Below are 144,179 nucleotides of genomic sequence, written 5' to 3'. Positions count from 1 at the left end.
TGATGCTTATCAAAACCATTTGGAATTTGACCCTTCAAAGAATTGTGTGACAAGTTGATTTCTTTTATATAAATGAGAGAAGGAGGGATATGGCCTGTAAGTTTATTGTAGCTAAGATCCAGACTCGAGAGATGGGCTACGTTAATCCCAAGTGCAACAGGTATTTCTCCGCTAATACAGTTATGACTAAGGTTAACATCTCTCATCCAATAAAAGTTATCCTGGTGATAGGGAATGCTTCCATTTAAGTAGTTTGCACTAAGGTCCAAATATTCCAAATTAGTCAAATTACTCAGGATTGGACCAGTGAGGGCGTTCGAACCCAAGTTTAAATAAGACAGATTTTTCAACATCCCTATTTCGGGAGGAATTGATCCATTGATTTTATTCTGACTAAGGTCTAAACTTCTCAAATTAGTTAAATGGAACATAATGGAAGGGATTGGACCGACGAGTATGTTCAAAGAAAGGAATAGATCGGTCAAATTTTTCAGCATCCCTATTTCGGAGGGAATGGATCCATTGATTTTATTCTGTCCAAGGTAGAAATATTTCAAATTAGTTGCATGACCAATTGTAGAAGGGATTGGACCGATGAGCATGTTCGAAGAAAGGTCTAAAGTGGTCAAATTTTTCAGCATCCCTATTTCGGAGGGAATTGATCCATTGATTTTATTTCTGTCAAGGTATAAACTTCTCAAATTAGTTAAATGACCAATTGTGGAAGGGATTGGACCAACGAGCATGTTCGATGAAAGGGATAAAAAGGTAAGATTTTTCAGCATCCCTATTTCGGGAGGAATGGATCCATTGATTTTATTTCCATCAAGGAAGACATATTCCAAATTAGTTAAATGACCAATTGTGAAAGGGAATGGACCGACAAGCATGTTTGAATAAAGGTATAAAATGGTTAGATTTTTTAGCATCCCGATCTCAAGTGGGATATGCCCCTGAAGGTTGTTCCTACTAAGATTAAGACTAACTAAATTTGGGAAGAAAGAGAAGTTGAGTTTCAACTGACCTCCCAAACCTTGAAGAGATCTATCGATGCTTGTGACGCTTCCTCCATCATTGCAAGTAATACCATCCCAGTGGCAAGCACTTGAATAATTAGTACTAGACGGCCACCACCCAGTCTCCTGCAAAGCCTTGGCTTGTTCAAGTTGAAGGTCAGATATTGATCCAGATGCTGCAGCAACATTAACAAGCTGATGAAGTGCATTATCCAAACAGTTTCCGCATAAAAAGATCCAGATAGCCCATGCTACTATCGGTATATTGGAAATGGAAAGGGAGGAGACTGCCATTTTTATGAGTAATGACCTATTAGTACTATATATATTTGTTCATGATGACTAATATATATAGACGTACGCTTTTATATGTAAGAAAAGATAGCGAAGCTAGGCCGGTGAAATAATTGAATGAATGATCCTGGAAATTGCCTTTGAAAGCCAATACATTCATATATTAATTTCCTGGAAATTTCCCTCAAGACTCGTGTATATTAATGCATGCGACGACTCATTGACTATATATATATATTCATGTATTAATTATAACGGCAACGTGGACAGGCCCAATTGGGGAATTGCTCTTAATTAATGTTTTCTAAATGAATTTAAAGTATATTAATACGTCTGAACGACATGAATAAATTAAAGCCAAGTGTTTTTTACTTTAAAAATTCTGTAACTTTTAAAAATTATTTAAATTTCCCATAACTATGCTATACGTTGGATCATAAATGAATAAGTGTTCAATTAAATTGATTAAATTTTACTGATATTATTTAATTTGTTAAGAAACAGAGAGAGCGATTGGAAAAATTATTTCTTGAAGTAATAATTATTTGGTCTGGAGCTGACCGGGGAATCAAACAATAATTGAATGAATGAATTCTGCACTGACCTCGTCAAAGACTTTTCTCCTCTCATCCCTTAGCTTCGCCGTGTCTTTCCGCAAGTCTTTTCTTAATTTTGGATTCTTTCGCCCAACAGCCTCGCCAACTCTCCCACTCATTTCTCACCCACACCAACTGTCTTCTTCTCGCCCTTTTCTTTTCTTTTATCTCCTTCACGGATGATCAGCTGTTTTTAACTTTTTACACAACTCAAGTCTCTGCCTTCTTACGTCGAATACCACTGTCCAGCAAAACACGTCTTCTCCTTCAACAACCGAACCCATGGATTTGAGTGGCTTTGATTCTATTCAGGTTTTTCAGGTTTCAGAAAATGCATGCTTTCGGTTATATTTACAAGATTGCCATTAAATGCCCATTGATTTAACTCGTGTTGGGCCTTGTTTTTATGTTAGGAATTGGTTTGTGTTTTTAAAAAGATGGGCCTGGTTTGATATTTTTCTGAAATCTCATTTTCACGGAAAATATATTTAAAAGATTATGTATAAATTATTATTGTCTAAAGTAAATAGTAAGTGGTTAATTTTATTTTGAACGCTTTAGTTATTCTGCTATTTACTTTATTATATTTATGTATTGAGTTGTGAATTTAAAATAAAGGAATATGCTAAGGATATTTAAGTAATATTAATATTTAAGAAATTTAGAAAGCTCATGTTACTATCGGTATATTGGAAATAGAAAGGGAGGAGGCTGTCATTTTTATGAATAATGACCGATTAGTACTATATATGTTCATGACGACTAATCTAGACGTATGCTAGTTTCATATATAAGAAAAGATACTGAAAAGTGATATAATTGAATTCAATCAATCATCTTGGAAATTTCTTTTTAAAAACCAATATATTTATATATTAATTTCTTAGAAATGGACCCTCAAGACTTGTGTATATTAATAATGCATGCGACGACTCATTGACTATATATATATATTCATGTATTAATTATAACGGCAACGTCGATAGGCCCAATTGGGGAATTGCTCTTAATTATCGTTTCAACACATTGACTGAATTTAAAGTATATTCATGCATCTTAACGACATGAATAAATTAAAGCGAAGTGTTTTTAACTTTTAAAATTCTATAACTTTTAAAAATTATTTAAATTTCTCATAACTATGCTATCGTTAGATGACGGTATATGATGATGGATCATAAATGAATAAGTGTTCAATTAAACTGATTGAATTGGGCATGAAACAAAGAGCTATTGGAAAAATTATTGCTTGAAGTATTAATTACTCTGTCCCATGCATAGAAATTTCCTTTCGAAAGCCAATAGGCAATACATACATTTATTTCCTTGAAATTGACCCTCAAGACTTTTCCTGTGAAATAATTGAATGAATCATCCTGTGAAATTTCCGTGGAATGAATATTCATCCTGCATATATAGAAATTTCCTTTTGGAAGCCAACGCATTTATTAATTGATTTCTTAGAAATCGACGGCTCATTGACTAATATTGATCATGTATTAATTATACGACGCAATTTGTGGGACATTGTATAGTTTTTAATTATTTTATATTTTAAACTTTGTGAGTATTAATTTCAATGAAATACATTTAAAATGAAAGATTTTATGTATATTTTGTATTCTTTTCTTATAAAGTTTTATGACGGTATAGGATGGATCGTGAATGATTTGTAATTTTATAACTCCAATTAATCAAATTTAATTCCAATTAAATTGATTAAGTTGTACTAATATTATTTTGTTAAGATAATTTTTGTGTCAATAATTTATTCATACAACCAATAATAAGATTTAATTAGTTGAAAAGATTGGGCAAGAAACGTCAGACCACGATTGGAAAAATTATTGCGCGACGTATTGTTTGGTCTGGAGCTAGGGAATCAAAATTTCCACATCCTAATTGTTGAGGTCAAGGTAACGTAGTCTTTACTCTTTATTTTTTAGTTCTGATCACTTGTCGACGAGCTTTTGTTCCTAGCTAGCAAGTAGAAAAGACTTTTCGCACTGACCTTGACCCCGTCAAAGACTTCGATGGATGTGGAGACTTTTCTGATTTCTCACCCAACCCTACGTTTTGGAAAAGTTAAAGAATAAGTGGTAGTGATGCTTCCTTTTGTTTTTTCTTGAACTGCTTTCAGCCTTTTTCTCAACATTTTTTTATTTTTGCTAAGCAAGCAAGCATTTCGTCTGATAAAAAGCAAAGTCAGATATATTAAGAGGGGTAGGGTCCCCTACAATCACTCCATCACTACTAACATGGCATTTAAAAAACTAAGAAAGGGCTTTGGGATCAAAAGATTGGTTCATGCCCATCCCATCTTTCTTGGCAAAACCAAGTGGGAGATGCCTTAAATGACTACGTTTTTTCAATTCAATTGGAGGAATCTATAATTTGTGTGGCACTATGTTTCATTGCTTTGGATTGATTGATGCAGAGTCTCTTATTCTTGCCCTTGAGACTTTCGTTTAGGAAAAACACTGACATAACTAGTTATCTAGCTACAAGTGGTCCATATCGGCAGTGTAGGAAATGTTTTTCCATGGCTTTGTTGATGCATGAGAACCATGCGCAAGGGCTATTGGGGTGGAGTGGGTCAGATAGGAAGATATCGAATCTGCTGGTACGGCACAGTCGCCATCAAAGGCGTGGCTGTGCAACAGTGTGTGACACCCACGCACGGACTAGGCTGCTTTTGAGGCATGTAACACACCTCACAAATTAATGTAATAAAGCATTTATTTGCTCTCTTCGAGGGGAGCTCTTCCAAGAAAATGATAGGAAAAGTGAGAGAAATAAAGAAGTTTCTTTTAACATTTCAAAATGTCTTACAATATCCAGCATATGAGTATATATACTCCCATTAAAATCCTACAAATCCTACGTAGAGCTAAGTAGAGGCCATTGGTTTTTAAGTCTTACAGCAAAATAAACGTAAATGGAGATAAAATGACTGGGCTTACTAACAGAAATCTAGCCTTACAAAGAAATACAATAAACTATGTAAAAGACATTAGTCATCCAAGCCCATAAAAGCCCATGAGCCCAAACCTCTAAATCCTTATTACCCCAAACCAAAGCCCATAATGACTTCGGCCCACGCTTGTAGAGGTGTTGAGGTGTGACAAACCCTCTCCCTTCAAACACCTTGCCCCCACAAGGTGTGGTTATCTTTTACTCCTTTCTGTCGTAGGTGAGACGAGTTATGCTTTCAAGCTCCTTCATAGCATCCTGATTTGCAAAGCCCATTTTGTTGGTACTTCCTGGCAATATTCTTTTAAACTGCATTATTAGAGATATAGCCACAGAGACCTGAAAGAAATCAATTTCCGTGAGGACATGGTTAAGCTCTTAAAAAACAATTTCCTTAAGCCTCTCCTCTCATACACAATTACTTTAAGAGCTTTCACTTTAAGAACTTTGGCCCATTCCATTAGTTTATTCTCCCATGACTTTTTTTTTTGGATAAGTAGTTTATTCTCCCATGACTTAAGCCTCCAACAAAAATAACGGTGTTGAGTGCCATTCACCTTTGTCCAGCAGCATCAATATCCTCTAACAATAGCATCCACGAGGTTAGCATCAGGCATGCCAATCGCATGATTTTTGGCCTCAATGATAGTTTGAATGTGCTTCCCTTTAGCCGATGCTCTTGCATATGTGTATTAGAACCAACAAACGATAACACTCCATCACAATTAGCATTAACAATATACTTGGTGCCATGAAAAATACTTATGACACCATTAGGCAAATCAGCTTCCATTGCCAACCCTACGGGAATTACAGAAGCCTCTTTTTAAGATAGCTTTAGTATAGAGGTATTCCCACCTGTAAGTGCGATTGGGAACATCCATAGGGGAATTATGGCTGAAAATTTGAAGGAACAAATCTTAGCACATACACCAAGCAACTGTCTAATGTTGTAAGAAACAATTCCATTTGATACTTTGGAAATATTTTCTCCCATTTGCAGAGTTCCCATTCCACAAGCATGTTCAACTACCTCTTTCCCACTAAACACATCTCCGTGAGCACCAGCAACTCTCCAAGCCTCCTTCAGTTTGGTGCTAGGATGTGGCTCCCCTTCCTAGTCATCGAATTCATAATTCATCGACCCATTCTACCTCCCAATCATCAGAATCTTGGGTTCCTCAGAAACATTATATACGTATCCCTTCACTCCATTGCCACCAGCTCCAAACCCAACACATGGTTGGAAATACAACACAACTTGGTCTTCAGAGTTAAAGTTCATTACGATCTTCTCCCCTAGTGAGTCAACCCAAGCCTACCCCAGGCTTCAGTGGTTGACCTTCGTTGCCCAAGACCATACAGATGCAGCAGTGAGATACATCGACAACCCCAGCAGCACCTTTCCCATAGAAATCATTTCCTGAAGTATCCCTCCAAAAACAGCAACAGGCCCCACAACTTCCAGTTTTTCAAATCTTTTCTTGGCTCAACAGGGGTAAAACCCTTTAATTGCAAAGGCTTCACCATAAAACCCAAAATAGCAAATGGAAGTATACAAAATGCCCTTTATAAAGAACACAACGCCAATTCAAATGGTTTCTGACATGCCCACCATAAACATAGCCTGCACCATTCCCAGTTGGTATATACACGTAAAATGTTGCAAACCATGCTATTTTCTGAGCAGCAGGGGCATTGTCATCTATAAATGGGGCAGCAAGACTTATGAAAGAAGCCTCTCCAACACTAACCAATATGCCACAGATTGCAATGGACCAAAAGTCAAATGAACTACCACACCCAGCAGCAGCAACTATCCAAACAGATAACCCAACTTCAATAAGCCTAAAAGGATTGTGGCTCCTTGCCAAGGATACAAATATTGAGGAAGCTACAAGAAGTCCAACCATAAGGGCAGAAGATAGAACACCATCTTGGAAATTGTTTTAAGTTAAAATCCCGCTCCCATCTGTAAAATTCTAGCTCCCTTCCTTCTAGGAGCTTCTTAGAAGCCTGCCTTGCTATCACCTGACCTCCTGCTATATATGAAAAATATATATTGTAGAAATGGCAAAGGAACAACAGGACACTTTTCTATGTAATTTCGTACAAATACATGGCATGAGAAACTCCCGGAGTGTTACTGCTAGGTTCAGGAATCACAAACCCCTGTTCTCTAGATCTTTTGCAAAACTTTCTAATTGTTCCAATCCAGTTTTTTTCTGAAATAGGCATAGGCAACGTCACTGGATTCATTGACAATATGCTCCTCAGTGTCAAAGACGAGCTCGCTATCAACTAAATACTTGAAGTATCCATCCAAGCAAGGGTCCCATGTCGCTACTACCCTCATCATTTGATGCCAAATTACCCTCCCTTTCTTTACTATTTTCACTTGATGAATCTTGGACATCGGTGGCGTCGTTGCAAAGCTCGACATAGGCTATGAGAAGCCTCATTCTCAGCTGAGTAATACAGCGTTGCAGAACTGGATGAGATGGTGGACATTGACGATGGTGACGGTGGATATCCAGCAGCCGCTGCAACGATATCAGGCGGATGTAACATATGATACAATAAGAAAACTAGTTTAATAAGAATTATGGCATTTCTTCACACCTGAGATTTAGTAAAATAATGGAAGTACTAACATTCCTAACCCCATGGGGAAGGGGTGCAACAAAATTAACATGTAAATGCAAGAGCCATGGGTGAGTTAGGAGTTTGGCTTACATTGAGTAAAGATTCTCTGCCAGCCCAAATGTAGATCTACATGCAACAGAAAAATAATATTAGTAAAATATTCTATAATTAAAACTCAAAAAATATAATAAGCATGTTCTAAGAAATATAAAATATTTACTAATTAATTTTTTTCAGGTCATAGGTTCAGTAGCTTGCTTTCCTATAACAGGATGGAAGAGAAGAAGAACCAATCAATGAAGGAGACAGAGCAAGAAATAATGGAAAATAAAAATTGAGGGGAATGATTAAAACCCAAAATATTGCTTTTCTAACCTTTTTCTCCTCAAGTTTGTTGTATCCAAATAAATCCAGTCGTTCTTGAAGTGAATCAGATGTCAAACCCTCCCTTGTATATTTAAGATGATAAAAAACTTCATAAAGCAACTTCCGATGTCTAGATCTGTTTGTAAAACCTCATTGTTAAAATCAGTTAACCTCACAATGCACACTACCCATTGTGAAGGCATCTGCAAAGAGTTATAATTAAGGATTTAGATTTAATAAGTGAAACAAAATATAGAATAAAAAAACAACTGATAGTACCTTTGTTATGGAAATTTTTTCCAAACCTAAAAATGCCTGCTCATCGGAGAAATGTGGTAGCAGCTGATGCAGAAAACAATTAAAAATTCATGTTAGTCACCATATTAAACAAAGTTATCATTCAACACCTGCTGTTTTGTAGCTCCTTTGACACCATTACTATGATTCAACCATCCATCATTTATCAGCTTGGAAGCTTCATCATGTACGGGATCACAAAAAAGATGCAAAGAAGTGCTGCCAAATAATAATTGGATTAAGACATTGCAACTGATACTGAAATGACAAAGACAGTGAAAAAAAAAATTCAGGCCACATTTTAATAGACATCATCTCTATAAAGCCAAAGGGAAGAAAGTCCATATCTAGCATTACCTTTTTGCATCCTCTAGTGTAGCATCATGACATAAGGTCACTATATTGATAGATATCAGTGGAAAGCAAGAGAAAGGCAGCTTAGCATCACATACAAGGTTATATATATATATATATATATATATGTATGTGACTAGCATATAAAAAAAGTAATATTTTTTTTGCATGTAGCTATGTGTTATATTTTCATGATATATAAGAGGCATGTTCTCAGTCACTGTTATTCTATTATTGCAAAATCTTTCAAACTTTGTTACTATACAAGTAGCACAAGACACGACACGGTTCAAGGTGTGACAGATTTTTTATACCAATTGAAAAGAAAGACTGATATATGTAGTTTGCTAGTGGATACCTTGAGCTCCAAACTGGTATTATTGAAGATACCTTTTTTTCTTTATAGCAGAGTTTGTATTTTACTTGAACCTTTAGAGGCTTTTATCTTAATTGCTTTCTCCGCTGCTGGAAGACACCAGGCAAAACTTAGTTATCTCTGACAATAAAGTCCTCCCGCTGGAAACTCAAGCTTGCCTCTACAAATGGAAGATGTTGGTTGCCATGTATGTTACATCAGATTCAAGTATTTTGTTGGCCATGTTACTCTGTGGATTTGTGAGAATTGAGAAGATGTTGTATTTACATATACTTGGTTTATCTTTTTGTCTTCATAATTTTTTTATGGAGGAAAGTCTCATAATTTCCCTGTAACTCTGCCACATATCCGAGTTTCTTCTGGGTAATTTCATCTTAGTACTGGCATGTCTTTGAGCTTGCCTCTCATCCCTACTTGTACTCAAAGTATAGCTTCTCTTGGTTGGGTTTTAATGCATTTAATGCTATCCACTGAGATGCCAATCAATAACCAAGATCATAGTGCATTGATACAATTTGTATCAATTACATTTCAGGATATGAAGACAATTCAACCAACTGTAGTTCCAGTATATGTATTCTGTTTATTGCAATTTTTTTTAAGCCCAAAGTTTTTAGCTATGAGGGGGCAAGGATTTGTGAAAATGCCATAAGAGATTTTCCATTATCGGCATTGGGATGCAGGCTGCTTGTATTTTCTCTTTCTTGTGAACTACATGTAGTATAGATGTATATTGACTAATTGAAACAATAGTAGTAGCTATCACTTTATATGATTGTTGCTAAGAAGATGGGCCAAAATCATTTGCTCCATGAGCGTCATTATTAATGTAAAATTTGTTTCTTTTTGGTGCAATCAGTTTTGATTCTGACCATATAATTTCCTTTGCTGACTTATTTTAATTTTCTGGTTTGATGTTATTCTGATTTCATCCTTGTAAAAGAGGCTATCTGTATCGGAAGTCCTCTTTCTTCTTTTAATTTTGAATTTTGACCTTTTCTTTCTTGTTTATTGCCCTTTTCTTGCTTGCAGGCAGAACCTATTTTTGTTGATAGAGCTAGAAGCTATAGGTATCGCATGGTGTGCTTTATTTGGATCTTCTCTCCTTTTGTTGTGTTTTGAAAATTGGGAGCTTGTGTTTATTGCCTTGACTTTCTACTAATGAGCTTGAAAAGAAATGCAAAGTAGACTAGTAATGAGCGTCAATTTGGATTTCTATTATAACTTGACTTTTCCAGTGGTTTGGAAATCCTCTTTGAACATATAGTGCATTCTCTCTTTAATTCTCATAATAGTTCATTTTTTGCAACATGCAGGCCAGCATATGGCACCTAATCTGTAATTGATGGTTGTAGTTAGAAGTCAATTTGTTTCAATCTCTTGTTTGTTTCAATGGATGTGTATTATATTTTTTATGTATTCTATTTTAGTGTATTTTTTTTTTAAATTTTAATTTTGTGAAAAACTTTTTCAGGCGAGCCATCATCGCTGCAATAAACTTTTTCCATATATGCAATTTTCGGCCATAAATAATAGCCGCAAATATCCTTTTCCGACTTGTTTAAGGCGCCAGAAATAACCCATTAGCCATGTTGGATTATACATCGTGAGTTTTTACTACTGGAATACTTTTCCCACAACGAAAAATCACCATAATTAATCTAACGTCAACAATTAACCATGTTATTCCATCTGGTTCGACAATTAACCATGTTATTCCATCTGGTTGCAGCATTTTTGCCAGTTTTCTGACGATTTTTAGACAATTCTTTACAGCTATTCATTAAATTGCCAAAAGTATCTTTTACTTGGCTCGACATTAGCAAATACATCCTAGTGATAGAAAATTGCCAAAATAAGTCATTTGCTACAATTTTAGGCATTATTTTGGCAGTTTTTCTTATGTGAATAATGACTACAAAAGAGCCATTTGCAAAGTTCAACTATGGAACCAATAGAAAATCTCGCTATAAATAGGTGTTGAACCCAAGGTTTCAAGTTTTGTGTAATTATATATCTACACATGGATTTTGATGATAACAAATGAATTCAAAGAATAAAGGAGTCTCAAGCTCAAGTTGTCTACACAATGGAGTCAAGCACATCAAAGAACCAAGTATGAACAATAAGGAAACAAGTTCACATTAAAGTCATAGAGTAATGTTGTAAATCTCTTAAATTCGAAATTAGGATTAAGGCTCAAAATTAATATTTTATCATAAAGCATTAAAATACATTTTCAACATGTGCATGAATATTTTGAAAATTAAATTTGAAAATTTTGAAATATAATTGATTGTCATCTTTCACATGTGCATGTTTTATTTGAATATTTTCAAAAATGATTGATGCTTTTCTTGACTTATGCAAAAAGTAAAAGATTAGGTTTGAAATATTTGAAAAGTAAAGTGTGCTCCTTTTGTCATATGCAAAAAGTAAAAGATTAGGTTTGAATTTTTTGAAAAATAAAGTGTGCTCATTTTGTCATATGCCAAAAGTAAAAGATTAGGTTTGAAGTTTTTGAAAAATGAATGATGTTGTCTTTGACAATTAAAAAGGAAGAACCTTTTATTTGAATTTTTTGAAAAAGTGAATGATGTTGTCTTTGACATGTGAATCTTTTTAAATTTGAATATGAAGTCTCATATGCCTATAAATAGATCATTTGAGAGTTTCACATTCACAACATCTAGAGCATACAACATTCATTCAAAGCTTTCATTCTCTCTTCTCTAAGTATTGAGCCTTAATTCTTGTTCATTTTGAGAGATATAGTTTGCGCTGTATTGTTCTTATTTCACTCATTGAGGAGTGTTTTCTGATAACCTACCCACTATCAGCTCTTGTATCAGAAAAAGGGTGTATATAACCCTTGTGCGTGTAGAAAGTATTCTACACGGGGAATAGTTAAATCACCACGTGTAAGGTGATTGCAAGTGTAGAGGGTGTTCTACACGGATCCTTTGTAGCGGTGTTGTTCAAAAGTGTAATAGGTTTCTATCTCCACCTGAAGGAGATTGAATAGTGAATTCGGGAATCTTCAAGGGGTAGCTTGAGGCGAGGACGTAGGCAGTGGGGCCAAACCTCGTTAACATACTGAGTTTGCTTCTCTCTTACCCTTACTCTTTATATTTATTGCTATTTAATATTTTGTTTATATTTTATATTATATATTTGATTTATAATTGTTATTTTTTTTTTAATACAACTCAATTCACCCCCCCTCTTGTGTTAGTCATCTGGGCAACAATTGGTATCAGAGCTAAGAGCTCTATTATAAGATTAACTATCTTTTGAGTTAAGATCTTATGGCTAACATTTCAGCTTCATTTGATGAAGGTCAATCTAGCAGTCGGCCTCCACTTTTTTGTGGAGATAATTACTCATTCTGGAAAGTTAGAATGAGAATATTCCTTCAGGCTCAAAGTCGAGAAATCTGGAAATGTATTGTAAATGGACCTTATATTCCAACAAAAGTAGTTGATGGAATAAAGGTCAAAAAGGAAGAAGCTTTGAATTTAACTGCTATGAATTTATTATTTAATGCTCTCAATGGAAATGAGTTTAATAGAATAATGACTTGTGCTACGGCAAAAGAAATTTGGGATAACTTAGAAGTTACTTATGAAGGAACTTCGCAAGTCAAAGAATCAAAAATTTATATTCTTACTCATGAATATGAAATGTTTAAGATGAATGATGATGAATCTATTTCTAGTATGCACACTCGTTTTACTAACATCATAAACAGCTTGACAGCTCTTGGAAAAGTTTATTCCAAGGTGGAGATAGTAAGAAAAATTCTCAATTCTCTACCAAAATGCTGGGAATCAAAAGTGACAGCGATTCTTGAAGCTAGAGACCTCAAGAAGCTCGAAGTGAATGAACTCATCGGGTCACTTATCACCCATGAGTACACATTGAAAAGAGGAGAAGAAGAAGGAAAGCCAAAGAAGAGCTTGGCACTTAAAGCTGTTCCTCATGAAAGTGAAAGCGATGACGATAAGGAAAATGAAAACAAAGATGAAGAAGTTGCGATGATAACAAGAAGAATTCAGAGGTTCTTAAAGAAAAATAAAACTCCTCCGAGGAAATCCTTCAAAAAGTTTTTCAAGAAAGATTCAGGTAAAAATGACACTTTAATTTGTTATGAATGCAATAAGCCAGGTCATATCAAGCCAGATTGTCTTCTGCTAAAAAAAGATCGAAACAAGGGCAAGAAAGCAATGAAAGCTACATGGGATGATGATTCAAGTAGCTCAGATAGTGAAGCAAGCAATGGAGAATCAGCAAATCTTTGTCTTATGGCTAAAGATGACATTGAGGTAACAAATCTTAATAATATTGAAGATCCTTCATATGAAGAATTGCAAAATATTTTAGAAGAGGTATATGAGGAATTTGAAAAATTGGGTATTATGTATACTGCTTTGAAAAAGAAAAATTCTTCTTTAACAAACGAAATTGATATTTTAAGAAAATAAAGTATCATTTTGAAAGATGAAAATCTTGAGTTGAATAAGAAGAAAACTGATTTAGAAAATATTGTTGAAAACTTTACGAATGGAAAAAGAAATTTTGAAAAACTTCTTGGTAGTCAAAGATATGTTTTTGATAAGGCAGGCTTGGGATATATGCCAAAACAAAAATATAAACCTTATAAAAATTTCTTTGATAATCCTTCTACATCAAAGACCAATATTCAAAATTCTAATTTTGTCAAAAAGAGATATTATTATAATCATTCAAGTTTTTCATATATGTCACATGTTATTTGTAATTTCTGTAATAGAAATGGTCATAATTATCATAGTTGTCCTATTAGAAGAAATCATACAATGACTATTAGGGTCATATGGGTACCTAAAAATCTTGTTTCTTCTAATACTAATAAATAAATGACCCAAAGAACCTGGGTACCAAGAAAAATCATGTTAATTGTTTTTATAAGTATGCATGAAGTCCTCCACAAGTAAAAACAAAATGAGATTTTAGAAATAAGAAAGATGAGTCTGGAGTCATAACTAGAAATAAGGTTCGACTTGTAGCCCAAGGTTTCAATCAAGAAGAATGAATCAATTATGATGAGACATATGCACCAGTCGCAAGATTAGAAGCTATTCGAATGCTACTTGCATATGCTTGTTATAAAGATTTCAAACTTTTTCAAATGGATGTTAAAAGTGCTTTCTTAAATGGTTTTATAAATGAAGAGGTATATGTTGAGCAACCTCCAGGTTTTGAAAATCATATTTCCCCAAATCATGTTTTCAAACTCACAAAAGCACTATATGGACTTAAACAAGCTCTTAGAGCTTGGTACGAGAGACTCAGTGGTTTCTTGATTGAAAAAGGTTTTTTAAGAGGAAAAATTGACACAACTCTTTTCATTAAATATGAAAATAATGATATTCTTTTGATTCAGATTTATGTTGATGATATAATATTCGGTGCTACTAAGGAAAATATGTGTCAAGTTTTTGCTAAGACTATGCAGGAAGAATTTGAGATGAGCATGATGGGAGAACTTACATTCTTTCTCGGATTGCAAATTAAGCAAGCAAAAAGTGGGACATTCATCAATCAATCAAAATATATTAAGGAATTACTGAAGAAGTTTGGGATGAAAAGTGCTAAGGAAATTGAAACACCAATGAGCCCATCAACTAAACTTGATAAAGATGAATCCGGTAAGCCAGTTTACTCGAAGATATATCGAGGTATGATTGGTAGCTTATTATATTTGACAGCCAGTAGACCAGATATTATGTTTAGTGTGTGCTTGTGTGCACGCTTTCAATCATCTCCAAAAGAATCACATTTAATTGCAGTTAAACGCATTCTTAGATATCTTAGTGGTACAATTAACCTAGGGTTATGGTACCCTAAGTACACATCTTTCGATCTAATCAGCTACACAGATGCTGATTATGCTAGTTGTAAAATAGATCGAAAAAGCACTAGTGGAGCGTGCCATTTCTTAGGTCATGCACTAATTTCCTGGTTTAGTAAAAAATAAAATTCTATTGCACTATCTACTGCTGAGGCAGAATATGTTGCTGTGGGTAGTTGTTGTACTCAAGTTCTCTACTTGAAGCAACAACTTGAAAATTTTAAACTCATGTATAATCACATTCCAATCAAATGTGATAATACAAGTGCTATAAATCTTTCAAAGAACCCAATACAACATTCTAGAACTAAGCATATTGAAATATGATCTCATTTTCTTCGAGATCATGTGCAGAAAGGTGATATAGTACTAGAGTTCACAAACACACACAATCAGTTAGCAGATATATTCACAAAACCTTTACCGGAAGATAGATTGTGTATGATTAGAAGAGAAATAGGTATGATGCATGTTTTGAATATCTCTTAAAAGGTAGACCAGAGTTCATAAAAATAGAGAGATATTTTTTTAAAATACTTTTACATAAACTTGAGGTTCTTAGCCTCATGTTTGAGACGCTCATTCTCTTCATACAAAATCATGTCATCCCTATCCATGGGAACTGGCAAGCGGAATGAAGAATCTAATAGAGATTTCAACTGTTTATTCTTCTGCCGAATGATTCATTCCCTTGTGTGAGACTCTTGAACAATTCGTTGAAGTACAACAATTTGTTCTTTAAGCCTTTCAACCTCATGGTTTTTGGCTTGTACCCGCTGGGAAAAAGCAACAATAGAGGATGAGTAGCGAGTCCCAAGACTCACCAAGTCGTAGATAGCATCAGAGTCTGACTTATTAGCCAAACTATTATTCTCTTACTGCAACATGACATCAATGGTAGCTGCAAAAAGGACAGGAGATTGAGGTGTAGAATACCTCATGGATGGATCTAGAGGAATGTTAGAAGAATGAGCCATTGAGAAAAGAATTGAAAACTTAAAGTGAGAATGTTGAAGGAATGCAGATGAGTTATAGAGATGAGAACAAGATTTGATGCAAATCGGATGAATTTTAAGACTGATTTTATAGAGATAGCATAAAGAACAAGACAAACTATTATATCTTCAAATCTTATTTAGTCAAAAGAAATACAAGATGTGCTGGACACACATTGTCAAAAGTCTTCTTACTAAGCCAGCGAGATTAACAGTAGATTGTCCCTATTTTTCTAGTAAACAATGAACCTCTGCTGTTATCTGCCGATGTTGACCTTGTGTTTGAACCCTTTCTCGTTCCAGCTCCTCTATTCATGGTTGCAGATCATGAGCATACCAATCTGTAAATTTTTTCAACTCTTTGTTTTCTTGCTTTAGCCTTTTATTCTCTCTATCCTTATTAGTAAGCTTCTGTCGTAACTCAGATATTTGGATGTTAAGATGATCAATCTCACTCATCCTCGCCATTAACCTCCGAGACATGATTGTAACAGAGCCAGCATATTGACTACTAAGCATTGTTGATTCTGCAATAATCTCAGAATCAGTCCTACTAGAAAAACAGTTCTCTGCTCCTATCATGGTATTGACGGCCTCAGGAGAGAAGATTGATGGTTGATGCGTCAAGGGTTCCTGATTCAAGTCTGGAACATTAGTGGAAGAGAATTGTTCGGCCATTCTATTGTTATGGAAAAACAGAACTCAGGTCAAGAAGCGATGTATTTTTTTGTGGTATCCGATAGGTGAAAATGATCATTTTTTTATAGAAACTTAGAGCCTTCAATCCCGTTTGTCAACAACATCAGGCGATTGTTTAAATCTTCAGCCGCACTAAATTCATAGAGTTAGGCCTCGAGGCTTTGCAGCACTTGTCGGGTCACGGACGGCTCCATTTTTCAACTATCTACAGTGTCTATTAACGCACCGTTTTCTTCAGTCCATTTATTTGCTGCCGATCCTTTTTAATGATGCCAAAAGGGGAAGAAATTTTAGACTATAACATTAACATTGTTTAAATTGCTAAACTTGTTATATATGCTTGGAATTATATTTATATTTTTGCTTGAAAAACTAACGCACATTCTCAGGGAGAGCTTAAGTATTAATACAGGTTTCAGGTTCTATCAAGTATTTGTCATCATCAAAAAGGGGAGATTGTTGAACCCAAGGTTTCAAGTTTCGTGTAATTATATTTATATTTTTGCTTGAAAAACTAACGCACATTCTCAGGGGGAGCTTAAGTATTAATACAGGTTTCAGGTTCTATCAAATATTTGTCATCATCAAAAAGGGGGAGATTGTTGAACCCAAGGTTTCAAGTTTCGTGTAATTATAAATCTACACAAGGATTTTGATGATAACAAATGAATTCAAAGAATAAAGGAGTCTCGAGCTCAAGTTGTCCACACAATGGAATCAAGCACATCAAGGAACCAAGCATGAGCAAGAAGGAAACAAGTTCACATTCAAGTCATAGAGTAATGTTGTAAATCTCTCAAAAATTCGAAATTATGATTAAGGCTCAAAAATTAATATTTTATCATAAAACATTAAAATACATTTTCAACATGTGCATGAATATTTTGAAAATTAAATTTGAAAATTTTGAAAGATGATTGATAGTCATCTTTCACATGTGCATGCCTTGATTAAAGGGTTGAACTTTGAAAATATTAAAGATGATTGATTGTCATCTTTCACATGTGCATGTTTTATTTGAATATTTTCAAAAGTGATTGATGCTTTTTTAGACTTATACAAAAGGTAGATGATTTTGTTTGAAAATTTTGAAAAGTAAAGTGTGCTCCTTTTGTCATATGCAAAAAGTAAAAGATTAGGTTTGAAATATTTGAAAAGTAAAGTGTGCTCCTTTTGTCATATGTCAAAAGTAAAAGATTAGGTTTGAAGATTTTGAAAAAATGAATGATGTTGTCTTTGACAATTGAAAAAGAAGAACCTTTTATTTGAAATTTTTGAAAAAGTGAATAATGTTGTCTTTGACATGTGAATCTTTTTAAATTTGAATATGAAGTCTCATATGCCTATAAATAGATCATTTGAGAGCTTCGCATTCACAATATTCAGAGCATACAACATTCATTCAAAGCTTTCATTCTCTCTTCTCTAAGCATTGAGCCTTAATTCTTGTTCATTTTGAGAGATATAGTTTGCGCTATATTGTTCTTATTTCACTCATTGAGGAGTGTTTTCTGATAACCTACCCACTATCAGCTTTTGTATCAGAAAAATGGTGTGTATAACCCGCGTGTAAAAAGTATTCTATACGGGGAATAGTTGAATCACCACTTGTAAGGTGATTGCAAGTGTAGAGGGTGTTTTACACGGATCCTTTGTAGCGGTGTTGTTCAAAGGTGTAATAGGTTTCTATCTCCACCTGAAGGAGGTTGAATAATGAATTTGGGAATCCTCAAGGGGTAGCTTGAGGCGAGGACGTAGGCAGTGGGGCCGAACCTCGTTAACATACTGAGTTTGCTTCTCTCTTACCCTTACTCTTTATATTTATTGTTATTTCATATTTTGTTTATATTTTATATTATATATTTGATTTATAATTGTTATTTTTTTAATACAACTCAATTCACCCCCCCTCTTGTGTTAGTCATCTGGGCAACAATTGGTATCAGAGTTAAGAGCTCTATTATAAGATTAACTATCTTTTGAGTTAAGATCTTATGGCTAACATTGCAGCTTCATTTGGTGAAGGTCAATCTAGCAGTCGGCCTCCACTCTTTTGTGGAGATAATTACTCATTCTGGAAAGTTAGAATGAGAATATTTCTTCAAGCTCAAGGTAGAGAAATCTAGAAATGTATTATAAATGGACCTTATATTCCAACAAAAGTGGTTGATGGAGTAAAGGTCAAAAAGGAAGAAGAAGAGTTTGATCGTGAAAACGATAGACTTTATACTTTGAATTTAACTGCTATGAATTTATTATTCAATACAACTCAATTCACCCCCCCTCTGATACCAATTGTTGAACCCAAGGTTTCAAGTTTTGTGTAATTATATATCTACACATGGATTTTGATGATAACAAATAAATTCAAAGAATGAAGGAGTCTCAAGCTCAAGTTGTCCAGACAATGGAGTCAAGCACATCAAGGAACCAAGCATGAGCAAGAAGGGAACAAGTTCACATTAAAATCATAGAGTAATGTTGTAAATCTCTTAAAATTTGAAATTAGGATTAATGTTCAAAATTAATATTTTATCATAAAGCATTAAAATACATTTTTCACATGTGCATGAATATTTTGAAAATTAAATTTGAAAATTTTGAAAGATAATTGATTGTCATCTTTCACATGTGCATACCTTGATTAAAGGGTTGAACTTTGAAAATATTAAAGATGATTGATTGTCATCTTTCACATGTGCATGTTTTATTTGAATATTTTCAAAAGTGATTGATGCTTTTTTAGACTTATACAAAAGGTAGATGATTTTGTTTGAAAAATTTGAAAAGTAAAGTGTGCTCCTTTTGTCATATGCAAAAAGTAAAAGATTAGGTTTGATTTTTTGAAAAAGGAAAGTGTGCTCCTTTTGTCATATGCCAAAAGTAAAAGATTAGGTTTGAAGTTTTTGAAAAATGAATGATGTTGTCTTTGACAATTGAAAAGGAAGAACCTTTTATTTGAATTTTTTGAAAAAGTGAATGATGTTGTCTTTGACATGTGAATCTTTTTAAATTTGAATATGAAGTCTCATATGCCTATAAATAGATCTTTTGAGAGCTTCACATTTACAACATCCAGAGCATACAACATTCATTCAAAGCTTTCATTCTCTCTACTCTAAGCATTGAGCCTTAATTCTTGTTCATTTTGAGAGATATAGTTTGCGCTGTATTGTTCTTATTTCACTCATTGAGGAGTGTTTTCTGATAACCTACCCACTATCAGCTCTTGTATCAGAAAAAGGGTGTGTATAACCCTTGTGCGTGTAGAAAGTATTCTATACGGGGAATAGTTGAATCACCACGTGTAAGGTGATTGCAAGTGTAGAGGGTGTTCTACACGGATCCTTTGTAGCGGTGTTGTTCAAAGGTGTAATAGGTTTCTATCTCCACCTGAAGGAGATTGAATAGTGAATTCGGGAATCCTCAAGGGGTAGCTTGAGGCGAGGACGTAGGCAGTGGGGCCGAACCTCGTTAACATACTGAGTTTGATTCTCTCTTACCCTTATTCTTTATATTTATTGCTATTTAATATTTTGTTTATATTTTATATTATATATTTGATTTATAATTGTAATTTTTTTAATACAACTCAATTCACCCCCCCTCTTGTGTTAGTCATCTGGGCAACAATTGGTATCAGAGCTAAGAGCTCTATTATAAGATTAACTATCTTTTGAGTTAAGATCTTATGGCTAACATTTCAGCTTCATTTGGTGAAGGTCAATCTAGCAGTCGGCCTCCACTTTTTTGTGGAGATAATTACTCATTCTGGAAAGTTAGAATGAGAATATTCCTTCAGGCTCAAGGTCGAGAAATCTGGAAATGCATTGTAAATGGACCTTATATTCCAACAAAAGTGGTTGATGGAATAAAGGTCAAAAAGGAAGAAGAAGAGTTTGATCGTGAAGACGATAGATTTTATACTTTGAATTTAACTGCTATGAATTTATTATTTAATGCTCTCAATGGAAATGAGTTTAATAGAATAATGACTTGTGCTACGGCAAAAGAAATTTGGGATAACTTGGAAGTTACTTATGAAGGAACTTCGCAAGTCAAAGAATCAAAAATTTATATTCTTACTCATGAATATGAAATGTTTAAGATGAATGATGATGAATCTATTTCTAGTATGCACACTCGTTTTACTAACATTATAAACAGCTTGACAGCTCTTGGCAAAGTTTATTCCAAGGTGGAGATAGTAAGAAAAATTCTCAACTCTCTACCAAAACCCTGGGAATCAAAAGTGACAGCGATTTTTGAAGTTAGAGACCTCAAGAAGCTCGAAGTGAATGAACTCATCGGGTCACTTATCACCCATGAGTACACATTGAAAAGAGGAGAAGAAGAAGGAAAACCAAAGAAGAGCTTGGCACTTAAAGCTGTTCCTCATGAAAGTGAAAGCGATGACGATGAGGAAAATGAAGACAAAAATGAAGAAGTTGCGATGATAACAAGAAGAATTCAGAGGTTCTTAAAGAAAAATAAAACTCCTCCGAGGAAATCCTTCAAAAAGTTTTCCAAAAAAGATTCAGGTAAAAATGACACTTTAATTTGTTATAAATGCAATAAGTCTGGTCATATCAAGCTAGATTGTCCTCTGCTAAAGAAAGATCGAAACAAGGGCAATAAAGCAATGAAAGCTACATGAGATGATGATTCAAGTAGTTCAGATAGTGAAGCAAGCAATGGAGAATCAACAAATTTTTGTCTTATGGCTAAAGATGACATTGAGGTAACAAATCTTGATAATATTGAAGATCTTTCATATGAAGAATTACAAAATATTTTAGAAGAGGTTTATGAGAAATTTGAAAAATTGGGTATCAAATATACTGCTTTGAAAAAGAAAAGTTCTTCTTTAACAAACGAAATTGATATTTTAAGAAAATAAAGTATCATTTTGAAAGATGAAAATCTTGAGTTGAATAAGAAGAAAACCGATTTAGAAAATATTGTTGAAAACTTTACGAATGGAAAAAGAAATTTTAAAAAACTTCTTGGTAGTCAAAGATGTGTTTTTGACAAGGCAGACTTGTGATATATGCCAAAACAAAAATACAAACCTTATAAAAATTTCTTTGATAATCCTTCTACATCAAAGACCAATATTCAAAATTCTTTTCATAAAAATAATTTTGTCAAAAAAAGATATTATTATAATCATTCAAGTTCTTCATATATGTCACATGCTATTTGCAATTTCTGTAATAGAAATGGTCATAATTATCATACTTGTCCTATTAGAAGAAATCATACAATGACTATTAAGGCCATATGGGTACCTAAAAATATTATTTCTTCTAATACTAATAAATAAAGGACCCAAAGAACTTGGGTACCCAGAAAAATCATTTTAATTGTTTTTATAGGTATGCATGAAGTCATCCACAAGCAAAAACAAGTGATTTTTAGATAGTGGATGTTCAAGACACATGACGGGAGACAAGACTAAGCTCTTTGATCATAGATCTAAAGAAGAATGACACGTGACATTTGGAGACAACTCGAAAGGGAAGATCGTGGGAATAGGTGAAATTGATAATGAATCTTCTCTCATAATTGAAGATGTTCTACTTGTTGAAGGTCTAAAACATAATCTTTTGAGCATAAGTCAATTATGTGATAAAAGATTTACAGTTACTTTCAAAATGGATAAGTGCATTATTTTGAATGATTATGATTGTAATATTTGTTTTATTGCTTTTAGAAACAATAATGTTTATACAATCGATTTTGAAGAAATTACCTCACAAGATGCTATTTGCTTTTCAGCTCAAAATGAAACTAGTTGGCTATGGCATAGAAGATTAGGTCATGCCAACATGGAACTTATTTCCAAACTTTCAAAAAATGATCTTGTGAGAGGTTTACCAAAAACAATTTTTCTTAAAGACAAAATTTGTGATGCATGCCAATTTGGTAAACAAACAAAAACTTATTTTAAAACCAAGAAACATATTTCCACTACTAGACCATTGCAACTGATACACATGGATCTTTTTGGACCAAATAGAGTTGCAAGTCTAGGAGGAAAATATTTTGCATTTGTTATTGTTGATGATTTATCTAGATATACTTGGGTCATCTTTCTTGCTCATAAAGATGAGGCACATAATGCCTTTACCAAGTTATGCAAGAGAATTCAAAATGAAAAGGGCTATACTATTTCAAGTATCCGAAGTGATAGGGGAAAAGAGTTTGTTAATAAAAATATTGAAATATTTTGTGATGAAAATAGTTTTGTGCATAATTTTTCTACTCCTCGAACTCCTCAACAAAATGGGGTAGTAGAGAGGAAAAATAGATCTCTTCAAGAGATGGCGATAACAATGCTCAATGAGAACAACTTGCCTAGTTATTTTTAGGCCGAAGCGGTAAGTACTGCATGTTATGTTATAAATAGAGTTATATTAAGGTCTAAGTTAGATAAAACCCCCTATGAGCTTTGGAATAAGAAAAAGCCCAACATTGGTTACTTTCATGTATTTGGATGCAAATGTTTTATTTTGAATGACAGGGATAATTTAGGCAAGTTTGATACAAAATCTGATGAAGGTATCTTTTTCGGGTATTCTATTAATAGTAAAGCTTATAGAGTATTCTATAAAAAGACTTTGACTGTACAAGAATCTATGCATGTAGTATTTGATGAATCTAATTCTCCACTCTCCAAGAAATCTATTGATGAAGAAACAGGAGGTATAAATAACACGGAAAGTCTCAATCTCAACAAAGAGAACACAATAGAGGAAGTTCAACATGGAGCCATCAGGAAAGATCATCAAAATTTAATACAAGATGCAACCAAACAGTGGAAATTTGTGAAAGATCATCCAGTGGAACAAATTTTGGGACAACCTTCACAAGGTGTAAGTACTCGATCATCTCTTAGAAATATTTGCAATCATACTGCTTTTCTATCTCAAATTGAACCCAAAAATATTGATGACGCACTTCTTGATGAATATTGGATTCTAGCTATGCAAGAAGAGTTGAATCAATTTGAAAGAAATGATGTTTGGACACTTGTTCCTAAACCCAAAAAGCATACTATTATTGGAACAAAATGGGTTTTTAGAAACAAGAAAGATGAGTATGGAGTCATTACTAGAAATAAGGCTCGACTTGTAGCCCAAGGTTTTAATCAAGAAGAATGAATCGATTATGATGAGACATATGCACCAGTCGCAAGATTAGAAGCTATTCGAATGCTACTTGCATATGCTTGTTATAAAGATTTCAAACTTTTTCAAATGGATGTTAAAAGTGTTTTCTTAAATGGTTTTATAAATGAAGAGGTATATGTTGAGCAACCTCCAGGTTTTGAAAATCATATTTCCCCAAATCATGTTTTCAAACTCACAAAAGCACTATATGGACTTAAACAAGCTCCTAGAGCTTGGTACGAGAGACTCAGTGGTTTCTTGATTGAAAAAGGTTTTTCAAGAGGAAAAATCGACACAACTCTTTTTATTAAATATGAAAATGATGATATTCTTTTGATTCAGATTTATGTTGATGATATAATATTCGGTGCTACTAATGAAAATATGTGTCAAGTTTTTGCTAAGACTATGCAGGAAGAATTTGAGATGAGCATGATGGGAGAACTTACATTCTTTCTTGGATTGCAAATTAAGCAAGAAAAAAGTGGGACATTTATCAATCAATCAAAATATATTAAGGAATTACTGAAGAAGTTTGGGATGGAAAGTGCTAAGGAAATTGGAACACCAATGAGCCCATCAACTAAACTTGATAAAGATGAATCCGGTAAGCCAGTTGACTCGAAAATATATCGAGGTATGATTGGTAGCTTATTATATTTAACAGCTAGTAGACCAGATATTATGTTTAGTGTGTGCTTATGTGCACGCTTTCAATCATCTCCAAAAGAATCACATTTAATTGCAGTTAAGCGCATTCTTAGATATCTTAGTGGCACAATTAACCTAGGGTTATGGTACCCTAAGCACACATCTTTCGATCTAATCAACTAGACAGATGCAGATTATGCTGTTTGTAAAATAGATCGAAAAAGCACTAGTGGAGCATGCCATTTCTTAGGTCATGCACTAGTTTCCTGGTTTAGTAAAAAACAAAATTCTGTTGCACTATCTACTGCTGAGGCAGAATATGTTGCTGCGGGTAGTTGTTGTGCTCAAGTTCTCTACATGAAACAACAACTTGAAGATTTTAAACTCATGTATAATCACATTCCAATCAAATGTGATAATACAAGTGCTATAAATCTTTCAAAGAACCCAATACAACATTCTAGAACTAAGCATATTGAAATAAGATATCATTTTCTTCGAGATCATGTGCAGAAAGGCGATATAGTACTAGAGTTCACAAACACACACGATCAGTTAGCAGATATTTTCACAAAACCTTTACCAGAAGATAGATTATGTATGATCAGAAGAGAAATAGGTATGATGCATGCTATGAATATCTCTTAAAAGATAGACTAGAGTCAATAAAAATAGAGATAGATTTCTTAAATACTTTTACATAAACTTGAGATTCTTAGCCTCATGTTTGAGACGCTCATTCTCTTCATACAATATCATATCATTCTTATCCATGAGAACCGGCAAGCGGAATGAATAATCTAATAAAGATTTCAACTGTTTATTTTTATGCCGAATAATTCCTTCCCTTGTGTGAGACTCTTGAACAATTCGTTGAAGTACAACAATTTGTTCTTTGAGCTTTTCAACTTCATGATCTCTGGCTTGTAGCCGCTGGGAAAAAGCTACAATAGAGGAAGAGTAGTGAGTCCCAAGACTCACCAAGTCATAGATAGCATCAGAATCTGACTTATTAGTCAGATTATTATTTTCTTACTGCAACATGGCATCAATGGCAGCTGCAGAAATGACAGGAGGTTGAGGTACAGAATGCCTCATGGATGGATCTAGAGAAATGTTAGAAGAATGAGCCATTGAGAAAAGAATAGAAGGTTTAAAACGAGAATGTTGAAGGAATGCAGATGAGTTATAGAGATGAGATGAAAACTTGATGCGGATTGGATGAACTTTAAGACTGATTTTATAGAGATAGCATAAAGAACCAGACGAGCTATCATCCAAGTCAAAGAGCAATGTGATTTTTTTTCCCGATCGGTGAAAATGACATTTTTTAGAAACTCGGAGCCTTTAATTTCGTTTGTCAACAAAATCAGGCGATTTCTTCAAATCTCCAGCCACATTTTTCGGGTCACGGACGGCTTCTTTTTCAACTATCTATAGTGACTATTAAACGTATCGTTTTCTTCAGTCCATTTACTTGCTGCCGATCCTTTTTAATGATGCCAAAAGGGGGAGAAGTGTTAGACTAGAACATTAATATTGTTTGAATTGCTAAACTTGTTATATATGCTTGGAATTATATTCATACTTTTGCTTGAAAAACTAACGCACATTCTCAAGGGGAGCTTAAGTATTAATACAGGTTTCAGGTTCTATCAAGTATTTGTCATCATCAAAAAGGGGGAGATTGTTGAACTCAAGGTTTCAAGTTTTGTGTAATTATATATCTACACATGGATTTTGATGATAACAAATGACTTCAAAGAATAAAGGAGTCTCAAGCTCAAGTTGTCTACACAATGGAGTCAAGCACATCAAAGAACCAAGCATGAGCAAGAAGGAAACAAGTTCACATTAAAGTCATAGAATAATGTTGTAAATCTCTTAAATTCGAAATTAGGATTAAGGCTCAAAATTAATATTTTATCATAAAGCATTAAAATACATTTTCCACATGTGCATGAATATTTTGAAAATTAAATTTGAAAATTTTGAAAGATAATTGATTGTCATCTTTCACATGTGCATACCTTGATTAAAGGGTTGAACTTTGAAAATATTAAAGATGATTGATTGTCATCTTTCACATGTGCATGTTTTATTTGAATATTTTCAAAAGTGATTGATGCTTTTCTTGACTTATGCAAAAAGTAAAAGATTAGGTTTGAAATATTTGAAAAGTAAAGTGTACTCCTTTTGTCATATGCAAAAAGTAAAAGATTAGGTTTGAATTTTTTGAAAAATAAAGTGTGCTCCTTTTGTCATATGCCAAAAGTAAAAGATTAGGTTTGAAGTTTTTGAAAAATGAATGATGTTGTCTTTGACAATTGAAAATGAAGAACCTTTTATTTGAATTTTTTGAAAAAGTGAATGATGTTGTCTTTGACATGTGAATCTTTTTAAATTTGAATATGAAGTCTCATATGCCTATAAATAGATCATTTGAGAGCTTCACATTCACAACATCCAGAGCATACAACATTCATTCAAAGCTTTCATTCTCTCTTCTCTAAGTATTGAGCCTTAATTCTTGTTCATTTTGAGAGATATAGTTTGCGCTGTATTGTTCTTATTTCACTCATTGAGGAGTGTTTTCTGATAACCTACCCACTATCAGCTCTTGTATCAGAAAAATGGTGTGTATAACTCTTGTGCGTGTAGAAAGTATTCTACACGGGGAATAGTTGAATCACCACGTGTAAGGTGATTGCAAGTGTAGAGGGTGTTCTACACGGATCCTTTGTAGCGGTGTTGTTCAAAGGTGTAATAGGTTTCTATCTCCACCTGAAGGAGATTGAATAGTGAATTCGGGAATTCTCAAGGGGTAGCTTGAGGCGAGGACGTAGGCAGTGGGGCCGAACCTCGTTAATATACTGAGTTTCAGGTTTCAGGTTCTAAGCATATAATTCCAAGCATAGGCAGGTTTCAGGCGAGGACGTAGGCAATGGGGCCGAACCTCGTTAACATTCTCAGGGGGAGTTTAAGTATTAATACAAGTTTCAGGTTCTATCAAGTATTTGTCATCATCAAAAAGGGTGAGATTGTTGAACTCAAGGTTTCAAGTTTTGTGTAATTATATATCTACACATGGATTTTGATGATAACAAATGAATTCAAAGAATAAAGAAGTCTCAAGCTCAAGTTGTCTACACAATGGAGTCAATCACATCAAAGAACCAAGCATGAGCAAGAAGGAAACAAGTTCACATTAAAGTCATAGAGTAATGTTGTAAATCTCTTAAATTCGAAAGTAGGATTAAGGCTCAAAATTAATATTTTATCATAAAGTATTAAAATACATTTTCAACATGTGCATGAATATTTTGAAAATTAAATTTGAACATTTTGAAAGATAATTGATTGTCATCTTTCACATGTGCATACCTTGATTAAAGGGTTGAACTTTGAAAATATTAAAGATGATTGATTGTCATCTTTCACATGTGCATGTTTTATTTGAATATTTTCAAAAGTGATTGATGTTTTTCTTGACTTATGCAAAAAGTAAAAGATTAGGTTTGAAATATTTGAAAAGTAAAGTGTGCTCCTTTTGTCATATGCAAAAAGTAAAAGATTAGGTTTGAATTTTTTGAAAAATAAAGTGTGCTCCTTTTGTCATATGTCAAAAATAAAAGATTAGGTTTGAAGTTTTTGAAAAATGAATGATGTTGTCTTTGACAATTGAAAAGGAAGAACCTTTTATTTGAATTTTTTGAAAAAGTGAATGATGTTGTCTTTGACATGTGAATCTTTTTAAATTTGAATATGAAGTCTCATATGCCTATAAATAGATCATTTGAGAGCTTCACATTCACAACATCCAGAGCATACAACATTCATTCAAAGCTTTCATTCTCTCTTCTCTAAGTATTGAGCCTTAATTCTTGTTCATTTTGAGAGATATAGTTTGCGCTGTATTGTTCTTATTTCACTCATTGAGGAGTGTTTTCTGATAACCTACCCACTATCAGCTCTTGTATCAGAAAAAGGGTGTGTATAACCCTTGTGCGTGTAGAAAGTATTCTATACGGGGAATAGTTGAATCACCACGTGTAAGGTGATTGCAAGTGTAGAGGGTGTTCTACACGGATCCTTTGTAGCGGTGTTGTTCAAAGGTGTAATAGGTTTCTATCTCCACCTAAAGGAGATTGAATAGTGAATTCGGGAATCCTCAAGGGGTAGCTTGAGGCGAGGACGTAGGCAGTAGGGCCGAACCTCGTTAACATACTGAGTTTGCTTCTCTCTTACCCTTACTCTTTATATTTATTGCTATTTAATATTTTGTTTATATTTTGTATTATATATTTGATTGATAATTGTTATTTTTTTTAATACAACTCAATTCACCCCCCTCTTGTGTTTGTCATCTGGGCAACAATAGGATTTCCACTCTTAACATATTTTCAATAAAGACTTTGCCATAACTCACGAAAATCCTCAGCATTATGTAAACAAATATAAATCCTTGTAATAAAAAATAAACTCAAGAAAATATAGCAATTTATCGTGGCTCCCAAATTGCAGTTTCAACTTGTCACATGTTAAAAAATCCTTCCAACCTAATCCAGTTAAAGTTTCCGATGAACATAAGTTACTATGTTTAACATAGAGATAAATAGCAATAAGGTGAAGAGGTGTCTGGATGATGTGTGTTTCATGGCACAAAGAGGGGTGGTACGTATACAGGCCACCTCTAACAAAATAAAAAGGGGTATCATAATAATCTTGTTCAAGATTTTATGACTTCTATTCCTTAGATTCCATCCAATTTTGTGAGAATGAACAATCGAGTCTTTGGTGGGAAAACAAAAGGAATGTATATTCTCATCTACCCATTCAATTTACAAACTTTCAAACGAGGGAATATCCCTAGCACTGTTTACCTGGATGATCATTTGAATTCTGACCCATTCATGCATTTCAATTTTTCATGTTCATGTTTCCTCTTGATTTATGTAATGTCATTCTCTAATTTCATGTATCTATTTAATATATGTACCATCTCGTGTCTATAAAAGAAAGCCTTGAGGAGCATTTGTGGAACACACACAAAGAAAGTTGAGAGAAATAATATTGAGTTCTTAAAAGAACTAATCTCATATATAGTGTTCCTTCAATTCACTTATTATTTTTCTTCAATTTTACAACAATAGTCACTATATAAAAGAGTAAAAAAGAAGTACAAAACCCCTACTAGACTTCATGTACCAATGAAAGGTTTCATCTATTTGCAATGGGGAGGAGAAAGAAAACTTCTCTCTTAATAGAAATAATGAGAAGAAATAAAAAAGAGAGGCACAGGGCCATTAGGGCCGGGTATTGTGTATATTTGTATGTATATGTTCCAAAGTAGTTGCCTTCGTTCCTAATTCTATGGCTAGGGATAGACCGCGTACGTGCTATAGCATCTGTTGGTTTTTAAAAATTTTGAGTCGAAACCAATTTTGAATCTTTGAAAAAAAAAGCTTCAATTTTTGCTCACCATCTAAATTTCAGTTCATGACCAGCCATCTCAAAACCCAATGAAACACCAGAAAAGGAGAAAAACAGTTTTACAAAAATAACTTTAGAACCAAACAAACATAGTCTAATTAACAAAAAAATAGTACAAGATAAACAACTAAAATCATCACAATTAAGGAAGCCAAAGGCATATGGCCTCATGGCAGAACAACCAAGTCTCCGAAATAGAGGTCTTGAGTTTGACCCCCTCTCCCAATGTATATATATAAAAAAAAAAATCATCACAATTAAGGTTGTGTTTAGTTGTTGAATCAAACTCAATTTACTACAAAAAACATGGTTTTTTGCATTCAAAATGTTTCCGTCGATACTCAAATTGACACTAAAAAATATCATTCGCCACAATTTTTTTTTTAATTTTGGATATTACAAGTTTTTGCGGCGTTTTTTGTTCGCCACAAAAGCCACTACAACAAAAATGGTTTTTTTGCGACAATTTTAATTTGATTGCAAAAAGTCAATTTTTTGCATTTTTGTCGTTTTATTTCCGACGAGTAAAAATACATGACTAAAAATAACTTTTTGCGACTAAATTAAAATTATCGTCGCATATAATTTTGATAGAAAAAAGAATTTCGACACCTTTGTTTCTTTTATGGCAATATTATTTGCCGCTAAAGGGTATGACATTAAAAAAACTAAGAAAGGGCTTTGGGATCAAAAGATTGGTTCATGCCCATCCCCATCTTTCTTGGCAAAACCAAGTGGCAGATCCCTTATATGGCTACTTTTTTTAATTCAATTGGAGGAATCTATAATTTGTGTGGCACTATGTTTCGTTGCATTGGATTGACTGATGCAGAGTCTCTTATTCTTGCCCTCGAGACTTTCGTTTAGGAAAAGCACTGACATAACTAGTTATATAGCTACAAGTGGTCCATATCAGCAGTGCAGGAAATGTTTTTCCATAGCTTTGTCGATGTGTGAGAACCGTGTGCAAGGGATATTGGGGTGGAGTGGGTCAGATAGGAAGATATCGAATCTGCTGGTAGGGCACAGTCGCCATCAAAGGCGTGGCTGTGCAACAATATTGCGTGACACCCATGCATGGACTAGGCTGCTTCTGAGGCATGTAACACACCTCACAAATTAACGTAATAAAGCATTTATTCGCTCTCTTCAAGGGGAGCTCTTCCAAGAAAATGATGGGAAAAATGAGAGAAAAATAAAGAAGTTTCTTTTAACATCTCAAAATGTCTTACAATATCCAGCATATGAGTATATATACTCCCATTAAAATCCTACAAATCCTACGTAGAGCTAAGTAGAGGCCATTGGTTTTTTAAGTCCTACAGCAAAATAACCGTAAATGGAGATAAAATGACTGGGCTTACTAACAGAAATCTAGCCTTATAGAGAGATACAATAAACTAAGTAAAAGACATTAGTCATCCAAGCCCATAAAAGCCCATGAGCCCAAACCTCTAAATCCTTATTACCATAAACCAAAGCCCATAATGACTTCAGCCCACGCTTGTAGAGGTGTTGGAGTGTGACAAACCCTCTCCCTTCAAAGAACCTTGCCCCACAAGGTGTGGTTATCCTTTACTCCTTCTGTTGTAGCTGAGACAAGTTATGCTTTCAAGCTCCTTCATAGCATCGTTATGTGCAGAGCCCCATTTTGTTGGTGCTTCCTGGCAATATTCTTTTAAACTGCATTATTAGAGATGTAGCCACAGAGACCTGAACGAAATCAAAAGCCAATCCTCTAACAATATCCGTGAGGACATGGTTAAGCTCTTCAAAAACAATTTCCTTAAGCCTCTCCTCTCTTACACAATTACTTTAAGAGCATTCACTTTAAGAACTTTGGCCCATTCCATTAGTTTAAGAACTTTAAGAACTTTGGCGTTCCAAGAAATATAAAATATTTGCTAATTAATTTTTTTCAGGTTATAGGTTCAGTAGCTTGCTTTCCTAGAACAGGATGGAAGAGTAGAAGAACCAATCAATGAGGTAGACAGAGCAAGAAATAATGGAAAAATAAAAATTAAAAATTAAAAATTAAAAAATTTGAGGGGAAGGATTAAAACCCAAAATATTGTAACCTTTTTCTCCTCAAGTTTGTTTTATCCCCAAATAAATCCAGTCGTTCTTGAAGTGAATCATATGCCAAACCCTCCCTTGTACATTTAAGATGCTAAAAAACTTCATAAAGTAACTTCTAATGTCTACACCTGTTTGTAAAACCTCATTGTTAAAATCAGGTGAAGGCATCTGCAAAGAGTTATAATTAAGGATTTAGATTGAATATATAAGTTAACCAAAATATAGTATAAAAAAACAATTGATAGTACTTTTGTTTTGGAAATTTCTTCCAAACTTAAAAATTCGGCCTGCTCATTGGAGAAATTAGGGGTGTGCATTCGGACCGGATTTTTTTCCGGTCCGGTCCGGCAATCCAGATCTGGGTGAATCCGGGCGGTTTTCTGCCCGGATTACACCCGGGCGGTTTTATAAAATCCGGATCCGGTTTTATAATCTGGTAATCCGTAACCAGATTTACAACCCGCTTGGTTTTATTATTTTCTCCATTGAGCAGGCCGAATAAAAATCTTGAGAAGGATAAATCACCATCACACACTGGAGTTAGAATGGATGGGAGAGGATCTAGTCCTCAAATGTTAGGACAATATGATCGTGACAAATTAAAGGGGATGATTTCTAATTTGTTTATCCAGTGTGAATTGCCATTCAAGGTTATAGAGCATCTGGCATTTATTAAACTCTTGGGTTATTTAGAGCCTAGACACAACTTGACATCCCGAACCACCTTCCAAAAAGAGTGTATTGGTTTATATAAAGAGGAGAAGCAAAAGTTGAAAGTTTTGTTGAGCAATCAAAGAGTTTGTTTGACCACCGATATATGGACATCGGTGCAAAACAAGAATTATATTTGTGTCACGTGTCATTATGTTGATCAAAATTGGGTACTACACAAGAAAATCATAATGTTTTTCAAGATTCCTAATCATAGAGGTGAAACCATTGCTTGGATGTTAGAGTCTTGCTTGATGGATTGGGAGATTAACCGCCTTTGTACGATCACTGTGGATAATGCCACCTCTAATGATGTTGCTATTGATCATGTGAGGAGGAGCATAAGAAATAAGGAGTTTACAATTTTGGAAGGCGAGTTTATACATGTGCGATGTGCTGCACATATTTTAAACCTCATTGTATGTGATGGTTTAAAAATTATATATGATGCTATAAATAAGATTAGAGAAGCAGTAAGATTTGTGAGGTCCTCACCGGCAAGGCTTGATATGTTTAAAACATGTGCGAAGGAGCTGAATATTGTATGTGGAAAAATGGTGTGTCTAGATGTTCCCACTAGATGGAACTCTACATACCTAATGCTTAGTATTACTGAAAAATATGAAAAAGCTTTTGTGCTAATGGGAGTGAGAGAGTCACAGCTTGCAGCGCCTCTATTTGAAGATTGGCAAAGGGCTCGTGCTTTTATTAAGTTTCTTAAAGTTTTTTATGATGCCACTTTGAAAATCTCTGGCTCATCTTACGTGACATTTAATTTGTTATTTCAACAAATTTCTACAATTGAGCACAATTTGAACAAAATGGGTCAGAGTGGGGATGATATGTTGAGGAGGATGGCATCTAATATGAAACTTAAGTTTGATAAATATTGGGGGGGCACGAATAAGATGAACTTGATTGTTTATGTAGCTTTTGTCCTTAACCCTCGATATAAGATCACAGCCTTGTCATATTGGTTAAAAAAGTGCAAAGGGGATGAATGCAGAGATAGAATTGAGGCCAATGTAAAATTGCTCATGAATCGTTTGATTGAGCAATACCACAAGTTTTATGGGCTAGATAGTGGAAGATCAAATATGGCACAAGTTTCAAGTTCCTCAAGTATTATTGGTGACGACTTGGAATATGAAGATTTTGATACATCTCTAGATCAATATCTTGAGGGGCAAAACAGTTCGGTATTTAGCTCAGACTTAGAGAGGTATTTATCGGATGTGATTGAACCAAAAGTACTTGAGTTTGATATTTTGGATTGGTGGAAGAGGAACTCATTTAGATATCCCATCCTTGCGGAGATTGCACGTGATATATTGGTCATCCCTATTTCGACCGTCGCATCTGAGTCCGCATTTAGCACCGGTGGACGTGTAATAGACCCATACCGAAGCTCATTAGCGCCGGAAACTGTCCAAGCACTAATTTGCACGCAAAATTGGTTGAGTTGTGAACCACTTAGTTCTTGGGAGGTGGAGGAGCATGTAGAAGACGTTGCCATCGAAGGTAAATTCTTTTATTTGTTAATTTTGATTTTTTATTGCTAGTTTATCCATTTAACTTAACCTCTACATTTTTTTCTTCTTAAGGTAACCCTCTTCTTTCAACTTCAGCAACTTAATTTTTTGTTATTGATGGTGTGAACTTTGGAGCTTCTTTGCATACATTGCATATTCAATCATGGTATGAGACTTGACTTTATATACCATTTTTGTTGGACCCACAACACCTTTTGATATTAGTAGTGTTATTTCTGATTTTCCAGCGTCGGATGACACTTAAAAGTCCCACAGATTGAGGCATAGAATACATAAATCGTCTGGGTCATCTCATAGGACTATGAGCAGATCTCTCTCCTGTGACTCGCAGTCTAAGGGGTCTGTTTCTACTCCTCGTGGGTCCGTGGTATGTGACCTTTATCTAATCTTGGTTTTACCCTTTGTGCTATCCATCTTCATGTGAAACAATAGTGACAAACATTTTTTTAGTAGATGTTGTTCAGAGGCATTTCATGTCACAGGTATTTTCAAAATGTGTTCACTTCGATCCTTTTCTAGCCATTTTCTATTTTTATATTTATAAAATACTGAATGAATACTACTTATAAAAAAAAATACTGAATGAATACTTATCAAAAAAACTACTGAATGAATAACATATGTACATTAATCCGGTAATGACATTGTTAGTTCAGCAGCTTTTGGATTATAGTTGCCATTATTCTGTTTGGAAAAATGCATTTTTTTTTTCTATTGGTGAAGCAAATCGACGAGTTGCAAGTCATTGTGGGATTTGTTCAGGCTGCAAAGAGAATGAAGACTCTGTGCAAATGATGATTCACGAAGAGAGAAATGAAGAGCTATGAATTTGGTTGTTTATGCCAACAGATACAGCACTTAAAAAATATCCACTCCCCTCTAGTGATTGTCTGTAATATATTTTATCCAGTGGCTTGTCTCTGTCATGCTTTAGTAGGTTAGTATTACTTTGTATTGAGTTAATAGAGGTTCTTACTTTTTGGTAGCTTAGTTATAGGGAAATGTAGTTCAGCTTTTCTTTTAAAGTGTTTTGATTATTTTTTTAAAAAAATCTGGGCAATTTAAATATGAGATCAGATTTTTTTTAAAAACAAAAAAGTGATATAATTTCTTTTTAAAGTTATAAAGATTTTTTTAGATTTTTTTTTCCAAAACCCGGATTGAACCCGGGTATAACCCGGATATCCGGGATTAAAAGCCAAAAAAAAAAAAAAAATCCGGATATCCGGTTATATCCAGATTGAATCCGGTTATCCGCCCGGATTGAGTCCGGGTTCAATTCGGGCGGATAACCGCCGGGATTTTGAAATTCGGGTCCGGATGCACACCCCTAGGGTATGTGTGGTATTTGATTATTTGCTGCTATTATCTAACTATTTGTAGTGATATTATATTGCCGCAAAAGGTGAATGTTAAAAAAGAAATGGCAGACAATCCTCTTTAATTTTTTTTTCTCCCTCCTATTTTTCTCCCAACCTCCCTCAATGCCCTAACATTTTCCCTCCTACGCCACCACCCCCCCCCCCCCCCCCCCCCCCCCCCCCGACTCCCTCTCTCTCTTCACTTCCCTACGCTATGATGTCCACTCATTGCTGTGCCAGCCCCTCGCCGCAGTCACCCCACAATAAGTCTGATGTTATGAACTTGACTATGATAGTGTCGTTTGGGGATGACTAAAACGGCACAGCTTTACAATTTATTAAACGATGTAGTTTGCTCTGATTAAACTCTGCATTGTGGTAGAGGGTGTCACGGAGTTAAATGGTCATTTTAGTCTTTTACATTCCAATCGGTTATGAGGGTAAGAAACGGGAATTTAGTGGGAAAGAGAAAGAGAGAGAGGACATTCTTTTCTTTTTCTTTATATATATATATATATATATATATTGGGGGATTTGAGAGAAATGGATCGAACCCATGACCTCACTTTTAAAGGCCCGGTGTTATTCATAATATTTAGATGTTAAAATGTGATTAAAGTATCTTGCAATCCAAACAAAGCCTACGTCCAAGAAGATGGGAAGATGTAAACTCGTTCTATTTTGCATTCATATCCATACCCACTCTAGCTAGGAGTACATCTAGCAATGTGAAGCCTTAAAATCTTTGGGTAATAATAGACTTACTACTATTTTACCACCACTTTACTACTTGTAATATATTTGTTTTTTCTTTATTTTCTTTTTAGTATTTTTTTAATATATTTAATCATTAAAAAAATTTAAAAAATATACAATTTTATTAATAGTCATTTTCTTAATTATTAAGTAAAAGAAAATTTTTAAAAAAATTAAAAAATCAAAAAAAAGTTTATCATTATTCAAAATCTTTTCTTTCACCCAATCTGTCTTTTTGACACTACTCAAGTACATCTTCCTCTTAGCTTCTCTTGACCCTTCTTTTTTCTACCCATAAACATTAATATGTCAGACCGTAATTGCCGCTGTCCTTTTTGCCTGAGCACAGCTAAGATCCTTTACAGCAATCAAGGTCGCCACATTGATTCTTTCAGTTTCAGTTGCAACCTGGGCTTTCTGATAAGAAACCAAACCACTATTTGAATATAACTGACAAACAGTTAATTACGAAAGCTTTGCAACGTCCATCCCTTTCAACAAAACCTTTATGAAGTAAGAATCTCTACTCTTAAGTTTTTTCTTACAAAACTTTTGTAATATAAATTCTTTACTTGACACAAGTCCTTATCTCAATAGCAGCTAAAAACTCTAAAAAAATTTAAATCTTGTTTCTTTTCCGGAATCTTCAGTAGCTAAATTTGTCACACATCACACATACGAATCTCCAATGTTGTGTTTTGTGTGGTTCTTGGCAAACACTCCAAGAAAATTAAGTTTTCTTATGAAAGCTACAAAACTCTTTTTCTCCTTTTGCATACTCAACTCGGTCACAATCGTAACTGTATAAACTAATTTTCTGCAAATAGGCCTTCATTACAAGTTGCAGCCGAGGCTTGATTTCTACTTAAAAATTCCAAATAACGTGGTTTTCATCTGATATTCAAATTCTAAGATCTTCAAATTTTCAGGTTCTTCAAATATTAATTCCATTTATATGCTCAAATAGCACATTTCTGGATAAATTTGATTTCTTATTTGAACTTTAACCATATTCTTGTAGATAAATCTTACGTACAAGAAAAAGGGGCTTTTGTCATGATTAAAATTGCCGGAAAAAGTTTAAAAATCGACTCAAATAAATATTTCCGGAGAATTTTATGTGTCATGACAGAGCCCATAATGATTCAACGGCACACACCCAACACCTTTTTATCTATTCCAGATATGATCAAGTGGAAGATGTGCACTCGTGTGTATGTGTGTGGTTTCCTAAAATCAGCTATGAACATGCTGGAATTAAACAAGTAATCCAAGACACTTAACTAGAATTATCTCAAAATGTTTGCCAGAGTTCCCCAACACAAAGATCTGTTCAACCTTGGTGATCTCATATCTCAACTTGAGAAATGCCTGCAGCAAATCGAGAGAAGGAGAAAACAAGAATAAAGGTTGTATGAAAATTCTGTTCATTTGAAATGATGTTGTATTTTAAATTGTGGATATTTTTATAAAATGATGTTACTTTTATAAATTATTTTATAAAAATTCCATTCATTTGAAACATGATTATGAAAAAAGTTGTATGAGTATCATTTTTGTTTCCATATATTGTATCTACTTCACAATTAGAAAAAAAAAAAATATTGATTGTATCTACTTCATGTTAATTGGGAATTCATACTATGTGCAGGGAGATGCGATGTGTGAATTTTTCGTATGGACAAATATACTTTATTTGCTGGAGGAGAACATTTTTGTAAGAGAATAAGGCTTGGAAGACGTGGGATGATATATTATAGCACGAGTATGAAGTTTGGAAAAGGGAAGATAAAGAGGGAGAGATAGCGACAAATCTGAAAAAAAAAAAATGAAAATTATTGTGTTTGTAGTGAATTGTCACATTTGTAATAGCGTTTGCTTGGTTCGGATAAATTCCATGTAAAAAGCATGTTGTATGGATTAGATGGTTTTTGAATGGAAACAGCTTGTGAAAATCATGTATTTTAATTGTATATTGTTAAATCAACATGTGTAATGAAAATATAGCTTGTGCACTTCAATTGACTTTGTAAACTTTAGGCAAAGTCTTTATATAGTTATGTTGCTCAATTATGATCATATAATCTATAATTCATGCGAGTTTTCTTTTATGGTTTTTGTTTTCTTGCTATTGAAATTGGGATGTTTAATCATGCACTTCAATTGCTGCTTTTTGCTGCTTTTGTTTGTTGGTAGCAGCTATTCATGACATCATGTTGTCTTGGGTTTTAGCTATGTACCCTGTTTGTTGCAGGATTTTGTCCTGCCTCTGTTGAATGTGTTTCGGTTTTCAATGCTCAAACAGCCGTACGTATTTTTCTCACGGCATCATACCATTAGGATTCACTTTTGTTAACTACTTTTGTTTTCTTTTTTGGAGTAGTCGTGTAGCTTCCATGAAAACACATTAAGATAAGAAATGCTCGTTGTTGAACGACTAATATACATGAGCCTCAACTTTTGGGACTTTTGGGTTATTCTGCAACTTTGGGTTATTTTGCAGCTTTTGGAAAACACATTGAACATAATTACTATCAATCGACACTGCCCCTATGCTTGACTCTTAAGAATCACCACATTCAACTAATATAGATGATCTCAACAAATGCTTTTAACAAGAATTTTTACCACATGTTCATGAAATAAATGCCATCAAAGTATTTATAAATGACTAATACAAATACAAGAACAGATCCCCATACTTAAAATCATTCCAGTTATACAAATACTGTGGCTATCTAAATACATAACATGAATGAACATTTTGAGATCCAATCAAAATCTTTGCAAAAAAGAATAACATCTTCAGTGAATCTTCTGTAATTCCAGATACATAGTTAGAGTTGCAGCTGCCCATTGTAGAGCCATAACCTGCAAATCAGGGGGTTATTGAGATATATATGGTCTTTAATTACTTAAAGTTGGTTTTTAATTCTAAGAACCCCTTTACTTATATATTAAAAGTAAATAATTAAATATCAACCGATCTAATTCCTTAATATGGTAAACAAAGCATGAGAAAGAGAGATTACAAAAAATAAAAATAAAAAATAAAAAAACATTATTGATCACCAGAAACAGAGTTTGAATCACCCCTAATCGGTAAAGTCTGATCTAAAAATGATATATATAGCTGGGAAGCATGCATAAGAAAAATTAAAGTTAATATGGAGAGAGAGAGAGAGAGAGAGAGAGAGAGAGAGAGAGAGTTAATTTATGTATTTTCAGCAAAGTTTTGCTCCAACAATCCTAATCATAAAGCATGTCATACTGCAATATTGATATGCGAGAGTATAGGTGCCATATGCTTGCACAAGCAAGAAATTGAAACAAATTGACTTCTAACTACACCCATCAATTGCAGAGCAGGTACTATATGCTTGCATGTTGCAAAAAATGAATTATTATAAGAAATAAAGAGACAAAGCAACGGACAATACACTATATGTTCAAAGTGGATTTCCAAACCACTGGAGAAGTCAAGTTATAATAGAAATCCAAATTGATGTTCATTACTAGTTTACTTTGCATTCTTTTTTAGCTCATTAGTGTAAAGTCAAGGCAATAAACACAAGCTCCCAATCGTCCAAACACAACAATAGAAGAGAAGATCCAAATAATGCATACCTTGCGATACCTGTAAGTTCGAGCTGAAAGTGAAACCAAAGAGGTGAGAAAACATGTATATGATTATGAAATAGATACATTAGTAAAATAATGAGCAGTCTATACATAGGGCATTTTAGACATCCCATGTATTGATGGTGATAAGGATGGGTCAGCAGGCTAGAACAAGTTATAAAGCAAAAACTAGTTTTAGAAGACCTTGACTTAATCATGCTTTAATAAGAATCCTACACAGTATTTAGGATTTGCTTCCTTCTATTATGACTATATAAAGGAAATTGTATTAATTATTTTGGTTTCGTAACATATGATACATTAAGAAAACTAGTTTAATAAGAATTATGGCATTTCTTAACACCTGAGGTGAAGTAAAGTAATGGAAGTAACATTCCTAACCCTATGGAGAAGGGTTGCTACAAAATTAACATGTAAAAGCAAGAGCCATGGGTGAGTTTAAAGTTTGGCTTACATTGAGTAGAGAAGAGATTCTCTGCCAGCCTAAATGTAGATCTACATGCAACAGAAAAATAATATTCTATAGTTAAAACCCAAAAGATATAATAACCATATTCCAAGAAATATAAAATATTTACTAATTAATTTTTTTCAGGTCATAGGTTCTGTAGCTTGCTTTCCTAGAACAGGATGGAAGAGTAGAAGAACCAATCAATGAGGGAGACAGAGCAAGAAATAATGGAAAAATAAAAATTGAGGGGAAAGATTAAAACCCAAAATATTGCTTTTCTAACCTTTTCCTCCTCAAGTTTGTTGTATCCCCAAATAAATCCAGTCGTTCTTGAAGTGAATCAGATGCCAAACCCTCCCACGTACATTTAAGATGCTAAAAAACTTCATAAAGCAACTTTTGATGTCTAGACCTGTTTGTAAAACCTCATTGTTAAAATCAGGTGAAGGCATTGTGAAGGCATCTGCAAAGACTTATAATTAAAGATTTAGATTGAATAAGTGAACCAAAATATAGAATAAAAACACAACTGATAGTACCTTTGTTATGGAAATTTCTTCCAAACTTAAAAACGCCTGCTCATCGGAGAAATGAGGCAGAACCTGATGCAGAAAAAAAATTAAGAACTCATATTAGTCACCAAAATAAACAAAGTTATCATTCAACACCTGCTGTTTTGTAGCTCCTTTGACACCATTAATATGATTCAACCATCCGTCATTTATGAGCTTGAAAGCTTCATCACGGAACAGAAAAGATGCAAAGAAGTGCTGCCAAATAATAATTGGATTAAGACATTGTAACTGATACTGAAATGATAAAGAAATTCAAAAACAATTCAGGCCACATTTTAATAGACATCATCTCTATAAAGCCAGAGGGAAGAAATGAAAGTCCATATCTAGCATTACCTTTTTGCAGCCTCCAGTGTAGCATCATGACATACAAGGTCACTATATAGATAGATATCAGTGGAAAGCAAGAGAAAGGCAGCTGAGCATCACGTACAAGGTTAATATACATATATATATATACATACATACATACATATATATATATATATACACCCCAAAATCAGAAATCATTACATTTAATAGCCAAAGACTCCTAAAAAGTATCACATTGCGTCCATCACCATTCCTGAAACAATCCAAAACTGGAAATAGCTGAACTTTCAGCCACTAACTTCCTAAAACCACCATGCCACAGATCCAATCCACAAATTTACATGAATCCAAGTCAATTCTCCAAATTTAGCACAGCACAGAAAAATACAGAAAATGTTTTCTAAGATCATTTTACACTAAGTAAATACAGCTATGATGCAAATGTTTTTATACCAGGAGGGAAAACTACTAAACCCAAAAACTCAATGACACAACATCTTTATACCATTAGAAGTAACAAACTCTCCAAAAGGGACACAACAATCTAATAAAAAAAATTGGACAGGAAAACAGAATCCAGACAAAACAGTAGACAATTTACAAAAGAAACATAACGTTGCTATATATATATATATATATATATTTTTTTTTTTTTTAAGAAAAGGAGGGCGAAACCTCCATTTATTAATAAAAACCCTCACTCAGGCAGAGGAATGGCCATAATTACAACAATAAACCCAACCAAACTCTCATCCAAAACAAAAAATATCACCTAACGTCTAACATAAGGAATGCCCAATCTATCTATACGAATAAGACCCCTAAGCCTCCTTGGACCAAACTCCTCGCCAAAGAAATCCCAAGTCGCTCCATTAGCCCCATGTTTAGCTAAAAAATCCGCCACCATGTTTGCTTCTTTAAAAACATGCCTAAACTGAATGTTAAGAAAAGAAATAATAGACTGGGCTTCTTCCCAAAAATCCAATAAATACCAATAATTACAAGCCCCCAAAATAAACCAACCCACCACAACACTTGAGTCCGACTCAACCAAAAAATCCCTCAAACCCAGCTGTTGATATAAATGAAGACCATCAAGAAAGGCTCGGCATTCAGCAATTGTGTTGGTAGCTTGCCCATAGCAATGAGCAAAACCCCCCAAGTACATGACCCTGCGCATTCCGAACAATACCTCCCCTGCCAGACATCCCTGGGTTACCAAGCGAACCACCATCAACATTGAGTTTAGGCAACCCATTTGCCGGCGGAGACCAAGCAATCAACTTCGGCACTTGCACTGCAACAGGCACAACTGGACAATTTAGTTCCCTCAACACCATCAAGTAATGCGACCCCACAAATTTGAACTTTTGCATGGAACCTGAAATGTCCAGAATAAATCCTTTGACCATCCGAATAATACCCTTCCAGTCATATTTCACATCTTCCATACGTGCCGCACAACGAGCTCTCCAAAGAGCCCAAGAAATAAGAAGAGGAATTATACCACGAAGCCAACGAACTTGTGAGGAAGAAGAAGCACGACACCACCAAACATTTAATACCCCAGTCCATACCCGAGTTAGTGGTAATCGAATGCCAAAAATTGCCGTAAAAAAATCCCAAACCTTCCTCGGCCACTCCCCATCACAAAGCACATGGCCCAAGACTCCACCTTGTTTGACGCACAACAATGACACTTAGAAACAACAAGAATGTCAAGTTGTTTAATGGTTTCTTCTACTGAAATGGCATTTTGACGTGCTCGCCAACATAAAAAAGACATCTTCTTGGGCACATGATCTTGCCATAGCCACTTCTTCCAAAGACAAACATTACCATGGGACCGAATAAGCTGCCAGGCCGACTTCGTAGAAAAAACCCCATCCACCGTGTGCTTCCAAACTAGGACATCATCCCCCTCTCGAACACGCACCCTCGCTTGGATAATTTTCTGAACCATATCATCATCAACCAGTTGGCGAAGCCAAATAGAATTCCAAACCGCCCCATCACATGAATTTCGAACCTGCAACTTGGAATCGCCCACTATTGGTAACCGATCTGCAAGAGGCCCATCCCCAAGCCAACTATCATACCAAAAATTCAAGGAACCCTCTCAGACCAGCCATCTTGAATGCCTTAACATCAAAGGCAACTTGCAAAACCCCTTTCCAGAAATGAGATCCCCTTGACACCGCCACAACTAGAGCAATATGATCATTCCTCACATATTTTGAAGAGAAAATATTTGACCAAAGAGATCCACCAATAAGCAATTTCCAGGCAAACTTCATGAACAAAGATTGTTGCACCTCCGTAAGATCCCGAATCCCAAGGCCTCCCTCCTCAAATGGCAAACAATTACTACGCCAGGAAATCCATTCATGTTTCTTAATCTCCACACTCGATCCCCAAAGGAAATTTGAGAAAAATGACTTAAAGCTACTTAAAGCTTTGCAAAAACTCCTTTAGGCAAATTCATCACAGAGAACAAATGAATGGGCATGCTATATTAAGCACATGTTTCGTAAATCAAAAAACTCTACAATAATCACAGCCTAATCACTGACTCCCTATATTTGAGAAATTATTATTCATCCCTTAAATTAGTTTTTATATATTTTATATAAAATAATTAAAGATGTAGAAATAAAATAGTAAAAATAATAATAAAGAATTAATAAGAAAGATTATTTTAATAAAATAAAGAAAAAATAAGAAATTAGATATAAGAAGTTTTCTAAAAATAAATAAAATTTAAGAGAAATTTATAAGAAGAATGATTTCTAGTTAAAATTTTACAAAAATTATAGAAAATCATATATGAATGCTTTTAGATTCTAACCTTCCATGCGGTTTTGATTTTTTATTGTGATCTATTTATCGTGATTTAAGGTTGCCGTAAATAGTTAAATAATCGTCACAAATAGCTAAATATCATCCAATATAATTAGTGACAAAATAATATTACAGTAAAATATCTGTATTTTCCAAATTAAAACCCAACTCAAATATTAACATACGAACCCTTTGTTTTAAAACCGAATTTAGCTAACACTAAAAACCCCCCAACAATATCATGATAGTGAAACTTGCTGTCGGGACAGCTTCCATGTTCTGGGAACGTCATTTTGCAAGTAAATTGTAAATTATAAATTAAAGATGCATGAAAGCATAATATGTCATGAAACTTGTTTCGTTTCCTCATAGTAAATTATAAACTCTTTTGTTTTCATAATCATTTTCATCTCATCTCGTCTAATTATTACAATTTTTTTAAATTCTCACATAAAATAAAATAAACAATTCAACTTTTTCAAATTTTAAAATAAAAATAATATTAAAAAATATCTTCTAATAATATTTTATTTAACTTTTAATTTTTTTTTCTCAACTCATCTCATCTCATCTGCGAAAACAAATGAAGTTTGTAGATAATTTAGAAATTGAGATATGCAATTTAGAAATTAATATATAGTTGAAATATTTTGATTGAGTTCGCAAGCCTTACAGATATAAAGAAATCTTTTCAATTTTATGCTGTGGAGTCTATACTTCCCAATAGCAAAAATTGTAATGTGTCTTAATTCTGCAGCCTGCTAATAAAACTTGTTTGTTTCAGAAGTTTATGCCAACCCGACCCATTCATCGTATCAGGCTTTACAATTTGTCTCGGGAGTTTCAACTACATTTACTCCTAAAGTATGTGAAAACCCTTTTTTGTTACTAGTAATTGTTGCTTACATAAGGTATTTGTGAAAATTAGCACTTTGTGATTGCATCTAGGAATTCTTAGTTTAGTTGTTTCTGTGACACTGTCGTTAGGTCTCAAGATAATACAGTTATACATGAAAGATTATCGACAAGAATGGAAGCTTTCATTTGAAAAGGACACCATGACTAGAGGTGGCTGGTATGCAAAACATCTTGTTGCAACTACTGTATCCATTTTTTTAATGATGAGATCAAAGTATTCACTTATGTAATTTTCTTGAACTCCTAACAACTATCAACAAAACCTGCATCCTGACTTGACTTAACAGTATTATCAACAGAACCTAGATCCATCACAACTAAATCCCCTTGGTGGCTTAAACAAGATCACAGGGAAGCCACCAAAGAAATTTGGCAACAGTTGGCTCTACACTAATGGGTGAATTGAAAAACAAAAGTATAAAAGTATATAGATTATAAGGCCTGCGTTCAATAAGACATTTGGTTTAATGATCTTGATGTATTTTGGCTAAGCTTTTCAAATATGAATTGTTTGCTTTCAATAAGTTTATTGTTTCTCATGCAGCAAGGTGGAATTATAGTTGTCGGTCCTGGCAAACTAGCATCTCATACATTCAAAAGGTAATTAAGTGCCTCGTCATAGCCTGTCCCCTTTCTCTTTTGTCACATATTTGTTCTTGATCAATGGTTTCCTTTTTTTTCCTAATGCAAAAAAAAAAAAAAGTTAACATGTATATTTTTACACTTTCAGTGACCTTATCTAAATATCTTTTCTCATACAATTAAGATAGAAGAGAAGTATCGAAAGACTCCACTCATGGCTTTAAAGTTTTGAGCTCTTATGCTAGGTACTACTCTAACTAGATGTAAGATTTGTTTATTTCTTTTTGAGTAGGACAATGAAGTTGGGGATGATTCTGATATGAAAAATATTCTGAAAACCTGTTATTCATGAAGAAGAAATGATGAATCTGCTGAAATTCTCTATGAGATATTACTTAATTCACTTCTACTTTATATTTGCACACTTATCTCATACAAACACACCGGTCCCATTCTATTTCAAATTCCAGCTACTTCCAACCATGAAAAGTGAGTACTTCAAGTTTATGGTGTGATTTGGAATGTTTACAAATAATATTTTTCTTGAAAAAAGATTGAGAAATGTAAACGACACATTGACAACACAAAAACCACCCTAACAATAAGCAAATCCTGATCCAACCATATATGTTGCTTGTTTCCTCAGTTGCGAGAGTGAAACCGTAGTCAAGGGTATGACATTCAGCTTTTTGCGGGAGAGAAATTCTTGTGATACACATTTCATTGTAGTCCGAGATTTTGGCTGAGTGTGAAGGCATGCAAATGCTATTGTAGCAACAAGCAAAATATCCTGTCCAATTAGACGATTTGGAGGTGGCAGACGTTGGTCTAATATTTCATTTAGCATCATGTTTTGAGATGATGATGATGATAATGAGGACAAGAGTTCTCCTGGATGCCTTCCCATTAATACTTCTAGTGCCACCACTCCAAAGCTATATACATCACATTTTTCAGTAACTGTCATTGTGTAAGCAAACTCTGTAGAGAAAGAAAAAAACGATGAGAACAACTAAACAGCGTCAATGCCTTTTAAAAATAGTGTTTGCAATTGTGCAAGATTCCATACAAACAATAATGATCAGTAGTATTTTTTGAGCCATTTGTTCAACATGACTTCTCATATTAATCTTAGAATTTATAGGTGGCACTGAAAAAAACTGAATATTTCTATATTTATTAATTTTATTGAAACTATATGCTCTATATAACCTACAAAGCATAAATTTTTACTCATGAAACCACGCCCTCAAGTTCCCAACCACTCCACTATAAATAAAGATTGAATTTATAAATTGAAAATAATATATCTAATTAAATTTATTATTTTTTGAGGTAGTAATATTATTAAATGAAAACGACAAATTATTTAAATATCTAATTTCTATTTATAATGTGACGTCAACACTCGAATTATATTATTATATAAAAATTAAATAATATATAATTCATTTAAGCTTATTAAATGAACAGTAATATATCTAATTAATTTGATAATTCTAATTTAACAATAAAATATTGAATGAAGAATAATATTTAATCAAGTTAGCGATAATTATCTTTAGTTTTTAAAATATAAGTCTTTTAAAGATAAAGACTACAAAGACGTGACAACTTTATTATATAATTGTTGTGAAAAATAAACAAAGTTCACAAAAATGAGTTGTAGCGTCAACTATTTATTTTTTAATTTTTTTTGCGTAGTGGTTATAAATTTGAATCTAAAGAATTTATAAATTTGAAAAAAAATGTTAAATCATGAAACTTTGATTATAGGAAGCTACCATATATATTATTACATTATTGCTAATTGCAAACTATTCCTATATAGTCTCATTATCCACTCTCCAAATGTATTATTATTAAATAATATATGCGATTATGCTTAACATTTAAATGAAGAACAAAAAGAACTAATTAAATTTAAAATTTTAGATTATTGGGATTTTAGATTATATTACATGTCTTTTTAGTTTTATCAACTTAACATCCTTTTAGCTTAATTGGTGATAAAACGAATTCATAAATTGTAAATTTGACGAAAGAAAAAAAACAGTAAAGAAAAATAAACTTGAAATTTGTTTAGATTCATGACTAATGAAAGAATTATATTCAATATTCTTAATTAAATAATTTCAATGACATTGTTGTGGTAGAAATAACCAGTTAACAATTTACCTGGAGCAATGTAACCATAAGTGCCAACAACCAATGTTTGATTGGATGAGTCAGGATCAAGAAGTTTAGCAGTTCCAAAGTCAGAGATAAAACCTTGGAATTCAGAGTTCAGCAAAATGTTGTTGGATGATATATCTCTATGAACAATTGCTGGGATGCATTCATGATGCATGTAAGATAAGGCGTGTGCTGTGACTTTGATGATGTTTACCCTCTTGCTCCAATCCAGTTCCATAGCTTCATCAACATTTCTTAGGACACAAAATAGGCTTCCCCTTTCCATGTATTCATAAATTAAAAATCTGCATCTTTTATGTACACAGAACCCATGCAACTTTACAATATTTTGATGTCGAATCTCTGTTAACACCCTCACCTCATTTATAAAACTCTTACAGAAAACTGGATTCTCAACCTCTCTCTGATGAAGTTTCTTTAAGGCAACCACATTTCCGCTTGGTAATTCTGCTTTGTAAACGCTACCATAACCACCAGTTCCAATGCAATATCTGATGTCAAAATCTTCGGTTGCTTCAATGATGTCTTCATATGCAATATGTCCATCATAATTCCATATTGAGAATATGTTTCCATTCTTTGATCCCCTAGACTCAATCTGATTTTTCTTGAGCACACAACGAGACAAGAGAATACTCCCAATAACTAGGAATGCAAGGAAAGTGGTGATGGGAGCAAAAATTTCTATTTCGGTTATGATTGATTTTTTGCTTTTGTGACGTGGAGGAAAAATCTTGAATTGACGACATGAATCCCTTTTGCCAATGGTCCCAAGTGCAGTGGGTATTTCATCACTAATAAAGTTATGGCAAAGGTTAACATAGGTCAAATTATTTAGCATCCCTATTTCAGGAGGAATGGATCCATTGATTTTATTCTGACTAAGATCCAAAGATTCCAAATTAGTTAAATGACCCAGAGTGGTTGGGATTGGACCGACAAGCATGTTCGAACCAAGGGATAAAGAGGTCAAATTGTTTAGCATCCCTATTTCGGGAGGAATTGATCCACTGATTTTATTCCGACGAAGGTCCAAATATTTCAAATTAGTTAAATGACCAATTGTGGAAGGAATTGGACCGATGAGCATGTTCGAGGTATAAAGTGGTCAGATTTTTCAGCATCCCTATTTCGGGAGGAATGGATCCACTGATTTTATTCGCCCCAAGGTCTAAATATCTCAAATTGGTTAAATGACCAATTGTGGAAGGGATTGGACCGACGAGTATGTTTGAATAAAGGGATAAAGAGGATAGATTTTTCAGCATCCTTATTTCGGGAGGAATTGATCCATTGATTTTATTCTGACTAAGGTCCAAATATCTCAAATTAGTGAAATGACCAACTGTGGAAGGGATTGGACCGATGAGCATGTTCAAATGAAGGTCTAAAGTGGTTAGATTTTTCATCATCCCTATTTCGGGAGGAATGGATCCATTGATTTTATTTTGACTAAGGTCCAAATAGTCCAAATTAGTTAAATGGCTAAGAGTGGTAGGGATTGGACCGATGAGCATGTTCGAATAAAGAGATAAATAGATCAAGTTTTTTAGCATCCCTATTTCGGAGGGAATGGATCCATTGATTTGACTTTTACCAAGGATCAAAGATTTCAAATTAGTTAAATGACCAATTGCGGAAGGGATTGAACCGATGAGCATGCTTGAATAAATGGATAAAGAGGACAGACTTTTCAGCATCCCTATTTTGGGGGGAATGGATCCATTGATTTTATTCCAGCTAATGTTTAAATATTCCAAATGAGTTAAATGACCAACTGTGGAAGGGATTGGACCGACGAGCATGTTGGAATAAAGGGATAAAGAGAACAGATTTTTTAGCATCCCTATTTCAGGAGGAATTGATCCATTGATTTTATTTTGATCAAGGTATAAAATTCTCAAATTAGTCAAATGGCACAGAATGGTAGGGATTGGACCGACGAGCATGTTCGAATAAAGGGATAAAACAGTCAGATTTTTCAGCATCCCTATTTCGGGGGGAATGAATCCATAGATTTTATTTCTATCAAGGTATAAAATTCTCAAATTAGTTAAATGACTAATTGTGGAAGGGATTGGACCGACGAGCATGTTCGATGAAAGAGATAAATAAGCAAGATTTTTCAGCATCCCTATTTCGGGTGAAATGGATTCATTAATTTTATTCCGAGCAAGATCTAAAAATCTCAAATTAGTTAGATGACCTAGAGTAGTTGGGATTGGACCGACGAACATGTTCCCAAAAAGGTATAAAGAGGTCAGATTTTTCAACATCCCTATCTCAAGTGGGATGAGCCCCGTAAGGTTGTTCCAACCAAGCTCAAGACTTTCTAAATTTGGGAAGAAAGAGAAGTTGAGTTTCAACTGACCTCTCAAACCTTGATGAAATCTATCGATGCTTGTGACGCTTCCTCCATCATTGCAAGTAATACCATTCCAGTGACAAGCACTTGAATAATTACTACTGGACGGCCACCACCCAGTCTCGTGCAAAGTCTTGGCTTGTTCAAGTTGAAGGGTAGATATTGATCCAGATGCTGCTGCAACGTTAACAAGCTGATGAAGTGCATTATCCAAACAGTTTCCGCATAAAAAGATCCAGATAGCCCATGCTACTATCGGTATATTGGAAATGAAAAGGGAGGAGACTGCCATTTTTATGAGTAATGACCTATTAGTACTATATATATTTGTTCATGATGACTAATATATATAGACGTACGCTTTTATATGTAAGAAAAGATTCCAAAGCTAGGCCGGTGAAATAATTGAACGAATGATCCTGGAAATTTCCTTTGAAAGCCAATACATTTATATATTAATTTCTTGGAAATTTCCCTCAAGACTTGTGTATATTAATGCATGCGACGACTCATTGACTATATATATTCATGTATTAATTAAAACGTCAACGTCGACAGGCCCAATTGGAGAATTGCTCTTAATTATTGTTTTCTAAATGAAATTAAAGTATATTAATACATGAATAAATTAAAGCCAAGTGTTTTTGACTTTTAAAATTCTGTAACTTTTAAAAATTATTTAAATTTCTCATAACTAAGCTATACGCTGGATCATAAATGAATAAGTGTTCAATTAAATTGATTAAATTTTACTGATATTATTTAATTTGTTAAGAAACAGAGAGAGCGATTGGAAAAATTATTGCTTGAAGTAATAATTATTTGGTCTGGAGCTGACCAAATAATTGAATGAATGAATTCTGCACTGACCTCGTCAAAGACTTTTCTCCTCTCATCCCTTAGCTTCGCCGTGTCTTTCCGCAAGTCTTTTCTTAATACATTTATTTATTAGTTTCTTAGAAATAGACCCTCAAGACTTATGTATATTAATAATGCATGCGACAACTCATTGACTTGTGTATATGAAAAGATTGAGCAAGAAACAGAGCCTCGACGTATTATTTGGTCTTTACTTTTTAAAATGAAGAAAGAACTCTGTCGACAAGAAAAGAATTCCGCACTGACCCAACCCGTCAAAGACTTGTATGGAAAATAAATGAAAGTAAGATATATTAAAAAGAAAGTAAATAAAATAAAATAACAAGGTTTAGGAGATTCTTATCTTTTCTCCTTTGATCCCTTATCTACGCCGTGCCTTTCCGTGTATCTTTTCTTTATTTTGGATTCTTTCCCCCGACAGCATCTCACCAAAGCCTCCACTCATTCTCACCAAGTCTCCCACTCATCATTTCTCACCTACACCAACTCTGTCTTCTTCTCGCCCTTTTCTTTTCTTTTATCTCCTTCACGGATGATCAGCTGCTTTACGTCGAATACCACTGTCCAGCAAAACACGTCTTCTCCTTCAACAACCGATCCCATGGATTTAAGTTGCTTTGATTCTATTTAGGTTTTTCAGGTTTAAGAAAATGCCTGCTTCAACAACTCGTGCTGGGCCTGGTTTGATATTTTTCCGAAACATCATTTTTACAAAAAATATATTTGAAGGATTATGTATAAAATTCTTATTTTGAAAGCTTTAGTTATTCTGCTATTTACTTTAACCATAATCTTGTACATAAATCTTAGTGTATTTTCCAATCATTAACATACGTAACCATTTGTTTTAAAACCGAATTTAGCAAACACTAAAAACCTCAACAATGTCATGAAAGTGAAACTTTCTGTCGGCACAGCTTCTTCCAGTATGTTTTGGGAACGTCATTTTGCAATAAGCAACTTATAAATTAAAGATGCATGAAAGCATAATATGTCCTGAAACTTGTTACTTTTCCTCATATGCCATTCAGAAATTGAGATATGCAATTCAGAAATTAATATATTTGAAAATATTTGAAATACTTTTTCTCATACGGATATTTTTATAAAATAATGTTACTTTTATAAATTATTTTATAAAAGTTCCGTTCATTTAAAACATGATTATAAAAAAGGTTGTATGAGTATCATTTTCTTCACCATATATAGAAAAAAAAAATATTTATTGTATCTACTTCATGTTAATTGGGAGTTAGAGATGCAAGGTGTGAATTTTTTATATGTGCAGATATACTTTATTTGTTAGAAGAGAATATTCGTATAAGAGAGAATAAGGCTTGGAAGACATGGGATGATATATTACAGCACGAGTATGAAATTTGGAAAATGGAAGATAAAGTGAGAGAGATAGCGAGAAATCTAAAAAAAGAAAAGCGAAAATACTGTCAATCGACACTGCATCTACGCTCAACTCTTTAAGGATCACCACATTCAACTAATATAGATGATCCTCAAACCCTCCCTTGTACGTATAAGATGCTAAAAAAACTTCATAAAGCAACTTCTGATGTCTAGACCTGTTTGTAAAACCTCATTGTTAAAATCAGGTGAAGGCATTGTGAAGTCATCTGCAAAGAGTTATAGTTAAGGATTTAGATTGAATAAGTGAACCAAAATATAGAATAAAAAAAAACCTAATAGTACCTTTGTTATGGAAATTTCTTCCGAACTTAAAAATGCATGCTCGTCGGAGAAATGAGGCAGCAGCTAATGCAGAAAAAAAAATTAAAAACTCATGTTAGTCACCATAATAAACGAAGTTATCATTCAACCATTACTATGATTCAACCATCCATCATTTATGAGCTTGAAAGCTTATCCGGGACAGAAAAGATGCAAAAGAAGTGCTGCCAAATAATAATTGGATTAAGACATTGCAGCTGATACTGAAATGACAAAGACATTCAAAAACAATTCAGGCCACATTTTAATAGACATCATCTCTATAAAGCCAAAGGGAAGAAATGAAAGTCCATATCTAGCATTACCTTTTTGCCTCCAGCGTAGCATCACATACAAGGTTACTATACATATATATCTAGCATCACATACAAGGTTACCATATATATATATATACAGACATACTAGCAGTAGTGTAACGTGTAAGGCATGTTTTCCTAGTTGTGAAAAAAATTGTGGAAATAACAGGTCTAAACAGTAAATTCAGAAATTGGTTGAATTGAGAACCAATGGGTTAATGAACAAGATGGATGACGAGATTGTAATGACAAGATAAAAATGCTTAAGAACAGAGTCTGATATCCTACTAGTGAGCTTAGTCCATTGCATTGTATAAAATTCAACTGCAAAAATATGTTTTTTCTTTCCTGTCCAAAACCTTTAATTCAAAACAATTATTGGCATCCACAATAAACATGTCACACCCAAATCCAACAATGTCCAAAACCTTTATTTTCAGTGGGACTACCAACTCATTGTGATGCTCTGTTTGTCTTCTCTTTCTTTTCTTTTTAAGGCCTAATTGCTTTATATATATTTATATAAATTCAACTAATTGATTTATGCTATTATATTTAATATAGTGTCTAGACCTTGGACTGATACTCACCATGAAACTTTAGCTTTAGTGTGGCCTCAAAAGTGATAGTTAGAAGTACTTTTTTTAGTTACTTATCACTTAAAAGGCTTGGTTGTTATGGTTACCCTGGACAATTTTTTTTTCATGTTTCAGTTCTAATTGTACCTTGAACATTGGGTGTTGTGTGATGTAGAAATACTGGAGCTTTAAACACTAAATCACCCAATTGAACAAAATAGGGAGGCAGTCTTCACATTAGTCTCATAGAAAGCATATCTTTCATCACTTTTACTCTTAAATGATGTCACCGGCTTTATCTTTTATCATATTTTAACAATATCAACAATCTAGTGTTCCTTTTTTGTTAGTTGGAGTTGTGAGTGTCAGAAACTTACATGCTGCCAGAATTTTTTAATACACACTACGTCAGAAATGTTTGTTATTTGAGAAGTTCATCTTAGTTGATTTGATTTTCATAGCTTTCTTTTGTGCCATAAGTTGTATAAATTTATGTTCTTATGCAGGGGATAATTGAAATCTAGTACAACATGTCAAAGAGCATAACTGCAACTTATAGCAGACAGAGTTAGGACTTGTATTTAGCTGTTCGATTAACAAAACTTTGGAGCAGTTTTAGGAAACTTGATTTTGGCTTTCTTTGCACAAGATGGATATGCTGATCAAGAATAATGACTATAAAGTATGCATGTTGCCTTTGTCTTTACTCCAAGTGCTTCTTCTTCAATGACTCCATGTAACGTGCAAGACAGGTTTTCCTAGTTGTGAAAACAAAATTGTGTAAATAACATGTATAAACAGTAAATTGTGGTTGAAAATAAGGTAATGTAGAGGAGCCCTAATCCCCTAGGTGTCCAAGGAGATCCGGCTGGGCATGTGAAACACGTCCAAAACATAGAAACTTCCTTGTTATTTTGTTTACTATAAAGGGCTCTGTAGGTATGTGACTAGCATATAAAAAAAGTAATATTTTTTTTTTGCATGTAGCTATGTGTCATATTTTCATGATATATAAGAGGCATGTTCTCAGTCACTGTTATTATATTATTGCAAAATCTTTCAAACTTTATACCTATACAAGTAGCACATGACACGACACAGTTCAAGGTGTGACAGATTTTTTATACCTTGAGCTCCAAACTGGTATTATTGAAGATACCTTTTTTTCTTTATAACAAAGTTTGTATTTTACTCCAACCTTTAGAGGCTTTGTATCTTAATTGCCTTCTACACTGCAAGAAGACAGTTATCTCTGACAATGAATTCCGCCCACTGGAAACTCAAGCTTGCCTCTACAAATGGAAGTTGTTGGCTGCCATGTATGTTACATCTGATTCAAGTATTTTGTTCACTATGCTACTCTGTGGATTTGTGAGAATTGGTTTATTCAATTATTTACATATACTTGGTTTATTTTTTTGTGTCTTCATAATCTATTTATGGAGGAAAGTCTCATAATTGCCCTGTAACAGTCTCTGCCACATATCAGAGTGTTTTTTTGGGTAATTTCATCTTAGTACTGACATGTCTTTGAGCTTGCCTCTCTTCCTTGCTTGTATTTAAAGTATAGCTTCTCTTTGTTGGGTTTTAATGTATTTAATGCTGTCCATTGAGATGCCAATCAATAACCATGATCATAGTGCATTGAGACAATTTGTATCAGTTACATTTCAGGGTTTGAAGAAAATTCAACCAACTGTAGTTGCAGTATTATGTATCCTGTTTAGTGCTATTTTTTTTAAGCCCAAAGTTTTTAGCTTTAAGGGGGCAGGGATGTGTGAAAATGCCATAAGAGATTTTCCATTGTCGGCATTGGGATGCAGGCTGCTTTTTCTCTTCTTGTTAACTACATGTAGTATAGATGTATATTGATTAATTGAAACAACAGTAGTAGCTATCATTTTATAAAATTTTCTCCATGAGCATCATTATTAATGTAACATTTGTTTCTTTTTGGTGCAATCAGTTTTGATTCTGACCATATAATTTCCTTTACTGACTTATTTTAATTTTCTGGTTTGATGTTCTTCTGAATTCATCCTTGTAAAAGAGGCTATCTGTATCGCAGGATCCAAAGCCTAACAAGTTGGTAGCATCAGTAGAAACTTGTTGATGCACACGAGCATCAAGGTCCTCTTTCTTCTTTTAACTTTTGAATTTTGACTTTTTCTTTCTTGTTTATTGCCCTTTTCTTACTTGTAGGCAGAACCTATTTTTGTTGATAGAGCTAGAACCTATAGGTATCGCATGGTGTGCATTATTTGGATATTCTCTTCTTTTGTTGTGTTTTGAAAATTGGGAGCTTGTGTTTATAGCCTTGAATTTCTACTAATGAGCTCGAAAAGAAATGCAAAGTAGACTAATAATGAACATCAATTTGGATTTCTATTATAACTTGACTTTTCCAGTGGTTTGGAAATCCTCTTTGAACATATAGTGCATTGTCTCTTTAATTCTCATAATAGTTCATTTTTTGCAACATGCAGGCATATGGCATTGGCACCTACTCTGTAATTGATGGTTGTAGTTAGAAGTTAATTTGTTTCAATCTCTTGTTTGTTTCAATGGATGTGTATTATATTTTTTTATGTATTCTGTTTTAGAGTAATTTTTTTTTTTTAAATTTTAATTTTGTGAAAAACTTTTTCGGGCGAGCAATCATCGGCGCAATAAACTTTTGCCATATATGCAATTTCCGGCAAGAAATAATAGCTGCAAATATCCTTTTCTGACTTGTTTAAGGTGTCAGAAATAACCCCATTAGCCATGTTGGATTATACTGGTGAGTTTTTACTGTTGGAATACTTTTCCCACAACGAAAAATTGCCATAAATAATCTAATGTCGACAATTAACCATGTTATTTTATCTGGTTGCAGCATTTTTGTCAGTTTTCCGGCAATTTTTAGACAATTCTTTACGGCTATTCGTTAAGTCGCCAAAAATATCTTTTACTTGGCTCGACATTAGCAAATACATCCTAGCTAGTGATAGGAAATAGCCGAAATAAGTCATTTCCGACAATTTTAGGCATTATTTTGGCAGTTTTTCTTATGTGAATAATGACTACAAAAGAGCCATTTGCAAAATTCAACTATGGAACCAATAGAAAATCTCGCTATAAATAGGATTTCTACTCTAAGATATTTTCGATAAAGACTTCGCCATAACTCGCGAAAATCCTCAGCCTTATTTAAACAAATATAAATCCTTGTAATAAAAAATAAACTCACGAAAACATAGCAATTTATCATGGCTCCCAAACTGCAGTTTCAACATGTCACATGTTAAAAAATCATCCACTTAAAGGTTCCTTAACCATGTCATGGCATTCACCAATTCTTTTCGATGTCTTCTATTTATTTTTCATCTTATTCATTTTAATGTCATTGGCGATTTTACACTACTTTATCATAACACACACAGTAGTGAAAAAGGACACACAATAAATATAGCAATTGTTTCATGAAATGAAATTTCACAGTTTCTCATTCGATGAACATAAGTTACAATGTTTAACATAGAGCTAAATAGCAATAAGGTGAAGAGGTGTCTTGATGTGTGTTTCATGGCACGAAGAGGGGTGGTACGTATACAGGCTTCTAACAAAATAAAAAAGGGTATCATAATAATCTTGGTCAAGATTTTATGACTTCTATTCCTTAGATTCCTTCCAATTTTGTGAGAATGAACAATCGAGTCTATGAAGGGAAAATAAAAGGAATGTATATTCTCACCTACCCATTCCATTTACAAACTTTCAAACGAGAGAATATCCCTAACATTGTTCATCCGGATATATCCGGTTCGGAACTCAGGTTTCAAATTTGGACAAGAACCCATATGAATATGAGAAATGGTAGTGCTACTATGCCCCTCAATTTGCCCACTTGGTGTGCTCCTTGGTGCAAATTTTTAATTTTTATTTCAAACATTTTTTAAACATGTTTCAACATTTTTTAAAAGTAATAAAAAAATATCAATACACTAATAATCACTTCTTTAATTAATAAGCAAAAATAAAAACTAAAGAAAAAAATAAATGCATGAGCGGTCAAAATGAGATGGCATACTAACATTATTCTAATATTTATGTTACAGATACTATTTTTAGCATAATTCTTTGTAAGAAAACAACTGATTTTTTGGTGTTTGGTTGTGACTTGAAAATATTTTTTATTTTTTATTTTTGGGTTAGCATAAATTTTTTATATAAAATGTTGTTTTTAATTATAGAACTCGTTAATGCATCATATTATACCTCTATATATAATAACAGTTTTCATATTAAAAGATGTACCTGAGATAATAATTTTCATGGTTAAAAAATATTATAAACCATTTGGAAATGTAACATGATTTTTGTGATAGTCTCAACTAAATACTTGGAAGTATCCATCCAAGCTAGGGTCCCATGTCGCTACTACCCTCATCATTTGATGCTAAATTACCCTCCCTTTCTTTAACATTTTCACTTTTTGAATCTTGGAAATCGTCGATGGGGCGTCATTGCAAAGCTCGACATAGGCTATGAGAAGCCTCATTCTCAGCTGAGTAATACGGCGTTGCAGAACTGGATGAGATGGTGGACATCGACGATGGTGACGGTGTGTTGAAGCTTGTGAGAGAAATGCGCATACCAACCATATGAAGAAAGACACAAGGAAAAACAGAGACTAGTGGAAACGAAAATATTCTTCTTCCTTCCATGAAATGTTTACACAGTGTGAATTCCTTTTTATAGACACAATTCTGTCAATAGGAAATGTAGCATCAAATGAAGTAATGACAACTGTACAAGAAACGGTTACAACAAATATTCTAGAATTCTCAGACTTATTTGTGCATGCTGGAGGAATTGTTTTCGTCTTGTTGTGCAGGCTCTATAGCCTTAATACCCGCCCGCGAGTCAAGCGGCACAGCTGTGATGTGGAGGCTTGACCGTAGTGCTTGAAATCTGGCTGTAGAGAGTGGTTTAGTGAAAATATCTGCGAGTTGATCCTTGGTGGAGATAAAGGATACTTGGAGGGTTTTGGCAGCAACCCTTTCCCTTACAAAATGATAGTCGAGCTCCACATGTTTGGTTCTAGAGTGCATCACAGGATTGGCTGCAAGATATGTGGCACCTAAGTTGTCACACCATAGGAGAGGTGGATTTTTTAGAAAAATCCCAAGTTCCTGGAGCAAGGACTGCAGCCATAGAATCTCACAGGTTGTGTTAGCAACAGACTTGTATTCGGCCTCAGTAGAGGACCGAGCTAGAGTGGGCTGCTTTTTGGACCCCCATGACACAAGATGGTTTCCAAAATAAACACAAAAACCACCAGTGGATCGGCGGTCATCAGGGCAACCAGCCCAGTCAGCATCACAGAAGGCAGAGAGGTTGGGAGTGGAGGAAGATTGAAAATGAAGACCATGGTACTTAGTGTGATTGAGGTAACGTAAAATACGTTTTACTGCTTGCCAGTGGGGTTGGCGTGGACAGTGCATGTATTGGCACACCCGATTGACAGCAAATGAAATATCAGGGCGTGTAAAGGCAAGGTACTGTAGGCTGCCTACAATACTCCTATACAAAGAAGGGTCCTCAAAAGTGTTGCCATCCAAGGCATTAAGTTTGACAGAGGACGACATCGGGGTACACACGGACTTGGAATTATGCATGTTTGTCTTGACAAGGAGATCCTGAGTGTATTTGGACTGAGACAGAGTGAGACCTGAAGGGACTCGACTTACTTCTATACCCAAAAAATAGTGTAATTCGCCCAAGTGTTTGACAGGAAAGTGTGAACCAAGAGACCGAATGAACTCAAAAATCAAGGCATTACTAGAACCAGTCACTATGATATCGTCAACATAAATCAACAAATATAAGCAATCAGTGGAATTTTTGAAAATGAACAGAGAAGAGTCAGACCGAGAAGCACGAAAACCAAATGAAAGCAATTTATCACTTAATTTGGCAAACCAAGCCCGAGGGGCCTGTTTTAAACCATAAAGAGATTTCCGAAGCTTACAAACATGATGAGGATGATCTGGATGAACGAAGCCAGGCGGTTGTTGCATGAACACAGCTTCTTCAAGGTCCCCATGGAGAAAAGCGTTTTGAACGTCCAACTGATGAAGTGCCCAGTGAGAGGTGACGGCAAGAGAGAGGAGAAGACGTATGGTGACTGGTTTGATAACGGGACTGAACGTTTCAGAATAGTCTAAACCGGGTTGTTGATGGAAACCCTTGGCCACAAGACGAGCCTTACGGCGCTCAAGGGAACCATCAGACCTTCGCTTGGTTTTGAGAACCCACTTCGAGCCTAGAACATTGTAGTGAGGGGAGGAGGGGACGAGGTCCCAAGTACCGTTTTGCAATAGAGCCTGAAATTCCTGATGCATGGCAGATCGCCAGTCAGGGTATTTTGAGGCTTCGGTAAAGGAGCTAGGTTCTTCTGGGATGGAAGGAGGCTGTGTGGAGGAAGAAACCGAAGACATAGTGAGGGAAAGAGTGGGTTGTGGCGGCCATGGGATGGTATCGTCAGAGCGGGTTTGAGGACATTGAATATTGGATTTGGATCTTGTGACCATGGGATGAGTAGGTTGAGGGAGAAGAGGTTCGGATGAGGCCAAAGAAGAGATAGACGGAGGGGATGACTCAGGTGATAGGTTGAGTTGAGAAGTAGCGGTGGGGGGAGAAGCTGAAGACGATGCCCTAGATTGAGAGGAAGGGGAAGGAGGGATCGGGACTGTGGGAGGGCTGAGCTGAGCCGTTGGGCTTATGGGTTCAGAAATGGGTGTGGAAGGAATGGACTGTAGGTGGGCCGAAAGTGATGGGGGCCTCGGTGATGACTGTGGGTCAGGAGAAGGTGTTGAGTTAGGGGGCTTAGCAAATGGAAATTGCTCCTCAAAGAATTGAACGTCCCGAGAGATATATCTACGGCCGGATTCCACATGAAGGCAAATGTAGCCTTTGTGATCTGGGCTGTAGCCCAAAAAAACACAAGGCTTTGAGCGATAATCTAGTTTATGTCGATTATAAGGCCGTAGATTGGGCCAGCATAAAGAGCCAAAAACCCGAAGGAAGGAATAGTCTGGAATCCGGCCCATGAGAAGTTCAAAAGGAGAGCGGTTGGCAAGAATGGGTGTAGGCATACGATTAATGAGAAAGGTGGCGGTGAGAAAGGCTTCGGCCCAATACAATTGAGGCATTGACGCATGGGATAGCAAAGAGAGACCCGTCTCAACGATGTGTCGATGACGACGTTCTACTGTGCCGTTTTGAGGATGGGAATAGGGGCAAGTGACCCGATGTGTAATGCCTAAGTTTTGGAAAATGGTCTTGAGAGGACGAAATTCACCACCCCAATCGGTTTGGATGGAAAGGATGTTGCTGGAAAAAATATTTTTTACGTAATTAACAAAAGCAATCACAATAGAAGACACATTGGATTTAGATTGTAGGGTAAACAACCATATATATTTTGTATGATCATCAACAATCGAAAGATAATATTGACAACCAGTGGAAGATAAAACAGGGGACGGGCCCCATACATCAAGAAAAAGTAAATGAAAAGGCCGTGATGATTGGGTTGGAGATGATGGATGCGGAAGAGCGTGGGCCTTGGCTTGGACACATGCCGAGCAGTCAGGAACTCGATTATTGGAATTGGGAAGGTTGAAACGGGAGATAGTTAAGGAAGTGATCCGTGGAGAAGTATGACCGAAACGAAGGTGCCAGAGGTGAGATGTGTTGCGTGAGGTGACGAGGGCTTGAGGAGGTGATGATGAAGTAGGAGAAAGGGATGCAGTGGAGGATGGCAGGACGTACAAGTTGTTCTCAACGGGACCCCGAAGTAGCACCGCTTGAGTACGAGCATCCTTCACAACAAAAAAATCAGAATGAAATTCGAAGTAAGTATGGTTGTCTTGACAAAATTGTCGAACCGAAAGCAAATTTTTACACAAAGAGGGAACATGAAGGAGATGAGTTAAGAGATAGTTGCCAGTGGGAGAGCTGAGTTGAGCCGAGCCAATATTTTGAATGGGCAAGGAGGAGCCATCACCGATGCTGATCTGATCAGAGCCCTGATAAGTAGACGATCCAAGGTTCATATTCATGTACTCAGGCGTGAAATGGTGCGTGGCCGCTGTGTCCGGGAACCACGAGTTCGTGGAGGGAGTAGGTGGGAACACCGTAACGTTGGCGGCCAAGGAAGGGGGTGCTGGTGCCTGAAATGAGTGATCAAAGCGATGATAACAGTTTATCGCTAAATGACCAGGTTTATTGCACATCTGACAGGTGGGACGAGGAGAGAAATTCTGGTTTGGTGGAGCTGAGTTACGAGAGCCATGCTGACTCCCACGATGGGAGCCGCGACCACGACGTCCCCCACGATTAGATGAGAAGCCGCCACGGAAAGAAGAGTGGGAAGTATTTGGTGAACGAAAACCTGTAAAGTTGGCAGAGAGGGAGGTTCCGGAGAGAAGAGTGTGGGTTTGGTGAGAGAGACGGGATTCATGATTGAGAAGATAACTGTAGAGTTGTGGGAGAGGTATAGATTCGGGTCTGGTGGTGAGGGAGGTGACGAGTGATTCGTAATCAGTTCCTAAACCAGCAAGAAGATAGATGGTGAGTTCAAGATCTGAAATGGGATGACCTGCTGCGCCAAGAGAGGAGGCAAGATTTTTGGCTTTGTTAAAGTACTCAGGCATGGATTCAGACCCTTTCTTTAACGTGGCCAGTTGATATTTAGTATGCATAATGTGAGCGGAAGATTGAGAGGAAAAAAGGTTTTGAAGAGTGGTCCATACTTCACGGGAGGTAGAACAGTCAAGAACTTGGGTAAGGAGGGATTCAGAGATGGAGGAAGTGAGAGCCGAAATAATGAGTTGGTCCTGAATGAGCCATTGGGCGTGAGCCGGATTGGGTTTCTTGTTGATAGTGGCTGGAGGAGGAGAAATACTGCCATCGACATAGCCGTAAACTTGGTGACCTTTGAGAAATGGGACTATCTGAAGTTTCCAGAGTAGGTAGTTTTCGAGGGTAAGTTTAAGTGTAACAGAGTGGGAGACAGCGGTGGTGATGGATGGGGAAACGGTGGGGAGGGAGGAGGAATCGGTATTTGTCATGGTTGAGCAGACGTGGGTCTTTTAGGCTCTTGATACCATGTTGAAGCTTGTGAGAGAAATGCGCATACCAACCATATGAAGAAAGACACAAGGAAAAACAGAGACTAGTGGAAACGAAAATATTCTTCTTCCTTCCATGAAATGTTTACACAGTGTGAATTCCTTTTTATAGACACAATTCTGTCAATAGGAAATGTAGCATCAAATGAAGTAATGACAACTGTACAAGAAACGGTTACAACAAATATTCTAGAATTCTCAGACTTATTTGTGCATGCTGGAGGAATTGTTTTCGTCTTGTTGTGCAGGCTCTATAGCCTTAATACGGTGGATATCCAGCTGCCGCTGCAACGATATCAGGCGGATGTAATATATGATACATTAAGAAAACTAGTTTAATAAGAATTATGGCATTCCTTAACACCTGAGGTGAAGTAATGTAATGGAAGTAGCATTCCTAAACCTATAGGGAAGGGGTGCTACAAAATTAACGTGTAAAAGCAAGAGCCATGGGTGAGTTAAGAGTTGGGCTTACATTGAGTAGAGATTGGAGGCCAGTCGAAATGTTGATCTACATGCAACAGAAAAATAATATTAGTCAAATATTCTATAATTAAAACCCAAAAAATATAATAAGCATGTTCCAAGAAATATAAAATATTTGCTAATTAATTTTTTTCAGGTCATAGGTTCAGTAGCTTGCTTTCCTAGAACAGGATGGAAGAGTAGAAAGGCTCGGCATTCAGCAATGGTGTTGGTAGCTTGTCCATAGCAATGAGCAAAACCCCCAAATACATGACCCTGCGCATTCCGAACAATACCTCCCCTGCCAGACATCCCTGGGTTACCAAGCGAACCACCATCAACATTGAGTTTAGACAACTCCACTGCCGGTGGAGACCAAGCAATCAACTTCGGCACTTGCACTGCAACAGGCACAACTGGACAGTTTAGTTCCCTCAACACCACCAAGTCATGCGACCCCACAAATTTGAAATTTTGCATGGAACTTGAAATGTCCAGAATAAATCCTTTGACCATCCGAATAACACCCTTCCAGTCATATTTCACATCTTCCATATGTGCCGCACAACGAGCTCTCCAAAGAGCCCAAGAAGGAATTATACCACGAAGCCAACGAACTTTTGAGGAAGAAGAAGCACGACACCACCAAACATTTAATACCCCAGTCCATACCCGAGTAAGTGGTAATCGAATGCAAAAAATTCCCAAACCTTCCTCGGCCCCTCCCCATCACAGAGCACATGGTCCAAAGACTCCACCTTGTTTGACGCACAACAATGACACTTAGAAACAATAAGAATGTCAAGTTGTTTAATGGTTTCATCTACTGAAATGGCATTTTGACGTGCTCGCCAACATAAAAAAGACATCTTCTTGGGCACATGATCTTGCCATAGCCACTTCTTCCAAAGACAAACATTACCATGGGACCGAATAATCTTCCAGGCCGACTTCGTGGAAAAAACCCCATCCACCGTGTGCTTCCAAACCAGGACATCATCCCACTCTCGAACACGCTCCCTCGCTTGGATAATTTTCTGAACCATATCATCATCAACCAGTTGCCGAAGCCAAATAGAATTCCAAACCGCCCCATCACATAAATTGCGAACCTGCAACTTGGAATCGCCCACTATTGGTGTAATACCCAGAACCCAAGCCCAGACCAGATGGAAGCCTAGCCTTCAATAGAAATCGACGCCGTTTTGGGTAAGCTTCCTCCCTTTTAAAAATTTTTCTTGACCCGTCGGTTACTTCTCTTATATCTTCCCTTTCAGTTTTTTTTTTTATACCTCCGAATCCCTCTCCACCCAGAGTTCCACCTCCCCACGCCTCTATAGTCGTTTTCTCCCTTCAGATTTTTCTATCAACTAACTCTATCTATCCACAACTCTCATGCTCTCGTTTTTCTCTCTCTCAGAGTCTCTCCCATTCACTGCAAACCGCCAGTCAGCCATCCTTTCAATTTTTTTTTCTTCCATCTAAGGTTTTCCAATTTTCTGACCTATACATAGATGCACTTTTATATTTTCTTCTTCTGCATTTAGAAACTACCGCCGCACACACTTCCTCCTCGACATCGCCGCTTGCATAGAAAGTGCCGCCGGGCACCTCTCAGCCAGCCCTTCTCCAAATGCACAGCAACCTTCCATTTGTAGAAACACGTCCCGTGAGCCACCCTCAACCTTAGCAGCAACCACAACACAGACTTAAGCCCCACGTTCAAGCAACAACCATCTTCATTGGCACCCAACCAACTCGTGAGTCACCAACCCGCTGCCCCTCTCCTCTCCCTCCACCATAAACTATCACTACCCCGATTTCACCACGTGAAACGCCGAGCACACGGCTTGCATGGCAAGAAATCAACCATCGAAGAAGCCCCTGTTTTTGACCCCCCGGAAACAGAGGAAGTAGTCTTCCCCGCCTTGGGCCTCAAGCCAGCCACCCCACACCGCCAGTCTCCTCCACGCCATCGCCACCTGCACGAAGAGCGTCGCTGGGCACTACACGTCACTCCAGGTCTGCCGTTTTCCTCACAGTAAGCCAGCGGCACCCTCTCGGCTTACTTTCTCTCGCCGTCTCTCTCTTTCTCGCTTATCATCACCTACTCTCTCTCTCTCTCTCTCTCTCTCTGTTTTCAGCAGCCCGGTGTCCATTGCATGCCATCCTTCTTCCTCTTGGCGTTACTTTGTTTATGGTCTTGTATTTTTTAGTGTAAGCTTCTTACGCGCCCTCTGTTCCCTTCGTGTATTATTTCTCAAGCATAGTGTAATCTTGTTTTACATTTATGCTCTTGATATTTGGAGGCTATATACGAATATTTGTTGGTTCAGTTTCTTCTTTGTGCTTGTTTGAAGTAGAACCTATTTTATGATGGCCTTGTTTTAGGTCTCAAATTAATTTGTATTTGTACTGATATTATTTTATTTAAATTATTTGAAGTATCTATTTACAACTTGATTTCACAGAAAACATTAAGGTATCTTCATTATATTATTTAGTATTAATTTTACAAGTTGATTTTAGTAGTATTTTTAATTAAGAAGTTTTAATTGCATTGAGTATTATTAGACTTCTTGTAAAGTTGAATAATTATGTTAATTCTAAGAAAATGAACCTATTTTAAGAGAGAATGTTTTCACATCTTATTTATGGGAGCTTATAGTAATCAAGTATTCTATATATATATATATATGTTGTTAGTATTTTAAACAAGTGTATTTATTGACTTTCATGATTAACTAAATATTTTTTTTGGTTATCTTTTCCGGTATGAATTCGATTATGTTTTACAGTATGAATTTGATTAAGTGGATATTGATGGATTTGGAGAATGATGGTATGTTAGGAATTATGAGAATTTTAGGCTTTGAGGTATTAAAATAGGCATTTTATGTGTAAATACGAGATACTTATTCAATTGGAGATTTATTCAAGTGACATGAATTTTCTATAGGTGATTATTGATGTTCTTTTGGCACTGTTGTGAGAAATTTAGAGAGGCTAAGAAGTACAGGTAACCGGGGTTCCTATGCTAGATTTGCATAAAAAAAGAAATGAAATGAGGTTGGTTTGTAAAAATATGCATGTTGTGTTTTGAAAAGAAAACATGAAAACAACTTCATATATATGTTTTGCATTCACTCATGAAATCTATATGAAAGAGAAAATGCTTTTTGACATGAAAAATATAGACATGAGCAATATTTGACATGTTCTGAAATGTGAAGAAAAGAGCGAATATGATATTTGATATTTTTGTTCATGTGATATGAAATGTTTTGGATATGTTATTGATCATTTGAAAATGATATGAATGTGCTTTGCATGTGATTTGAAATGATATGAATATAAAAAACCTTTGGCATACTTATCTGTTATTATTCTGATTCTGAATATGGTTTTGATATGATAATACTTGTTCACGTGATATGTTTGGTACCAACATGATATGATATGAGTGCAACCACTTTGGAAACAAAGTGACCTTTTATATGTTCTTTGCTGTGTGCACACTCAAGACTCCGAGATTGAAAAATGGAAAGTTTCACAATATGATATTGTCTAGTTTGGCCACCGAGGATAGCACAACCCTACCACGGGGGTTAAACATAGTATATGATATGATATGATATGATGAGATGTTCAATTATGTTATGCTAAATTGTTTTTAAATATAATCAGTTGCTCTTCTGAATAAGAAAAGATTAAAACGTCACTCTGTTTTCCTGATAATATGTTTTGAGATCTGCATATGAAAATGAAATATTTCTGTTTTCTGTATATGAAACTTTATGAAATGGCTCATGTTGTACACACTAGTATATGTGTTTTGCTTACTGAGTTGTTGATAACTCACCCCTTATCTCCACAATATTTTTCAGATGATTTTGGATATTTCAGCTGAGAATCAGATTATGAAGCATTGGGTGAAATAATTTAAGAATGGTGGTTTAAGTTTACAGAGTTTCTATATGTGTAGTGGCGAAATTTATTAAGAAGTTTTATTGTGTTTTGAAGACTTAGGATTGTGGGAAATTTATTATATTGAATAAATTAGTTTGAATCGCAATTTCTTTATGATTTTGGGAATTTGGAGTCTATAACTATATTGCTGAAATATGGGTTTAAGTGATAGGAAGTAACTTTCCGACCCCTACGGGATCAAGGCGTTACAATTGGTAACCAATCTGCAATAGGCCCAAGCCAATTATCATACCAAAAATTCAAGGAACCCTCTCAGACCAGCCATCTTGAATGCCTTAACATCAAAGGCAAAACTTGCAAAACCCCTTTTCAGAAATGAGATCCCCTTGACACTGCCGCAACTGAAGCATTATGATCATTCTTCACATATTTTGAAGAGAAAAAATTTGACCAAAGAGGTCCACCAATAAGCAATTTCCAGGCAAACTTCATGAAAAAATATTGTTGCACCTCTACAAGATCCCGAATCCCAAAGCCTCCCTCCTCAACTGGCAAACAAATACTACGCCAGGAAATCCATTTACGTTTCTTAATCTCCACACTCGATCCCCACATGAAATTTGAAAAAATTGACTTAAGCTTTGCAAAAATTCCTTTAGGCAAATTCATCACAGACAACAAATGAAAGGGCATTCTATTAAGCACATGTTTAATAAGAATAATCTTACAGCCAAACAAGAGCAACGTGCTCTTCCAACTAGCCAACTTATTTTGTGCAACGGCATACCCAAATAAACACAACCTTCCACAAACCCCGAAATATGCTTCAGTTGTGCCTTATGATCAAAAGAAATATTTGAGGAGAAAAAAATAGAAGACTTATTTGGACTCACAAGCTATCCCGATAAGCTTTCATACTCACGAATCACTCCCATCAAATCTGAATAGAAACCTTTCCACTATTTGCAAAAATCAAAAGATCATCAGCATATAATAAATGAGAAATCTGAAAACCCCCATTTGGTTGTTTTTTTTTTTTTTTTACACAGAGGATGATACTCCAGTTTTATTGATTATCCTCACTTATGATGGAGAAAAATTGTGGTTACAAGCAGGATACTTGGTAGGATATGCAAAACATGGAAGGTTATCGACACTACAGGTAGGTCTCAAGATAATACAGTTGTACATGGAAGGTTATCGACAAGACCAAAAGCTTTCATTTGAAAAGGACACCATGACTAGAGGTGGCTGGTATGCAAAACATCTTGTTGCAACTACTATATCCATTTATTTTTAATGATGAGATCAAAGTATCTACTTATGTCTTTTTTTTTGAAATCCTAGACTTTTCTTGAACTCCTAGCAACTATCAACAAAACCTGCTTCCTGACTTGACTTAACAGTATTATCAACAAAACCTAGATCCATCACAACTAAATCCCCTTGGTGGCTTAAACAAGATCCCAGGGAAGCCACCAAAGAAATTTGGCAACAGTTGACTCTACAGTAATGAGTGAATTGAAAAACAAAAGTATAGAAGTGTTTAGATTATAAGGCCTATGTTCAATAAGATAGTTGGTTTAATGATCTTTATCTTTTTTGGCTAAGCTTGTCAAATATGAGTTGTTTGCCTTCAATAAGTTTGTTGTTTCTCAGGCAGCAATGTGGAATTATAGTTGTAAGTCTTGGCAAAACTAGCATCTCATACATTCACAAGGTAATTAAGTGTCTCATCATAGCCTGTCCCCTTTCTCTTTTGTCATATATTTGTTATTGATCAATGATTTCATTTTTTCCCAAACGTACAAAAAAGTTAACGTTATTTTTACATTTTCTGTGACCTTATCTAAATATCTTTTCTTATAAAATTAAGATCGAACAGGAGTATCGAAAGACTCCATTCAAGGCTTTAAAGTTTTAAGCTTTTATGCTAGGTACTACTGTAACTAGATGTAAAATTTGTTTATTTCTTTTTGAGTAGGACAAAGAAACTAGGGATGATCCTAATATCAAAGATATTTTGAAAACCTGTTATTCATGAAGAAGAAATGATGAATCTGCTGAAATTCTCTATGAGATTTTACTTAATTCACTTTTACTTTATATTTGCACACTTATCTCATACAAACACATCGACCCCATTCTATTTCAATTTTCAGCCGCTTCGAACCATGAAAAGTGAGTACTTTACGTTTATGGGGTGATTTGACTGAATTTTACAAATAATATTTTTCTTGAAAAAAGACTGAGAAATGTAAATCACACATTGACAACACACGTAACATCCTAACAATAAGCAAATCCTGATCCAACCATATATGTTGCTTGTTTCCTCAGTTGCGAGATTGAAACCGTAGTCAAGGGTATGACATTCAGCTTTTTGTGAGAGAGAAATTCTTGTGACACACATTTCATTGTAGGCCGAGACTTTGGCTGAGTGTGAAGGCATGCAAATGCTATTGTAGCGACGAGCAAAATATCTTGTCCAATTAGACGATTTGGAGGTGGCAGGCGTTGGTCTAATATTTCATTTAGCATCATGTTTTGAGATGATGATGATAATGAGGACAAGAGTTCTCCTGGATGCCTTCCCATTAATACTTCTAGTGCCACCACTCCAAAGCTATATACATCACATTTTTCAGTAACTATCATTGTGTAGGCAAACTCTGTCAAGGAAGAAAAAAATGATGAGAACAACTAAATAGGGTCAATGCCTTTTAAAAGGAGTGTTTGCAATTGAGCAGCATTCCATACAAACAATAATGGTCAGTAGCATTTTTTGAGCCATTTGTTTAACATGACTTCTCGTATTAATCTTGGAATTTATAGGTGGTACTGAAAAGAACTGAATATATCTATATTTATTAATGTTATTTAAACTATATGCTCTATATAACCTTCAAAGCATAAATTTTTACTCATATGAAGCCACACCCTCAAGTTCTCAACCACTCCACTATAAATATAGATTGGATTTATAAATTGAAAATTATATATCTAATTAAATTTATTATTTTTTTAGGAAGTAATATTATTAAATGAAAATGGCATATTATTTAAATATCTAATTTCTATTTGTAATGCAACGTCAACACTCGAATTATATTATTATATAAAAATTAAATAATATATAATTCAGTTAAGTTTATTAAATGAACAGTAATACATCTAATTACTTTGATAATTCTAATTTAACAGTAAAATATTGAATAAAGAGTAATATTTAATCAAGTTATCGATAATAATATTTAGTTTTTAAAATATATGTCTTTTAAAGATAAAGACTACAAAGGCGTGACAACTTCATTATATAATATTATGAAAAATAAACAAAGTTCACAAAAATGAGTTCTAGGGTCAACTATTTATATATTTTTTTTTATTTTTTTATTTTTTGCATAGAGGATATAATTTGAATCTAAAAAATTTATAAATTTGAAAAAAAATGCTAAATCATGAAACTTTGATTATAGGAAGCTACAATATATATTATTGTATTATTGCTAATTGCAAACTATTCCTATATAATCTAATTAATTATCCACTCTCCAAATGTATTATTATTAAATAATATATGCGATTATGCTAAACATTTAAATAAAGAACAAAAATATCTAATTAAATTTAAAATTTAAGATTATTGGGATTTTAGATTATATTACATGTCTTTTTTAGTTTTATCAACTTCACATCCATTTAGCTTAATTGGTGATAACGAATTCATAAATTGTAAATTTGACAAAAGAAAAGAAAGAACAGTAAAGAAAAATAAACTTGAAAATTGTTTAGATACATGACTAATGGAAGAATTATATTCAATATTCTTAATTAAATAATTTAAATGACATTGTTGTGGTAGAAATAAACAATTAACAATTTACTTGGGGCAATGTAGCCATAAGTGCCAGCAACCAATGTTTGATTGGAGGAGTCGGGATCAAGAAGTTTAGCAGTTCCAAAGTCAGAGACAAAAGCTTGCAATTCAGAATTCAGCAAAATATTGTTGGTTGATATATCTCTATGAACAATTGCTGGGATGCATTCATGATGCATGTAAGATAAGGCGTGTGCTGTGTCTTTGATGATGTTTACCCTCTTGCTCCAATCCAGTTCCATAGCTTCATCAACATTTCTTAGGACACAAAATAGGCTTCCCCTTTCCATGTACTCATAAATTAAAAATCTACATCTTTTATGTACACAGAACCCATGTAGCTTCACAATATTTCGATGTCGAATCTCTGTTAACACCCTCACCTCATTTATAAAACTCTTACAGAAAACTGGATTCTCAACCTCTCTCTGATGAAGTTTCTTTAAGGCAACCACATTTCCGCTTGGTAATTCAGCTTTGTAAACGCTACCATAACCACCAGTTCCAATGCAATGTTTGATGTCAAAATCCTCGGTTGCTTCAATAATTTCTTCATATGCAATATGTCCATCATAATTCCATATCGAGAATATGTTTCCATTCTTAGATTCTCTTAACTCAAGTTGATTTTCTTTGAACACACAACAAGACAAGAGAATACCTCCAATAACTAGGAATATGAGGAAAGTGGTGATGGGAGCAAAAATTTCTATTTTGGTTGCGATTGATTTTTTGCTTTTAGGACATGGAGGAAAAATCTTGAATTGACCACATAAATCTCTATTGCCAATTAATGTGTGGGATTTATGATGCTTATCAAAACCGTCTGGAATTTGACCCTTCAAATAATTGTGTGACAAGTCGAGTGTATGTATATCAATGAGGGAAGAGGGAATGTTGCCTGTAAAATTATTGTAGCTAAGATCCAAACTCTGGAGATGGCGTGCTAGTGCAATACTCCCTAGTGCAATGGGTATTTCTCCGCTTAAAAAGTTGTGACTAAGGTTAACATGTATCACCCAATAAAGGTTATGCTCGTGATAGGGAATGCTTCCAGTTAAGTTGTTTACACTAAGGTCTAAATAATGCAAATAAGTTAAATTATCCCAGATGAAAGGGATTGGACCGACAAGCATGTTCGAACGAAGATTTAAATAGTACAGATTTTTCAGCATCCCCATTTCGGGAGGAATTGATCCATTGATTTTATTTTGACTAAGGTCTAAATTTGTCAAATTAGTTAAATGACCAATTGTGGAAGGGATTAGACCGACGAGCATGTTCGAACTCAAGTCTAAATATGACAGATTTTTCAGCATCCCTATTTTGGGAGGAATGGATCCATTGATTTTATTTCCATCAAGGTATAAAATTCTCAAATTAGTTAAATGGACCAGAGTGGTAGGGATTGGACCGACGAGCATGTTCGAATAAAGGTATAAATAGGTCAGATTTTTCAGCATCCCTATTTCGGGGGGAATGGATCCATTGATTTTATTGAAACTAAGAAGTAAAGATTCCAAATTAGTTAAATGACCAATTGTGGAAGGGATTGGACCGACGAGCATGTTCGAAGAAAGGTATAAAGAGGTCAGATTTTTCAGCATCCCTATTTCGGGGGGAATTGATCCATTGATTTTATTTCCATCAAGGTATAAACTTCCCAAATTAGTTAAATGACCAATTGTGGAAGGGATTGGACCGACGAGCATGTTCGAATCAAGATATAAAGAGGTCAGATTTTTTAGCATCCCAATCTCAAGTGGGATGAGCCCCGTAAGGTTGTTCACACTAAGATCAAGAATGACTAAATTTGGAAAGAAAGAGAAGTTGAGTTTCAACTGACCTCTCAAACCTTGATAAGATCTAACGATGTTTGTGACGCTTCCTCCATCGTTGCAAGTAATACCATCCCAATCGCAAGCACTTGAAATATTACTATTGGACGGCCACCACCCAGTCTCGTGCAAAGCCTTGGCTTGTTCAAGTTGAAGGGCAGATATTGATCCAGATGCTGCTGCAACGTTAACAAGCTGATGAAGTGCATTATCCAAATACTTTCCGCATAAAAAGATCCAGATAGCCCACGCTACTATCGGTATATTGAAAATGGAAAGGGAGGAGGCTGCCATTTTTATGAGTAATGACCTATTAGTACCATATATATTTGTTCATGATGACTAATATATATAGACGTACGCTTTTATATGTAAGAAAAGATTCCGAAGCTAGGCCGGTGAAATAATTGAATGAATGATCCTGGAAATTGCCTTTGAAAGCCAATACATTCATATATTAATTTCCTGGAAATTTCCCTCAAGACTTGTGTATATTAATGCATGCGACGACTCATTGACTATATATATATATTCATGTATTAATTATAACGGCAACGTCGACAGTCCCAATTGGGAAATATTTGCTCTTAATTATTATTTTCTAAATGAATTTAAAGTATATTAATACGTCTGAACGACATGAATAAATTAAAGCCAAGTGTTTTTTACTTTTAAAATTCTGTAACTTTTAAAAATTATTTAAATTTCTAATAACTATGCTGTACGTTGGATCATAAAGGAATAAGTGTTCAATTAAATTGATTAAATTTTACTGATATTATTTAATTTGTTAAGAAACAGAGAGAGCGATTGGAAAAATTATTGCTTGAAGTAATAATTATTTGGTCTGGAGCTGACCAAATAATTGAATGAATGAATTCTGCACTGACCTCGTCAAAGACTTTTCTCCTCTCATCCCTTAGCTTCGCCGTGTCTTTCCGCAAGTCTTTTCTTAATACATTTATTTATTAGTTTCTTAGAAATAGACCCTCAAGACTTACGTATATTAGTAATGCATGCGACAACTCATTGACTTGTGTATATGATTGGGCAAGAAACACAGCCTCGAGGTCTTTACTTTATAATTTTATTGATCACTCATTATTTCTCACCTACACCAACTCTGTCTTCTTCTCGCCCTTTTCTTTTCTTTTATCTCCTTCACGGATGATCAGCTGCTTTACGTCGAATACGACTGTCCAGCAAAACACGTCTTCTCCTTCAACAACCGATCCCATGGATTTAAGTTGCTTTGATTCTATTTAGGTTTTTCAGGTTTCAGAAAATGCCTGCTTTTGGATATATTTACAAGATTGCCATTAAAGCCCATGGATTTAACTCGTGCTGGGCCGGGTTTGATATATTTCCGAAACATCATTTTTACAGAAAATATATTAAAAGGATTATGTATAAAATTATTATTTTGAAAGCTTTACTTATTCTGCTATTTACTTTTAATCATATTTGAGCTGAAAGTGAAACCAAAGAGGTGAGAAAACATGTATATGATTACGAATAAGAATCCTTTAATAAGAATCCTACTTTAACCATAATCTTGTAGATAAATCTTATTGTATTTTCCAATTATTAACATACGTAACCATTTGTTTTAAAACCGAATTTAGCAAACACTATTAAAGTTGTGTTTGGCTATAAGAAATTTTCATCTCAAACATAAAATTTTCATCTCATCATTACAATTTTCTCAAATTTCCATATAAAATAAAATAAACAATTTAATTTTTTCTTAACTTTTTCAAATCTCAATACAATAATAATATTAAAATATAATATTTTAATATTTAATCTTAAAATTTAAAATTCTCATCTGAAAATTCTCAGTGGCCGAGCAGAACCGTTCCTCGACAAAGTCCTGAAAGTGAAACTTTCTGTCGGCACAGGGAAACGTCATTTTGCAATAAAAACCTCAACCTTTCCTCATATGCAATTAATATATATTTGAAATATTTTTCAATTCTTTGTACAATTATATTTTATAAATTATAAAATATTTCTTGTGAAATAATTGAATGAATCATTCTGAAAATTTCCGTGGAATGAATATTCATCTTACATATATAGAAATTTTATTTTGAAAGCCAACACATTTATTAATTGATTTTTTAGAAATCGACAACTCATTGACTAATATTCATGTATTAATTATACGACGCAATTTGTGGGACATTTTAAATAAATATGTGATTTTTTTTTATTTTTAAAAAATATTTAAATAGTTTTAAAAAATATTGAAAGAAAAATTGAAAAAAAAAAAAAAAAAGAAATGCACCGATTGGTAGAAGATTTCTACAGACGTAGCAACGTCCCACCAACAATATATTGTCGGTGTAATAAATTCTCGTAGTTGGAGATGAACAACATCACCAACTATAAATTGTCGGTGTAATAAATTCTCCACCAACTGTGTCAGTGTAATTTATTATCTTACTTGGAGATGAATAACACCACCGACGATATCAACATCACCAACAATAAATTATCGTAGTTGGAGAACCACCACCAAAAGTACTCCGTCCCATCCATAGAAATTTCATTTCAAAAGCCATTAGACAATAGATACATTTATTTCCTTGAAATTGACCTTCAAGATTTTTGCTGTGAAATAATATTTTAATGAATCTTCCTAGAAATTTCGTAGAACGAATATTCATCCTACATATAATATATAGCTTTTATTAATTGATTTCCTAGAAATCGAGACTAATATTCATGTATTAATTGTATAGTTTTTAATTATTTTATATTTTAAACTTTGTGAGTATTAATTTAATGAAATACATTTAAAATGAAAGATTTTATGTATATTTTATATTATTTTCCTATAAAGTTTTATGACAATATAGGATGGATCGTGAATGATTTGTAATTTTATAACTCCAATTAAATTGATTAAGTTGCAATAATATTATTTTGTTAATATTTTTGTGTCAATAATATATTCATACAACCAATAATAAGATTTAATTAGTTGAGAAGATTGGACAAGAAACGTCATATTATTGAGGTCAAGGTAACGTAGTCTTTAATCTTTACTTTTTAGTTTTGATCACTTGTCGACGAGCTTTTGTTTCAAGCTAGCAAGTAGAAAAGACTTTATGCATTGACCCCGTCAAAGATTTCGATTGATGTGGAGACTTTTCTGATTTCTCACCTAACCTTACGTTTTGGAAAATGTAAAGAATAAGTGGTAGTGATGCTTTCTTTTGCTTGTTTTTGAACTACTTCCAACCTTTTCCTCAACATTTTCTTTTATTTTTGCCTAAGTAAACAAGCATTTCGTACTATTAAAAGTAAAGTAAGATATATTAAGAGATCCATATCGGCACTGACATAACTAGTTATATAGCTAGTTATATAGTTACAAGTGGTCCATATCGGCACTGACCCAACCCGTCAAACATTTCGATGGAAGTGGAGACTTTTCTCAAATATCAACCCAAGTTTATCAATACCAATAGAAATTAAAAGCAAGTGCATTTTGTCTGATAAAGAGTAGTAGTGTTAAGAAAGTAAATGAAAGTAGGATATATTAAAAGGAGTAGTAGTGTTAAGAAAGTAAATAAAATAAAATAACAAGGTTTAGGAGATTCTTATCTGCTTCACCTACACCAACTCTGTCTTCTCCTTCAACAGCCGAGCCCATGGATTTAAGTTGCTTTCATTCTATTTAGGTTTTTCAGGTTTCAGAAAATGCCTGCTTTTGGATATATTTACAAGATTGCCATTAAAGCCCATGGATTTAACTCGTGCTGGGCCTGGTTTGATATTTTTCCGAAACATCATTTTTACAAAAAATATATTTAAAGGATTATGTATAAAATTCTTATTTTGAAAGCTTTAGTTATTCTTATTTTAACCATAATCTTGTACATAAATCTTAGTGTATTTTCCAATCATTAACATACGTAACCATTTGTTTTAAAACCGAATTTAGCAAACACTAAAAACCTCAACAATGTCATGAAAGTGAAACTTTCTGTCGGCACAGCTTCTTCCAGTATGTTTTGGGAACGTCATTTTGCAATAAGCAACTTATAAATTAAAGATGAATGAAAGCATAATATGTCCTGAAACTTGTTACCTTTCCTCATATACAATTCAAAAATTAATATATATTTGAAATATTGATTGTATCTACTTCATGCTAATTGGGAGTTGGAGATGCAAGGTGTGAATTCTTTGTATGAGCATATATACTTTATTTGCTAGAAGAGAACATTCGTGCAAGAGAGAATAAGACTTGGAAGATGTGGGATGATATATTACAGCACGAGTATGAAGTTTGGAAAATGGAAGATAAAGTGAGGGAGATAGCGACAAATCTGACAAAAGAAAAGCGAAAATACTGTCTATCGACACTGCACCTACGCTTAACTCTTTAAGAATCACCACATTCAACTAATATAGATGGTCCTCAACAAATGCCTTTAACAAGAATTTTTACCACATGTTCATGATAAATGCCATCAAAGTATTTATAAATGACTAATACAAATACAAGAACAGATCCCCATACTTAAAATCATTCCAGTTATACAAATATTGTGGCTATCTAAGATTCTAAATACATAACATGAATGAACATTTTGAGATCCAATCAAAATCTTTGCAAAAAAGAGTAATATCTTCAGTGAATCCTCTGTAATTCCATATCCATAGTTAGAGTTGTAACTGCTCATTCTAGAGCCATAATCTGCAAATCAGGGGGTTATTTTTCAAAAGATTCATAAACAACCATAAGAAATGGAAAGGGAGAGAAAATGGAAAAGCTTTTCCATTAAAGACCAATAATTACCTCCATAATTGCTATACGCTTTCCCCTCACACCCAACTTACAACTTTGGAATTACCTCCATAATTGCTCCAATCTTGATCATCATAATTGATATTGGTGCATTGCTAGCTAGCTCTCTGTATAAAATGAGATCAGTTAACTAGTGATCATGATGAGATAAGCTTTTACATATCCATAGTTAGTGCATTGCTAGCTAGCTCTCTGTTTATCGAAGTTCCTTCAAGTACACATGGCTTTCACCAAGACCATTTGCTTTCGCTCAAGCAGTTAAATTAGAAGCACACAAAGATGAAAGTAGAAGCATGATAAGACTAAAATAGTAGAAACCGAAGAACAATATTTCTTCTCCATGCCTCTGAACTCAGGTTCAAAGAACAATGTTTTTTCTCCATGCCCTAAGCCTCAATATCCATCTTACAGAACTAAAAAATCACCTCTTAGTACATGCATGCATGTGAGTGGGGTCTTCCATTTTTAATCAGATAGCTAGAAGCAATCCAATAATTTCCAATAATAATTCAAAAACAAAAATTAAAAATAAAAACTTAAAAAATGGTAAAGGGGAGCCATCCTTCAGGGTGGATCACCCCAAGGGGATCCCGTGAATCACTAGTGTTTTACACGCTTTACCACAAATGAAATTTGTGTACTATCAATGTACTATGCTTATCTGGGGCTGTACTATTCCTTTTTGGAATCTGATTTAATTCCAAGATACTACATGTTGCTTAAACAGAGGCATTTCTTCAGGTGATGTAGAATTTAACCAACTGCCAAGAAAAAAGAAAAAGGCAAAGACGATGCAACTCATCCGACTATTTTAAATACAAAGTACATATCGAGTCTGTAGAGATTACTCAACCTTTCATGGCCATTTTGGTTGGTGGGCCATAGAACAAGCTAAAAAATAGGTTTGAAGTCAAGAAGTTTGGTAAAACATTTAACTATGATTTTATTTGTGGAGTTAATTTGAAGGGGAAATTGTGATATTATTATTGCACGAGTTTCACTTAATTAGCTTTGTTGGCTTGTACTGAAACCCAAACTTAAAAATCCTATCAATTTAACCAATCTGTGAACATGTATGGATGACAAATCTGCATCCTAAAATAGGACCTTCACCTTCCTTTGTCCAGATCAAAGTAGATTTAGACATTTCATCTTAAAAGAACTCAATTAATTGTTACCCGAACACTCAAGTCAAAAAAATACTTATCCACTCGGGTTCATCTAGGAAGGAATGCAATTACATATTTACATGGTTTACTAGCTGGGAAGTAGATGCTGATCATGTTTTAGATCTTGCTGATATTGCTGTTGTCACTATGTGTCTATATATATATCCATACAACAAATTTCCTTTCCTTTCCCCCTTCTTATTTTTAAGCCATGAGCAGACACTAAGATCAACCAATCCAAAGTAGTGTAAGTACTTTGTAAGCCACCCAACGATACAGGTCATTATATTTCAGCAAGCACACAAATGGAGCATGAAAGTACCAACTTAAAACTAATCACAAGTCCAAATGAACTTGCAACCACCATGAAACGAAGGTCTCCAATTCAATTCCATTGTTTGACATAATTTTAAAGCTATTTACAGTACCTTTAAATTTTTAAAATGGCACGCAGCATCACCTCAGTTTTCACAAAAGGAGACAACCGGCACAACAGTCATGCCAAAAGTTTTCCCCAACCCACCAATTAAAAGAGAGGGAGAACACTATTCGGTTTGTCAAAATCAAATGAATTCAAAGATGCATTTATATCTCTCCTATATAAAGAAAATATACCATAAACTACGGTATGCAATTGGTAGAGAGCACTCAATCGAAATAGTTGTTTAGGATTTCTAGTTGCGCCACAGTGGCTAATATGTAGTTTAACTCGTAAGATATTCAGGAATAAACTGTTGGTTTTCTTTTCAGTAAGATATAACTGTAGTGCCTCCTGAAATGAGTCTCGGGAGGCGCACTTTTAGGGATGCTAAACATACGAGTGCTCTCTAAGGATGGGACTTCAAGCAGACTTGCCGTTGATAATGGTAAACTTCCACTACGAATTATTCAGTTGCACTTACTGAAAGAAAATAGTTTGTCATGTTCTACACATCGCCAAAAAAGAATTCATTGAATCTTAAAGGTAAAATCCAAATCCTCTCTCAATGCCACAAGTCTAATTATCAATTTCACCTTCCTGGAGAACATTCTCACCTACTGTATCCTCAAAACCTTTTGTCACCTGGGGTATACAAATATAAAAACAACCTTTTACGACGGCATATGATAGATCGTGAAGGGTTTGTAATTTTATAACTCAAATTAATCAAATTTAACTCCAATTAAATTGATTAAGTTTTGTTAAGATAATTTTTCTGTCAGTAATTTATTCATACAACCAATAATAAGATTTAATTAGTTGAGAAGATTGGGCAAGAAACGTCAGAGCATGATTGGAAAAATTATTGCTCGACGTATTGTTTGGTCTAGAGCTATGGAATCAAAATTTCCACATCTTAATGGTTGAGGTCAAGATAACGTAGTCTTTACTCTTTACTTTTTAGTTCTGATCACTTGTAGACGAGTTTTTGTTCCAAGCTAGCAAGTAGAAAAGACTTTCCACACTGACCCCGTCAAAGACTTCGATGGATGTGGAAACTTTTCTGATTTCTGACCCAACCTTACATTTTGGAAAAGATAAAGAATATGTGGTAGTGATGCTTCCTTTTGCTTTTTCTTGAATTGCTTTAAGCCTTTTCCTCACCTACACCAACGCTGTCTTCTCCTTCAACAATCGAGCCCATGGATTTAGAGTTGCTTTGATTCTATTTAGGTTTTTCAGGTTTCAGAAAATGCATGCTTTTGGCTATATTTACAAGATTGCCATTAAAGCCCATGGATTTAACTCGTGTTGGGCCTATAGTTTCTATGTTAAGAATTGGTTTGTGTTTTTAATAAGATGGGCCTGCTTTGATATTTTTCCAAAACCTCATTTTTACAGAAAATATATTTATTTTTTTACATCAGGAGGATGGGGTTCGAACTCCATATCTCCATTTTGGAGGCTGGAGGTTAAACCAATTGGGCTACTTGCCTTTGGAATGTATAAATTATGTATATTTAAAGGATTATGTATAAATTATTATTTTGAAAGCTTTAGTTATTCTGCTATTTACTTTAACCATATTCGAGCTGAAAGTGAAACCAAAGAGGTGAGAAAAATAAAAATATGTATATAATTACGAAATGATTAGAGCATTCTCATATGGTTTTCTATATTTTTAAAATATCTAAATTTTAAGAAATCAACTTAACTTTTTAACAAAATAACTGTTTTATTCGGTTCTCTATTTTAAAGTATGAGTTTAGGATGTGAACACTGACTCCCTATATTTGGAAAGTTACTATTCATCTTCTAAATTAATTTATATATATATTTTATGAGAAATAGTTAAAAATATAGAAATAAAACAATATAAATAATAATAAAGAAATAATAAAAAAGATTATTTTAATTGAATAGAAAAAGAATATAGAATTGGATGTAGGAAGTTTTTTAAAGATGAATAAAATTCAAGAAAAATTAATAGGAAGTATGAATTTTAACTAAAATTTTAAAATGCTGTTACTTTTTATAAATTATTTTATAAAAATTCTGTTCATTTAAAACATGATTATGAAAAATGTTGTATGAGTATCATTTTCTTTTTTGTATATTGTATCTACTTCACAATTAGAAAAAAAAAATATTGATTATCTGCTTCATGTTAATTGGGAGTTCGTTCTATATGCAGGAGATGCGATGTGTGAATTCTTCATATGGGCGGATATATTTCATTTGCTAGAGGAGAATATTCATGTAAGAGAGAATAAGGCTCGGAAGAAGTGGGATGATATATTATAGCACAAGTATGAAGTTTGGAAAATGGAAGATAAAGTGAGAGAGAGTGACAAATCTGAAAAAAGAAAAGCAAAAATTATTATATTTATATTGGGTTGTCACATTTGTAATATTGTTTGCTTGATTCGGATAAATTCCATTTAAAAATCATGTTGTATGGATTAGATTATTTTTGAATAGTAACGGCTTGTGCACATGTTTTGATGAAAACCATATATATAAATTGTATGTAGTTAAATCAACCTGTGTAATGAAAATAGCTTGTGTACTTCAATCGACTTTGTAAACTTTAAGCGAAGTCTTTATGTAGTTATGTTGCCCGATCATGATCATAGAATCTATATAATTCACACGAGTTTTCTTTTATATGGTTTTTGTTCTCTTGCTATTGAAATTGCGAAGTCTTTTAAATAATTGTCTTTTGCATAAGTTGAGTTGTAGCTTTTTGCTGCTTTTGTTTGTTGGTAGCAGCTGTTCATGACATATTGTTGTCTTGGGATTTAGCTATGTACCCTGTTTGTTGCAGGATTTTGTCCTGCCTCTGTTGAATGCGTTTTGGTTTCCAATGCTCAAACAGGCCGTATGTAATTTTCTCATGGCAACATTCCATTACCAATCACTATTGTTAACTACTTTTGTTTTCTTTTTTGGAGTAGTCGTGCAGCTTCCATGAAAACACATTAAGATAAGATACGCTCGCTGTTGAACAACTAATATAGATGGGCCTCAACTTTTGGAACTTTTGGGTTATTCCGCAGCTTTTGGAAAACACATTGAACATAAAATGCTTTTAACAAGAATTTTTACCACATGTTCATGAAATAAATGCCATCAAAGTATTGATAAATGACTAATACAACTACAAGAACAGATCCCCATACTTAAAATCATTCCAGTTATACAAATACTGTGGCTATCTAAATACATAACATGAATGAACATTTTGAGATACAATCAAAATCTTTGCAAAAAAGAGTAACATCTTCAGTGAATCTTCTGTAATTCCAGATCTATAGTTGGAGTTGTAGCCTCCCATGGTAGGGCCATAACCTGCAAATCAGGGGGTTATTTTTCAAAAGATTCAGAAACAACCATAAGAAAGGGAAAGGGAGAGAAAAGTGATTTTTTTTTTCATTAAAGATCAGTAATTACAATTACCTCCATAATTGCTATATGCTTTCCCCTCACACCCAACTTATAACTTTGGAATTACCTCCATAATTGCTCCAATCTGTATAAAATGAGATCAGTTAACTAGTGATCATGATGAGACAAGCTTTTACATATTAAGATTATTGAGATATATATGGTCTTTAATTACTTAAAGTTGGTTTTTAATTCTAAGAACCCCTTTACTTATATACTAAAAGCAAATAATTGAATATCAACCGATCGAATTCCTTAATATGGTAAACAAAGCATGAGAAAGAGATATTACAAAAAAACAAAAAAAGAAAAAAAAAAAAAAAAGAAAGAAAGAACGATAAAAAAACATTATCCATGACCCGAAACAGAGTTTGAATCAACCCTAATCAGTAAAATGATATATATAGCGGGGAAGCATGCATAAGAAAAATTAAAGTTAATCGAGAGAGAGAGAGAGAGAGAGAGAGAGAGAGTTAATTTATGTATTTTCAGCAAAGTTTTGCTCCAACAATCCTAATCATAAAGCATGTCATGTACTAATTAAAATGCCAGTGGCAGTGGTGGTTCTCCTAGTAATTAGTATACTCAACAATTCAACTGAACCCGATTGACTAAGAAAAAGACACATTTCATGCTATCTCCTAGATTGTTTCCATCTACTGTAATACTGCCACTGCATGTATAAATTGTTTCCATCTATTTTTACTCATCACGTCATAACCACAAACTCCCATAGACTCAGTGCAGGCACAACAAGCTGCAGTATCTTCCTTCCATTTCACATCAAAGCCTCCTTTGATGGCTGCTTCAATCTGTGCCAGATTCCCCAAAAGCACTATAATTTGAATAAGTGCTTGCAGTACATAACTCTGTTTATCAAAGTTCCTTCAAGTACACATGGCTTTCACCAAGACCATTTACTTTCGCTCAAGCAGTTAAATTAGAAGCACACAAAGATGAAAGTAGAAGCATGATAAGACTAAAATAGTAGAAACCGAAGAACAATATTTCTTCTCCATGCCTCTGAACTCAGGTTCAAAGAAAAATGTTTTTTCTCCATACCCTAAGCCGCAATACTCATCTTATAGAACTCAAAAATCACCTCTCTCAGTACATGCATGCATGTGAGTGGGGTCTTCCATTTTTAATCAAATAGCTAGAAGCAATCCAATAATTTCCAATAATAATTCAAAAACAAAAATTAAAAATAAAAACTTAAAAAATGGTAAGAGGAGCCATCCTTCAGGGTGGATCACCCCAAGGGGGTCTCGTGGATCACTAGTGTTTTACACGCTTTACGACAAATGAAATTTATATACTATCAATGTACTATGCTTATTTGGGGCTGTACCATTCCTTTTTGAAATCTAAGTTCATTCCAAGATACTAGATGTTGCTTAAACAGAGGCATTTCTTAGGTAATGTAGAATTTAACCAACTGCCAAGAAAAAAGAAAAAAGCAAAGATGATCCAACTCATCCAACTATTTTAAATACAAAGTACATATCGAGTCTGTAGAGATTACTCAACCTTTCATGGCCATTTTGGTTGGTGGGTCATAGAACAAGCTAAAAAATAGGTTTGAAGTCATGAAGTTTGGTAAAACATTTAAATAAAATTCGTATATTTAACTATGATTCTATTTGTGGAGTTAATTTGAAGGGGAAATTGTGATATTATTACTGCAGGAGTTTCACTTAATTAGCTTTGTTGGCTTGCACTGAAACCCAAACTTAAAAATTCTATCAATTTAACCAATCTGTGAACATGAATGGTTGATAAATCTGCATCCTAAAATAGGACCTTCACCTTCCTTTGTCCAGATCGAAATAGATTTTGACATTTCATCTTAAAAGAACTCAATTAATTGTTACCCGAACACTCAAGTCAAAAAAATACTTATCCACTCGGGTTCATCTAGGAAGGAATGCAATTACATGGTTTACTAGCTGGGAAGTCGATGCTGATCATGTTTTAGATCTTGCTGATATTGCTGTTGTCACTATGTGTCTATATATATATCCCTACAACAAATTTCCTTTCCTTTCCCCCTTCTTATTTTTAAGCCATGAGCAGACACTAAGATCAACCAATCCAAAGTAGTGTAAGTACTTTGTAAGCCACCCAACGATACAGGTCATTATATTTCAGCAAGCACACAAATGGAGCATGAAAGTACCAACTTAAAACTAATCACAAGTCCAAATGAACTTGCAACCACCATGAAACGAAGGTCTCCAATTCAATTCCATTGTTTGACATAATTTTAAAGCTATTTACAGTACCTTTAAATTTGTAAAATGGCACGCAGCATCACCTCAGTTTTCACAAAAGGAGACAACCGGCACAACAGTCATGCCAAAAGTTTTCCCCAACCCACCAATTAAAAGAGAGGGAGAACACTATTCGGTTTGTCAAAATCAAATGAATTCAAAGATGCATTTATATCTCTCCTATATAAAGAAAATATACCATAAACTACGGTATGCAATTGGTAGAGAGCACTCAATCGAAATAGTTGTTTAGGATTTCTAGTTGCACCACAGTGGCTAATATGTAGTTTAACTCGTAAGATATTCAGGAATAAACTGTTGGTTTTCTTTTCAGTAAGATATAACTGTAGTGCCTCCTGAAATGAGTCTCGGGAGGCGCACTTTTAGGGATGCTAAACATACGAGTGCTCTCTAAGGATGGGACTTCAAGCAGACTTGCCGTTGATAATGGTAAATGTCCACTAAGAATTATTCAGTTGCACTTACGGAAAGAAAATAGTTTGTCATGTTCTACACATCGCCAAAAAAGAATTCATTGAATCTTAAAGATAGAATCAAAATCCTTTCTCAATGCCACAAGTCTAATTATCAATTTCACCTTCCTGGACAACATTCTCACCTACTGTATCCTCAAAACCTTTTGTCACCTGGGGTATAAAAATATAAAAACAACTAAAATAAGTCGAATACTATGTAAGAACCACATCATGCACTAAACATAATATAAACAAAGGGTTTTCAGTTAACATCATTAGTCTTTAAGAAAACTAGTTAAATAAGAATTATGGCATTTCTTAAAACCTGAGGTGAAGTAAAGTAATGGAAGTAACATTCCTAACCCTAATAATGACCAAAGAGGTGAGAAAACATGTTATATGATTACGAAATAGACACAATGTTAAAATAATGACCAGTCCATACATAGGGTGTTTTAGACATCCCATGTATTGATGGTGACGGGGATGGGTCAGCAGGCTAGAACAAGTTATAGAGAAAAAACTAGTTTTAGAGACCTTGAATTAATCATGCCTTAATAAGAATCCAACACAGTATTTGGGAAATGCTTCCTTCTGTTATGACTATATAAAGGACATTGTATTAATTATTTTGGTTTTGTAACATATGATACATTAAGAAAACTAGTTTAATAAGAATTATGGCATTTCTTAACACCTGAGGTGAAGAAAAGTAATGGAAGTAACATTCCTAACCCTATGGGGAAGGTTTGCTACAAAATTAACATGTAAAAGCAAGAGCCATGGGTGAGTTAACAGTTTGGCTTACATTGAGCAGAGATTCTCTGCCAGCTGAAATGTAGATCTACATGCAACAGAAAAATAATATTAGTCAAATATTCTATAATTAAAACCCAAAAAATATAATAAGCATGATCCAAGAAATATAAAATATTTGCTAATTAATTTTTTTCAGGTCATAGGTTCAGTAGCTTGCTTTCCTAGAACAGGATGGAAGAGTAGAAGAACTAACCAATGAGGGAGACAGAGCAAGAAATAATGGAAAAATAAAAATTGAGGGGAAAGATTTTTTTTTTTTTTTGATAAATATTGAGGGGAAAGATTAAAACCCAAAATATTGCTTTTCTAACCTTTTTCTCCTCAAGTTTGTTGTATCCCCAAATAAATCCAATCGTTCTTGCAGTGAATCAGATGCCAAACCCTCCCTTGTACATTTAAGATGGTAAAAAACTTCATATAGCAACTTCTGATGTCTAGACCTGTTTGTAAAACCTCATTGTTAAAATCAGGTGAAGGCATTGTGGAGGCAGTGTGAAGGCATCTGCTAAGAGTTATAATTAAGGATTTAGATTGAATAAGTGAACTGAAATATAGAATAAAAAAACAACTGATAGTACCTTTGTTATGGAAATTTCTTCCAAACTTAAAAACGTCTGCTCGTCGGAGAAATGAGGCAGCAGTTGATGCAGAATAAAAATAAAAATAAAAACTGATGTTAGTCATCATAATAAACGAAGTTATCATTCAACACCTGCTGTTTTGTAGCTCCTTTGACACCATTACTATGATTCAACCATCCATCATTTATGAGCTTGAAAGGTTCATCACGGGACAGAAAAGATGCAAATAAGTGCTGCCAAATAATAATTGGATTAAGACACTGCAACGGATATTGAAATGACAAAGACATTCAAAAACAATTCAGGCCACATTTTAATAGAAATGATCTCTATCAAGCCAAAGGGAAGAAATGAAAGTCCATATCTAGCATCACCTTTTTGCCTCCAGGGTAGCATCACAAACAAGGTCACTATATAGATAGATATCAGTGGAAAGCAAAAGAAAGGCAGCGTAGCATCACATATAAGGTTACTATACATATATATCTTTTTTTTTTTTTTTGATAGTGAAACATTGTTTCATTCATTCATAAAACGGATAATTACAACTTCTGACCTGAAAATACAAGCCAAATTCTAACATTTTCTCGCTCTCTAACCCACAATTTTCTTTGCGACTAATAGGGTCTTGTCCAACGCCTCCAGACTAACCGTCTGAGAGACAGGCCTCCAGAGTTTGTACTCCACTCCATGGGAGGGGGAGTGGAGTACAAACTCTACAAACCCTAGGTCCTAGAGACAATGTTTCCTAATACTACCTAAAACAAACTAAATAAACGAAAATACATGAAAAACACTCAAAAAACACACAATACATAGAAAAAACTAAAAAAACACATGGACTGAAAAAAAACACCTTGGCCCTAGCCCAAACAAAAAAAGTCCAGCCTATTTGCAAGTGGGAAGGCCCTTAGGGTTTCATCTCTATCATTTTTGCAGCCCCTTCCTCTTTTTTCTTTCTTTTCCTACTGCCCCCATGCCCGAGCTTCATTTCATTTCTTTGCATACCGTCACCCACCACGAGTGAACTGCATCCACCACCATAGGTTGAGCACGCAAGCCCAACACCCCTCCACGCCGAGAATCTCTAGCTCTAAAACATTGCCACCACCGACAGCAAGAGGCGTTTTCTACTGTAAAACTTCAACCTCGACTGCACCCCAGCAACCTCTGTTTTCCTTAGGGCAAGTAGAGCACCAAAATGCATCCCTCCGTGTTGCACCGCAACACCACTCACGCCTAGCACCACCATAGATGGACCATGCCACTCACTTCAAGGATCTCCAGCTCCATCGACGCTGCCACCATTTCTGCTTCACAGCAACAGAGTTAATGTTCTCACCCACCGCGTAGTTGGTTCGTGGCGGGATGGTCTTTAAAATGAAGCCTTTGGGGAAGTGGACTTGAGCCACGATGCAACAGCCATGCAAACGGATCCCTGTCGCCCTTAAGCCTCCATAACTGCAACCACCGAAGGCCTTATTCTCAAGCACCTAAACAAAGCAAAAACAAAATAAAAACTGGAGAAAAACCGGTAAAAAAAAAAAAGGAAATAACGGGGAAGGTGGGAGGGAGGGAGGAGCCGAGGCTCCCACCTCCCTCTGGGTAGCTTTTCTGTTTCGGGTTCTAGAGAGGAGTGAGAGCCTCTCTCTCTAGGAAAAATGTTTCACACGCGATGCGCCCGACGACTATACATATATATCTAGCATCACATACAGGTTCCCATGTATATATATATATACATACATACTAGCAGTAGTGTAATGTGCAAGGCATGTTTTCTTAGTTGTGAAAAAAATTGTGGAAATAACATGTCTAAACTGTAAATACAGAAATTGGTTGAATTGAGAACCAATGGTTTAATTAACAAGATGGATGAAGAGATTGTAAGGACATGATAGAAATGCTTAAGAACATGGTTTGATATCCTACTAGTGAGCTTAGTCCATTGCATTGTATAAAATTCAACTGCAAAAAGCATTCAAAAAGATGGTTTTTCTATCCAGTCCAAAACCTTTAATTCAAAACAATTATTGGCATTCACTATAATCAAAATGTCAAACCCAAATCCAAGAAACTAACTATCTCTACCTTTGCAAAGTGGAGAAGGGCAATAATAATCTCATTTTCTACAATAATAACTATATCCCATAATTTGAAAAACTAGAATGGCATGCATAGAAAATAATCCACTTTAAGAACTCGAGAAAAAAATACCCCAAAATCAGAAATCATTACATTTAATAGCCAAAGACTCCTAAAAAGTAACACATCTCGTCCACCACCATTCCTGAAACAATCCAATACTGGAAAGAGCTGAACTCTCAGCCAATAACTTCCTAAAACCACCATGCCACAGATCCAATCCACAAATTTACATGAATTCAAGTCAATTCTCCTAACTTAGCACAGCAGAGAAAAATACAGAAAATGTTTTCCAAGATCATTTAATAAGTAAATATAGCTATGATGCAAATGTTTTTATACCAGGAGGGAAAACTACTAAACCCAAAAAAGCCAATGACACAATATCTTTATACTATTAGAAGTAACAACCTCTCCAAAAGGGACCCAACAATCTAATAAAAAAAATTGGACAGGAAAACAGAATCCAGACAAAACAGGAGACATTTTATGAAAGAAACATAACGTTGCTATGATAGATGCTTGACGCAAAAGAAAATTACTTCATACCTCAGCATGTGCATCAATATAAAGTGTGTTAATTTGAATCATCCATATTCTTGGCCGCATTTTTATATTTGAAACAAATTGTATAAAAACCTATACACAGTTATGTGCAGCTGCACAATTACATTTAACTTAAACTTTTCAATACAAATAGTGACATGAACAGATAACGTTGAGACTCTCTCCACAAGAATCAATGCTCACTAAACAATGACTTTCATCAAAGAATAAACATCAAGACTCGATAACATTGTTTTAGACATCCCAAATTTGGACCAAAGATAGAGCAGCAGGTGATCACGCTAAGGCTGCAAAGGAGAAACATGTAAGGTATATAGTATCAAACACTATAGATGACATCGATATATATGTTGGTCTTCCAGATTAAAATTTATTTTGACAACTTGAAGTTGATGAAAGCAAACAAACGATGTTATTTGAGATTGATGCTTATCCTTTCCAAGCACCTTCACCAGAAAGTCTTCTAAAAGTGACAAAAATACCAGAATATGATGAAAAATATAATACAATTAACCATTCATTTATGATATGATGAAAACTAATAAGCCAACTGATATGTTTTTGATAAGTAATAAGCCAACCGATATTAAGAGTGTTATTGCAAAGTCTTTAACAAAAAGACTTCAACGGAAATCGTTACAGCTTTACAGGAATTGGAATGGCATCCAACTTCTGTCACTAGTGACTACAAAAAGAGCCATTTGTGAATTCAACTGTGCAACCAAATAAAATCTCATTATAAATAGGATTATCCACAAAAAAATATGAAGTCAATAACACAATTTGTATACAGTCCAATACCTGCAAAGCCATTAAGGTTTCTACTCGATATTTTTTATAAAGACTTCGCAATAACAGTAATAACATTAGTTGCCTTATCAATTGTCATAGCCATATTATCAAATAATGAGCAATTGTATTGTGTTCTTTTTACCATAATCTAGTATTTTTTTTGCTTTTATAAAAAGGTTTTCTCCTTCTTCACTTGATCATTTGGAAAGCCTTAAATTCAAGTGACATAATTTGATCAATTTCATCCATTTTAAAGCTTTACAAAAGAACTTCATTTTATAAAATCATCATATCGATGTCATTAGTAGTACTCAAGGTAACATACCTTACGCGTTTCTCCTTTTCAGTCTCAGCAAGATCAACTATTGCTATGAATTCGGCTCAAAGTTGTACCATAGTAATGTGTCAAAATATGTATTTTCAACCATTTCTTGACTACAAATTTAGACACTAAAAAAACATTCTTAGCACTATGTAAACAAATATAAATCTTTGTAATAAAAATAAACTCACAAAAATATAGCAATTTATCACGGCTCCAAAACTCCAGTTTCAACTTGTCACATGTTAAAGAATCCTTCCAACCAAATCCACTAAAAGCTTCCTTAACCATGTCATGGCATTCACCAATTCTTTTCAAAGTCTTCTATTTATTTTTCATCTTATTCTTTTTGATGTCCTTGGGAATTTTAGCAATTAACTTCTACACTACATTATCATAATACACACACACACACACACACACACACACACACACACACACACACACACACAAACACACAAACACACAGAGTAGTGAAAAAGGACACCCAATAAATATAGCAAATGTTCCATGAAATGAAATTTCACAATTTCTCATTTGATGAAAATAAGTTACAATGTTTATAACATAGAGCTAAATAGCAATAAGGTGAAAAGCATCTAGATGTGTGTTTCATGGCATGAAGAGGGGTGGTACAGGCTTCTAACAAAATAAAAGGGGTATCATAATAATCTTGGTCAAGATTTTATGACTTCTATTCCTTAGATTCCTTCCAAGTTTGTGCGAATGAACAGTCGAGTCTTTGAGGGGAAAACAAAAGGAATGTATATTCTCAACTACCCATTCCGTTTACAAACTTTCAAATGAGGGAATGATCCCTCCTAGCTTGTTAAACTCCCAATCAAGGGGATGAATGAGATATTACATATTTTACTTCTTCTTTTTTTAAATCTCTTTCCCCCTCCAAAATAAGATGTAAGTAAGGCATAAAAACAACCAGGCTCCATTTGTTTTGAAGTATGACATTTATGTACGGATACTGTTTCCAGCAAAATTCTTTGCAAGAAAACAACTGATTTTTTGGAATTTGGTTCACTTGAAAATAGTTGTTTTTTTCTTTTTGTTGTTTGGTTAGCATAAATTTTTTATATAAAATGTTGTTTTTAATTATAGAGTTGGTATTAATGCATCACATTATACTTCTATAATAACACTTTTCATATGAAAAGATGTACCTGAGATAATAATTTTCATAGTTTAAAAACTATAAACCATTTGGAAATGTAACAGGATTTTTGTGATTGTCTCATAACTTTAAATAATAACCTTTTCCAGTTTTCGGGGAAAATTCGAAGAAGTTTCAATTGATTTTGATACTATCCGAGAAGTTTATATATATATATATATATATGAACCAGTTGAGAGTCACTTTAAAAGAGAAAGGAAGAAATCCAAAACACTTACTTCACGTACCATTGAAAGTTTCATCCATCTGCAATGGGATGGAAAAAGAAAACTTCGCCCTTTACAGAAAATTTGGGTAGCTAATTATGGTCAAAGTTTTGCTGTGGACGTTTTTTTTTTTTTTCTTTTGGGTAATGAGCAATACCCAACATAGTTACACATTATAGTGAAGAGATTAAAAAAGGGGCATCGGGACATTAGGGGTATAGTGTGTATCTATATATGTTCCAACATCCGTGCCTTTGTCCCTAATTCAATGGCTAATATTGGGAGATTTTGGTGGTGGATAGACGGCAGGCGATGGCATAAGTTGGTTTTAAGATTTTTGAGTTGGTTTTCAACATTTTTTGAGTTTGAAACCAGTCTTTAAAAAAAAGCTTGAATTTTTGCTCACCAAATCAATTTCAGATGACCAGCCATCTCAAAACCCAATCAAACACCAGAAAACGAGAAACACAGTTCTACAAAAATAACTTTAGAACCAAACAAACAGAGTCTTTAACACAATAACAGTAAAACATAAACAACACTAATTCATGGCAAGCCCGACAGCTCATAGCTCAAATAGAGTGATTCTTAGCTACTTGTGACAAATCAAACAATTAAATCATCACAAATATCGAATAGACACATATATGATGAGGGACTCTATAATTTTGAGTTAAAACTCGATCTACTTCAGGAATATTCTAGCAGAGTCATGGATATTAATTGGCAAGAACTCCCAAATATATCAACAAATGATACATTAGCGGGATTATACATGACAGACGTAACTTAATTATGAACTAATAATATTGAAACATTGGCGGACAGAGATTTTTTTTTCTTTTGTTTTTTTTAGAAAATAGTAAGCAAGAATCAGAGATTTCAGAACCGAAAAAATAAAAACCATTTCGCTAAATAGTAAGCAAGAATTAGAGATTTCAGAACCGAAAAAAAAAAAAAACAAATAAAAAATGGGATAAAATTAGCGCACTTCGAAAGTTAGCCTGTGAAAAATAATAAGAATCCAAAGTAATATGAGCTCCAACGGATAGATCAGGGATTAAACAGAAAAACCAGTTGAGAGAGGGGGCCGGAGGAGACGAGATCGCCGTTAGCGACGCAGGGTACGCCGAGAATGTTAGAGAGGCGGCTGGCAAAGGTTCCCATTCCCAAGCTGGGGAGCCCAGTAATAGCCACTGGACATTTCTATCCGTGAGATCATTGCGGAAATGAGATTATGGTCAGGATTCTGGAGGGACGGGAGTGGCAAAAGGAGGATTGGCATAGGATACAGTGGCCGGTGATAAAAGCATCTCCTCAAAGAAAGAAATGGAGTAGGGCTTTGACACGAGGGTAATGGCCGCCGTTGGAGGGGAAGGGGAGAAAGGAAATCGAATGTGGTTCAAATTCTAGGAGCGACATGCAGTTTACAAGAATGCAACGAAACATCATGCAGTTTTAATTGCCAAAGCATAACCACACGAATTTCTAATATTGAAGCATTTTGACCAACCAGAGTGTTGCCACGTGTAAGTCCATTTCCCACAATTACGACCTACGGACACGATTCCGCCCAAAAAGTTCAGCAACCAAAATCCTTGGGCAGAGTTTCAGCTTATCCTTCGAGCATCCATCCATGGCAACTTCTCTGTCTACCACACTTTCGACCAATAATCTCTGCTCCAACAATATCACCAACCCTACTTCAACACATTTGCTTCCTGGCCTATCACCCAATCGCACTCTCAGACTTTCTACGATTCCCAAACACCTAAGGTATACAACCAGTTTCTCACTACGGCAAACCCTTGTCATGACTTCTGCAATATCGGGCTCTCCTGGTAGGTTTGTTTAAATTTCTTGTACTAATCATATGTTTTGGTTTCTATAAACAGAAAAGAGGCAAAAAAGCAAAGAATAATACGTGTCCTTTTATTAATTTCCACCGTTTTGCAATGAAAATATTGAGATGATGTTTATATTTCCTCATTTTTTCGACAAACAAACGTAATTATTTTGAATTATGACATGTGCGGATGTCAATAGCTGTCGATACTTCAGTGGTGAGTGAAGATACGGCAAATGTGCTTGACACGGTGAAAGTGTTCGATTTGAATGGAAATGCGATCCCGATTTCTGATTTGTGGAAAGATAGGAAAGCTATCGTGGCATTCGCTCGCCATTTCGGGTCAGAGATTATATATATTTATATATGATTATTCTGTGCAGATTTATGTCACAATGGACAGAAAATAGATAGTAGAAGTTAATGGAGGTAATATTTTCACTTAAGTAGTGCGCACCAATCAATCATTTTGTGTATGGTACTTGTCTTTTATTTTGCAGGTGTGTCTTTTGCCGCAAACGAGCTGATTATCTTGCCACCAAGAAGGTAAGTGTGTGGATGGACTATAGATGTCATGCGTTCATTCATTTGACTATAACCTAATTTCTACCTACAAAAATAAACAAAATATTTGCTCCCCCATGATATTAACAACAAAGAAAGATTGTTGAGGAGCATAAAATAGATAAAAATGTCAATGCTAATTAGAAATTACTGGATCTGTGAAGAGGAAAAACTTTTATTTTATATCACTGCCAGCTTCAAATCAATTGAATGGATGTTTCCAAGGAAGGGCAATACATAGTTATATTTAGGATGAGTTCCTATAGCCTATAGAAGACTTAATGACCTACTACCAAGGTTGGTGGCTCAATAGTTCTTGGGTTACGCCTAAGTGATTTGACATTTACTAGATCATGAGCTCAAATCCAAATATGGATTCACCTTAGAATATTAGTATTAACTACGAAAGGATTCTTTCAATTTCCTATTAGGGCAATAATCTAAGTAGTGGTTCAAACTCGACTTGAAGGAGCGCATGAGGCTTATCTCCGTCTAGGCCCCTCCTGTTCGGTTCCCAGCAAGTACCTAGGGTGCTACTATGTTCACATCTAGGTAGGGAACCCTCTCATACCCTTACAGGTAGCTGAAAAAAGACTTAATAACTTATTGGCATCTTCCCCCTTAATTTTTGTTGGTTTAAAACGATAAGTAGGAAGTGCTTATATCAACATAGTGCTAATATATATATGATATGTTGATAGGATATAATGGATGCATCAGGTGTGGCTTTGGTTGTAATTGGACCTGGTAGTATTGATCAGGTATGTACTGATGATTAATTGAACTGTTAATACTTGCTTCAATAAGACTTAATAGATGAATTAAGGATACAATAATAAGGTGCTCGTGTATTTGTTGGGTGTCAATATGCCATCCTTGGAATAAGGGTGATTGTAAATATGTATGGAAGTTTCATGAAGAAACCAATGTCACTCTTCGTCTTTTAAGGATAAATATGTGACTAACAACATTATGCTTCACCAAAATCATTTTTCACCCTTTGTCCCAATTTTTTATCAAGGAAATAATATAAATTTTTGAAGTAATTGGTGGCAGTATTTTATGTAGGCAAGAGCATTTATTGAGCAAACAAAATTCAAAGGAGGTATGTTTCTGAAGAATTTGTATACTACGTGAATTCTATTATATCAACTGTGGTACATCAAGTTCTACTTTGGTTTTACTATCAATGGAGTAAAATGGAAACATGAAGATGAGATGGTGTCTCTGGCTCAATCACATGTGCACTTCTGGTTCCATTTTGTTTTCTGTTTTAAATTTCTTGTTTATATTTAAGTTCTTACAGTTTTTATATGTTGAAATTTCAATTACTCTATAATAAAGGGGTCTGTGCGGATATGGAACCATTGTTTCTATTGCCAATTGATGATGATGATAACAAGAATAATATGGTAATAATGAGGACGAGATGGTAAAGGTTTGGTAATGCCAACAATGTCGGTGTCATGCATGTTGTTGCAAAGCAGCCTGCATTGTAGAAAGACCTCACTACTCATCAAAGCATGGGTGTAAAAGAATGAAAGAGAAATCTTTTCAATTTTATGTTGTGGAGTCTATACTTCCCAATAGAAAGAATTGTAATGTGTCTTAATTTTGCAGCTTGCTAATAAAACATGTTGCTTCTTTCAGAAGTTTATGCCGACCCGACCCACTCATCGTATGAGGCTTTACAATTTGTCTCAGGGGTTTCAACTACATTCACTCCTAAAGTATGTGAAAATCCATTTTTGGTAACTCTACTAGTACTTGTGGCTTACATTAGATATTTGTGAAAATTAGCACTTTGTGATTGCATCTAGGAATTCTTAGTTTAGTTGTTTTTGTGACACTGTAGGCAGGTCTCAAGATAATACAATTATACATGGAAGGTTATCGACAAGACTGGAAGCTTTCATTTGAAAAGGACATTGTGACTAGAGGTGGCTGGTATGCAAAACATCTTGTTGCAACGACCGTGTCCATTTTTTTTAAAGATGAGATCAAAGTATCCACTTATGTACTTTTCTTGAACTCCTAGCAACCATCAACAAAACTTGCATCCTGACTTGACTTAATGGTATTATCAACAGAACCTAGATCCATCATAACTAAATCCCCTTGGTGGCTTAAACAAGATCCTGGGGAAGCCACCAAAGAAATCTGGTAACAGTTGACTCTACACTAATGGGTAAATTTAAAAATAATAAAAAAAAAATATGAAGAAGTATAGAAGTGTATAGATTATAAGGCCTGCCTTCAATAAGACAATTGCTTTAATGATCTTTATCTATTTTGGCTAAGCTTTTCAAATATGAGTTGTTTGCTGCAAGGGTAGAATTTACATTTTTCTTACTGATGATTTTTTTCCCTATTTTTAAAATTAACAAGTGGAAGTTTGTTGTTTCTCAGGCAGCAAGGTGGAATTATAGTTGCAGGTCCTGGCAAAACTAACATCTCATACGTTCACAAGGTAATTAAGCTCATCATCATAGCCTATCCCCTTTCTCTTTTGTCCTCATGCCCAGAACACCATTAATCATCAATATGACCATTGTCATATATTTGTTATTGATCAATGGTTTCCTTTTTTTCCTAACACACAGAAAAGTTAACGTGTATATTTTTACACTTTCGATAACCTTGTCTAAATAGATTTTCTAATACAATTAAGATCGAAGAGGAGTATCGAAAGACTCTACTCAAGGCTTTAAAGTTTTGAGGTCTTATGCTAGATACTATTCTAACTAAATGTAAAATTTGTTTATTTCTTTTTGAGTAGGACAAAGAAGCTGGGGATGATCCTGATATCAATGATATTCTGAAAGCTTGTTGTTCATGAAGAAGAAATGATGAATCTACTGAAATTCTCTTTGTGATTTTACTTAATTCGCTTCTACTTTATATTTTGCACACTTATCTCATACAAACACACTGACCCCATTATGTTTCAATCGCTTCCAACCTTGAAAAGTGAGTACTTCATATTTATGGGGTGATTTGGAATGCTTATAAATAATATTTTTCTTGAAAAAAGACTGAGAAATGTAAACGACACATTGACAACACACAAAACACCTTAACAATAAGCAAATCCTGATCCAGCCATATATGATTCCTCAGTTGCGGGAGTGAAACCGTAGTCAAGGGTATGACATTTAGCTTTTTGCAATTGAGAAATTCTTGTGACACACATTTCATGCTGAATCGAGTGATCACCTTCTCTGAAAATTTTTAAGACTTCATCCCAATAGTCTTCAAGATACCACACTCGGCATTTAGCACCGCAAATCCACTTAACCACTAGCAGTGAGTCGGTTTCAACCTCCACCCCCATTAATCCTCTGTTCTTGACAGATCTTTAGTCTATATAGGATAGCCCTTAATTCAGCCGCGTTATTACTACCAACACCAAAGTCTACGGAGAAAGCAAAAATTAAATTATCGTTGGCATCTCGAAGGAGACCTCCTGTGCCTGAAGCACCTGGACTACTGCTTCCGTCTGTATTGAGCTTATATTTCCCCTGCTGAGGCTTTATCCACCTGACCACTTGTGCACGTTTTAACCTCACTAGTATTACATCAATGTTCAGACCCTTCAACATTTCTTTATCCTCATGTCATGCTTCCGAAACCTTGAGGAGTCCTTCATCAACCAGGCCATCCAAAGTCTAACCGCCTGCCACACTTCTTTGATTGAACCCATATTTTCTCCCATACATGCCCTGCATCTCCTCAGCCATAGTCTCCATGTAACAATGGAGGGGAGTACACCCCAGCTTACTCCTATTTGAGATGATCGAGATGCACGCCTAAACCATAGTAACATATTTTTCTTCCATGTTATTTCCTCTCGAAAAGGAATTCCCAAGTGATGAGCACACCTCCTCCATATTTGTTGAGCAAGGTCACCAGCATAGAGCACGTGATTAATGTCCTCATATCCACCTACGCGGCAACAGTTACATTTTGATACCACCGGGATCCCTATCCTTCTCAATCTATCATCCACACTAAGGCTATTGTTCCATGCTTTCCATACCATAATTGAGATTTTTTTTTTTTTTTTGGTAGAAATTCATGCCAAACCAAACCCACACTGACCATGGAGTTTCAGGGGACTTCACTCGCAGGCACTCCCAAGCATTTCGAACCATAAACATGCCATCTTTGGAAGGAGTCCATATGAGCAAATCACGCCCCTCTCAAGGATTTCCCAAGACTTCGAGTATCTCCTCCATTTTTTCCTCCCCCACTAGACGCTCTATAAGCTGCACGTCCCATTTATTGCCTATTTTACATTCACATATCTTGAGCTTAGGGGACTCTGTTTTTTCTAAAGCATCGGCCATGGGTCCATCTCCCATCCAAGAGTCCAACTAGAAGTTTATGCCATCCCCCATGCACTTTCCAGTGTGATTGCTCCAGAACATAAGGTACTTGCTTCATCACCATTACTTGGCGAAACTTGGTACGCAAGGGAAAAACCAAGTATGGAATAATCTTATGCAATTATCGAGGAAACTCTGAGGTCTCATGGGAATGGATAAACTCAACCTCCCCTATTTATGCATCCATTAGTAATAGTCATGTCCATTGTTGTCCTTGTATTTTGTTGTTTGGAGTCCTTTATCTTAGTTTGGGTACTTCTTGTGGGGTCCTAGTATGGATCCCGTTATCATGGTTTTCCTCTACCTAAAGTGAGGATTTATTGAATAAAATGGAGGTTCTGTCCAAAAAGAAAAAACAAAGCTATTGTAGCAACAAACAAAATATCATGTCCAATAAGAAGATTTGGAGGTAGCAAGCATTGGTCTAATATTTCATTTAATATCATGTTTTGAGATGATAATGATGATTATGATAATGAGGATAAGAGTTCTCCTTGATGCATTCCCATTAATACTTCTAGTGCCACCACTCCAAAGCTATATACATCACATTTTTTAGTAATTGTCATCGTGTAGGCAAACTCTCTAGAGGAAGTAAAAAAAGGATGAGAATTACAACTAAATACAGTCAATGTCTTTTAAAATGAGTGTTTGCAATTGTCTAGGATTACATACAAACAATAATGGTCAGTAGTATTTGTTGAGCCATTTGTTCAACATGGCTTCTCCTATTAATCTTGGAATTTATAGGTGACATTGAAAAGAACCGAATATATCTATATTTATTAATTTTATATAAACTATATGCTCTATATAACCTTCAAAGCATAAATTTTTACTCATATGAAGCCACACCCTCAAGTTCTCAACTACTCCACTATAAATATAGATTGGATTTATAAATTGAATATAATATATATAATTAAATTTATTATCTTTTTAGGAAGTAATATTATTAAATGAAAATGGCATATTATTTAAGTATCTTATTTCTATTTGAAATGTGATGTCATCACTCCAATTATATATAATTCAGTTAAGCTTATTAAATGAACAGTAATACATCTAATAAATTTGATAATTCTAATTTAACAGTAAAATATTGAATGAAGAATAATATTTAATCAAGTTAGTGATGATAATCTTTAGTTTTTAAAATAAAGTTTTTTAAAGAGAAACACTAAAAGACGTGACAACTTCATTATATCATATTCTGAAAAATAAACAAAGTTCACAAAAATGAATTACAGCGTCAATTATTTATTTTTTAATTTTTTTGTGTAGAGGATATAATTTAAATCTAAAAAATTTATATATTTGAAAAAAATAATTTAAATCATGAAACTTTGATTATAGGAAGCTATTATATATATTATTATATTATTGCTAATTGCGAGCTATACCTAGATGGTCTCATTATCCAGTCTCCAAATGTATTATTATTAAATAATATATGCGATTATGCTAAACATTTAAATGAAGAACAAATATATCTAATTAAATTTATAATTTAAGATTATTGAGATTTTAGATTATATTACATGTCTTTTTAGTTTTCTCAACTTAATATCCTTTTAGTTTAATTGGTGATAACGATTCATAAATTGTAAATTTGACAAAGAAAAAAATAGTAAAAAAATAATAATCTTAAAAAATGTTTAGATACATGATTAATAGAAGAATTATATTCAATATTCTTAATTAAATAATTTAAATGACATTGTTGGAGTAAAAATAACCAATTAACATGTTACCTAGGGCAATATAACCATAAGTGCCAGCAACCAATATTTGATTGGAGGAGTCAGGATCAAGGAGTTTAGCAGTTCCAAAGTCATAGATAAAAGTTTGGAACTCGGAGTTCAACAAAATGTTGTTTGATGATATATCTCTATGAACAATTGATGGGAAGCATTCATGATGCATGTTGTGACGCCCCCAACTCCCACGTATGGACATGTAGAAATCGAGGTGTCGGGGTGATGACAATACGGGTCACACATCCCATTGCTAAGTGCCAAGTGTGTGAGCAAGCGAAAGTGTACAACAAAAATAACGCAACGAAATAATAAAGTTAGTTGACTAAGTACTAGAATTTGTTTAAAATATAAATTCACTTAAACATAAACGTACTAATAAATATTACACTAGTCCATAAAATATAATGTAAATCAAATACATAATTAAAAGGTGGGAGAACACTTCCCAATACACAAACTAAAGCATCAAGTCACTCCTCCGGCGGAGTCGCCTCCTCGGGCTTAGCCTCTACATCTACAACAAAATCTACAGCACCAAATAACGGTACCGCAGGTAAGTAATCATCCAAATAAACACTGAGATAAAAATATATTCATACCAAACAAAATGTATGAATATGATATCATATACATGAGACTCCAAAAATTATCATTTCCTTGAAAACATAAAATCCATTAGTCCAATCACACCATTTTCCAAGAAAATGGCCCAATATCTATTATCAAAACCAATATCTAATTTTCTTAACCATATGCACCATGATCTCCCCTAAGGACCATCCGCACACCCTAACTCCCTTCGCCACACCATGGATAACAACCATGCGTGTGACTTCATAATGAGTGATGCCCAGTTCCGCACCCAGCGCGTTCGTAGCCAAGCATCCTTTAACTCTTGCCAGCAGAGGGGCCACAGAGTCGACACGAGAGCGTTACTATTCCGTCCGCTCCCGTTGTCGCCCACCGACAACTTAGGGGACGTCACTCAGTATATTGCGCTCCCAAGTGACCAGAGGAGCTCCATCGAAAAAATGCCCCATCTCGGCTTGGGGTCGTGATACACATGCACCCAAAAATTCACTTTTACAAGAAAACCCAATTGTCCATTCGTACCCATGAATATGCATGCACCATGCGGAAAAATCCCATTTTTATTTTACAACCATGATCATGAGTGCACCACGACAAGTCACAAAAATAATCCAGCAAATCCCAACATCAACCAAACCAACAAACAACTCCTTCTTCCATTCCAACCGACCCCCAAACTCTTCAGACTCACTCCGGCATAACAAACCAATCCACAAAAATATTTGTTAAAGCATAAATATATTTAAATCGCAAGAGTTGTTCGGAAAATATTTACAATGCTATAAAATATTTTTCGAAGGATCATGGATGTGCAAGAAGCAGCAGCAAGGCAACGTAACAGTACAAATCGCACTAAGGCCGTGGGTCACAAAAAACCCACTTTTGAATGTGGACAAATTACGACTTGGAATTGCTAGGAAACGGCTTAGAGGTGTTGGTGAAACTAACAGAAGTGGTGGTTGACCATGGGTGGCGGCACAAACGGCGGTTGAATTTTAAAATAGCAAGTTAAATAAAATAATTTAAATGCAGTGACTTTATAAAATAAAATAATAAAATTCAACAATAAACTGCTTTAAAATAAAAAGCACAATAAAATAAATAAAAGGCAAATAAAAACACTACAACTCAATATTAATAAAATAAAATAGTTAAAGCCCAACAATAAAATAATTCAAGGTAGAGAGTAATTTAAATGCAAAACAATAAATAATAACAAGAAAGCCTTTTAAAATAAATTGCACAACTTAAAATCATAAAATAAATCCAACGAATAACACATTAAATTTAAAACAAGAGAACTATTATTTATAATAATTTAAATAATAATTCAATAAAAAATACACGTAAAAACAGAGTATCACATCCTTCCCCCCTTAAAATAAAATTTCGTCCTCGAAATTTGTGAGGTTAAACATAAGTGCCAAGTAGAATACAAGATACAACTCGGAACACACTTGAGAAAACATACCCTTAACTATTCCCATACAAGCACGTGTAATGCTCTCCTAAATCCACTCCTATAGGTGATTCCATCATACCTGCACTAGTCTCCCAGTGGTATATCACTCCTACTACTCCTAAGGTGGTTATGTAATTCGAAATCTCCATTTTCCACAAAAACCTGAATACAACACCCAATGAATATTAATATCTTCATACGATAAACTGTACTAACCTTGGTCGACTCCAATACTAAAACCTCCAAACCTTCATTGTAAACTACACCTTGGTAACCTAATAGCCACTCCCAAAGTTAATTGTCCATAAACAAATTTGCACAACCAAATGATCATCTCCAATTACAAGCATCTTCTCAAAATTTCAAGTCACCACTAATTCCTCAAAATTAGCACAAAATTTGAACACCTAATTATTTCCAAGAATCACGCTTTTCGTGCGCACTCTGATAACTCGCCAAAATGCGAAAAGACTATGTCCTCATAAATTAACATCATTGAATACAAGCTAGCTCAACACCTATAAACAAGAAAATCCTTTTCCACATTTCGATAGAATATAATATACTTCCAAAAACCATGAATTATCACTCATTCCTCATTTGGCTCTCGCTGCCTTAATAAAAAATCGACATCCCACAAAATACATAAATGATCGTTGACAGAAATCAATACCAATCAACCTCAATATCCCAAAATGAAAACAAGTATCATCCTATCAAAATATAGTTGCCACATCTAAGATAAGGAACATAACCTAAAAGGCTCAAATCCATTCCCATTCCGACCAATCAACAAGAGCAACTATAAACTTCTATCAGACAATCTATACTTAAAAGCTCATTACCTAAATTCTAAATACCATCTAATCTAGCGGTGACTAAAGTTGCTAAACTCAATACGAACCACCATTTGAATTTACCAAAACATTATTGAAACCTTCTTGGTAACTCTCCCACCTGCTCCTACTCTCATAAGGTCTAGTATTAGCATGACTAATTCCTCAATAGTATATCACAATTAAACCTTAAAGCAAGCCATGTTGTTCCAATCTCTAATCCATCGTAACTATTGCACAACACTCTTGGATTCTAAATCCATATTACCTCATACATCCGTTTATGTTACCCACCGTTGATGCCTAATCTTCGACTTCCAAAATTTTATCATATACCACACAAGGTGACCCAACAATCTCTCTTTAAATTAAATAACAATGTCCATAACTCTCCCAACTTGACGCTTGATCTCCAAAGTAAAGCATACCCTCCTAAAATTTAAATTCCTATACGACCTCAATTCACAACTAATTCTTGAAGATAATCACATCAATTACTGCCCACCATCACTTCATTGGGTATCATGTTTCGACTGAACACTCCGATCGACTTGCCAAAAACCCCAAGCTAAGATCTCCTGAATTTAAGACTGTCGTATCGAATCCATTTCAATTCCTAACAAAACCACTTCTTTCAAATAAAAAAAAAAAAAATGAAACAAAGACCTGTACTCTCCAAAGCCCATACACACTCACCACCACTACGAATCGATTCCATACACACTTAGTTAAAACAAATAATCATTCAAATGTACAAGTGATCCATTACTACCATTTCCACCATCTGGACTTGTATCCTCCAATCAACAAGAATTATTCCTAAATCTACTCAACTTACATCCTTAAATCAGCAACTAGCTATCACTTAAAGTTTTGTACTGAAAATGACCTTAAACCTGCTAATAATCTGTTCCCAAAAGTTTCCGGATCATAACTCCTCAAATTCAATCGCATTCAATACCAACAAATAAACTATTGTCTCCAACACCTCGATGGATCTATTTCTTCCAAATAAATAAAAATCATTTCCTAAAATCTATTACTACAATCTCGAGCTAACAATAATCATTTTCTAAACTAGGTCAATATCTTCAATCCTCAGAGAAATACACGAACTAGATCATTACCTTCAATCCTCAAAGAAATACACTCTTGAAAATTTTTTATGTCAATAACTCACTCTGATCAACCCCATTTTAATGGTTACAAACTATTCAATCACCAAAATAGGTCACGCTAGGGCACAAAGTCTGTGGAACTAAAAACTCAAATCTTATTATAAATCAACTCTTCAACTCCATAGTTCTAAAACCTTAAATCGAATAAGAATCATCTTTCGGAATTTGTAAGATCAATGAACTACACCCCATAATAAAACAACCGACTCCCAAAGCTTTCAAAATCTAATACATCAATGTATAATAAATCATTTTCCGAAATACTCAAGACTTATGAACTTAGATCTAAAAACAATCACCCTTAAAGCTCATAGATTCCAAAGTCTCAAATGTTATCAAATTACTCATCAGAGTCGACAAGATCTAAAACATCTAATTTAAGTAATCCCTCAAATGCTTGTTGAACCTACCACCTTCAATCCCATAAACTTACTTCATAAAATCTATAGGGCCTCATACCTTAGGTGAACTTCTCATAAATCTATCATTGAGTTCGTTGAACTTACAACCTCCAATCCTAAGAACTCATTTAATAAATTCTACGGAATTCAAGACCTCAAGTACCCTAAACGATTTAAAGCTATTTCCCTCCTCAGTGCGACTTTAGTTCCTACACCACAAAGATTGCCTTAACCATGACGTTTCCTTCAAGCCTTGATATTATAAAACCAAATCACATCGATAAAATTCAAGCCTACTACACTAAATATTCATAACTACCAACGGCATTCTCGGTTGTACCATCTTCCTGCCATAGGGTCACCCTTAACCCAACTTTCAACTCTGAACAAAACAAACAAAATAAAACAAAACAAAATAAAAATCAAATTAAATTAAATCAAATCAAATCAATAAAATAAGATAATTTCAATTCAAATAAAATAAATTCAAATTTACTAAAATAATTTCAAATAAGATAAAATTGAATCAAATTAAATAAAAACAATTCAAATTAAATAAATAAAATAATTTCAAATCAAGCCTTTAAAATTTCTGGTACTCCACCTATGGGACATATGGTATTACCCAGAGCCGAACTGCTCTGATACCATCTGTGACGCCCCCAACTCCCATGTACGGACATTTGAAAATCGAGGCGTTGGGATGATGACAACACGGGTCACACATCCCCTCGCTAAGTGCCAAGTGTGTGCGCAAGCAAAAATGTACAACAAAAATAACGCAGCGAAATAATAAAATCAGTCGACTAAGTACCAAAATTTGTTTAAAATACAAATTCGTTTAAACATAAACGTACTAATAAATATTACACTAGTCCAGAAAAATGATGTAAATCAAATACATAATTAAAAGGTGGGAGAACACTTCCCATTACACAAACTAAAGCATCAAGTCAATCCTCCGGCGGAGCCGCCTCATCGAGCTTAGCCTCCACATCTACAACAAAATCTACGGCAGCAAATAACGATACCGCAGGTAAATAATCATCCAAATAAACACTGAGATAAAAATACATTCATGCTAAACAAAATGCATGAACATGATACCATATGCATGAGACTCCAAAAATGATCATTTCCTTGAAAAAGACTAATTTTCCACACACGCCAAAAATCTCATTTGGCCCAAAACATTTCATTTAAAATATTTCCTCGCCATTTTCCCAGAAAATGGCCCAACATAAATTTCATTAGTCCAATCATGCCATTTTCTAATATCCGTTATCAAAACCAATATCCAATTTTCTTAACCGTATGCACCATGGTCTCCTCTAGTGACCATCCGTACACCCTGGCTCCCTTCGTCACACCAGGGGTAACGACTATGTGTGTGACTTCGTAACAACGATGCCCAGTTCCGCACCGAGCACGTTCGTAGCTAAGCATCCTCTCGCCCCCGCCAGCAGAGGGGCCACAGAGTCGGCATGAGAGCGTACCATCCCGTCCGCTCCCATTGTCACCCAGCGACAACCCAGGGGATGTCACTCAGTATATTACACTCCCGAGTGATCAGAAGAGCTCCACCGAGATAATGCATCATCTCAGCTTGGGGTCGTGATACACACGCACCCAAAATTCCACTTTTACAAGAAAATCCAATTTTCCATTCGTACCCACGAATATGCATGCACCATGCAGAAAAATCCCATTTTTATTTTACAACCATGATCATGCATGCACCACGACAAGTCACAAAAATAATCCAGCAAATCCCAACATCAACCAAACCAACAAACAACTCATTCCTCCATTCCAACCGACTCCCAAACTCCTCGGACTCAGTCCGGCACAACAAACCAATCCACAAAAATATTTGTTAAAGCATAAATATATTTAAATCGCAAGAGTTGTTTAGAAAATACTTACAGCGTTATAAAATGTTTTCGAAGGATCACAGAGGTGCAAGAAGTAGCGGCAAGGCAACGTAACAGTGCAAATCGCACTAAGGCCGTGGGTCACAAAAAACCCACTTTTGAATGGGGACAAACTAAGACTTGGAATTGCTAAGAAAAGGCTTAGAGGTGCTGGTGAAACTAATGGAAGTGGTTGGCCGTGGGTGGCGGCACAAACTACGGTTGAAGGCCAAAAAGTCCAAAACGAAAAGTGGGTTGGCTGAGCTTCACTGGTGACAGATCGGAGCTGCGGTTGGGTGGGTTAGGTAGCTTGGAGGCCGGGGATGATGTGGTGAAGAAGTGGTGGCCAACAGTGGAGGTACAGCAGCGCGAGGAGCACAAAATCGTGCGGCTTGGAGAGGGACGTGTGGGCTAACGACGGCGAGGGAGGAGCTGAAAATGGGTGGGGGAGCTCATCGGCCGAAGGGAAAGAGAATGGGCTGGGCGATAATGGCCACGCTGGCACATGGCAACGCACAGGTGGGGATGAAGAAAAAGGACGGAAGAGAAACCCGTGGGTTTCGGGTTGGCTATCACGACGGAGGAAGGTTGTGGGGGGGGTGGAGACTGGTGCAGGGGAGGTCGCCAGCGTGAGTTGCACCGGTGGGTGGTGGTGTTACGGCTGGGTCACGGCGGCTAGAGTGGATTGGGTAGTGAGGGTCGCATGAAGAGAAGCAGGGGAGAGGGGCTGGTCGCACGGGAAAGCAGGGGAAAAGGAAGAAGAAAGAAAAGAAGAAAAAGAAAGAAGAAAAAGAAAAAGGAAAAAGAGGAAAAGAAAAATAAGATCCAGTCTTTACAACTAGGGGTCTCAAAACTGATCCAATGAAAATAAATTTTAAAATAGCAAGTTAAATAAAAATAATTTAAAGGAAGTGACTTTATAAAATAAAATAATAAAATTCAACAATAAACTACATTAAAATAAAAGGCACAATAAAATAAATAAAAGCCAAATAAAAACACTACAACTCAATATTAATAAAATAAAATAGTTAAAGCCCAACAATAAAATAATTCAAGTTAGAGAGTAATTTAAATGCAAAACAAAAAATAATAACAAGAAAGCTTTTTAAAATAAATTGCACAACTTAAAATCATAAAATAAATCTAACGAATAACACATTAAATTTAAAACAAGAGAACTATTATTTATAATAATTTAAATAATCATTCAATAAAAATACATGTAAAAACTGGGGTATCACAGATGTAAGATAAAGCGTATGCTCTGCCTTTGATGATGTTTAACCTCTTGCTCCAATCTAGTTCCATAGCTTCATCAACATTTCTTAGGACACAAAATAGGCATCCCCTTTCCATGTACTCATAAATTAAAAATTTGCATCATTTATGTACACAGAACCCATGCAGCTTTACAATATTTCGATGTCGGATTTCTGTTAACACCCTCACCTCATTCATAAAACTCCTATAGAAAACTGGATTCTCAACCTCTTTCTGATGAAGCTTCTTTAAGGCAACCACATTTCCACTTGGTACATTTGCTTTGTAAACGCTACCATAATCATCAGTTCCAATGCAATGTTTGATGTCAAAATCCTCAGTTGCTTCAATAATGTTTTCATATGCAATATGTCTGTCATAATTCCATACCGAGAATATGTTTCCATTTTTAGATTCACTTAACTCAAATTGATTTTCCTTGAGCACACAACGAGGCAAAAGAATACCCACAATAACAAGGAATGTGTGGAAAGTGGTGATGGGAGCAAAAATTTCTGTTTTGGTTATGATTGATTTTTTGCTTTTGGGACATGGAGGGAAAATCTTGAATTGACCGCATAAATCCTTGTTGCCAATTAATGTGTGGGAGGTATGATATAGACCATAACCGAATTTGACCCTTCAAAGAATTATATGACAAGGCGAGTGTATGTATACCAATGAGAGAAGAGGGAATGTTGCCCATAAGATTATTGTAGCTAAGATCCAAGGTACATAGAGGGGTAATAGTCCCAAGCGTGATAGGTATTTCTCCACTAATAAAATTCTTGCTAAGGTTAACATAACTCAAATTTTTAAGCATCCCTATTACGGGGTGGATGGATACATTGATTTTATTCCGAGAAAGGTCCAAATGTCTCAAATTAGTCAAATGATCAAGGGTGAAAGGGATTGGACCAATGAACATGTTCGAACTAATGCCTAAAATGACCAAATTCTTGAGCATCCCTATTTCGGGGGGGGGGGGGGGGATGAATCCATTGATTTTTATTTTTACTGAGGCCTAAATAATCCCAATTAGTTAAATTACCCAAAGTGGTAGGGATTGGACCAACGAGCATTTTCGAATGAAGGCCTAAATAGGTCAGCTTTTTTAGCATCCCTTTTTTGGGAGGAATTGATCCATTGATTTTATTTTGACTAAGGTCCAAATATTTCAAATTAATTAAATGACCAATTGTGGAAGGGATTGGACCAACAAGCATGTTCCAACCAAGGTTTAAATAGGTCAGGTTTTTTAGCATCCCTATTTCGGGGGGAATGAATCCATTGATTTGATTTTCACCAAGGTCCAAAGATTCCAAATTAGTTAAATGACCAATTGTGGAAGGGATTGCCGACAAGCATGTTCCAATCAAGTTTTAAATTGACTAAATTTGGAAAGAAAGAGAAGTTGAGTTTCAACTGAGCTCCCAAACCTTGAGTAGATCTATCGATGCTTGTGATGCTTCCACCAGCATTGCAAGTAATACCATACTAGTGGCAAGCACTTGAATTACTACTATTGGACGGCCACCACCCAATCTCCTGCAAAGCCTTGGCTTGTTTAAGTTGAAGGGCAGATGTTGATCCAGATGCAACAACAACAAGCTGATGAAGTGCATTATCCAAATACTTTCCGCATAAAAAGATCCAGATAGCCCATGCTACTATCGATATGGAAATGGAAGGGAAGGAGGCTGCCATTTTTATGAGTAATGACCAATTAGTACTATATATGTTCATGACGACTCTGGACATACAATTTTATATATAAGAAAAGATACTAAAGCTAGGCCGCTTGTAAAATAATTGAATGAATCATCCTGGAAATTTCCTTTTGAAAGCCAATACATTTATTAATTTCCTAGAGATCGACCCTCAATACTTGTGTATATTAATGCACGTGACAACTCATTGACTATATATATATATGTATATATATTCATGTATTAATTATATATATATAGGTCCCATGCATATGTATGATGTTGCAATCATAATGGCCCATTTGGGGAATTTCTCTTAATATCGTTTCAACACACTACTGAATTTAAAGTAAAAAAGACTTCTACATTGACCCGATGATGATCAATTACTAATTCGATTGACGTGGAGACTTTTCTTACCCAACCCTACGTTTGTAGACACAAATTTAGCTCGTTGGATGGATCTAAATTAGTTTCCAAATTTAACTCCATTTAAATTGATTAATATTATTTTGTTAATATTTTTGTGTCAATAATTTATTCATACAGCCAATAATAAAATTTAATTAGTTGAAAAGATTGAGCAAGAAATGAGCCTTATTGTTTGGTTTTTACTTTTTAGTTCTAATTGATCTTTTGCCGACGAGAAAAGACTTCCACATTGATCCTTTCAAAGACTTCGATGGATGTGGAGACTTTTCTCACTCAACCCTTTCGCTTCCTTTTGCTTTTTTTGAAGTACTGCTTTCAAATTTTATTTTATTTTTGTCTAAGCAATCACGCATTTTGTCTGATAAAAAGGAAGCATTGACCGTATCATTTGTTTTCACAACTCTTCTTAACTAATCTCATCTCATTTAATTATTATAACTTTTTTAAATTTCACATAAAATAAAAAAAAAACAAATCAATTTTTTTAAATCTTAAAACAAAAATAATATTAAAATATATATTCTAATAATTTTAAAATGCAAGTAGACGCAGATGTGGCAAAATCTAATGTGTTCTTTGTTTTTCTTTTCAACAATGATTTCAAAATGAGAAATGATGTATACAAACCCCTAATGAATTAAAGAAGAAGCACAGAATGTCAAGGAGAATATGAACCTTTCAGAAATGTATTTCGTATATATTGTTCTTCCACAATACAATGATGCTCATATAAGCGAGCTATTTATAGCCAACAGTACATACGTAAATCATAACAACCAATTACAAGATTAAATCTCCATTGTACACCTCATCATCTTTCTGTTATGCAAGTAATTCCAGAATATTCCTATAAGGAATGCAATCAATAAAATCCCAGCTGTGCATCAATCAGAGATATCAGCACATGATCACAGCAATACTGAGCCATATTCTCAGCAACCCTCTCTTGTCAAGTAGTGCATGATCATAGGAGTAAATCATGTGTATTTAAGTCTCACTAATTGTATATCTTTGTATAGAAATCTTTTCCTTTTATAGTCTTTCCATAGATAGATATCAGTTGTAACAGTGATATATATATGAATACAATCACAGCTTCTATCTCAACTCGTGAGATAGTATTTCTCAAAAATATTTACATGGTATCAAGAGCCTATACGGGTTGAAATAGAGCTGTGTGAATTTTTTCCATGGAGAATTCTGCATCTTCTCAGATTTCAACTTCCTTTGATCCCTACCCTTATCCTGTCTCCCAAAATGTGTCCAATTATGTTTCTCTTAAACTGACTTCCAGCAATTTTTTGCTTTGGAAAACTCAAATGCTGAACATCTTAGAAAGTTATGACCTTCAAGGGTTCATAACAGGTGACATTGAACCTCCACCTCAATGTCTAGAAGGTAACCCTTCTCAGCCTAACCCATTGTATTCAAAATGGCGCAGGTCTGATCGATTGGTTAAAGGTTGGCTTACAGCCACCTTATCTGAGGAAGTGTTAGGCATTGTTGTTGGCCTGCACACTGCCTCAGAAGTTTGGCATGCTCTAGTTCATGCTTTTGCACGTGTTTCCTCTGATAGAAGTCTTGCTCTTAAGCAAAGACTTACATCCATCACCAAAGGATCTGACTCCTTAAGTGAATATTTGAGAAAGTTCAAAACTGTATGTGATGAACTTGCTGCTATTGGCAAGCCTGTAGCCGAACATAAGAAGTCATGGTGGCTGCTTAATGGGCTTGGTAGAGAATTTGAAGTCTTTACTGCCACTATGCTCAGGCCTCCAGTACCTACCTACTCAGAAGTTGTAACTCTGTTGGAGAGTTACACAGACAGGTACAAACTTCATGTTACAATTCTTCTATGGTTTTTTATGGACAAAAGCAACCTAAGAACAAGAAACCCACTGCCACTTCTGGTTCTTTCACTTCAAAAGGCAGAGGTTTTGTTCAAGGGTCCTCTGCTGGCTCAAAATCAAATACCCCACAAACTCAGAATTCCAGCAACAACCCTCGTGCTTCCTCATCTAATCATAGATCTGCAAACAGACAAGAAATTACATGTCAGATCTGTAACAAAAGAAATCACACTGCCTTGAAGTGCTTTGAAAGGTTTAATCATTCTTTTACCCATGATAGTCTCCCTCAAAGTTTTGCAGCTATAAAAATGGAGGAACCTCATGAGAATACTTCCTGGCATCCTGACACTGGGGCTACTGATCACATGACAGCAAATGAAGGTATTCTTCATTCCCTCACTCCATACCAAGGCCATGATGGAATAATGGTAGGAAATGGAAAAGTTTTACCAATCACTCATGTTGGTCAGGCCATGGTTGGCTCTTCTAATTCTCAGCTTCTGTTAAATAATGTGTTAGTAGTTCCTGAAATCAAGAAGAACTTATTATCTGTTAGCAAGTTAACTACTGCTTATCCTCTACAATTTGAGTTTGATGGAACTGGTTTTGTGCTAAAGGACAGGGTAACTCAGAAGACAGTAGCAACAGGCAAGAATCAGAGGGGTCTATACATTTTTTATTCTCCTTCAAGTCATCAAAATAAAGAGAGTTTCTACTCCTCTAGATTTCAATCAACCAATAAGGAGCAATGGCATCAAAGGCTTGGGCATCCCAACTCAAGAATTTTAGACTTTCTTTGTAATAAAAAGTTCATTACTCTTGAGTCAAAACAAACTTCATCACAAATTTGTACAAGTTGTCAAATGGGAAAATCATGCAAGTTGCCTTTTAATTCCAGAAATCACACTGTTACTGCTCATTTTGATAAAGTTCATTGTGATTTATGGGGACCAGCTCCTACTCTTTCAAGGGAAAAGTATAAATTTTATGCCATTTTTGTTGATGAAGCTACAAACTTTACTTGGTTGATTCCTCTCAAGCACAAATCTGATCTGCACTCAGCATTTCTGCAGTTTCATATGTTTGTTAAGTGTCAATTTGATGCCAAAATTCGCATTTTTCAAACTGATGAAGGAGGGGAGTTTAATGATACAAAGTTACTTGCATATCTTCAGAACAATGGCATTATTCATCAATCTGCTTGTCCCAAAACCCCTGAACAGAATGGGAAAGCAGAAAGGAAGCATAGGAGTATCACCAATCTCGGGCTAACCATGATGTTTCATGCAAAACTGCCACCAAGGTTCTGGTTAGACTGTTTTTCTACTGCAGTTTTTTTGCTAAACAGATTGCCTACTCCTGTGCTTAATATGGACTCTCCATTCTTTAGACTTTATGCCAAAAATCCTGATTATAGCATGCTCAGAATCCTTGGGTCCAGATGTTTTCCCTATCTTGGAGAGTATAGGTCTAACAAACTTGAACCAAAGTCCTTGCCTTGTGTCTTTATTGGCTATAGCAACAAACACAAAGGCTATAGATGCCTTTATCCACCCACTGGTCGAATTTATACCTCAAGACATGTGGTTTTTGATGAGTCAATTTTGCCTTACTCTAAACCCACCATGCTCTATGAATCACCTACAATTGAGGGGGAAATTTCCACATTTACAGAATGGGAGGAGTCTGCAAAGCACTCTCAGGATTCTGCAATGCAACTCCTGCCCTCTGCTTATGCTACTCCTTCTTTATCCTTAAATCAACTTGGAAATAATTCTTCACCCTCTCCTGTTACTCCCACTACCTTCCCACAAACAGATTACTTGCCTCATCCATCCTCAAATGACTCTGTTCAGCCTGCTGCCCAGCCTACTCCAACTCCACACCCTATGCAAACCAGGGCTAGATGTGGCATCCATAAGCCTAACCCTCGTTATGCAAACCTTCATCACCTTGTTCCTATACCTACAGAACCAAAGTCTATCAAATCTGCATTGAAACATCCTGGTTGGTCTGCTGCAATGGAGGAGGAACTCGATGCTCTTGCCAAAAACAATACTTGGACTTTGGTTCCAAAACCTGATGGTATGAACATAATAGGCTGTAAGTGGGTCTATAAAGCTAAGCTCAAGGCTGACAGTACTTTTGAGAGACTTAAAGCAAGACTAGTTGCCAAAGGGTTCAGTCAAGTAGATGGGGTGGATTTCTCAGAAACTTTTTCCCCAGTTGTTAAACCTGCAAGTATTAGAACTGTCCTAACTCTTGCCACTGTTAAACACTGGGAACTTCACCAACTAGATGTTAAAAATGCCTTTTTACATGGTTTTCTTAACACACCTGTTTATATGCAACAACCACCTGGTTTTGAAGATCCAAAGTATCCACAGCATGTGTGCAAGCTCAACCGTGCCTTGTATGGTCTCAAACAAGCTCCTAGAGCTTGGTTTAACAGGTTGAGTGACTTTCTTTTGCAGCTTGGTTTCTTCTCAAGTTCAGCAGACCCAAGCCTTTTTATTTGTCACTCAAACCATGGAGTTCTTATCCTTCTCCTCTATGTGGATGACATGGTGGTCACAGGAGATAATCCACAGAGAATTCAGTGGCTAATATCTCAACTGAGCACTCAATTCTCTATCAAAGATCTGGGTTTTCTACATCATTTCTTAGAGATTGAAGTTCACAAGGTTGGTACTGATCTCTTCCTAAATCAGCATAGGTATATCATGGACTTGCTCACTCGAGCCAACATGCATGAATGCAAGCCTTTAGCAACACCTATGCCAACAACAGGCCAACATATTTCAGCTTCAGACCAATTATTTCCTGATCCCACATTCTATAGGAGTCTTGTTGGTGGACTGTAGTACCTCACCTTCACCAGACCAGACTTATCATTTAGTGTGAACTATGTCTGTCAGTTCCTACAAGCTCCTACTGTGGCTCATTTCCAGCTTGTCAAAAGGATCCTTAGGTACTTGCAAGGCACAGTTGAACTTGGCCTCCGCATCACCTCAGACAGCAGCCTTGATCTATATGGGTTCTCAGATGCTGATTGGGCTGGTTGCCCCACCACAAGGAGATCCACCTCAGGCTATTGCACTTTTCTTGGTAGCAATTGCATCTCTTGGAGTGCTAAAAAGCAACCAATAGTTGCAAGGTCCAGTGCAGAGGCTGAATATAGGGCCATGGCTTCCACAACAGCAGAATTAACTTGGATTTCAACACTACTTCGAGACCTTGGGGTGCCTCTCTTCAAAACACCTATTCTCCATTGTGACAACATGAGTGCCTTATTTATGACTGTCAATCCAGTTCTACATGCTCGAACAAAGCACATAGAACTTGATTATCACTATGTAAGGAAAAGAGTGGCACTTGGATCCTTAGAAACCAAATTTGTCACCTCACTTGCTCAGCTTGCTGACTTGTTCACAAAACCATTACTCAAGACTCAGTTCAAGCAGCTGCGTACCAAACTTGGCCTTTGCTTTCTACCACAGCCAAGTTTGAGGGGGAATATAAGGAATGCAATCAATAAAATCCCAGCTGTGCATCAATCAGAGATATCAGCACATGATCATAGCAATACTGAGCCATATTCTCAGCAACCCTCTCTTGTCAAGTAGTGCATGATCATAGGAGTAAATCATGTGTATTTAAGTCTCACTAATTGTATATCTTTGTATAGAAATCTTTTCCCACTACAACAGAATGTGGCTTTTCCAGCCAAATTTTTTTCCAATGACAAATATTATGCCGGAAATAGTAGTGTGAAGCTCTACTGACATCCCATTTCTGGCATGTCAACAATGTATCAGAATATGCAAATAATTCTGGCATTTTTTAAACTGTCTCAATAAATAATATTAGTAATGTGTTATTGCGGCAAGAATTGGGTTTTCCGCGGCGAAAAACCTCTGCCACAGAATCAGTTCATGCCTTTTTGTCTACTCCCTCTCCTCTGCCTTTTATCTCCCGCGGAAAGCTTTTCACTCCCGCGAAGGCCAAAGTCCAGCAAACTTGACTATGCCCTAGCCTATCGTCCGGCCACCACCAACTTCACCGCCGGCTACTCACGGCAACCATCTATTTTGTCCATAAATCCTTCCATCCGAGAACTCCTCCCGGATCGATTTCTATCGACATCCGGATCCAGTTGCCCCACTCAAGCCCCCTTATTCGATGGAAAAAATTGAACCACCTGAGGCCAAACCAGATGTTCCCGGCCTCTCATCCAGTTGCTGAGTCTCACTAGTGAGGACGTAGTGGAGGGCATTAAGCAAAACCTATGCCCGAAAATCATTCAATAGATTGTCCATGACTCGGCTTCTGGGGCAAATCTAGGTAACAATTTCTTGTTATGTGAGTTCGTCTCCCCTGTTCCTCTCCCAATTTCGTGTTAAATTTGCCTAGATTTGCCTGGTGAACATTGCTACTTTTCTGTAAGATCAGTTTTCCCGGAATCCATTGTTGATGCCAAATTTTCATTTACTGTCCCCAAATGAAAAACAGAGTCTGAACCATCATTGGAAAAAATTTCTGAGATTTCCGATCACTTTGTAATTGGGGATATATAAATTATGAGAAAATTTGAGTTTTTTCATGCTCCATTCACATCATCATTATAACCTTTGAGTGCAATGTTTTCATTTGTGGTTTGAGATATGCTTTCATTCATGTGTACAACTACACCCACATCTTGCTAGGCTGTATTTAATTGACTTTGTTTTGCCTTTGGTACCCGATAGTTATAGGTTGGTATGTGATTAGTACCCTTCAACGCATTTGTCATGAGTACCTCTGATCTATTAATCTGCTTGCAAGTATTCCTCATTCGTGCTATGATTCCAACAATGAGGAATTGAGTTTCTCATATATAACTATTTTAAATATTTAGTTGCGTGTTTTTTTAGAGATTTAACCTGGACTGATATGTGTATATAGAATACATTTATCTCATGTCATCATTCCAACGAGCAGGCCACAACACCTCTGTTGGTTAAAAAGCTCCAAGGTCAGTCCTAAAGAATCAGAAGGTGAAACCTTAATTCCATATCTAAATTCTGTTTTAATTCCTTTAGAGATAGTACACGAAAATCTCTTGATGCATCGCTTTTGGATTAAAAATTTATTGCTTCTGCTTTGGATTTGCTGAACTTGTTGGTAGACATGGTTCGGTTTCATGCTCAATTGAAATTATTTTCTATTATGTTTTGGAACTCTACTAAATTTGAGGACAACTGTAGATACCCCTACTTCATATATATATATACTTATCTATACTAAGTGTTTGAATATGAAGTTACTCTTCAAAAAGCTAGGTGCATGTGTTTTGTCAATTACATACTGCTGGTTTATTTGTTATGCGAACTATTGTGTTTTAGAGGTTTTGGTCAAATGGGAACTTTAAACATCTTTGGGTTGCTGAATTTCCCTAAGTGTGGCAGGTTGGACTTAAGCCCTATAGATTTGACAAAATATTTCATTTAGCCCACTCTGGATCAGATACTACAATAACCTATTATTGTATAACTATATGATTATGCACTTACAGTTTAAGATATTAATACATTAATAGAAATATTAGACTAAAGTAGATGAACCTTGATGGACTGTGGGGATTTAATACATCCAGATATTATGTTGGGTTGGGATTTGCCTGGAATTTTTAGAGTTTTAACAATTTTGCCCTGTGTATCTATTGTTTTCTTGCATGTAGGCAGTTTAGTTGAATGAATTTGTTAAATGTTGGCTTTCCCCTACTTACTTTTATTGCTATTTTAAGTCTACTTTGGTTTGTACCCATTAACCAAATCACGTGAGAATAAGGATTTGTATTAAAGGGTTCCTTGATGACTACAGTTTATGAATCATAGCTTCACAAGTTTATTGGGCATCAACTACGTGACCTACTCAATCTTCACCTACTCAAGCATATTCAACACTGTCAGAAAATTGACCACTTTCCTTGGTTCACCGGAGTACCACATGAGACTCCCTGATATATATTATATTATGGTCCTTAATTTTCGGGAGGTAGGGACTTATGCTTAGTAGGTTTGGACATTTCGTAGCTAGAATATTATCGGTTTGGCCACTCAGAACCTAGTCCCTTTTCTGTTATTATAGATAAGTATAACATTTTTTCCTTAGTTATGCACAGACTATTCAGTAGGTTATGAGAATTATCCTCAAGATATATCTTCAGCTCTACTCCAACAGAATAACATTTCCTAACAGGCTGAGAATACAAGCTTCTCAATGGGAGGAATACACTAGTAATGTGTTAACTGGAATAGGTTAACATATGGTATTTGTCACCCAATCCCCTGTTCGTTTTTCAAACTATTTTCAATGTGACAACATGTTCCCAATTCCTTATGCTTCTTCAGTAATGTACTGAAGGACTCGTAAGACCTCAAATGCATGTTACCATTGAGGTCCTACCACTTCTCTCTCTCTCTCTCTCTCTCTCTCTCTCTCTCTCGGAATGTGTGTACCCTGCACAGCTGTGTATATGTCACACAGCTTCTCTATAAATGCATCCTATTGGTTTAATTATCATTTTCCTGATTACTGGATTTCTATTACCAATATACACTGCTTAGCTTTCACACTATCTTTTCTGACCTCATGTTTAGATGGACAAGGCGTGGATGAGTATTGAAGATAGATTTATGTCTAATGAGTATGCAATGGGGGTTAGCCATTTCATGAATATGGCTAAGGAGCATGCACAAGGGGGCATTGACATTAGGTGTCCGTGCCGTAGATGTCGTAACATGCTCTTCCAGCCAATAACCACAGTCGAGGAGCATTTATTTATTATAGGGATTGATCCTTCTTATAAGGATTGGATTTTTCACGGTGAAGAGGAAGTGTTGGATGTTAATTCTTCAGAAGAAGGTGATGATGCCAGCGGCAATGATGCCTATATTGATGATATGGATGAGCTGCTGGATGACATTCAGGCTGGAGCTTCTATGGATCAGTCCGGAGGTTCGCATATACCTGGTATTGATGGTGTCACACCTGGTGGTTCTTCAGCAACGTTTTCAGAATTGTTAGAAGATGCACGGAGTCCACTTTATCCATCATGCTCATCGTTTTCAAAGCTTTCTTTTATCGTAAAGTTGCTTCATATAAAGACTGTTGGTGGTTGGAGTGTTAAATCCTTTAACATGGTCATCAAGCTCCTGAAATCTGCATTTCCTGACGCTCTTCTCCCTGACTCATACAATGATGCATGCCGATTGGAACGTGGCCTGGGGTTTAATTACACAAAGATAGATGCTTGTTTGAATGATTGTGTCTTATTTTGGAAGGAACATTCTGATAAAGAGAAGTGCCCAAAATGCAACACTCCGAGATGGGTGTTAAGTAGTACTAAGCAAAAGAAAATTCCACACAAAGTGCTCAGACATTTCCCGTTGGTCCCAAGGCTGCAAAGACTATTTGTTTCTAATAAGACTGCCGGGGCAATGAGATGGCATTCTACTGAACGCGTCAACGATTATAATGTGATGAGGCACCCTGCAGATTCGAAGGTATGGAAAGATTTTGACGTGCAGTACCCTCAGTTTGCTTCAGATCCTCGTAATGTGAGAATTGGGTTAGCGAGTGATGGGTTTAATCCATTTAACAATATAGCTAAACCCTACAGTATATGGCCAGTGATTCTTGTAGCATATAACTTGCCCCCTTGGTTATGCATGAAAGATCCATACCTCATGCTTTCGTTGCTAATTCCTGGCCCAAAAGCACCAGGCAACGATATCGACGTGTATCTACGCCCTTTAATTGAAGAACTGAAGTTTCTATGGGAAGTGGGTGTCAATACATACGATGCATTTGCAGATCAATCGTTTCGATTACATGCAGCATTACTCTGGACCATTAATGACTTCCCAGCGTATGCTAATCTTTCTGGGTGGAGCACAAAGGGGAAATTGGCATGTCCTACGTGTAATGGTAGTACGGATTCATTGTGGCTGGTCCATGGGCGAAAGCACTGCTACATGGGTCATCGGCGGTGGTTGTTGCCAGGGCACAGGTGGAGATCTAAAAAAGCTGAATTTAATGGTAGTACTAACCATCGCCCAGCACTTATACATTTGTCGGGAGAGGCTATCTTGGAACAATTGAGAGAATTGCAAGATGTACAGTTTGGTAAGTTATCAAAAAAGAGGAAACGCACAGCCAATGAGTTGAATTGGACCAAAAAAAGTGTATTCTTTGAGTTGCCTTATTGGAAATCCTTGGAATTGAGACATAACCTAGATGTCATGCATATTGAGAAGAACATATGCGATAGCGTATTAGGAACTTTGATGGATATCGAGGGAAAAAGCAAGGACACAGCCAATGCCCGTCGGGATTTGGCCAACCTAGGCATACGGAAAGAATTACACTTACAGCAAGAGGGCGATAGTTGTTCAATGAGACTGGCGTGTTACATGCTAAATAAAAAAGAGAAGAGATCTTTCTGCGAGTGGTTAGCAAGTGTTAAGTTCCCTGATGGTTTTGCCGCGAACATCGCCCGATGTGTTAATGTACGTGAATCAAAGATCTTAGGCATGAAAAGTCATGATTCTCATATTTTCATGCAACGATTACTGCCAGTGGTGATTAGTGGCTACTTAACCAGTGATGTACGGCAAGCTTTGACTGAGTTAAGTTCATTCTTCAAGAAATTGTGTGCACGAGCATTAAACATTGATGTTCTGCACCGCCTACAAACTGATATCTCTCTTATTCTTTGCAAGTTGGAAATGATATTCCCACCTGCATTCTTCGATATAATGGTGCATCTTGCTATTCACTTGCCACAAGAGGCATTGCTTGCGGGACCTGTCCAGTATAGGTGGATGTATCCTTTTGAACGGTATCTAGGGAAGTTCAAGCGTTATGTAAAAAATATGGCAAGACCTGAAGGCTCAATTGCCGAGGCCTATATTCATGTTGAGTGCCTTACATTTTGTTCGATGTATCTCCATGACATTGAGACGACTTTTACTAGGGAAGAGCGAAATGTGGATGTCGGTCCAGACCATACACCGGGTAGTATGAGTGTATTTTTTCAAAAGGTGAGACCAATGGGTTCGTCCTCCACTGATAGATTGGATGATCAGCTATTAGCAAAAGCTGAGTGGTATGTACTTAACAATTGTCCTGAGATACAGCATTACCTAGAGTAAGTATGGCACGAGAACTTTCAACCAGATAATTTGTTGTATTTATCTTTTGAAACACATTGTAAACTAACTCTATCCAAATTTTCAATGTTCGTAGTCAGCACTATAACAAGATTAAAGAAGAGGACCCCAGCAATGTTGATCGTAGGCACCAGACCGAATTTGGGAAATGGTTCAAGAACCATGTAAGTTATGAATATATGTTGCTTGAACATAGATACATTTCCGCTCAATAAATATAGATGTAAGTTATTGCAGAGTGGTATTTTATTAACCTATTGCCTCTATGGTTGTTAATAGATTCGAGAATTGCGTATCTTGAATCCAGATGAAGTTACAGATGAACTTTATGCTCTTGCTTGTGGACCAGATCCTTGGGTGGGATCATATAGTGGATGCATCATGAATGGAATTCGGTTTCACACAAAAGACCGTGAACAACATCGACGCAGCCAAAATAGTGGGGTGGTTGTTGCTGGGGTACATCAGTCGATGCCGGTTGATTTCTATGGTGTGTTGAAAGAGATCCTTGAATTACGCTACATGGGGTGGCATCTTGTGTACTTGTTTAAATGTGACTGGTGGGATGTTGGTGATCATAGACGCGGCATACGTGTAGGGGACCACCTTACAAGTGTGAATACATCAAGAAAGTGGTATCAGGATGAGCCTTTCGCCCTTGCATCTCAGTGCTCACAAGTATTTTATTTAAAAGATGATAGTATGGTGGGGAATTGGCAAGTGGTACAAAAGATAACCAATAGGAATGTCTATGACATTCCACCCGTCCAAACTGCATTGGATGATGGTGAGGACTCCTCTGAAGGTGATGCATTTCAAGAGGAAGAAGCTAGTACTGAAGATTTTCCGATCAATGAAAGTGATACTGGCTTGGGAAACACATTGCATCGGGAGGATGAAGAAGTAATTGTTGTTAATGAGGCAACTACGCTACCTCGTTCTACTCCCGACAATGCCGACCAAACTTTTATTGAAGATGATGTGGATGGTGACGACTATGGCGATCATCCCAATACTGACCATTATGAGTCTGAGAATGAGGACGACTCCCAATCGAATTCTGAAACAGATTCTGAATAATGTTTGGCATAATTGCATGTACTTGTGAATTTCCCTATATATTTACTAATGTGGTGATGTAGAGTTACTTTTGAACTCGATTTATTATAGTAATTTGTACTGATCAGTAGGTAATTACTGGTTATGAGCGAAATGTAGGGGTAGAACAAGTATTTATGATTATATGAACAAGTAGGTTCTAACATAGCTAAACTCTTCAGTACATAACAGCATTACTGCATGCTCTCAGGTTTTGATCCATGTTTTAAGCATGTATAAATAGGTTTTAATTAAGACCAAAAACCCATCCTGATTATTGACCAAAATAGGGATTTGCTCTGTTGTTGCTGTTGTATTTAATGACAACTGAAGTTTCAGACATGGTAAGACGACTTCACTTTATCATTTGCTATCTAAGAAGCTATGAATATTCAATACCAATGGATTGCTATTGGAGTACTTCAATAACCTGAGAAATGTTAAATTTTATGAATTGTTGTATGGAACAAAATATATATAGGAGTATTTCACTGGATTGCTGTTTTTAGTTAGTAAACGTCCACAATGCATAGTATGAATGATGCGTACTATATATATATATATGACTTGGATTGATGTAAATTTGTATGAATATAAAATGCAGCATGGCTACCTGTCATGGAGGAGTGATTTGCAGCCATGCAAGGCCTAATTTACTCTCATATGTATTTTTATTTCCTGTTAGTAGAAGCTATTATATATAGCTTCAATTGTGTGGCGGTGGAGCTCTTCCATACTTACCTTATAAGGCTGGGATTTGCATATATCACTGTGTATTTGTGATATATTTACTGGTTATACATTGTACTTGTTGTTATAGTGTTAAATATTTTACTGGTTCTATATTAGGAGATAATTTATTGGCTACTGAAGTTTGGCTACTACAAGCGAAGTTTAGTTGGCAACTTCAGTGAACTGTTGGTGATTGAGAGAGCAAGAGGAATGAATTTACAGGAAATTCATTCATTCTAGATGTCACGGTACGATTTGGAAGGAACATTTGAGGCAATGTAAACAATGCACAGTAGCACTATCTTTTGTAGGGGACTATATATATCGTCTCAATTTAAATTGGAAATTCTAAAAGAACTGACTAGCTAAAAGCACAATTAATTATTTGGTATGAATTGGTTAGTGGAGATTCATGTGGTTATTAGACTAAAGTAATAATAAATTGGGGAAATCAAACCCATAGGCATTGCACACGGCTAATGACTAAGATATGAGCCCCAAATGTTGAAAGCATACGTGACTTTATCACGAGCAGCAATCTCTATACACGATGGGAATAAATAAAAAAAAAGTATAAGAGCCATGGATTGTAGGCAAGTGATTGCGCGGTAAGCACCCTGCAATACGTGGGAAATCTAAAATTTTGGGCACCTTTTCCAAGGAGTGAAGTCAGAAAGTGGTTGAGTTTGGTATACTTCTGGTTAACATCCTGAGTTAAGTTGCTTTATGTAAATCATGGTTACGTTCCTGGGTTTCATTGAGATATATAAGCTGCCCTCTAATGCCCATTACCAAATGGGAAGCTGAGGCATATTGAGAAGTTTGGCTATGCGAGTTTCTGTCCTCTGGGAAACTCAACAAGCTACATAGCAGCAGTAACCGACCCCAGCTATTCAGTTGTTCAAAGCCTTCCCACTGCGAATTGCCCTGTGTGAGTCCTCCTTACCTTTTACTCTTTACATGCAAACTGTTCATTCAGTTGTTTCTATAAACTGACTACCTCTACTTCTTAAGCTTTGAAAGTTAAAAAAAAAATAAAGAACAGAGGTTGTATTTGTGCCTGAATATGATGGGGTTCAATAACCTGAGAAATCTGTTGTCAATGGTGCGATAATAGAATAGTTTTTACACTGGCATTTGTTATTTCCCTCAGCTACAAGTAACTTTACATATGTATCAGGAATTGCCAAATATGCTGGGTGGGTCAAAGGATATAGATTTATGAGTATTATAACTTGTTCCAGTAGGTTCTAATATGTATTTGTAAAAGACTAAGTTTGTATTATCTAGAAATGTGCAAATATTCGATGGTGTGACACCCCTTCTAAGTCTGGTCCCTATCACCATCAATATCTCAAGAATAGGGGTGCTTTTGAAATACGAGGCATTTGAAGGCAAGTTGCTGAGAATAGATTGCAATGGCATAAAATACATGTGTGTGATGATATTTTAAGAGAAAAGGTCACTGGGATTTTCTGTTTTTCACAGTGTAAGTGTTTATAACAAACATATGTAGTGTGTATAGCTTCTTATAATAGTTTTATGTATATGCTCATCTATAGTGTCCATATCTGTTATATATATAGCATAACTTTAGTCCTGGCAGATGGTTGTATTAATACCAGATATGGGATTCAGGGAATTTATGGAAATATACAATCTGGCCTTTCATTTTAGATATGGATGAAAAGCTGATATTAACAAAGACTATTATATGATGTAGCTAAAATGAGAGGAACAAGGAATGCATGTAATGGACGTGGTGGCAATCGCACATCAGTACATGGTAGAGGCCAAGGGGCACAAACTCGAGCACGCATTCTAAGGGACGAGTCTGTTTCATTTTCAGAGGCATCCACTCAAGGCCCAAGTGTCGCACCAGAGGAGGACACAAATCCTGTGAATGAGGCTGAAGTTGCTAACACGCTAGTTGAAGGTATATAAGCCCCATTAATACACAAGTTTCAGAATTGTACCAACTGTGTATTAAATATGGTTGGTACATTGTCCATTTGCAAGTGGTAATAAGGTGATAAATAACAAATTCTGCTTTCATTGTGCAAGCTCCTCCCACTCGGAAGCGTGGAAGAGGACCAGCAAGGTGTTCCCAATTTGATCGCATTCGGAAGTTTGGGAAAGTGGCGGTGGAGATTAAGGATGGGCAAAGAGGAGTATCATGTGAAAATGCAACGAATTTTTCAACACGCGTGACATGGATTGTGAAGTTGTATGCCGACATGCGTCATGCAAGCTGGACTCGTGTTGATAAACTGAACAAGGAAGAGCTAACAGATCGTGTCAGGGTAAAACCATTGGCATATGATTACAGCAAATACTGACATAATTTTTTAATTTGGCATTTTTCAGTGACACTAACTAGTTGATACATCTAGGCTGATTTTGAATTGGATTGGTCTAAAAGCAACCATCGAGAGACAGTGGCAATGGCACTTGCTCAGAAATATAATGATTTTCACTACCTATTACACTGCAAATACCAAGAGTATGAAACACATGAGGCAGCCCTTTCTGGAGGGACAAAGATGGTGGACAAAGCTGTGTGGGAAGCTTTATGTGAGAGATGGGGGAGTGAGGAATTTCAGGTAAGATAACTGTACTCTCAGTCTTTACACTTTATTTGAATCGTTTCTAATAATTCTTGTACCTGGACGTTGGGATTAATTACATTGTGTCAATGATAGAACCTATCAAGGCGGAACAAAAGTAATAGGAAAAATCAAAGGATAAATCACACGGGTGGCAGGAAGTCATTTGTTAGGCTAATGGAGGAAAAGGTGAAGTTATACATTTAATTAACAAAGTCATATAGTGTTTTTCTTCCTGTTTCCATTATGAATATTTTACTTATTAAACTGATGTTAAAATCATGAAGCGGGAACAAGCTCCAAATCATGTTGCTTTCTATCGGGAGGTGCATTGGTCTACAAAGAAGGGTAGATTTATTACTGAAGCTGCTGAGCACAACTACGTGAGTTATAATGGCTATATATAATAATGATATAGTTTGACAGTTTTATAGAAATTTGTCAGGACAGTAATTGGTTAGTTCTCAAACATGGATTTCTGATTTGTGTCTAATGTAGAATATGATGCTTGAGCGGATGAATGAGATGGAACCAGAAGATAACAATGATGAGAATGCCAATGCAGTGTTTAAGGAGGTGTTGGGTTCCCGATCGGGCTATGCTAGAGGTTTAGGACACTTAGTTATACCTGAACCATCTCAATCCTTGCTATCCAATAGGGAGTTTGAACGTCTTAGGGAGGAGAATGAGAAGAACAAGGCAGAGAATGAGAAGAACAAGGCTGAGGCAGAGTTGTTCAAGAAGAAATTTGAGACATTTATGAATGATTTGGAAAAGATGAATGCTTGTTTTTTAGAGTGTGACAGGCTTAATGAACGTGTTACAGAATTAGAGTCCCAAAGGGAGTCTCAACGGGAGACTCCAGGAGATGCGTAGGCATCCTCCCCTTCACAACACTTTTGTTGAATTTTTTGATGGTATTTTGAACCTTTGCTGGAGTAGCATAGAAAATGCATGAAGCATCCTTTTGTTGAGCATCCTTTTGAATGATATTTTATGAGTTGGTGGTTTTGGAGTGGTAATGAAGATGTATGGACATTTTTGTGTACCAGTAGTGATGGATACATACTTTTGTTTATTTTCCCTAAAGAGAAGTGTCAAAGATGCCAGCCCATGGCCTTTAGAGCAGGGAACAGGTATGTGTTATTTATATTTCATTGCATGCTGGTTATTACTTAATGCATTAGGCGGCCAATAAATGTGGTAAGCACTGGTGTGTTACCTGCATGGTCTGTGCTGACATTGTAAATGTTATTAATACATCCAGATTACTATATCTTCCTGGTTCACTTGTAGTTAGGAATACTATTGCAGTAGTTGGAAATTGATAGTAGAGATAATTTTCAGCAATCATAGAATGATGGGGAATGTCACTGCTGTATGTAAAGAGACTTGCTTGACTATGTAACTATGTGGTGTCAGGTTAAGACATATAAGGAATATGTGTTTCAAACAAAGAATATTGTAGTTAATCTTCTAACATTGATAGTCTAGGTGAAGTCATGTAAACAATAAGTGAATTTTTGTATAAGAGGATACAAGAATATTGCTGTTGGGTTGGTACACATCTAGATAACCTATGTAACTCACCAAATTCTGAAGGATGAATATGCAATACTCAATCTGTTTATATCTTCAGTGCTAGATAAGATGCAAAGACAAAAAATAGGCTACTTTCACACTAATCTAGGCAAGACTGTAAGAGCAGTCTAAGAGCAGTGTAATATTGGGATATAATATAAGTTGGGATGTCCCCAGGTAATAGGAATTACTTTTATTGTTGATAATGTGATATTATATTATATACGTGTATTCTGAAAAATTGCATTTGACCAATGGATTTAGAATTACATCTGTTTTTACAAGCTTCTATGTGACATTTGCAGATCTACTATGTTCAAACACAAGATGGCAAGGGTGAGTTATGAAGCTCCATGCATGCAGCAAAAGAAGAATGCTCCAGCAAAGATTGGGAATGAAGCACATGGTCCTTGTATGCATTATATGGTTTGCACAAGTGTGGTTGGATAAACAACATGCAGTTTCTTTTGTGTATCTATGGCTTTAACCGATATTCAGATATTTTGTAAAAAAATTAATGCTGGTGACATGCTAAATCCCAATAGACCATATGCTTTTCTTATATATTCAATATATAAGAAGGTTTCTTATCCCAATAGACCATGGAACTTGGTTTTGGGCATTCACGTTCAGGTATTTTATTGTCTGGGCAAGTTACCGATCGACTAGCATTAATGCAAACTGGTTATTGAATATATAAGGGTGGCTGAATCTCAGGCCCGACGACATAGTGATTTCAAACTGAGTACCTCTGAAATATACATGTATTATTTTGAATTGATGTCTAGCTGATTTCTCAACAATGTAAGAAATCACTACAGATGAATTCTAAATACATAAATTCGATCAACATTAATCTTACAACAAATAAGAATGTTGCAAAATTAAATAAATAAATAGGTAATAATAATAATAATAATAATAATAATACCTTTACCCCTATTATTTATCGACTCCAGAAAACGATAAATAGAAATGGTAGGATCCCTAATTTGGGACAATATACAAATGCCAGTGTAGCATTTGTTTGGGACAAATGGATTCTTTAGGTATTAACCAAAAGCTGTGAAGCTCAATTTATGTCCAAATTGAGTTATTCTGGCAAACCAATACTATGCCGGAAATAGTCACTTTCATTACTATTTATCAGCTTTTCTTACCAGTACATATATAGGTATATCATATTTCCGAGGAATTATTTTGTCCCAAATGATCATCTTGTGTGACGAATAACACGGGAAATTGCTATTTCCGGTAACTTTATAATGCGGGAATTACTATTCCGAGAAGATAAAATTACCAGAATAACTTATCTGAGATGGCCTACATGTCGTAGGAAACTTCTATTTCCGGCTGGTTACACTCCTTGGAAATACTAGTTTCCAATATACTAAAACATCAGAATATAATATTTCTGGTGTTAAATTGCTGGGAGAAAGTCATCTTTTCTGACGATTCGGTGATGCCAGAAATAGTCATAATTTCGGACATTGCAAAGTCTCGCAAGAAGTAATAGCATCTTGGGCCAGTTATTTCTGGTGACCGTGCTAGGACATGAATATGCCAGAAATACATTATTCTGGCAGGAAATGGGAGTAATTGGGACCAAATTGTTCTCGGGAAAAAGTGATTTCTGTTGTAGTGGATCCTTTTATAGTCTTTCCATAGATAGATATCAGTTGTAACAGTGATATATATATGAATACAATCACAGCTTCTATCTCAACTCGTGAGATAGTATTTACTGACAAATAAGTAGCACATAAGTTATCACACCACAAAGTTGGTGGGTCAGATAAAGAAATGGTTAATTCTCTTAACAGGGACTGAATCCAAAAGATTTCACAGGTGGTGTTAGCTACAGCCTTGTACTCAGCTTCTGTTGAAGAGCGGGTGATGGTGGGCTGCTTCTTAGATCCCCAGGAAATTAAGTATGAGCCAAAATATACACAAAACCCACCCGTGGATTTACGATCATCGGGACACCCTGCCTAGTCAGCATCTGAGAAGGCAGTAAGTTTGAAGGAGGAAGATGATGAAAAATAGAGACCAAAATGTTGTGTAAGGCGAAGGTAGCGTAAAATACGCTTGACGGCTTGCCAACGGGAGACACAAGGGCAGTGCATAAATTGGCACACTTTATTGACTGCAAATGACAGGTCAGGCCGAGTAAAAGAAAGATACTGGAGACTGCCTACTACACTCCTATAAAGCTTAGGATTTTCAAAGGAAGGTCCATCAAGTGCTGAAATTTTAACATTGGCACACATAGGAGTAGACACGGGCTTAGAGTTGTGCATGTTAGTCTTTTGTAACAAATTAGAAATGTAGCGGCTTTGAGACATGAATAGACCAGAGGATACGCGAGAAATTCCAACACCCAAAAAATAATGTAAAATACCAAGATCTTTGACAGGGAAGTCATTACGAAGAGAATTAATAAAGTCATGAATCAAGGAAATGGCAGATGCAGTCACAATAATATCATCAACATAAATTAAAATATAAATGGAATCAGAACCGTGGGAGAGAATAAACAAGGATGAATCTAAAACTGAAGCATGAAAACCTAAGGAAAGAAATTTAGAACTCAGTTTAGAGAACCAAGCCCGTGGGGCTTGTTTCAAACCATAAATTGATTTGCGTAGCTTACATACGTGGTGCGGGAAGTCAGGATTTATGAACCCAGCAGGTTGATGCATATAGACATCCTCCTCCAAGTCACCGTGTAAGAAAGCATTCTGTATATCAAGCTGATGAAGAGGCCAGTTTCGGGTCACAGCGATGGACAGAAGGAGCCTTATCGTGACAGGTTTAACAACGGGGCTAAAAGTCTCTGAGTAATCAAGACCAGGCTGCTGATGAAATCCCTTAGCTACAAGACGAGCTTTCCGTCGCTCTAGGGTGCCATCAGCCTTTCTTTTGGTCTTGAGAACCCATTTAGAACCGAGAATATTGAGGTGAGGAGAGGGCGGTACCAACTCCCAAGTTTGGGTCTGAAGAAGTGCGTGAAACTCTATGGCCATTGCATCACGCCATTCAGAGTATTTGGCTGCTTCGATATAACAGGTGGGTTCTTCTGGAATGGATGAAGATTCGGAAATAGTGAAAGAGGCAGATTTGGGTTTTGGCCAAGGGATGGTACCGTCGGAACGAACAAGAGGACGATGTGTGTTGGTCTTGGATTGAGTGATGATGCCGTGAGGAGTGGGGAAAGAAGTAGGTAAGGGTTCAGATGGGTAGGCAGTGGGTTGCTGATTGGTGGGGTTAGAAGAGGAGATTGCAGAAGAAGAAGAAGTAGAGGAGCTGTCCGCTAGAGAAGAAGATTGGGAAGTAGAGAAAGGTGCAGATGTAGTGGGTTGTGGAGAGGTGGGGTTAGAAGATGAGATCGCAGAAGAGGAAGAAGTAGGGGAGCTGTCCGCTGGAGAAGAAGATTGGATGGATCGGGTAGGAGAGGAAGTTTGATGGGTTGGGTTATGTGGAAGATTGATGGGCTATAAGGGAATGGGAGTGGGCCGAATAGGTGTAGATAAAGTAGGCTGGGTAGATGAACTCTGTGAGGAATTAAAAGGGCCGTAGGTGAGTGGAGTGGGCTTAGAGGTATGTGGCTAAGTGGAGAGGCCAGAGTTAGAGGAGGATGATTGAGAAGCAAATGGGAATTTTGTTTCATCAAATCTAACGTCCCGAGAGATATATACACGACCAGAGGGAACATGTAGACAGTTGTAGGATTTGTGATCAGGTGTATATCCAACAAAGACACATAGGTGGGAACGTAGATCCATTTTATGCTTATTGTAAGGCCTTAAATTAGGCCAGCAAGCTTACCCGAAAACCCTTAAGAATGAATAATCTGGTATTTGTTTGAACAAAGCCTGAAATGGAGAGATATTGTTTAAGAGAGGGGTAGGCATTCGGTTAATGAGAAATGTGGCTGTTTGGAATGCCTCAGCCCAGTACACAGAGGGCATGGAAGAATGAGCGAGAAGTGAAAGTCCCTTCTCGACAATATGTCGATGACGTCGCTCGACACTCCCATTTTGAGGATAAGAATAGGGACAGGAAATTCTATGGAATACCAAATTGTTTAAGAATCGTGTTTAGGGGACGGAACTCTCCCCCCCAGTCAGACTGAATGGATATAACGTTGGAAGAAAAAGTAGACTCAGAGCCTTTCTTCAAGGTAGCCAATTGGAACTGGGTTTGCATAATGTGTGCTGAAGATTGAGCCGAAAATATTCGGAAATAGACTCAGAGCCTTTCTTCAAGGTAGCCAATTGGAACTGGGTTTGCATAATGTGTGCTGAAGATTGAGCCGAAAATAGAGAAGAAAGAGTATTCCAAACTTCACTCGAAGTTTTGCACTCAAGAACCTGAGCAAGAACAGTGTCGGTCAAAGAAGAGTTTATAGCCGAAAGAACAAGTTGATCCTGAAGAACCCATTCAGTGTAAGCTAAGTTGGGTTGCCCATCCATAGTGGGTGGAGGGGAGGGAATCGTGCCATCAATGTAGCCAAAGAGGCGATGGCCTTTAAGAAAGGGTAGAATCTGAGCTCTCTAAAGAAGAAAATTGTCAATATTGAGCTTGACGATAACAAAATTTGAAGTATGGTTTGGGATGGTGGTGGGAGTGGTATTTTTATTGGGAGCCATTGCAGGTTAGGAATATTGGATGTGAGTCCTATTCTAGGCTCGTGATACCATAATGAATTAAAGAAGAAGCACAGAATGTGCTCGACAGAATGTCAAGGAGAATATGAACCTTTCAGAAATGTATTTCGTATATATTGTTCTTCCACAATACAATGATGCTCATATAAGCGAGCTATTTATAGCCAACAGTACATACGTAAATCATAACAACCAATTACAAGATTAAATCTCCACTGTACACCTCATCATCTTTCTGTTATGCAAGTAATTCCAGAATATTCCATGAGTGGGAATTTGTTATTTCTGTCCAGAGGGTGCTTGATGTGTTAGCATGGTGTGGTTATAGCCTTGTTGTAATTCTGAAGAATGTGATGCTTCAATAACCCCAAATAGACAATCCCCATACAAAACCTTATAAAAAATTGGACCTCACTCAAAAAAAGTGTTAAATAAAACTATTAATTATTAGTGAGATCCACTTTTTTACGAATAGCTTATATGTATTTTGTCTATTTAAAACTTGTACCTAGCATTACTCGCTATCTTCACTAACTCATATTTGTTCTTATATATACTTTTTTATTTTGTCAAAACTTAAGAAACCATTTGAATATCGAAAAATGGAGTCTTTTTCTTTATATTTAAATGAACTTTTATTTTGTTGACAATTAATGTCAGTTTTTTGGTGTGTTTGGAAATGCATACCAGTTTAGCCTGGCATTATGTATGTTTTGAATGACAAAAGCCTTTTTAAACAGGTAAAAGTGCGAGGTTCAGTGCAAAATAACGGTTGGGTCCTCGAAAATATTAAGGGGTTTCAGAATAGGAAAATGCGGTGGATGCTGCACGAGGATTTTTACCATTACCATTTTATTTTATTTATATATATATATATTGAGTAAAGCTAAAGCTAGCGTGCCACTTGTAGCTTAACACTTCCGCTAGTATAAAAGTAATTTTTTTTTTTATCTAATTTTTATATTCACATTTTTTTATCATTTTTAAATTTTTTAAAAATAATAAAAAATATACCAGTATATTAAAAATCACTTATTTAATCATTAAGTAAATAAATAAAATTTCACTAAGCCATCAAATTGAGAGGTAAGGATTGGGCGGCATAGTGGCTTTTTTCATATATATTTAATGATTAAATATATATATATTTTTAATGATCTTGTGAATTATTTTAAAAATATTTAAGAGAATTAAAAAAATAGATAAAAACAAAGTAAATAGCATTGTCGGTGAGTTCTCTCGTGGTAGGTGTACCACTACTCTTATATATATATATATATAATTTATCTATATAATGTCTATCTCGAAACAGTACATTAAAAGATACCGATACCGAAATATTTTTTTCTAATACTTCAATACGATTAGTCACTAAACCATAATTCAAAATTTTGCTTGAGAGTTCCCACACATAAGTGCAAAATGCACTTTTTTATTTTGTATCTTTTTTTCAAGCATTTTTAATCGCTTTAAATATTTAAAAAAATCACAAATTCATTAAAAACACTTCTTTAACCATTAATTAAAAAAAATTAAATTGGTATAAACTCTCAGGAAAAATTATTGGTAGCATAAACATTTTTCATATTTTATATCATTTTCCTATAAATTAGGGGATTTTCAATGTTTTTTTTATATGGCTCGTTGGATGACGGTATAGGATAGATCATGAATGAGTTCCCCGGTCTAAATTAGTTTTCAAACACTTTATTGTCAGGAAGATTTGTAATTTTATAACTCCAATTAATCAAATTTAACTCCAATTAAATTGATTAATTTGTACTAATATTATTTTGTTAATATTTTTGTGTCAATAATATATTCATACATCCAATAATAAGATTTAATTAGTTGAGATGTGATACTCCATATTTACGTATATTTTTATTGAATGATTATTTAAAATTATTACAATTAGTGGTTCTTTTATTTTAAATTAAATGTATTTCTTGTTGTATTGTTTTATGATTTTTTTAAGTTGTGAGATTTAAATAATATGTTTTCTTGACTTGTCCTGCAATATGCATGCGACGACTCATTGACTATATATATATATATATATAAATATTCATGTATTAATTATATATAGTCCCATGCATATGTATGATGGTGCAATCATAATGGCCCATTTGGGAAATTTCTCTTGAGTGATGCTAAACTGCTGTCCAACAATGACCGATATGCCGCCTAGCACACCTAGCACAAATTTAATTTTTTATTTTATTTTTATATTTCTTTTCATATTTTTATAACATATTTAAATATTTTTTAAAAAATAAAAAAATATATTAAAAGTTACTTTCTTAATCATTAAGTAAAAAAAAATAAAAAAAATTAAATACATGAGCAATCAAAATGAGGGACAAACTCAGGCGGCATACTAGCATTTTGCATTGCTCTTAATATTGTTTCAACACACTATTGAATTTAAAGTAGAAAAAACTTCCACACTGACCCAATGATGATCAATTAGTAATTCGATGGACATGGATACTTTTCTCACCCAACCCTACAATTAAATAGAAACTGGAAAAAAAAGATAATAGAGAAAGAAACGAAAGGTCTAGAACAGGTGGTAGTTATGTATGCTTCCTTTCGCTTTTTCTTTGAATTGCTTTTAGCATTTTCCTCCTTAACAATTTTATTCTTTTTTTTTTTATATATATAACTCGTTGAATGGATCTAAATCAGTTTTCAAATTTAACTTGAATTAAATTGATTAAGTCGTACTAATATTATTTTGTTAATATTTTTGTGTCAAGGTAACATAGTCTTTACTCTTTACTTTTTAGTTCTGATCACTTGTTGACGAGCTTTTGTTCCAAGCTAGTAAGTTGAAAAGACTTTCTGCACTGACCCTGTCAAAGATTTCAATGGATGTGGAGACTTTTCTGATTTCTCACCCAACCCTACGTTTTGGAAAAGGTCAAGAACAGGTGGTAGTGATGCTTCCGTTTGCTTTTTCTTGAATTGCTTTCAGCCTTTTCCTCAACATTTTTTTATTCTTGTCTAAGCAAGCAAGCATTTCGTCTGATAAAAAGCAAAGTAAGATATATTAAGAGGGGTAGGGTCCCCTACAATCACTCCATCACTACTAACATAGTATTTAAGCCAAAGTTTTGTTGCCTGATTGGCATAACATCAAGTTAGAGGTGGCTTAATGCAAATTGATGCCTAAGGCGAAATTTAAATTAATTATTCATAATTATAATACAATAAAATATAAATTATTATATAGAATATTTTTAAAATTTTTTAAAAATTATTATATAGGTCCCATGCATATGTATGATGGTGCAATCATAATGGTCCATTTGGGGAGTTTCTCTTGAGTGATGCTAGGTTGTCGTCCAGCAATGATTGGCGTGCCGCTTAGCACAAATTTAATTTTTAATTTTTTTAATATTTCTTTTTATATTTTTTAACATATTTAAATATTTTTAAAAATAAAAAATACAGCAATACATTAAAAGTTACTTTCTTAATCATTGATTAAAAAGAATTAAATACATGAGTAATCAAAATGAGGGACAAATTCAGGCGGCATATTAGCATTTTTCATTGCTCCTAATATCGTTTCAACACACTTCTGAATTTAAAGTGGAAAAGACTTTCACACTGACTCGATGATGATCAATTACTAATTCGATGAACATGGAGCTTTTTCTCATCCAACCCTACAATTAAATAGAAACCGGAAAAAAAGATGATAGAGAAAGAAAAGAAAGGTCCAGAATAGGTGGTGGTGATCATATATGCTTTCTTTCGCTTTTCTTTTGAACCGCTTTTAGCATTTTCCTCCTTAACAATTTTATTCTTTTTTTTATATAGCTCATTGGATGGATCTAAATCAATTTTCAAAATTAACTCCAATTAAATTGATTAAGTCATACTAATATTATTTTGTTAATATTTTTGTGTCAAGGTAACGTAGTCTTTACTCTTTACTTTTTAGTTCTGATCACTTGTTAATGAGCTTTTATTCCAAGCTAGCAAGTTGAAAAGACTTTCTGCACTGACCCGTCAAAGACTTCGATGGATGTGGAGACTTTTCTGATTTCTCACCCAACCCTATGTTTTGGAAAATGTCAAGAACAAGTGGTAGTGATGCTTCCTTTTGCTTTTTCTTGAACTACTTTTAGCCTTTTCCTCAACATTTTTTTATTCTTGCCTAAGCAAGCAAGCATTTCGTCTGATAAAAAGCAAAGTTGTACTAATGTTATTTTGTTAATATTTTTGTGTTAATAATATATTCATACATCCAATAATAAGATTTAATTAGTTGTGAAGATTTGGCAAGAAATAGGGCGCGATTGGAAAAACAATTGCTCCATATATTATTTGGTCTAAAGCTAGGGAATCAAAATTTTCACGTCTTAGATAGTGAGTTAAGATGAAATGAGTCGATATAAAAGTTAAAAATTGATTAAAATAATATTAGAATATAATTTTTTAATATTATTATTGTTTTGGAATTTGAAAATAATAAAAAGAATAAAATTAAAAAATTAAAAAAAATAAAAGAAATAAAAAAATTATATTATATGATGTGTAAGGATGATGAATAGCAAAACTTTCCAAATTTATCCATACAATTAAATAGAAACTGGGGAAATAAGAGAGAGAGAAACGAAACTAAAGGTCAAGAACCGGTGGTAGCACTCCAAAAGAAAACTAAGAAAGGGCTTTTGGGATCAAAAGAATAATTGAAAATTCCCATCCTAGAAATAATTCAATCATCCTGGAAATTTCCATAGAATGGATCATCCTGCATAGAAATCAATGACTCGTTGACTATAAATATATATATATATATATATATATATGTATGTATGTATGTATATTCATGAATTAATTATATGTAGGTCTCATGCATATGTATGATGGTGCAATCATAATGGCCCATTTGGAGAATTTCTCGAGTAATGCTAGGCTGCTGTCCAGTAATGACCGGCGTGCCGCCTAGTACAAATTTATTTATTTTTATTTATTTTCATATTTTCTAACATATTTAAATATTTAAAAAAAAAATACATCAATACATTAAAAGTTACTTTCTTAATTATCAAGTAAAAAAATTAAATACATGAGCAATCAAAATAAGGGACAAACTCGGGTGGCATACCAACATTTTCCATTGCTCTTAATATCGTTTCAACACACTATTGAATTTAAAGTAGAAAAGACTTCCACACCAACTTGATGATGATCAATTACTAATTCAATAGACATGGAGACTTTTCTCATCCAACCCTACAATTAAATAGAAACTGGAAAAAAAGATGATAGAGAAAGAAAAGAAAGGTCTAGAGCAGGTGGTAGTGTTATATGCTCCCTTTCGCTTTTCCTTTGAACTGCTTTTAGCATTTTCCTCCTTAACAATTTTATTCTTTTATATATATATATATAGCTCATTGAATGGATCTAAATCAGTTTTCAAATTTAACTTGAATTAAATTGATTAAGTCGTACTAATATTATTTTGTTAATATGTCAAGGTAACATAGTCTTTACTCTTTACTTTTTGGTTCTGATTACTTGTTGACAAACTTTTGTTCCAAGCTAGCAAATTGAAAAAACTTTCCGCACTGACCCTATCAAAGACATCGATGGATGTGGAGATGATTTCTTACCCAACCCTACATTTTGGAAAAGGTCAAGAACAAGTAGTAGTGATGCTTCCTTTTGTTTTTTCTTGAACTGCTTTCAGCCTTTTCCTCAACATTTTTTTTTTCTTGTCTAAACAAGCAAACATTTCGTCTAATAAAAAGCAAAGTAAGATATATTAAGAGGGGTAGGGTCCCCTACAATCACTCCATCACTACTAACATAGTACTTAAGCCAAAGTTTTGTGGCCTGATTGCCATAACCTCAAGCCAGAGGCGGCTTAATACAAATTGAGGCCTAAGACGAAATTTAAATAGGCCTCAATTTGTATTAATTATTCATAATTATAATACAATAAAATATAATTTATTATATAGAATATTTTTAAAATTTTTAATAAAATGAGATTTTATTCAAAATCTTTAAATAAAGTTTGTTTGAATTTATATTTAATACAACAGCTTAAAATGAGGCCTCAATATAAATTTTGTACCTCAATTTAGCAAGATTTTAAAAAATTATTTAAAATATAAATAATTCATTGTATTAAATATTAAATTTAGTATTATGTTGCCTTGCACATATTGAAAAATATGCAAGTTATTTAAAATTTTATTTAATGAAATGGTTTTTATTTTTATTTTAAAAAAAAAAAAAAACCTTATTTTTAATTTTAGGGGCCTTACTTGGAGTGAAGCATTAGGCAAGAGCCTAAATGGCCTTACCATTGAGCCAGCATCTGAGTGTATATATGCTCCCATTAAAATCCTACAAATCCTACGTAGAGCTAAGTAGAGGCCACTGGTTTTTTAAGTCATACAGCAAAATAAGCATAAATGGAGATAAAATGGCTGGGCTTACTAACAGAAATCTAGTCTTACAGAGAAATACAATAAACTAAGTAAAAGACATTAGTCATCCAAGCCCATAAAAGCCCATGAACCCAAACCTCTAAATCCTTATTACCCCAAACCAAAGCCCATAATGACTTCGGCCCACGCTTGTAGAGGTGTTGAAGGGTGACAAACCCTCTCCCTTGAAAGCAACTTGCCCCACAAGGCGTGGTTATCTTTTAATCCTTTCTGTTGTAGCTGAGACAATCTAATGCTTTCAAGCTCCTTCATAGCATCCTTATTTGCAGAGCCCATTTTGTTAGTGCTTCTTGGCAATATTCTTTTAAACTGCATTATTAGAGATGTAGCCACAGAGACCTGAGAGAAATCAAAAGCCAATCCTCTAGCAAAAGCATCCACGCGGTTAGCATCAGGCATGTCAATTACATGATTTTTGGCCTCAATGATAGTTTGCACGTGCTTCCCCTTAGCCGATGCTCTCCAACAAACGATAACACTTTGATATCGTCACCATCACAATTAGCATTAACAATATACTTGGTGCCATGAAAAATACTTATGACACCATTAGGCAAATCAGCTTCCATTGCCAACTCTACGGGAATTACAGAAGCCTCTTTTTCAGATAGCTTTAGTACAGAGGTACTCCCCTAGTGAGTCAACCCAAGCCTGCCCAAGGCTTCAGTGGTTGACCTTCGTTGCCCAAGACCACACAGATGCAGCAGTGAGATACATCGACAACCCCAGCAGCACCTTTCCCATGAAATCATTTCCTGAAGTATCCCTCCACAAACAGCAACAGGCCCCACAACTTTCAGTTTTGTCAAATCTTTTCAGTTTTCCTGAAGTATACAAAATGCTTTTTTTTAAAGAACACATAACGCCAATTCAAATGGTTTCCGACAAGTCCACCATAAACATAGCCTACACCATCCCCAGTTGGTATATACACGTAAAATGTTGCAAACCATGCTATTTTCTGAGCAGCAGGGGCATTGTCATTTATAAATGGGGCAGCAAGACTTATGAAAGAAGCCTTTCCAACACTAACCAGTATGCAACAGATTGCAATGGACCAAAAGTCAAATGAACTACTACACCCAGCAGCAGCAACTATCCAAACATATAACCCAACTTCAATAAGCCTAAAAGGATTGTGGCTCCTTGCCAAGGATACAAATATTGAGGAAGCTACAAGAAGTCCAACCATAAGGGCAGAAGATAGAACACCATCTTGGAAATTGTTCAAGTTAAAATCCCCCTCCCATCTGTAAAATTCTAGCTCCCTTCCTTCTAGGAGCTTCTTAGAAGCCTGCCTTGCTATCACCTGACCTCCTGCTATATATGAAAAATATATATTGCAGAAATGGCAAAGGAACAACAGGACACTATTCTATGTAAGTTCGTTCAAATGCTTGGCATGAGAAACTCCCGGATTGTTACTGCTAGGTTCAGGAATCACAAACCCCTGTTCTCTAAGCCACTCTAGATCTTTTGCAAGACCTTCTAATTGTTCCAATCCAGTTTTTTCTGAAATAGGCGTAGGCAACGTCACTGGATTCATTGACAATGTGCTCCTCAGTGTCGAAGACGAGCTAGCTATCAACTAAATACTTGAAGTATCCATCCAAGCTAGGTCCCATGTCGCTACTACCCTCATCATTTGATGCCAAATTACCCTCCCTTTCTTTACTATTTTCATTAGATGAATCTTGGACATCATCGACGGTGGCGTCATTGCAAAGCTTGACATAGGCTATGAGAAGCCTCATTCTCAGCTGAGTAATACAGCGTTGCAGAACTGGATGAGATGGTGGACATCGGTGACGGTGATGGTGGATATCCAGCTGCCGCTGCAACGATATCAGGCGGATGTAACATATGATACATTAAGAAAACTAGTTTAATAAGAATTATGGCATTTCTTAACACCTGAGGTGAAGTAAAGTAATGGAAGTAACATTCCTAAATCTATGGGGAAGGGGTGCTACAAAATTAACTTGTAAAAGCAAGAGCCATGGATGAGTTAAGATTTTGGCTTACATTGAGCAGAGATTCTCTGCCAGCCGAAATGTAGATCTACATGCAACAGAAAAATAATATTAGTCAAATATTCTATAATTAAAACCCAAAAAATAAAATAAACATGTTCCAAGAAATATAAAATATTTGCTAATTAATTTTTTTCAGGTCATAGGTTTAGTAGCTTGCTTTCCTAGAACAGGATGGAAGAGTGAATAACCAATCAATGAGGGAGACAGAGCAAGAAATAATGGAAAAATAAAAATTGAGGGGAAAGATTAAGACCCAAAATATTGCTTTTCTAACCTTTTTGTCCTCAAGTTTGTTGTATCCCCAAATAAATCCAGTCGTTCTTGAAGTGAATCAGATGCCAAACCCTCCCTTGTACATTTAATATGCTAAAAAACTTCATAAAGCAACTTCTGATGTCTAGACCTGTTTGTAAAACCTCATTGTTAAAATCAGTTAACCTCACAATGCACATTACCCATTGTGAAGGCATCTGAAAAGATCAGTTATAATTAAGGATTTAGATTTAATAAGTGAACCAAAATATAGAATAAAAAAACAACTGATAGTACCTTTGTTATGGAAATTTCTTCCTAACTTAAAAACGCCTGCTCATTGGAGAAATGAGGCTCATCGGAGAAATGAGGCAGCAGCTGATGCAGAAAAAAATAAAAATAAAAACTCATGTTAGTCAACATAGTAAACAAAGTTATCATTCGACACCTGCTGTTTTGTAGCTCCTTTGACACCATTACTATGATTCAACCATCCATCATTTATGTTCTTGAAAGCTTCATCACGGGAACACAGAAAAGATGCAAAGAAGTGCTGCCAAATAATAATTGGATTAAGACATTGCGACTAATACTGAAATGACAAAGACATTCAAAAACAATTCAGGCCACATATTAATAGACGTCATCTCTTTAAAGCCAAAGCGAAGAAATGAAAGTCCATATCTAGCATTACCTTTTTGCAGCCTCCAGTGTAGCATCACACACAAGCTGGTCACTATATAGATAGATATCAGTGGAAAGCAAGAGAAAGGCAACTTAGCATCACATACAAGGTTACCATACATATAAATCTAGCATCACACACAAGGTTACCATAGATACACACACACACACACACACACACACACACACATACCCCAAAATCAGAAATCATTACATTTAATAGCCAAAGACTCCTAAAAGGTATCACAGCTCGTCCACCGCCATTCCTGAAACAATCCAAAACTGGAAATAGCTAAACTCTCAGCCAATAACTTCCTAAAACCACCGTGCCACAGATCCAATCCACAAATTTACATGGATCCAAGTCAATTCTCCAAACTTAGCACAGCACAGAAAAATACAGAAAATGTTTTCCAAGATCATTTTACACTAAGTAAATACAGCTACGATGCAAATGCTTTTATACCCGGAGGGAAAACTACTAAACCCAAAAAACTCAATGACACAATATATCTCTTTATACCATTAGTTTTAACAATCTTGTGTTCCTCTTCTTGGTTTTCTCATCCCATAGTTTTAGCATGATGTATGCATAGATGATAAAGTTCCAAACTAGATCATTTTTGTTTTACTTTAATATGTATGGTATTTGTCTACATTAATTGTCTTATTCTTAGGTATTGGTGCACATGTGAATGAGCTGTCATGCTTATAAATACATATGTAAATATTATCTATGGGTTGTCATGCTCACAAATACATAGAGAAGCATGTGAATGGGCTGTCATGCTTGTATATGGTTTTCTGAACTAAGTCTGTTATATAACTCCTTATAATTTCTTGATGTTGGATATGTTATTGTTGCATATTGTTCAGAAATCTTTTTCTCGATATAGCTGCATAAATGTGCCTGTAACATGCTTTTTTTAACCACTGGTACAGCTCTCCCTGTGTGGAAAATTTTCTTTTGGGGGTGGTTATGGATCTCTACTAAGGTGTGCATTCATCGGCTTTCTATCTGTATTAACTCTTGAATTCAGTTGCAATTACTTTACATGGTTTTATGATTCATATATCCATATATCAAAAGCTCTATCATCTACTGTTTGGCAACTTACTAGTATTACAAATAAAACAGACAGCAACAAGTGAAGATCCTAGGATTTGTGCACTTTTGCCAATACTGATATCTCCTTAGTTGTTAAGAATGAAGGATTGCCATAATTGGTTCCTCTCCTGCTGAATTAATGGTCATGATAGACAAGAATCCACCTTTGAACCCCTAGGGTTTGACTCAATGGTAAAAGCCCTGGGTTTGGGATTCTTGCTTGTTATCGTGGCGAAAGAAAACTTATGAGCACCATTATTTTATTTTCAGTGGGACTACCAACTCATTGTGATGCTCTGTTTGTCTTCTCTTTCTTTTCTTTTTATGGCCTAATTGCTTTATATATATATATACATATTTATATAAATTCAACTAATTGATTCATGGTATTATATTTAATATAGTGTCTAGACCTTGAATTGATACTCACCATGAAACTTTAGCTTTAGTGTGGCCTCAAAAGTGATAGTTAGATGTCCTTTTTTTAGTTACTTATCATTTAAAAGGCTTGGTTGTTATGGTTATCCTGGACAATTTTTTTTTTCATGTCTCAGTTCTAATTGTACCTTGAACATTGGGTGTTGTGTGATGTAGAAATACTGGAGCTTTAAACACTAAATCACCCAATTGAACAAAATAGGGAGGCAGTCTTCACATTAGTCTCATAGAAAGCATATTTTTCATCATTTTTACTCTTAAATGATGTCACTGGCTTTATCTTTTATCATATTTTAACAATTTTAACAATCTAGTGTTCCTTTTTTGTTAGTTGTAGTTGCTAGTGTCAGAAACTTACATGCTGCCAGACTTTTTTAGTACACACCACGTTAGAAACGTTTTGTTATTCAAGAAGTTCATCTTAGTTGATTTGATTTTCATAGCTTTCTTTTGTACCATAAGTTGTATAAATTTATGTTCTCATGCAGGGGATAATTGAAATCTAGTACAACATGTCAAAGAGCATAATTGCAACTTATAGCAGACAGAGTTAGGCCTTGTATTTAGCTGTTCGATTAACAGAACTTTGGAGCAGTTTTAGGAAACTTGATTTTGGCTTTCTTTGCACAAGATGGATATGTTGATCAAGAATAATGACTATAAAGTATGCATGTTGCCTTTGTCTTTACTCCAAGTGTTTCTTCTTCAATGACTCCATGTAACGTGCAAGACAAGTTTTCCTAGTTGTGAAAACAAAATTGTGTACATAACATGTCTAAATAGTAAATAAAATGTGGTTGAAAATAGGGTAATGTAGAGGAGCCCTAATCCCCTAGGTGTCTAAGGAGATCTTAAAATGTAAATAAAAGAAAGTCTTGAGGAGCATTTGTGGAACACACAC

General features: G+C 35.2%; 9 protein-coding genes, 1 long non-coding RNA gene and 2 pseudogenes across 20 annotated transcripts in view; 3 read left to right on the top strand and 9 right to left on the bottom strand.

Moving 5' to 3' along the window:
• The window catches only part of LOC122276199 (MDIS1-interacting receptor like kinase 2-like), a 3,110-nt gene extending 947 nt beyond the window's left edge, over window positions 1–2,163 (bottom strand). The window contains exon 1 of the mRNA XM_043085770.1: window positions 1–2,163. This exon is cut by the window's left edge and continues 947 nt beyond it. Coding sequence (XP_042941704.1) covers window positions 1–1,310 — 1,310 coding nt within the window. The 5' untranslated portion in view covers window positions 1,311–2,163.
• A 36,759-nt stretch (window positions 2,164–38,922) lies between these two features.
• Window positions 38,923–41,438, bottom strand: LOC122276216. 6 transcript variants are annotated; one of them, XR_006228803.1, is made up of 3 exons: window positions 41,046–41,438; window positions 40,917–40,979; window positions 38,923–40,840 (listed from the first exon to the last, which is right to left on the bottom strand). It is a non-coding gene; the product is annotated as an uncharacterized LOC122276216 (long non-coding RNA). The 6 variants fall into 6 exon arrangements; XR_006228804.1 differs by having other exon boundaries at window positions 38,923–40,789; XR_006228799.1 differs by having other exon boundaries at window positions 38,923–40,421; window positions 40,661–40,840; window positions 40,917–41,434.
• Window positions 41,439–46,035: 4,597 nt separating this feature from the next.
• Window positions 46,036–48,903, bottom strand: LOC122276200 (MDIS1-interacting receptor like kinase 2-like). Its single transcript, XM_043085771.1, has 2 exons — window positions 47,784–48,903; window positions 46,036–46,586 (listed from the first exon to the last, which is right to left on the bottom strand). The coding sequence occupies exons 1-2, from the start codon at window positions 48,889–48,891 to the stop codon at window positions 46,201–46,203; spliced, it is 1,494 nt and encodes a 497-aa protein (XP_042941705.1). The 5' UTR covers window positions 48,892–48,903; the 3' UTR covers window positions 46,036–46,200.
• On the bottom strand, window positions 48,893–50,458 carry LOC122277054 (probable leucine-rich repeat receptor-like protein kinase At1g35710; the record flags this gene model as incomplete). The annotated part of the gene is made up of 1 exon (XM_043086934.1): window positions 48,893–50,458. A coding segment is annotated over exon 1 (1,566 nt), but the record flags the coding sequence as incomplete, so codon positions are not given.
• Window positions 50,459–62,889: 12,431 nt separating this feature from the next.
• On the bottom strand, window positions 62,890–63,864 carry LOC122276209. The gene is made up of 3 exons (XM_043085778.1): window positions 63,488–63,864; window positions 63,320–63,355; window positions 62,890–63,129 (listed from the first exon to the last, which is right to left on the bottom strand). The coding sequence occupies exons 1-3, from the start codon at window positions 63,862–63,864 to the stop codon at window positions 63,096–63,098; spliced, it is 447 nt and encodes a 148-aa protein (XP_042941712.1). The 3' UTR covers window positions 62,890–63,095.
• Window positions 63,865–69,300: 5,436 nt separating this feature from the next.
• On the bottom strand, window positions 69,301–73,965 carry LOC122276197 (MDIS1-interacting receptor like kinase 2-like). 3 transcript variants are annotated; one of them, XM_043085767.1, is made up of 3 exons: window positions 72,966–73,964; window positions 71,127–71,750; window positions 69,301–69,911 (listed from the first exon to the last, which is right to left on the bottom strand). In XM_043085767.1, the coding sequence occupies exons 1-3, from the start codon at window positions 73,249–73,251 to the stop codon at window positions 69,529–69,531; spliced, it is 1,293 nt and encodes a 430-aa protein (XP_042941701.1). In that variant the 5' UTR covers window positions 73,252–73,964; the 3' UTR covers window positions 69,301–69,528. The 3 variants fall into 3 exon arrangements, with proteins under 3 accessions (XP_042941701.1, XP_042941702.1, XP_042941700.1); XM_043085768.1 differs by having other exon boundaries at window positions 71,127–71,669; window positions 72,966–73,963; XM_043085766.1 differs by having other exon boundaries at window positions 71,127–73,965.
• Window positions 73,966–82,490: 8,525 nt separating this feature from the next.
• Window positions 82,491–93,840, bottom strand: LOC122276211. 4 transcript variants are annotated; one of them, XR_006228788.1, is made up of 7 exons: window positions 93,700–93,840; window positions 87,825–88,429; window positions 87,100–87,201; window positions 86,966–87,001; window positions 86,699–86,827; window positions 82,832–86,412; window positions 82,491–82,723 (listed from the first exon to the last, which is right to left on the bottom strand). XR_006228788.1 is itself a non-coding variant. In XM_043085781.1 (2 exons), exons 1-2 carry the CDS (start codon window positions 93,351–93,353, stop codon window positions 88,237–88,239), a joined length of 318 nt encoding a protein of 105 aa, XP_042941715.1. In that variant the 5' UTR covers window positions 93,354–93,691; the 3' UTR covers window positions 87,929–88,236. The 4 variants fall into 4 exon arrangements, 1 of the variants encoding a protein (XP_042941715.1); XR_006228787.1 differs by having other exon boundaries at window positions 87,825–88,461; window positions 93,700–93,836; XR_006228789.1 differs by lacking the exon at window positions 93,700–93,840 and adding an exon at window positions 93,261–93,693.
• On the top strand, window positions 93,731–97,582 carry LOC122276205 (thioredoxin-like protein AAED1, chloroplastic). The gene is made up of 9 exons (XM_043085775.1): window positions 93,731–94,027; window positions 94,233–94,374; window positions 94,533–94,578; window positions 95,298–95,357; window positions 95,665–95,701; window positions 96,247–96,326; window positions 96,452–96,543; window positions 97,006–97,066; window positions 97,376–97,582. The coding sequence occupies exons 1-9, from the start codon at window positions 93,823–93,825 to the stop codon at window positions 97,433–97,435; spliced, it is 783 nt and encodes a 260-aa protein (XP_042941709.1). The 5' UTR covers window positions 93,731–93,822; the 3' UTR covers window positions 97,436–97,582.
• A 331-nt stretch (window positions 97,583–97,913) lies between these two features.
• On the bottom strand, window positions 97,914–109,884 carry LOC122277053 (annotated as a pseudogene).
• Window positions 109,885–119,020: 9,136 nt separating this feature from the next.
• On the top strand, window positions 119,021–122,674 carry LOC122277052. Its single transcript, XM_043086933.1, has 3 exons — window positions 119,021–121,530; window positions 121,671–121,758; window positions 121,874–122,674. Exons 1-3 carry the CDS (start codon window positions 119,021–119,023, stop codon window positions 122,672–122,674), a joined length of 3,399 nt encoding a protein of 1,132 aa, XP_042942867.1.
• A 2,977-nt stretch (window positions 122,675–125,651) lies between these two features.
• Window positions 125,652–127,209, top strand: LOC122276208. The gene is made up of 2 exons (XM_043085777.1): window positions 125,652–126,413; window positions 126,529–127,209. The coding sequence occupies exons 1-2, from the start codon at window positions 126,312–126,314 to the stop codon at window positions 126,904–126,906; spliced, it is 480 nt and encodes a 159-aa protein (XP_042941711.1). The 5' UTR covers window positions 125,652–126,311; the 3' UTR covers window positions 126,907–127,209.
• Window positions 127,210–138,716: 11,507 nt separating this feature from the next.
• On the bottom strand, window positions 138,717–141,754 carry LOC122276204 (annotated as a pseudogene).
• Between the last annotated feature and the right edge of the window lie 2,425 nt (window positions 141,755–144,179).

Source organism: Carya illinoinensis, chromosome 9 (genome assembly GCF_018687715.1).
Source record: "Carya illinoinensis cultivar Pawnee chromosome 9, C.illinoinensisPawnee_v1, whole genome shotgun sequence".
In the NCBI taxonomy this organism is placed as follows: Eukaryota; Viridiplantae; Streptophyta; class Magnoliopsida; order Fagales; family Juglandaceae; genus Carya; species Carya illinoinensis.
The sequence above is the reverse complement of the archived record's forward strand: the minus strand, read 5'-3'. Positions and strand labels throughout refer to the sequence as shown.

Excerpts from the sequence above, each read along its gene's own strand:
- LOC122277052 (XM_043086933.1), top strand. The coding sequence starts at position 119,021 with ATGGACAAGGCGTGGATGAGTATTGAAGATAGATTTATGTCTAATGAG. Across the intron at positions 121,531-121,670 it reads CTATTAGCAAAAGCTGAGTG|TCAGCACTATAACAAGATTA; the intron begins GTATGTACTTAA and ends CAATGTTCGTAG. Across the intron at positions 121,759-121,873 it reads GGAAATGGTTCAAGAACCAT|ATTCGAGAATTGCGTATCTT; the intron begins GTAAGTTATGAA and ends GGTTGTTAATAG.
- LOC122276208 (XM_043085777.1), top strand. The coding sequence starts at position 126,312 with ATGAAGCGGGAACAAGCTCCAAATCATGTTGCTTTCTATCGGGAGGTG. Across the intron at positions 126,414-126,528 it reads AAGCTGCTGAGCACAACTAC|AATATGATGCTTGAGCGGAT; the intron begins GTGAGTTATAAT and ends TGTCTAATGTAG.
- LOC122276205 (XM_043085775.1), top strand. The coding sequence starts at position 93,823 with ATGGCAACTTCTCTGTCTACCACACTTTCGACCAATAATCTCTGCTCC. Across the intron at positions 94,579-95,297 it reads ATTATCTTGCCACCAAGAAG|GATATAATGGATGCATCAGG; the intron begins GTAAGTGTGTGG and ends ATATGTTGATAG. Across the intron at positions 95,358-95,664 it reads GACCTGGTAGTATTGATCAG|GCAAGAGCATTTATTGAGCA; the intron begins GTATGTACTGAT and ends TATTTTATGTAG.
- LOC122276200 (XM_043085771.1), bottom strand. The coding sequence starts at position 48,891 with ATGCTCATCGGTCCAATTCCTTCCACAATTGGTCATTTAACTAATTTG. Across the intron at positions 46,587-47,783 it reads TTATGGTTACATTGCTCCAG|AGTTTGCTTACACAATGACA; the intron begins GTAAATTGTTAA and ends CTTTCTCTACAG.
- LOC122276197 (XM_043085766.1), bottom strand. The coding sequence starts at position 73,251 with ATGGCAGCCTCCTCCCTTTCCATTTTCAATATACCGATAGTAGCGTGG. Across the intron at positions 69,912-71,126 it reads TTATGGCTACATTGCCCCAA|AGTTTGCCTACACAATGATA; the intron begins GTAAATTGTTAA and ends CTTCCTTGACAG.
- LOC122276209 (XM_043085778.1), bottom strand. The coding sequence starts at position 63,864 with ATGGAAGATGTGAAATATGACTGGAAGGGTGTTATTCGGATGGTCAAA. Across the intron at positions 63,356-63,487 it reads TTCCATCCTGTTCTAGGAAA|ATCAACATTTCGACTGGCCT; the intron begins GCAAGCTACTGA and ends TGTTGCATGTAG. Across the intron at positions 63,130-63,319 it reads GCCTCCAATCTCTACTCAAT|CGGCAGCTGGATATCCACCG; the intron begins GTAAGCCCAACT and ends ATATCGTTGCAG.
- LOC122276211 (XM_043085781.1), bottom strand. The coding sequence starts at position 93,353 with ATGGGAACCTTTGCCAGCCGCCTCTCTAACATTCTCGGCGTACCCTGC. Across the intron at positions 88,462-93,260 it reads CCGGCCCCCTCTCTCAACTG|GTGCTTGAGAATAAGGCCTT; the intron begins GTTTTTCTGTTT and ends TGCTTTGTTTAG.